Genomic DNA, 144179 nt, shown 5'->3' with positions numbered 1-144179 from the left:
TCCAGCTGCAGAAAAGAAGGACAAGCATGTCCCATGGCCACGTGCTGATGACAATGCACCGTGTCCACGACCAGCACTGTTGTCTCTAGACACAGAGCCTGCTTGCCCTCTTTTATCGGCTCGCGCCTGTCTGCCTCTCCTTGCTGGCCTTCCAGACATGGTAATGGCCTGAAGGGAGTTGGGTAAAACAGTAGTTGGGTAGTTTATATTGTGCTGGAGGCACACAACACCCACTAACTCCTGCAGATGCCTTTTTTATAGAACAGCAGAGATAAACGGGTATATACAGATGTATACTGTGCTGTGCTGGAAGCACACACAACTTCCAATAACTCCTGCAGATGACAATTGGGCCCAAATAGAGAACAGCTATGTGGGTGGATTATAGCGGTATGTACTGGGTACAGAGCACGCAGACAGCACGCACTATCTCCTGGCACTACTGACTGCAAGCTCTGTTATTAAAGATGGACCACTAGCTATATAGATGAGGTGAATATCACGGTGTATACTGCGGTCAGGGCACGCAGACAATAACCAGAAAACAGCAGAGTTAAAGGGGTATATACAGATGTATACTGTGCTGTGCTGGAAGCACACACAACTTCCAATAACTCCTGCAGATGACAATTGGGCCCAAATAGAGAACAGCTATGTAGGTGGATTATAGCGGTATGTACTGGGTACAGAGCACGCAGACAGCACGCACTATCTCCTGACACTACTGACTGCAAGCTCTATTATTAAAGATGGACCACTAGCTATATAGGTGAGGTGAATATCACGGTGTATACTGCGGTCAGGGCACGCAGACAATAACCAGAAAACAGCAGAGTTAAAGGGGTATATACAGATGTATACTGTGCTGTGCTGGAAGCACACACAACTTCCAATAACTCCTGCAGATGACAATTGGGCCCAAATAGAGAACAGCTATGTAGGTGGATTATAGCGGTATATACTGGGTACAGAGCACGCAGACAGCACGCACTATCTCCTGACACTACTGACTGCAAGCTCTATTATTAAAGATGGACCACTAGCTATATAGGTGAGATGAATATCACGGTGTATACTGCGGTCAGGGCACGCAGACAATAACCAGAAAACAGCAGAGTTAAAGGGGTATATACAGATGTATACTGTGCTGTGCTGGAAGCACACACAACTTCCAATAACTCCTGCAGATGGCAATTGGGCTCAAATAGAGAACAGCTATGTAGGTGGATTATAGCGGTATGTACTGGGTACAGAGCACGCAGACAGCACGCACTATCTCCTAACACTACTGACTGCAAGCTCTATTATTAAAGCTAGATCACTAGCTATATAGGTGAGGCGAATATAGTGGTGTATACTGCGGTCAGGGCACAGACAATAACCACTACACAAGAGCAAGATAGGAAATCAGCCAAAAACGATAGGTGTGTAACTGTGTTGAAGGTACACAGAACACCCACTGCTTCAGACACCAACACACTACACGAGGCCGCCTCAAAGGCGGCCTTATATAGTGTGGGGCGTGCACTACACAGCCTGAGCTATGATTGGCCACAGGCAGGATGCCTGTGGCCAATCATGGCTCTCCTCGCTGCTGGCGATGCGATTGGCCAAGCATGCGGGGTCACAGTGCATGCTTGGCCAATCACGAGCCAGCAATGCACTGCGCCATCGCAGTGCATTGTGGGCCGTGCGCGCCACACAAATTTTTACGCAAACGGACCAAGAGTTCAGATTTCGCGGAACGGACGAACAGCCAATGTTCGAGTAGAACATACGTTCGACTCGAACACGAAGCTCATCCCTAACTGGAAGTATGTAAGATCATGTTACCAGCTGTTGGTTTGCGATATAGATCTGTAATGAGGGTACCTGATGGGTGTTTGAAAATATTTAGGTCCAAAAATGAAATTTTAATATTGTCCACCGTATAGGTGAACTGTAAATTAAATTTGTTCCTATTGAGGATGTCAATGAAAGTTTTTAGATCTTGTTTAGTGCCGGTCCATACAATGAACAAATCGTCAATGTACCTATACCAGCATAGTACCGAATTCAAAAAATGTTGTAAGGTGTCCTCACTAAAGATAAATCTCTCCCATGCACCTAAATAAAAATTTGCGTAGGAGGGAGCACATGAAGTGCCCATGGCCACGCCCTGAACTTGTAGATATAACTGATCCATAAACAAAAAATAGTTTCCAGTTAGTATGAATTCAAGTAATTTCAAAATAAAGCTATTCAGAGGCCAGGAAGTATGGTCCTGTTCCTTCAGGAAGGTCTCTACCATCCGGACGCCCTGCTCGTGGGGGATGCTTGAGTACAAAGCTTCAACATCAACTGCCACAAGGAGGGCGTCCGGAGGGATCTGAATATCCTCAATGTGTTTGAGTAAGTCAGTGGTATTTTTGATATAAGAAGGCAGTCCTAGAACATGGGGCATGAGGAAAGTATCAACAAAGCGACTGGCATTCTCAGTCAGAGAACCCAAGCCTGAAACAATTGGTCGGCCTGGAGGGGTTGAAATGTTCTTGTGCGTTTTAGGTAGCGTGTAAAAAGTTGGTGTTCGTGGAGTAGTGATATTAATGTATTTCAGGGTCTCCTCATCGATGAGGCCTTCCCAATATGCACCAGTCACTAATTGACGAAATTCAGCAACAAAGGACTCTATCATAATGGGTTCAATAGGAGAGTACCAAGAAGCATTGTGTAAAACCAAGCTGCACATAGTTTGATATTGTAAGCGTGTCATAAGGACCACGTTTCCGCCCTTATCCGATTGTTTAATAATTAGATTGGGATGTTTTTGAAGTTTCCTAATAGCTAATTTTTGTTTAGAGGTTAGATTGGAAGGTTGTTCCAACCATCTAAATTTTTTAAGGGACTTGATTGATTCATGTAAAATGTAGTCCCTACTGTTCCCACTGACCTCAGGAAATCTTCTCCCAGAGTTTTTTTCCCATTGTTGAGCTTAATGCTCTTTTTTGTTCTCTAAGGTTAAAGTGTATCACAACCCAAAACCAAAAATGCAATATTTCAGTTTATTTTTTACTAGTATAGAGGCTGCATTCGTTGCTCTTTTTCTTTTTGACACTCTAGGTTAGCAGAAAGAGTATTTAATAATGATGGACAACATTTAACTTGGTCCAGTGGACAGCAGTGTAGGGGGTCATGAAGTTTTTTTTTGTTTTGTTTTTTAATACCGTGTAGTGGGCTGATCAAATAGGATTAAAACCAAAACTTAAAACTGGAGATGGATATTCAAACGTTTTGCAATACAAATGAACCTGTGCTTTCCTTTTTTTGGGAGAAGCAGCAGGGCACACTTAGCCAATCCTATTTGGGTTATATATTTTCACTAGTGCCACCCTCCTTATGAGACAATTCTGGGTGCCTGAGTGGCTAATCCCCAAGTGTCAGTGCTGTCACATGGGAGGGAGAGGAGTGAGATACATGCTCCCCCATAATCAGAAATACTGGATCTTTGTTTCTAGTGGTGAGCAAGGGTATGGTCATTGGAGGAAAGGGACTTGAAGTGATTGTGGATAAAAGCGGCTACTGGAAATTTTTGTGCCTAGAAGATTGTCTTCCGACCACGTTAATTTTCGGTGGTTTTTTCAATCCATATGTGAAATGGTTTGCCTTTTATATAAAAAGACTTAGGATAGTTTTTTTGTAGCTCCAACCATTTTTCTACAGTAAGGTTTAAACATTTAGTACTCTCAGATGGTCCTTTACTACATTTTGTTGGCCTCGAACCACACACCAAAGTCACAATGTAAATGTCTTATTGTGTTATGTATACATAGTTATGTTGGTCATGCGTGATTTTATAATCACACGCATAGGTTGGACTTGATGGACTTGTTTCTTTTTTCAACTTCAACCTGCTATGTAACTACTATGTAGCACAGATATGTAATGCTGACAAGAAAGGGGCATACAATATTGGTTAAGTAACTCTAAGCCCTTATACACACGGCCGGAGATTCCGACGGAATGTGTCCTATCGGACCGCTTTGTCGGATAATCCGACTGTGTGTGGTCTCCATCGGACTGTTTCCATCGGAGTAAGTTTTCCAACTTGTCCATAAAGTTTTCCGACAACATGCTCCGATCAGACATACTCCGATCATGTCTAGCCTACTAGACCGTGTGTATGCAACAGTTTCGGACAAAATCCATCGGACAAAATCCGTCGGACAAAATCCAACGGATTTGGTTGTCAGAATGTCCGACCGTGTGTACAAGGGCTAATATTCTCACTCTAGTAACACAACTTTCTACCCAAAGCAAGTTCCTGGTACTCTATTGGGAGATTGCCGGTTAAGGAAGGTATTGATGGTTAAGCAGAGCCAACATTTAAATTATAACTAAGGGCAGAATAGAAAAAGACCCATATCATATAGTAGGTCAATAATATTAGCATAGCAGTTGTCAATGTCGTATCTCATTATAACACGGTAAAAGAGCTATTGGCAGGATCAAAAGACAATAAAACATTTTCCACCTTGTGCAGCAGGCACAGGTATCCAGTAAAAGTGACAATTCAAAGGGTTAGGAGAAGCCGTACATTACTGACAGGGAGGTTTACAATACTTAATTTGTATCTATGCAGCTTAGACCTTTTTTTGCCAAAACAGAAAAAAACTCTATACCAACCTGACAGCAGTTGCTGAGCAACTATAAGCACCATTGCTGCTCAGCAACTTCTTTTAGGTTGTTCCTCCATGAGGTTCTAATATAAATTTGTGAAGTCACTCACTAGTTTCTCTGAGTCCAATCCAAGTTTTATCCTGTGTTGAAATATAAAAGAAGGGGATAATCAACACTGACAATTTTTTTTTTTAGAAATAGATAAAGCACTGCCGACTCCACCGATAGGGTGGGGTTTCAGAAGCCAAAAATACCATATATACAATTGGTTTGAACCAAAAGATTAAACAGGGGCTTCAATTAGAAACACTCTGCGAAACAGGTGCAAACGTTATTGATACAAATAGCAAAAAGTGGCAAATTGGCAATGAGCACATCTAAACCTTCACCAATCCATAGTAAAACAACCTGGGCTCACAGGCATACATACAATCACACCGAGGACTAGCCAAGTGACCAGTAGTTAAAACTTGATAGTGAGCATCAAGTGACACCCAAGTTGGACCAAACAAATGTTTATGCTATGACATTGTATATATGAGATGACACAATGTTACTAGGTTTATTTTATATTTTATATTCGCCAGCCACTCCATGTTCACATTGCCAATTTGGTTGCATAATTCATATAAAGTCCCAAACCTTCTCTTTAGGCTAAAGGTTGATCTAGGTCAGTGCCAGGGTTAGTGTTTGGGTCAAAGGTCAGGGTCAAGAGTCAGGGTCAAAAGTCAGGGTCAAAGGTCAGCATATTTTTGACAGTATAAATATATATATTTTTTAACTTGGCATCAATGTCGGTGTGTTTTAGGTAGGACGAAAAAAAAAAAAAAAGAAAAGCAAAATATACACTATTGCTTTTGCGGCTGTACTACAGGTACAAATAAAAAAATAACATACACATTTGAGGTATTTTTGAGATCTCCAGGAGCAGAAGAATTGATTTTGAGCTGTTCTTTGGTGGTAGGTTATAGTATTAACAAGAAACAAGAAATATACAGCTACATTAAAAAAAAAAAAATATATATATATATATATATATATATATATATATATATATATATATATATATATATATATATTAGACATGTGCATTCGTTTTCGTCCGAATACATTTTCGTCCGAATTTCAGCTATTTTCGTTTTCGTTTTGACAAACGATAACGAAAGCACAAAATCCGAAAAACGAAAGATCCAACATAAATAAATGCTTTATTTTCGTTTTCATTGTTACAACAGTTCGATATAGAATAGGAGATTCGACATGACTCTGACAACAATGTGTCTATAGAACCTGTGGTCGAATGTGCCTAACCTTACCTCTATTAGTCCAAGATTATATAGAGAAAATATTCGACAGAGAAAAAAGATTCTGCAATTTACTGTCCTAAAAAGTGTTTGGGGACCCGGGTCCTGCCCCAGGGGACATGTATCAATGCAAAAAAAAGTTTTAAAAACGGCCGTTTTTTTCGGGAGCAGTGATTTTAATAATGATTAAAGTAAAACAATAAAAGTGTAATATTCCTTTAAATTTCGTAGGGGGGGGGGGGGGTTGTCTCTAGTATGCCTGTGAAGGGGCGCATGTTTCTGGTGCTTAGAACTGTCCCTGCACAAAGTGTCATTTATGCAGGAAAAAAAGTCCTTTAACCACTTGCTTACTGGGCACTTAAACCCCCCTCAGTCCCAGACCAATTTTCAGCTTTCAGCGCTGATGCACTTTGAATGACAATTGCGCGGGCATACAACACTGTACCCAAATGAAATTTTTATCATTTTTTTCCCACAAATAGAGCTTTCTTTTGGTGGTATTTAGTTACAGCTCGGAGTTTTATTTTTTGCTAAACAAACAAAAAAAGATGCAAAAAAAAAAAAAAAAAAAAATCATGTTTTAATAGTTTGTTATAAAATTTTGCAAACGGGTCATTTTTCTCCTTCATTGAAGTGCGCTGATTAGGCGGCACTGATGGCTGCATTGGTGGGCACTGATGGGCTGCATTGGTGGGCACTGATGGACTGCATTGGTGGGCACTGATGGGCTGCACTGGTGGGCACTGATAGGCATAGTTAAGGCGGCACTAATAGGCACAGATAAGGCGGCACCGATGGGCACAGATAAGGCGGCACTGATGGGCAAAGATGGGCACAGATAAGATGGCATGGATGGGTGGCACGGATAAGTGGCACGGATGGGTGGCACGGATGGGCACTGATAGGTACCACTGATAGATGGGACTGATGGGCACTGATAGGTGGCACTGATAGGTGGCTCTGATAGGTGGCACTGCTGGGCACTGATGGGCGGCACTGCTGGGCACTGATGGGCGGCACTGCTGGGCACTGATGGGCGGCACTGGGTCGCAGCACCTTTGAGGCAGATTGTGGGCACTGTGGGTGGCACTGTTGGTGGCACTGCTGGATGGCACTGTGGGTGGCATTGTGGGTGGCACTGTAGGTGGCACTGTGGGCACTATGGGCACTGATGGGGGGCACTTACTTTTATTCAGGATGGCACGGCGGTGGGCAGGTGGGCACTGGCAGGGGGCAGGTGGTCAGCTGTATTGCTGGCCGTGATCGGGACTGATGTCCCGATCACGGCCGCTGGTGATCGGCTTTTTTTTTCTCTCCTCGCGCTGTCAGCGCGAGGAGGAATAATAGCCGATTACCGGCTCCGTTCTATCACATGATCAGCTGTCATTGGCTGACAGCTGATCACGTGATAAGGGGTCGGGATCGACCCCTTGCACGGATCGGTGATCAGGCGAGTCTCACGGACTCGCCGATCACAGAGCGCGCCGCGCGCGCCCCTCAGGGGGCGCGCAGGCCGCTCGTATCCGGGACGACGTCAATAGACGTAGTCCCGGAAATGTAGGTCCGCGCTGATGCCGTCATTTGGCAATAGCGCGGATCTGTAGTGGTTAAAATCACTCGCAGCTATTATGAATTGTCGGCTCCGTAATACAGAGAACACTCATTGAAAGTCATTGATAGAAAAAAAAAAAAAAAAAAAAAAATAAAAGCGTGGGGATCCCCCAAATTCAATTACCAGGCCCTTCAGGTCTGGTATGGATATTAAGGGGAACCCTGCCTCAAATTTAAGAAAAAATTTGACGTGGGGTTCCCCTAAATATCCATAACCAGACTCTTCAGGTCTGGTATGGATATTAAGGGGAACCCCGCATCAAATTTAAAAAAAAATTGACGTGGGGTTCCCCCTAAAAATCCATACCAGACCCTTTATCCGAGCACGCAACCTGGCAGGCGCAGGAAAAGAGGGGGGGACGAGAGAGCGCCCCCCCTCCCTCCTGAACCGTGCCAGGCCACATGCCCTCAACATTGGGAGGATGCTTTGGGGGTCTGTGACCCCTCAAAGCACCTTGTCTCCATGTTGATGAGGACAAGGGCCTCATCCCCACAACCCTGGCCGGTGGTTGTGGAGGTCTGCGGGCGGGAGGCTTATCAGAATCTGGAAGCCCCCTTTAACAAGGGGACCCCCAGATCCCGCCCCCCCCCCTGTTTGAAATGGTAAGGGGGTACAAAAGTACCCCTACCATTTCACAAAGAAAGTGTAAAAAATGGTTAAATAAAACAAACACACTTTTGAAAAATTCCTTTATTAAAAATAAAAAAATAAAAAAAAGATTCCAGCGGCGGTAATCCACTCTTGCTATCCAGCGACGGACGGTCATCTCTCCAGCGATGGCTCATCTCATCCAGCGCAGCGAATACATCCTTCTTCTGTCTTCGTGGAGGAGACACTGCAGGCATTCCGGCGGCTGACGTTTCTTATATATAGAGGGCGGGGCCACCCGTCACCTGACCCCGCCCCCCTCTGACGCAAGGGGAAACCCGGGGTTCCCAGTGACGTATGGGTGACCCCGCCCCTCTCTGATGTAACGGAAACCTGCCTGTGTTACATCAGAGGGGGGCGGGGTCACCCATACGTCACGGGGAACCCCGGGTTTCCCCTTGCGTCAGAGGGGGGCGGGGTCAGGTGACGGGTGGCCCCGTCCTCCGTATATAAGAAACATCAGCCGCCGGAATGCCTGCAGTGTCTCCTCCACGAAGACAGAAGAAGGATGTATTCGCTGCGCTGGATGAGATGAGCCATCGCTGGAGAGATGACCGTCCGTCGCTGGATAGCAAGAGTGGATTACAGCCCCTGGAATCTTTTTTTTATTTTTTTATTTTTAATAAAGGAATTTTTCAAAAGTGTGTTTGTTTTATTCAACCATTTTTTACACTTTCTTTGTGAAATGGTAGGGGTACTTTTGTACCCCCTTACCATTTCAAACAGGGTGGGGCCGGGATCTGGGGGTCCCCTTGTTAAAGGGGGCTTCCAGATTCTGATAAGCCCCCCGCCCGCAGACCTCCACAACCACTGGCCAGGGTTGTGGGGATGAGGCCCTTGTCCTCATCAACATGGGGACAAGATGGTTTGAGGGGTCACAGACCCCCAAAGCATCCTCCCAATGTTGAGGGCATGTGGCCTGGTACGGTTCAGGAGGGAGGGGGGGGCGCTCTCTCGTCCCCCCCTCTTTTCCTGCGGCCTGCCAGGTTGCGTGCTCGGATAAAGGGTCTGGTATGGATTTTTAGGGGGAACCCCACGTCAATTTTTTTTAAAATTTGACGCGGGGTTCCCCTTAATATCCATACCAGACCTGAAGGGTCTGGTTATGGATATTTAGGGGGAACCCCACGTCAAATTTTTTCTTAAATTTGAGGCAGGGTTCCCCTTAATATCCATACCAGACCTGAAGGGCCTGGTAATTGAATTTGGGGGACCCCCACGCTTTTTTATTTATTTATTTATTTTTTTTTTTATCAATGACTTTCAATGAGTGTTCTCTGTATTACGGAGCCGACAATTCATAATAGCTGCGAGTGATTTTAAAGGACTTTTTTTCCTGCATAAATGACACTTTGTGCAGGGACAGTTCTAAGCACCAGAAACATGAGCCCCTTCACAGGCATACTATAGACAACCCCCCCTATGAAATTTAAAGGAATATTACACTTTTATTGTTTCACTTTAATCATTATTAAAATAACTGCTCCCGAAAAAACGGCCGTTTTTAAAACTTTTTTTTGCATTGATACATGTCCCCTGGGGCAGGACCCGGGTCCCCAAACACTTTTTAGGACAGTAACTTGCAAATTAGCCTTTAAAATTAGCACTTTAGATTTTGAACGTTGGAGTCCCATAGACTTTAATAGGGTTCTAAAGTATGCTATATAGTTAGCTCCGTCGAATCTTCTTTATACATTCGACAGACACCATAAGCCTTCCAAGACAGATTCGACCGTAATTCATGTGGATTTTCGGACGAATGCAATTTTTGAACGAAAAACGAAATAAATAAAAACGAATTTCGGGAGTAACTAAATAAATTAAGTTTTCGGACGAAAACTAAATTCCGAAATGAAATATTTTACTCTGCACATGTCTAATATATATATATATATATATATATATATATATATATATATATATATATATATATGTATATAAATGTAGCTGTATATTTCTTGTTACTACTATAACCTATATATATATATATATATATATATATATATATATATATATATATATATATATATATATATATATATATGTTTTACTATTTTGGGCCACTTTTCTTTGATAATAATAATAATTAAAAAAAAAATCATAACTGTTTACCGCCAAATTAAATTCCAATTTTTCCTGGAAAAAAAAAAGTATAATCTATCTGGAAGCACAAAGTAGTTGTGATGATATGTACGGTTTTACTAACACATGTCAAAATTGAAAAATTGAGCATAGTCCTTTAGATTTGTTTTATCCTTAGGGGTTAAAGTGAAATAAAATCTAGAGTTAGGCTGTAAAAAAAGGTCAAAATCTAACAAGATTCATAAGCTATTCTTACAAACAGTGCATTCAAGAAAAAAAAAACACAGATACAAGGTACCTCATCTTATGATTTATTAATTAATGAATGTGGTATACTGTATTGTCTATATTTGCTTTCCTATAAAGCATCACATGAAAAAATAAGCAACAGAAGCAAAAGTGCACAACAATGTATCTTGGGGTTCCACTGAAATCAAGTGCAAAGCTGATGGGCTCTTGTTACTATTTTTTGCGATTCCAGTGATGAATCCGCAGTTCTGCATAATTGATTCCATCCTATATGAATAAAAATAACACTGAAATTACAGAAAGAAGATTCAAACCATATCATATATAATAGTTTCCCAATGTCTCCGGTATGAATGGACTGTCCCATTTAGAGCCTGAATGGAGAGAAATGAAACAAGACCTGAACTCTGGAAGCTGTACCCAAAAAAGGTAGGCAAAGAGCAAAGGGCTAGGAACCAGTTTTGTCAGTGGTCACTTGGGAGCTGATCTTTTCCCTAGGACTGAATAGTCATGCTTGCGTTTCTTTATTAATGGATACTGGGACATCATTGGTGACACATTCCCCCATCCCGGCCATGTCTGCCCCCCATTTGTACTCTGTTGGGTTGGTTTTTCCTCTTCCTCCTCAGCTCCCGATCCGGACACTCATTACTGCCGCCTCAGGGTATCAAGCAATTGGTAGTCTGATCCAGCCTTTGGTGAGTATAGGGCCATGCGTTTTTGGACTCTCTTGACTAAGTGTCATGATACCATGTCTGTGATACTTATTTGGTTCATTATACCCCTTACAGATGTACTACACATGCATCTACCCCTGATGAAGCAAGCATGGTCTTGTGAAACACGTTGGGATACTTTTTATGCATGTGTACTTTGCAATTTACATTTTATACATTTAATTTACATTTTACACCTTGATACGTGATACATGTTCTGTATTTCTGTACACTGTATGTATCATTTCAGTGGCTTGGCTGAGATTCATGTTTATGTTTGCATGACTATTTTAATAAATTTTGAGGCTGCATTTACTCTGTCAATTGTTGGCTAACCGCATTCACCTCATTTAAAGTCCTGGGACAATTTCCTGTTTTTTGTTGCTTGAGTTTCTTGCCTTTTTGTAAATGCAGGACTTTGTTTCCTCATGTTTGAGCTTTTCCCGATAGACACAGACACAAATGCTCCTGCTCTTGGAAGTGAAACCAACCAAAGTAAGTGTGTTATATTTCCATCTTGGTATAATAAGGATAAGCCATGTTTTGATGCCCTCTAAAGCCTGGGGAGTCTGGTTTTCTGAAACCACAAGAGGAAGGATGAAAAGGCGCAGCAACCTAATGCATTATTCTTAAAACCATTGTTTTTATTGATAAAAAGTGGTAAGTATTATGCTCAAAAGATTACAATTGGGTAAAAGCTCATCATATGGTCCAATATCAAAATACATTACATGATATACATCACAGTCAAACTGTCTAATACTGTATCATGTGATGTACCACTTTTTATCAATAAAAACAATGGTTTTAAGGATATGCACTAGGTTGGCGTGCTCTTTCTTTCTTATTCTTGTAGAGCTGCCCCCGGTGCCTGATAATCTTATGACAGATGAAAAAATAATCAAACAGCAGAGAAAGTTTAAAACAGTTCAGAACCATAAACTAAATGAAGAAGCAGGGAGACTTTTGCATTTCAGCTTTCTCTCCAACACGGAGAGCAGTGAGCAGCACAGTGGTGACATTGCCAAATCTCACTCCAAATCTCATAGGAATAGTAGCAAACTGCCATACAATCAGGGATGAGCCTAGGTTCATTCTGAACCCAGAGGTTAGCTGAATTGCTGACCCAATAGGGTGCGGGTAGGAGATTGTGCACCACCCAGCTGTAAGTATACAAAGGGATGGGGATGCTCCTAACATCATTGACCTAGTAGTTCTACATGGCTATGGATCTCCCATCTCAATCCCATCCCAATCTCAATCGTTGGAACAGATGTGATTATCTAGCAGCTTCCTGTGAAGCTTGGACCAAGTTCAGCTCCAAACCCAGCTGATCCTTACTTTTATATAATACTATGAGACTGAAGTCATAGGCGCAGCCTAGGCACAGGAAGTGCACGGCTATTTATTGGAAGGAATTCAAGACAAAGGATACATTTTACTGGGTACTGCTTTGGCACAATTAACATTTCTAGACGATCCCTAGAAGATTCAAGACAATAAATCTCCACTTTTTAGCTCAGGTTCACTCTAACTTGAAAAAGGTGCAGCCAGGATGATTATTGGGGTAGATTGAGGTCCAGTACCAGTTTTACCAAACGCTGGAAATAATGCCTACAAAGGCTTTAAATATTGTAGACATAAGACCCTGTCTTCCAATAGGAATTGCAATTCTATGAAGTGAACTGAAAATCATTGAAGGGTAATGAAGTAAGCATATGAGAACATCAAACATCCAATCAAGTGCAGGAAAGGTTTTAAATTCACTTTGAAATGATTTTATTTTTGATGTCCACATGGATTCACTTTGTTATGCACTATATTATCAAAAAGTATTGGGATGCTTGCCTTTACACGCACATGAACTTTAATGGCATCTCAGTCTTAGGGGTAGATTTACTTACTAAAATACACTGTGCACTTACAAGTGCACTGCAAGAGCACTTGGAAGTGCAGTCGCTGTAGACCTGAGGGGGACATGCAAGGAAATTAAAAAACAGCATTTTTGCTTGCACATGATAGGATGATAGAAATTAGTAGAGCTTCCCCTCATTTCAGATCTTCCCTCAGATCTACAGTGACTGCACTTCCAAGTTCACTTGCAGTGCACAGTGGATTTGCCTTTAGTAAAACAACCCCTTAGTCTCTAGGGTTCAGTAATGAGTTCAGTGCTATAAAAATGCACTGCTTATTGTATAATTTACACTGGTAGGGACACTGGCAATGAAGGGGTAAAGTGTGTCCTAGGGAGTGATTCTAACTGTGGGGGTGCTGGGCTACAAGTGACATGACAGTGATCACTGCTCCCGATGACAGGGATCAGTAGATCTCTGTCCTGTCACAAGGCAGAACGGGGAAATGCCTCGTTTATATAGGCATATCCCCATTCTACCTCTCCATGAGAGGATCGCAGGCACCCAGCGGACATCGAGTGCACAGGACCTGCGGGCGCACTCATGGAGAAGGTGGTGGGGCATGCACATGCTGGCATGGTGGCAAATTCAAACGGATGCACAGGTATGCCCATTTGCGCAGCCGTGCCATTCTGCCAACGTAAATGTACATGTGGCGGTCGGCAAGAGGTTAAATAGCAGTAATGGATGTCTATCCATAGTGATGAAAAGGGCTATTTTTCTCAGGAAATAGGTGCAGGAACTCCCCCCTACCTACCTCCAAACCCCATCCCTTGGTTCCACCCCCTACCCACATCTCAACACCGCCCCACAGCCAAGTATTATTTTGTAGTGCTAAGTAATTTGTATGGAATTTGTTAATGATCCTGTGCAGACAGCAGCAATAGAACCCCACCCCCCAGCAACAGTAGATTCCACTAGCAACAATAGAACCCACAGCAAGCCACACTACAAAACTACCACCCCAGCAATAAGAAACACCTGGCAGTAACAACAGATCTCCTAGCAGTAGGCTTCATTAGACTCTCCAGCAGCCAGGAACAATATACCCCTTCCTTAACAGTGGAAACCTCCCAGCAAAAATAGATCCCTCAGCAACAATAGACCTTGCCAGAAAAAATAGACTACCGTGCAAAAATAATTCCCCTCCACCAACAATAGACCCCCCAAAAGCCAGCATCAATAGATCCTTCAGCACACCTCAGCACCCCTTGCTATTACATACATTCAGTGCTGGAGGTGCCGGAGCTGAGTTCCCCCACATTCCCACTGAAAAAAGGCCCTGGTGATGAACAAATCAAGACAATTCAGCACTTGATCCTACTTAATACTTGATGTAGATCTTTTTGGTCTGTAGTAATTTACACAATTCATGAATAACCATTGCCTGGGTTCCTAAATTACATATGTTTCTGCTAATTCAGGAATAAAAAAAATCCACAATTTGAAGATTCACAGCTGGTCCACAGATTATTATTTACATGAATCAGAACTAATAAGGGAATTTTCTTTAGAAAACTGATTTTACCTCATTATTAGTGTCATTGTTCCTTGATATATTTGCTTCTTTTCCTGCAAAAGAACAAAATCAATAAACTTATAATTATATATATTAGACATCTGCTTGTTGGTCTCAGCATAAATTACATACAACTTATTTTTAAATAATGGAATGTTTTGTTTGGTTACATTCTTTATGGTATTATTGCATTGATCATTGCATCATAGCATTGTCAATTTACACATCGCTTCAAGTTCCTCTTCCTCCTTCAGTCAAGTTCCTCCATCCAAAACTCGCTCATCCAGGTATTTATGGACCTCGCTTTGTGCTCTGGTGTGCAGTCATGTTGGAACAGGAAGGGGCCATCCCCAAACTCCTCCCACAAAGTTGGGAGCATGAAATTGTCCAAAATGTCTTGGTATGCTGACGCCTTAAGAGTTCCCTTCGCTGGAACTAAGAGGCCAACCCTGAGTCCTGAAAAACAACCCCACACCATAATCCCCCCTCCACCAAATGATTTGGACCAGAGCACAAAGCAAGGTCCATAAAGACATGGATGAGCAAGTTTGGGGTTTAGGTAGTTGACTGGCCTGCACAGAATCCAGGCCTCAACCTGATAGAACACCTTTGGGATGAATTAGAGAAGAGACTGGGAGCCAGGCTTTGGTAAAGCTCTCTTAACGCCAGTCAAAGCTCATGTCACTAAATAAAAAGATTAGCTTATAGTCCTGTTTACGCCTTGTGTTTGCTTTGCTTCGGCTTTGCTTCAAAAATTATACCCCATGTAGCTTTAGTGCTGACCTCACAAATGTGCTTCTGGAAGAATGACCAAACATTCCCATAAACACATTGTGGACAACCTTCCCAGAAGAGGTGAAGCTGGTATAGCTGCAAAGGGTGGGTCAACTCAATATTTAACTGTATGGATTAAGACTGGGATGCCATTAAAGTTCAGGTGTCCCAATACTTTTGATAATATTGTTTACATTATACAATCAAGAAGTAATCTAAGGTCCCTAACTCACATTCATACAGATACTAGGGCCAATTTAGATAGGAGCCTACCAACTTACCAGCATGTCTTTGTAGTGTGGGAGGAAACTCACACAGGCACAGTGAGAACATGGAAACTTCAGACAGGTAGTGCCGTGTGGTTGGTATTTGAACTGACAACCCTAGTGCTGCTAGGCAGAATGCTAACCACTTAGCCACATTGCTGCCTGTTTGCTGTTTCCTTTGTAATGTTAGCAGCACTTACAGTATTACTAAGAAATTACACTTACAACTGTCAATCCTTCAAAAAGTGATATTTTCCATTACTGTTTTTATATGATGTGAGCACACTGTATCTGGGTTGCCAAGCCTTCAGCACTGCCATAGACATTGCAATGTCCTACTCTCACTAATGGATTTTTTATTTATTTTATAAAAGTATTTATCGGCGTATAACACGCACCTTTTCCCCTTAAAATCAGGGGAAAATTGCGGGTGCGTGTTATACGCCGATACTCCGCGATTTCCGCACGATTTTTTGGGCTCTGGGCGGCTTTCGGCCCTTCTCGTGGCTTTCGGCCACCTTCGGCCCTTCTCCGCGGCTTTTGCTCGCTCTTGGCCCTTCTTGGCGGCTTACAGCCGCCTCGGCCCTTCTCCGCGGCTTTCGGTGAAGGCCAAAATTTGGTGGAGGAGGATTATTGTGTGGGGTTGTTTTTCAGGACTCAGGCTTGGCCTCTTAGTTCCAGCGAAGGGAACTCTTAAGGCGTCAGCATACCAAGACATTTTGGACTATTTTAAAAAAAATAAGCGGACATCACTAATTCACTAAGGCTACAACGACGGACAAGCTGCATGACAAGGCTGCAATGACAAGGCTGAAATGAGGACAGGCTGCATGACAAGGCTGCAATGAGGACAGGCTGCATGACAAGGCTGCAAATGACACTGACAAGGCTTCAGATGGACACTGATAAGGCTGCATTGATGGGCATTTAAATGTAAGTTTTTTTTCCTCCTAAAAGTTTTTTCCACAAAATTCCCTCCTAAACTTGGGGTGTGTGTTATACGCCGGCGCACGTTATACGCCGATAAATATGGTAATTATTTTATAATATGAATGCCCAAAACACTGAGATGGTCAGTATGTAATCCAGGACTAAATCAGGAAATCTCACTGATGGAGTCCCCAATAAATAATTGTGTCTTAGAAGGTTCACCTTTTCAAAAAAATTAGCCCATGCAGTCAAGTGGCCCAAAAAAAAAAAAATCTTTGCAACTTTGTAAAATGTTCATTCATTTTATTGTCCTAAGTTTAGGCCACTTGGGACAATCTCAAAGCCTGGCTGAAAAATTCAGTTAGAAATCCCCAAATCCTGCCTTGTTGCTAGGACATGAAAACTGTACACATACCTAGGTCCTAGCATTACAGGAATGATTTGCACACCAGCAGCAATCTATGCAGGATGTCAGGATTGTTTGCTGGGCTTTTTTCAACAGGCTTCCAAAATGGCTTACAGGTATGACAATAAAATTAAGAATATTTTACAAAGCTGCACATTTTTGGAAATAATTACCTATATCACAGCCCTGTCATGGAAACAAACCAAATATATTCAAAATGTAATACATTGGCAGTGAATATTGCACTGAATAACATTATGAATATATTTGGTTGGATTCCATGACAGCGCTGAGATATAGGTAATTAGTGATCATACAACAGGCCAATTTTGGCCTTCTTGCGTGAACAGCAGCGGTCAGTAACACAGTTAAGCGCTGCACACACTATCTATTATGAATGCTGCTGCTAGAGTAATACACCTCACTAACCAATCTGTGACTGCTGCTCCTCTTTGCCAATCCCTTCACTGGCTTCCCCTACCCCACCATATAAAATTCAAAATGCTAACCACAACATACAAGGCCATTCACAACAACCCGAGCTACATCACCAACCTCATCACCCAAATCATCCCCTCCGCTCCTCCCAGGACCTCCTGCTCTCTAGTTCCCTTGTTACCTCCTCTCATGCTCACCTTCAGGACTTCTCCAAAGCTTCTCCCATCCTCTGGAACTCCCTGCCCCAGTATATCCGATCAGTCCCTAACCTGGGAAACCTATCCCACACCCACCTAACATCCCCATCAAAACATTCCCTGCATTTATTACCTTTTGTGCCACCATTCCCTCCCTTTAGAATGTAAGCTCTACGAGCAGGGCCCTCCTATCCCTTCTGTATTGAACTGTACTGTAATTGTGCTGTCCCCCGCTACATTGAAAAGGGCTGCGTAAACTGTTGGTGCTATATAACTCATTTATAATAATAATAATGATAAAATCGGGTGAAAGATTGGCCGGTTTTCCTCGCTGTTTCACAGCAAGTTGGAACAGAGGATAAAAATAATGTACAAAAATTCTCGTACGACAAAGGCTTTTTTTTAATTACTATTTGTTGTTTCTGATCATGTGCAGTCTTTGATATCGTACAAACAGCATACGAAAACAGTAGGCTTTAAACAAAAATCTTTTGTTCTGTTCCCGTACAAGAAATATTTTGGAGTTTGTCCCTTCAGAAATTTTCAGAAGGTCGGAAACGGCTGTTGAAAGTTGTGTACAATCATACAATCATTCCTCGGGTGAAAAGATTTCCCCAAGTTTAGCATTTGAATTCCTGGAGCTCTGCCTTCTGGCACCAATAACACAATTGGTTCTGCCCCACTGATTGCATGATTTCTGCCAAAGGACTTAGAGAAAGCTTCAGAGATGATATGGCCAATGTTACAGCAATGATCATGTGGCTGGAATTGAGGGGGAAAAGCAGGCAGAATCATTGCAGGTATTTATTTAACCACTTAAGCCCCGGATCAATTTGCAGCCAAAGGACCAAGCCCCTTTTTGTGATTCGGCACTGCGTCGCTTTAATTGACAAAATTGGTGCCCTTTTTTTCCCATAAACACAGCTTTTGGTGGTATTTGATCACCTCTGCGTTTTTTATTTTTTGCGCTATAAACAAAAATAAAGCGTCAATTTTGAAAAAAATTCAATATTTTTTGCTATAATAAATATCCCCAAAAAATATATAAATTTTTTTTCCCTGTTTAGACCAATACATATTCTTCTACATATTTTTGGTAAAAAAAAACACAATTAGTGATTATTGATTGGTTTGCGCAAAAGTTATAGCGTTTATAAAATAGGGGATAGTTTTATAGCATTTTTATTAATATTTTTTTTACTAGTAATGGCGGTGATCAGCGATTTTTATTGTGACCACGACATTATGGCGGACACATCGGACATTTTTGACACATTTTTGGAACCATTGTCATTTATACAACAATCAGTGCTATTTAAATGCACTGATTCCTATGTAAATGACACTGACAGTGAAGGAGTTAACCAATAGGGGGCAGTGTAGGTGTTATGTATGATGTTATTTTTTTTTGTATTGTAGGGGGGCGTGGCCTGGCATGTGATGTCACTGATCGTCCTTCCCTATAAAAGGGAACAGACGATCGGTGACAGCCACACAGGGAAGCACGGGGAGAGGTTTGTTTACACAGACCTCTCCTCGTTCTTCAGCTCTGTGACCCGATCACGTCACACCAGCGGCGATTGGGTCTGCTGGTCTCGCGGTCACGGTCACGGAGCACAGGACCGGCTCGGGAGCGCGCTGCCAGCGGCTGGGCCCTTAAAAAGCAACGTACAGGCACGAGCTTGTGCCCAGCTGTGCCATTCTGCTGACGTACAACGGTGTGAGGCGGTCCTTAAGTGGTTAAACAGACATTTCAACATTTTATATATTTTATTAGAGGCTTTATTCGTGGCTCTTAAACACTATCCCTTCACCTGGATGGACTGGTGTATTTTTTCAACCTCACCAACTATGTAACCTTCTTTGAGTTCCTGAAATTTTTCCTGATTTCCCAAATTAGTAGACTGTTTTCACTTATAATGTGAATTTTCACTTTGGAAAGTGAATTTTTTTTCATCTTAGGGAATAAAGTGAAACAAAGTGAAAATTCACCTTGCAAAGAATACTCAATCACCTGCAAGGAAAATTTAAAACATTGAATCTTTTGCATGATTGGATGTTTTAAGTCAGCACAACTTCACTTTGTTCATTGGGATGTGAAAATTCACTTTGAAAGTGAAAACGGTCTACTCCTTTAGCAAGTCAACCTCATTGTTTTGGTTTTTGAACTTAGACTACAACTTTACCCTGATAGTTGCAAGTCCAAACAATATGAGTGCAAAGGACCAACAGCAGCAGAATTGTTCCAGTCAGGACAGATATAAGGAAATTTGAACACGCCGAGATATATCCACCATTCATTGCACCTAGAGAGGAATGTTGAGAATGAAAACATGCTGAAACAAATATAGTAAAATAAGGTCCTCACAGATCCCTTTCAACTCTGCATAGAAACCAACCAGCTTCCAGGTTTTATTGTCAACGCTTAATTGAGCAAGCTGAAGTTAGAAGATGATTGGCTGCCATGCACAGATTCTGAGCATTTCAGTTATAGTAAACCCCCCCTATGTTGTACATTCACATCACTCCTTGCCCTCAAGCTGCTTACAATCTAGGTTACCTATCTCACATGCACCCATGCACATACTGGGACCAGTTTAGACAGGAGCCCATTACTTACCAGCATGTCTTTGGTGTGTGTGTCAGTGTATGTAAGCACAGGGAGAACATGCAAACTCAATGCAGGTAGTGGCATGGTTGGGATTTGAATTGATAATTGCATGATAGGGGGTGCAGATGAGCAACCCTGAATAAAATAACTCAAGAAACGGGCACGTTTTATTTTCAAGTCCCTTTAATTTCATGGAGGCACTATTCACTGAAACCTGACATAACAAGGATGTTGGGATTTTTTAAAAATGTTTATTATCCAGCTCCCATATAGAGATGGGCCAAACACCGGCTCCGGTTCAGTTTGCACCAGAACTATCAAACAGAGTAAAAGTTCAGACCCAAACCCCGAACCCTATTACAGTCTATGGGACCCGAACTTGTCCTGGGGGACATGTAACAATGCAAACTTTTTTTTAAAAAATATTGTTTTTAAAGGAGCAGTGATTTTAATGATGCTTAAAGTGAAACAATAAAAATGAAAAATTCCTTTACATATAGTGCCTGGGGGGTTCTCTTTGTATGCCTGTGAAGTGGCACATCTGTACCATGTATAGAACCTGCTGCAGCAAAATTGACATTTATAAAGAAAAAAAGACATTTAAACATATTTTCCCTGCAAGCTTTCTTTATTTAGTAAACAGCTGCTTGAGGCCACAATTTAGTGCACTTGCAACAAGATTAGAGATCGTTTGGATATATTCTGGTGTCTCTTTGGCAGACTTTGGATGGAAATAAAGTTTAGAGCTACAGTTGTACGCAGTAAAATCTGAGATGTATTACTGGTGATTAACCATATTTTGTTATTGTCATGGAGGGAGTTCTTACTGTCTGATTTGTCAAACTCACTATACAACGATTCTATTTCAACTACCGTATCACTAATGTGAGGTTTGTATTCATTCATATGTATAAGTTACAGTCGTTTAATTGTACCACCGTTATAATTTGTTTATCTATTCAATAAAAATCTTTATTAAGAAAAAACAATATTTAGACGGGATAAATCTGTTTTGATAACCAGTGTAATTTTAGGAAGATATGTGTATTTTAGCTTATTTTATAAAAAAGTAGTACAAGGTCACATTAGAATTAACCCTAACTATAATATGAAGATACATTAGCTAGGCACAATTTCAGTAATTAAGGGGACAACTGGCATAACTGGGAAATAGAGTATAGCCAATGTAAAAAAAAAAAAAGTTTTGCACCACAGTGAGCAAGCCTTTAGTGAAGAAGCCAAATTATAGTACACACAGGCCAAGATTAACAAAGAGAAAGCTGGATGTAGGATCTATAGGGGTTTTCATGGCAGGGGAGGGTGAATAATGTTTGTGTGAAACGTGTCTACTGAGCACCTTGGATCATTTGTGCATCATGTTTTCTTATTTTATGGATCTTCAATAAACATCATTGCTTTTATCTCCGTAAGTGTTGCCCCTTCTTTTTGCTCTTCAAAGTCTGGTGTATCTTTCGGAGACTTTGGATACAAGTAACAGGTGCGGAAAATGGTCTTTGAGTGTTCGTGGTGCCTTAACCCCATAACCATCTAGAGGCAGAAAAATCTACTCTGGCAGCTGCAGTGGACTGCGCACTATTGTGAGCTCGGGTAATAAAGGAGGGGAAGATTAGAGTCGTTTAGTAAGCCAGTCCACCACCTCATCTGCATGCTGGGCTGGATAGCATGGGCGACATCACTAGACAAATGTGCCCTACCTGAGGATGTACCAAGTCCACCTTTGCCTGTGGACACAGATGCTGTTGGCCCCCCCATGGTGGTATGGGAACATCTGCCTCTCCTTGTTGCCCCCCCAGACATGATGGGAGGCTTATTACCCAAATTTAATAGAAACTGGGAAATGTGTGATTGGATGCACTTTATTGAATGAAAAGTGGTTTGGTGCACTTTAAATGAACTGAAGCTGATAGAAATATAAAAACTATGACACTACACTATAATGACACACTATACTGACACACTACACACACACTAGACTCACACTATACTGACACATGATACTAGCACTACACTAACACTCTACACTCTGAGTCACAAAAAGTGAACGTACTAAGTTGCTAGGAGCAAACTGAGCCCTGCTCTATCTATCTCCACTCCAAAAACACACTGAAAAAGCTTCCTATGGGAAGGAACCTTTTTATAGTGTGGGGTGGCACTAGGAGCACTGAGCCATGATTGGAAAAAAGTCCTCATGACTTTGTCCAATCAGAGCTCTGACAGCGCTCTGTGCCCAGAGGTCAGGTGCAAGGCTTCATCCAATTAGGGCCTTAGAATGCACCGAGCAGTGCGCAGTGCATTGTGGGGCACTCGGCAGAGAAAACATCCTGCCAAGCGCCCTGCAAATTCAGGTGTTTTCTGAACGGGCGAACAGGCGATGTAGGGGCCAAACTTTTGCTTGGCCCAAACCATTTTCAGAACACTACTCCCATGAATAAAATGTTAGTCACCCAACATAATCTTAATCCAAATCTGTAGGGCATACTAGAGTCACAATACTGTTCCTCCATAGATACGGTAGCAGTGAGTGAGCTTAGTCACCCTATTACAGGAAGTATGTTACTGGCATCATTACCAGATGGAAATAAAGGCTTATCAGTTCATTGGTCAGAATCAGCATTCAAGGGTCAAGGGCAGTGGTAGACTCCTTATTTGATATACGGGGTGAAAAGTGAGGCCCCTAACATTACCATATGAGCAATCTATTATTTATTGTATGTAATGCTACAAAAAAGTCAGAGACTACTGACATGCTGCAAAAGATGGTTAGAGACTGCAGACAGTGACTTGACACTGCATGAGATCACTGATATTTCAGTTTCTTTATAGATTAATGTGACCTATAATGCTTTACAAATTACTGTATCCACATCTCATATTCTTCCTAGTAAGATTTATTATGAAGGACAGGAGAAAAAATCCATAAAGTGGAAAAAGAGAATGGAAAGCACAGAAAATGAAAGGAAGGGGAAAATAAATAAACCAAATCTTTTATGAAGCAGAAGACTAATGAATAATTTCCTTCACTAATTATGAGTAAGCACCTAGGCAGAGTTAAAACCCTGACTACTGTCTGCTATGACCCTCTGGCTGAAATTGAAATTAGTTGTTAAAAACAGTGTCAAGCCTGTAATCAGAATGGAACACAATAACAATGTAGACATAGTAAAATGACCCATTTATTTCAGCCCAATCTGCTGCAATGTTTTAAACACATGCACATTGATGCAAGTTGCGGAGGGCAGCCCATTGATTTGAATGTTCAATGCACCACAGCTGACAATGCATGTAACAATTTCAGGAATGCATTGATGTAGAGTGAAAGAATGCCAACCTTAAAAGGATATACACCTACCTCTGCCTTTTATTGTCCAGTGTATCTGGACAGGAGAGGAACTGAGCCAGACTTCGCAGATCACATGACATCCATGGTGCACAATATCCTTTTGAAGTGAGATAAGGCTTTGAAAAGTCCAAATGCCACCAGTTTCCTCCCTAGAAATGATTCTGCCCTTGTTTTGCATTCCAGAGATGTTCCAGGTCACCTGAACTGTATGATGAGAAGCGCTAACTATACAAGTCAGCTGGATGGCATTGTTAGAAGGAAGAAATTGAGAAGAAGCCAGAAGATGGATAGAAATGATGGTTGTATAATTGTCTGTGAATGAATAATAAGGTAATAAAATATACGTTAGTACTGTAATCCACATGAAACACAAGTTGAGAGCTGTAAATATCTAGCAGTGTGTCCCTAAATACCTACACTACAGTAAAAGCTAGATATTAGGCATCATTTTATAGAAAGTGTACCAAATGTTTAACATTAGTGAATTTCAGTTCAGGAAAGTTTTTGGGAAGTCCAGTTTCTACTGGGTTACTTCACAAAGATAATTCTGCCCTTGGGACATATTAGTCAGTGCACAAAACTTCTTAATTACCCAAGTCCACCATTGAGGCCCCTTGCTGGTGCCATTTCTATATGTGAGGGAATGAAAATCAATTGCCACGGATGTGCCTGTGCCAGATGGTCCCTGATGGTCCCCTCCATTGATGCCACCACTAAGACTGTTCTTCTTGTCCTCCATACAAGCAGTGGAGGACTGAGCATTGTCACATTGTTCAGTCACCACATCTAAGCTGTAAATACATTTTTGTTTATTAATTCAGCTACACATTAAAGGCCGCACGTTGATTAGTTTGTTGGATGTTACACTCTCTCTGCCGATGTGTAAATAAAATATAGAATATAAGCAATCTGATTCCTCCATGCCAGACTTAAAAGTGTAGAGATTGGACCCTGGGTCTGTCCCCGAATGGCAAAACAGCAATAAAAGCTTCTTATTAAACACTTCACTGAATAGTGCATCGAAAAATGCAAGTTATAGTTTTATAGAGTTGCTCTTTATTACTCAGCTTGCTTAATAGAATATTGAAGGACAATGATTACACCAGTAAATCAACTTTGTACCTAATATCTGTGACCAAAAATCACAGCCTCCTGAGTTGTATTATATGCTATCAAAGCTCATTCTTCCAGTTGGCAGGATTAAAATGGTGGGCGATTTAAGTCCATTGCCACAAAAAATATACATCTAAAATTCCCCCCTTTTTAATTAATTAAACCACCAAGCTACTCATTCACTCCCTCGTTATCTCTCACCTTGACTATTGCAACTCCTTTCCCATAGGCTTACCTCTTCATAGGCTATCCCCTTTTCAATCTATCATGAAAGCTGCTGCCAGACTCATTCTGAATACCCAGTGAATTAAATTCAAAATACTAACAACAACATACAAAGCAATCTACAGCCTCTGCTCCCCTCAAGACCTCCTGCTCTCAAACTCCCTTGTCTACTCCTCCCATGTTCATCTCCAGGACTTCTACGGAGCTCTCCCATCCTCAGTCTATCTAGCTATCTCATACCCTGGCTGCCTTTAGGGGATCACTGAAAACTTATCTTTCAGGAAAGCCTAACACTCATTCAATTGATGTTTTATTACTTCCATCAGCTCAACCCCCACAGTTACAAACTTTTGTACCACTTGCTCTAGACTATTAGATTGTGAGCTCCTATGAGCAGAGCCCTTTTAACCCTCTTGTATTTTAGTGCATTGTAAATTGTCTCCCTTTTATATTGTAAAGTGATGCGTAAACCTTTGGCGAGATGTAAATCCTGTATAATAATATTAATAATACTGGATAAACAAAATGGCAAACCATACAAAGCCATCCTTCTTTTTCACAGCAACCACAATAATCTACTGTACAAAGGTAAGGAGCCATAGGACAAGAGTTCTGTAGGCCTTAAAATGGGGGTTACAGGTGAATGGAGCACTCATACTTTGCAAATCATGAATTTTTTGATTGGGCTCTCAGTGCTGGAATCTTGGTATTTAAGCAAAAGGCTGTTAGATTTTGGGCCAGCTGTAGGGGACATTTGTAGGAAAACAAGTAGGTAAATGTAGATATAGGAGGTTAGTGTAAGGAGTAGAAGTTTATGGTGCGGGTAGACTTCAGGTAGGATTCTGTTATCTGTGCTGGAAGCTCTATACTAGAAAATAATAATGTCAAGTACAGGTATCTAAAGCTAACACAATGGCAAAACATTTCAGAATAAATATTGTTCCTATCTATAAATTCATGTGTGTATATGACTCATATGAGTATGTTTTTCATACCTCCAACAATTAGGGTTGTCTCATTTACAGATATCACTTGCTTGGCACTGGCTTCTTTAAAATTTGTTTTGCAGAAATATTTTCCAGAATCATTTTTCTGAACGTTGTATATCAACAGATTCACATTTCTTGCCCTATAACCCGATTCACATTTGTATTTATGGGTATTATCTCTCCATACACAGTCTCTAATAAATATAGGAGCTTTGTCCACTCCATGGGGTCCTCTGTACCAAGTAATGTAATTCTTTGCATCATCCAGCTTATCTGATATGCAGGAAATTCTTGCTGTACCACCAGCTGGAACAAATAGGACATCTTGAGGCTGGTGTAGAACTGCTCTGACAACCAACCCTATAAAACAATGAAAAGTGACATATAAGCCAATATAATACAATATATTATACAATACAATATAAAATAACATTGTAATATACAATTACATTTCAATATAAAAAAATATATGAAGTATAATATAACTTAACAACACATACAGTATAATAAATTGTAAAAAAGAATATAGGCATTAAAGCTAATCCATACTTTCTAATACAAGGTTAACTTTATAGTATAAAGCAACTACATATAAATTGCATTAAATCTTTAAGACTTTTTTTTTTGAACTCCTACAATTCCTTTAGCAGCAGCTACTGATCTTTAGGCAGTAGATATTCGATTGTGTTTATTGTTTAATAGAAAAAAAAGAGAAACTTTTAACTTAAATTATACGACTTTCATGAAGTATATCAGCTATAAAATATCTGGATCTTCATTGCGTAAACAATACCAGTAAAGGCACAAATAAATATCCATAATTGCATTATACAAAAATAAATAGATTAAAAAAAAAATCCTACCAGATATGTGAATACATGGTTTAAGGAATCACAACTTATTTAAAATCGATCCAATTAAAAATTGAACAGCTATTGTGCGTTTAATGTTAAAAAAAAAAACAGTTTGTCTTGCCTGAACCTTAGGATCACTCTGGACTCCTTGTTTTGCCTCCAGTGTGGTTAGTGCAATTTAAAGGGAGCCGGTTGGTATAACACTCTTTCATTTTACTCTGGCCAGAAAGTCAGGAAACTGTGAGATTACAGTGACTGTATTCTCACAATGCATGCAGCAACTTGTAGAATCTTTATCAATGCATTAGGCCATGTTCATATTATCATGTAGCCGGAATGAGCGTTCCCGATATTTTCATATGATTTCTGCATGTCACATAGTGAAGGTCAATAGGCTGCTCTAGATAGGTTTTTGTCACCCAAAATGAAGCATCTGCTCCTAAGTGATAATGGCACACATCTAATACATCTCACTTTGTCAGCAAAAAAAAAAATCGAATTTAAGGATTTATTTGCAGCTGCCCCTTCCCTGCTTTTAAAGAGAGGGAAAAAGTAATGTAAAAGATAGGCAAAAATATATTTAAAACCTATAAAAATATTATTAAAAATATTGAAATACTTAACTTAAAAAAATACTTAACAATTAATAAAATTAACTTAAATAATATTTACTAAACAAATTCAGTCCTTTAGAATGAAGTCTCCATTTAAAAATACATAGAACGGTATCTCAGAGGTTTATTGTAGTAATTGGAACACCGCATTTTCAAAGATTCGTACAATCCAACCAATGTCAGTTATATTTATTATTTTATTCATTAAGTAACATTAAGTAACAATGTGACAAATTCTGTACTCTAACTGTAACATTATTCTTATATTTTTTTACTAAAACATGAGATAAAGTTCATTTAATCATTTAATTATATACAAGGTTGATTTTTTTCCCTGCACGTGATTGGATGATTAGTTAACAACTGCTAAAAACATACAGAGGAGACTTGTTAGGTTAATAAACTTTTAAATCTTTTTTTTTTTAAAGCACAGAATAAGAAAATAAATAATAAAATGAAGGTTGACAAGAGTTAAATAAGAAACAAGTTGTAAAATAAATACTGTAAATTAGTAAAAGTAAGAATACTGATATATACTCTTTATAATAAATAGTAATCAAATAAATATATATCATTAAATGCATCAATATATCTTAATAGCATAAATCATATATCATCACATAGGCTTTATACTTTTCTTTCTTGATAGTTAAAATCCCCTTTAAGCATTTTACAAACAGCATAAAATAAAAAAGCTTTTTATAACACTTATCCTCATATTAGGTTGAACTTGATGGACTTGTGTCTTTTTTCAACCTCACCTACTATGTAATTATGTAACTAATATTTCTCAACTAAATAATGTCATGTGGCTTTGTTTTTGGAAAAGTATAGTACATATCATATCACAAAATAACAGAAAGTCAGTGACAATTGAAGATGAAAACAAAGCTACATATAACTTTAATAAATTCTAAGCATAAGTAATATAATTTTTACCAAAAAATATGATTAAAGGTATTTTGTTACCTCCAGAAAAAAAGAGGAGATTGAAGACAGACATCTGAACTTTCCAGAAGAGATTTTTAAGATACCTTTTGAATTTCTGCATGTACACTGTCCTTATATCAATTATAAGTGGAAACTTGTGGGTTTGAGAAAGCAAAACTAAATTCCACCCCTTTAACAGTACAGCCAATGGACTGATACATTTGATTTTCTCTGAACAACAGTTTCTGGTCTGTATTGTTACAGTAGCACTAGAGGATGTTTTTAGAACACAAGTGAATTTATTTCTTTTCTTTTTTTTATTCTTTATTTAAAGGTTTACATGTGGGATTCCCAGTGTGACAGAAAACAGCACCACTTATGATACATTGACAAAAATAAAGTATCTTAATAGACAGGCAACTGGGGAGGTGTGATATAAAGGCACATGTAGGAGGGGCGTGGCTTGGCCGGCGGAGAGGATGGCGGCGCATTAACAGAGCTCCGGGAAGAGAGTCAGCAAACAGCCTTATCTGTCCTTCTTACACCGCGAAACATGGGCAAGAAAAACCAGCTAACGCCTCATGCCAGTGCCCGGAGGAATCCGAGCGGCGGAGCGGCCCGGAATATCAACGAGATCTTTAAATCTCAGTCTGTACAGCGGGCGAGTGGCCCTGACAAGATGGCGCGGCCGCATGGAGAGGAGGAAGATTTTAGCGAGGACTCCCAGTCTGCCTCGGAGGACACAGGTAGGGGACTCTCTCACTCCTCAAAACCCCTCACTTATGACCACATGTCCGGATTCGCTGCAGACATAAAATCCACATTTTCAGCAGCCATAACAGATCTGAAGACTAACCTGCTTGTACTGACGGAAAAAATCACAGCAGTGGAGGCTGCAGGGAGAAGGAGGGACAGAGACATCCACACTTTAGAGTCGGTGGCAGAGGCTCACTCCTCACATTTCATAGAAATGAACCGACATTTGGAGGACTTGGACAATAGGGGGAGGAGGAATAACATCAGGGTGCGGGGGATCCCCGAATCTGTGGAACCTGACCAGATCATTCCTGCACTACAAAGACTCTTTAACAGTCTCCTTGACAGACAGGAAGATGCGGCCATAGAATTTGTGCGCGCTCACAGAGCACTCAGAGCAAGGGGCCCAGATTCTGCACCCCCCAGGGATATTATTTGCTGTCTCCAGAACTTCCCTCTCAAAGAAGACATCATGAGAAGAGCAAGGGGAAATGACCGCATTGTCTTCAACGGAGCAGCCATTATGCTCTTTCAGGACCTGTCCCAAATTACATTGCGCAACAGGAGAGCACTACGCCCGTTACTGGATATACTCGGAGAACGTGAGGTCAGGTATACATGGCGCTTCCCCTTCACGCTTGTGGTAACACATGGGGGAAAACAGTTGTCTTTGCGTACTCCAAGTGACCTACCAGAGTTTTGCACCGCCCTACGTCTGGAGCCACCAGCCTTACCGGAGTGGTATCAAGAATTTGCCCTACCTGTGAACTCCCAGGACCCCAATGGCTCGGCCTGCTCGACTCCTGAGAAACAGCTGCCGAAACGCATGAGAAGCAACAAAGGGAACCACCCCATTATGGATACCCCCAATCCCAGACCCACTCCCTCCAGAATCAGGGGAGGTGACCGGGACTAATATGCTTGTGCTCCACCGTTCTGTGTGATGTTCTCGGGCCATATTGAGTGCTGATTGGGTGAATGCTAGCTTACAAAGAGGGAAGTCTTGGCTTATCTGGAGAGAGCAGCGGCGGGAGCCTACTAAAGGGCTCAATGTATATATCGCATTATTGCAACCGGTTGTGGGATGTTGCTCACCCCTGGGCCCCTCACCTGTTTCACTTTTGTACACGCAGACTACTACGCTAAGGGGCAAGTTGCGATACTGCCTCCATGGGTGGATGGGAGTGGAGACTTTGGTGCTTTTTGTTCACTGCTGGACCCACTGTAGACTGCCTCCTGACTCAAAATCCCACCAAGAGCAAGACTAGTTTGGCTACATCCCTCTTGCCGCACCATAAGTGCGAGGTCATACCCTACCTGCAAGGGGATTGAGAACAGCCTACGCCGGGGATTGTTCAACAGCTCGCTAGTGGTACCTTGTCTGCGCTGGGCCCCGGTTTACTTAGGGGCTATTGAAACTTGGCCAACACTCTCCCTACTTAGCTTAGACACCGGCTGCAGCTTGTCACCACGGACACAGATGGCGGATGGCCTGGGGACAATTACACAGGGAGGTTTGAGCCCTTGTCCTTTACGATTTGAATCACAGAAACGAAGAAGACAGACTTTTTACATTCCATTGATTTTCCAATTGCTGACTCTCTATCCCATTTCTCTATGTTATTTGTTGAATTATTTTCATTTTTCTTTTCTTGTTTCTTTTTTACACTGTGATAGTTTTCTCTATTTCTTTTTAGTAGGGAATACACGGTGTTACTGTTCCAAGCGCACCTGGGTCAGATCCACAAACAAAGCGAGCCGCTTTGCGGATCACCCCACAACCCCACCAAGCTTTTCCAGACCGGGTAGTTTACCTGATCTGGGGAAAGGCTACTTTGCAACCCGGTAGGCTGTGTTTGGTTTACTGAGGTTTTATCTCTAACTACTTACCTCTTGGAGGCAGCTTCTTTTCTCTGTTGCTTCCTGATCTCATTTCCTCTTTTCTAGAGTCTTCTTTACACTCTCTCTTTTTCTTTACCTCTATTCTTTCTTTCCACATCTTCCCTTATCCTTGTCCTCCTTCCTTTACCAACCTTTTCTGTCATAGATACCTGATAATCCTACATATTGGTCTGAATTGAATCGGAGGTTGGTTGTTCTGCAGAACCTATTCTAATCACTTACTGCTTATCATATTTTGTTTCTCTTCTCTTCTCGAAGTACTCTTACCATGGTGTACAAAGATTTGGGCACTGCACCCTTCGTGCTATCGCATAATGTGCAGGGGCTGAACATTCCAGAAAAGAGATCCACAGTCCTCAGGGAGCTACAGAAAGGTAGGCCGCAATGTGTTTTCCTTCAGGAGACGCATTTTGTTGCTCGCCAGACGCATAGACTGACCAACAGATACTTTACGAAAACATTTCACGCGACAAACGACGTATCCAAAACAAAGGGAGTTTCCATACTCCTGGGCAAGGACACACCGTTCGAGGTCTCTGAGACCCTTTTGGACCCAGATGGTCGCTATCTGTTCTTGAAGGGTTCCTACAGGGGTAGACCTCTAACTTTGGCCAATGCCTACTTCCCCAACAGAAACCACTTGCAATTTTGTAAGCGTCTTATTAGAGAGTTGCAGGGCTTTGCAGTGGGGTGTATCATATTGGGCGGGGACTTTAACATACCTCTAGATCCTCTGACAGATACGTCCACGGGGAAATCTTGTGTCACATTTCAGATATTGAAGCAGATCAAAAGGCTATTGCAATCTATGCAACTGATAGACTCTTGGCGTCTACTGCATCCGGAGGGCAGAGATTTTACACATTTCTCTAAACCACACAACAAATATTCCCGCATCGATTATCTGTTTGTGACACAAAGGGATTTACGGGTGATCGGTGAGGCCAGGATAGGCACACAGGTGATCTCAGATCATGCACCGATAGCAGTGACAATGGACTTTAGCCTGCTCAAACGACAATCGGCCTCTTGGAGACTAAATTCCTCCCTGTTGACGGACCCGACCACCCTACCTCTAATTGAAGAAGCACTAAAAACATACCTCTTACTCAATGACTTACCAGACACAGATCCTTTGGTGCTTTGGGAAGCACAGAAATGCACCATCAGAGGAGTGCTCATTAGTCTAGGAGCGAAACGTAAACGGGATCAGGAAAGGGTGGTGAGAGAACTCATGGACAAAATTAACAGACTCGAGACCCTACACAAACGTACGCTGTGCGCACAGACGGCCACTGACTTACTGGAAACCAGAAAACAACTACATGACCTCCTTCACAATAAAACCAAACGCCTATTATTTTTTAAGAAAAAGATATATTATGAGGGGGGCAACAAAACTGGCAGGTTGCTAGCGAGGGCCCTTCGGGAACACCACTCCAGTCAGGTAATCAGTGGAATCAGGTCGTCGGACGGCTCCCTCGAGGTTGACAACGACTCTATCGCGGCCCACTTCCATAAGTACTATACGGAATTATATAACCTACCTCTTCAACACAAACCTCTTGACTTGACTGGAAATAGACGTCAAATTATTGCAGATTTCCTAGAAAAAAGCGGACTTCCAACTCTTGAGGAGAATGACTGGGGTACCCTTGATGAACTGATCTCTGACGATGAAGTGAAGCGGGCCATTAAAGAAATGAAACCGGGGAAGAGTCCTGGGCCGGATGGCTATACGGCCATCTATTACAAAACTTTTCGTGACATTATAGCGGTCCCACTCAAGAAAGCCTTGAACTCTCTGTCTACGCCTAGACAAGTTACCCCAGATTTCCTCTCGGCACATATAACAGTGCTACCTAAACCCAACAAAGATCCTTCTATTTGCTCAAACTATAGACCCATATCATTGCTGAACTTGGATTTAAAAATTTTAACAAAAATTTTGGCCAATAGATTGGGTCCATTGCTACCGGGGCTGATAGGGCCGGAACAAGTGGGGTTCATGCGAGGAAGAGAGGCCAAAGACAATATCATTAAAACACTCCTGCTAGCCCAGGCTGCTAGAGCAAAGAAGATCGGGGGCCTTCTCCTGTCCACGGACGCGGAGAAGGCCTTCGATCGGGTGGCATGGGACTATATGATGGCCACGTGCAGTTGGGTGGGGATGAGAACGAGAATGTTGTCTTGGATCTCGGCAGTCTACCAGAGTCCATCAGCTAGAGTTAAGATTAATGGCTCCCTCTCCGACCCGGTGAGGATCACGAATGGGACCAGGCAGGGCTGCCCCCTGTCCCCACTTTTGTTTATTCTATCTCTAGAGCCGTTCATAAGAGTGGTTAAGGGAGAGGAATCGATTAGAGGATTCAGGGTACAAGACAGAGAGTTCAAGGTGGCAGCATACGCCGACGAACTGATGTTCTACCTAGTTGACCCTCACACAACGTTTCCCAACCTGCTCAACGCTTTTAAGATATTTGGGTACATATCCAATTTAAAAATCAACTATGCTAAATCGGAAGCATTGAATATAGGTCTCACCACCGAAGAGTTTGACAGGATCAAGGGGAGTTGCCCGTTTCGCTGGGAGGACAAAGCGTTAAAATACCTGGGTGTATGGGTAGCCCCGAACGTAGCTACAATTTATGATCTCAACTTTCCCCCCTTGTTAAGACAGATAGAAGAAGACCTGCACAAATGGGGGGCGGGATGGTTCTCCTGGTTTGGACGCGCAGCAATCCTGAAGATGTCCATCTTACCTAGATTAATATATTTATTTCGGGCACTACCAGTTAGGATCCCGAGAAGCTTTTTTAATAAATTAAATTCGCTGGCGTTGAATTTCCTGTGGAACAAAAAGAGGGCTAGGACCAAATTCGCGCTGTTGACGACACCCAAAGATAAGGGAGGGATGGGCCTGCCAAATTTCAAGAACTACCAGATAGCGGCACACCTGACCAGAATAGTTGACTGGCACTGCCACAGAGACGACAAGGACTGGGTTCGTTTAGAAGAAAGGATGCTTGGACGCAGGTTGCACTTTTCTCTTTGGATCCCCTTGACCGAACTGAGGGAGGGGTTCAGCTTGAACCCCCTTACTGAGACTACACTCTCATTACTTCATATCACTATGAAACACTCAGCAGTGACGACCCAGAATAGCCCACTGACTCCGCTAAGGGATAACCCTGACTTCCCGCCGGGAATGGGTAATGCTATCTTCACTGATCAGAAGTCGGACTCCCCAAGAGTGGCAAAAAATTGCTTCACTGGGGGCAGACTGAAAGACCTATCTGTTCTTCAGAGAGACTGGGGAATACCCAACCTTCCTCTTTGGACATATTTCCAACTCAGGAGCTATGTTACCTCCTCACGACACAAGAGGGAATTTACAAGACCTTTGACAGATTTTGAGGAGGTGTGTGCGTCTGGCGAGAAACAGGTTAAAACCACGTCGATGGCCTATTCATGGCTACAAAACTTTCCCAGGCTCCCTGGAGATGACTCCAAGAGTAAGTGGTCTCGAGAGCTCGGTAGACAGATTACGGACTCACAATGGGGGAGCGCATGTGCACTGGCGCACCGTTGCTCGGTTAACACCAACACGCAGGAGTTGGGTTACAAACTACTAATCAGGTGGTATCATACACCAGACAGGCTTCATAGGTGGTTTCCGCAAGTGCCAGAACACTGCTGGAGGTGCCTAAGCGAGGTAGGGACACTAACACACATATGGTGGGGTTGCCCAAAACTAACACCTTATTGGGACGCAGTGAGGTCCATAATTAAGCAAATCACGGGCACCCCCACCACGTTAGATGCAGCTTGTTGCCTCCTACACATTACCGATACCCCACGGAAGAGATATAAAAATTCTCTTCTCAAGCATCTTTTAACCACTTTCAGACCGGACCATTTTGCTGGTAAATGACCAGAGGTCTTTTTACACTTTGGCACTGCGCTGCTTTAACTGGTAATTGCGCGGTCATGCAATGTTGTACCCAAACAAAATTTGCGTCCTTTTCTTCCCACAAATAGAGCTTTCTTTTGATGGTATTTGATTGCCTCTGCGATTTTTATTTTTTGCGATATAAACGTAAAAAGACCGCAAATTTTGAAAAAAAATGATATTTTCTACTTTTTGTTATTAGAAAAATCCAATAAACTCAATTTTAGTCATACATTTAGGACAAAATGTATTCAGCCACATGTCTTTGGTAAAAAAAAAGTCAATAATTGTATATTTATTGGTTTGCGCAAAAGTTGTCACATCTACAAACTAAGGTACGTTTTCTGGAATTTACGCAGCTTTTAGTTTACGACTGCCTATCTCATTTCTTGAGGTGCTAAAATGACAGGGCAGTACAAAACCCCCCCAAATGACCCCATTTTGGAAAGTAGACCCCCTAAGGAAATTGATAAGAGGCATGTTGAGCCCATTGAATATTTTATTTTTTTGCCTCAAGCGATTGAATAATGACAAAAAAAAAATTTTTTTTTTTTTTTTACACAAAGTTGTCACTAAATGATATATTGCTCACACATGCTATGGGCGTATGTGAAATGACACCCCAAAATAAATTCTGCTGCTTCTCCTGAGTACGGGGATACCACATATGTGGGACTTTTTGGGAGCCTAGCCGCGTACAGGGCCCCGAAAACCAAGCACCGCCTTCAGGCTTTCTAAGGGCGTAAATTTTTGATTTCACGCCTCACTACCTATTACAGTTTTGAAGGCCATAAAATGCCAAGATGGCACAAAACCCCCACAAATGACCCCATTTTAGAAAGTAGACACCCCAAGCTATTTGCTGAGAGGCATGTTGAGTCCATGGAATATTTTATATTTTGCCACAAGTTGCGGGAAAATTACAAACTTTTTTTTTTTTTTTTTTTTTTTCACAAAGTTGTCACTAAATGATATATTGCTCATGCATGCCATGGGCATATGTGAAATGACACCCCAAAATAAATTCTGCTGCTTCTCCTGAGTACGGGGATACCACATATGTGGGACTTTTTGGGAGCCTAGCCGCGTACGGGGCCCCGAAAACCAAGCACCGCCTTCAGGCTTTCTAAGGGCGTAATTTTTTGAGTTCACTTCTCACTACCTATTACAGTTTTGAAGGCCATAAAATGCCAAGATGGCACAAAACCCCCACAAATGACCCCATTTTAGAAAGTAGACACCCCAAGCTATTTGCTGAGAGGCATGTTGAGTCCATGGAATATTTTATATTTTGCCACAAGTTGCGGGAAAATTACAAACTTTTTTTTTTTTTCACAAAGTTGTCACTAAATGATATATTGCTCACGCATGCCATGGGCATATGTGAAATGACACCCCAAAATAAATTCTGCTGCTTCTCCTGAGTACGGTGATACCACATATGTGGGACTTTTTGGGAGCCTAGCCGCGTACGGGGCCCCAAAAACCAAGCACCGCCTTCAGGCTTTCTAAGGGCGTTACAGTTTTGAAGGCCATAAAATGCCAAGATGGCACAAACCCCCCCCCCCAAATGACCCCATTTTAGAAAGTAGACACCCCTAAATTTAGGGGTACACTAGTGAGACTAGGTAATAAATGGCGGGTGCCCTGAAACTATAAAAAAATAACTAACCAACCAGCGTCACCTGTAACAGTTATATGGTGATCACTGGTGAAAGGGTTAACTAGGGGGCAATCAGGGGGCTTTATGCGGTAGTATATGGGGGTCCCTGGCGCTATAAAAAGCTGCGGCGAACCTAAATACCTACCTGCCTAACTAGCGTCACCTGTGACACTAATACAGCGATCAGAAAAACGATCGCTTATTAGGCTGGGTTCACACTGGAGCGATGCGGGAACGCCACGAATGCGCGGCGGGTTCCCGCATCGCATGCCTCCCGGCGGCAGTTCACACTGCCCTATGCGAACTGCTGGGAGTGTCAGTGAAATGTTAATGACACCCCCAGATCAGTTCGCATATCGCAGTGCGATCTGCAAACTTGGATCGCATGGTGTGAACACCCATGCGATCCGATTCTGCTGCGGACCAAAAAAAGGGTCCCGTGCGAGTTTGCGGCGGGTGCGGCGGGTGCGACACGAATTCAGCCATACTATCTGTATAGCTGAACTCGAATCGCACAGAGATCGGATGTGATTTGCACTGCAGTGCGGTGCGAATCACATCCGTTCTCATAAACCGCTGCAATGTGAACCCAGCCTTAGTGACACTGGCGACGGGGGGTGATCACGGGGTTAAACCTTTATTGGGGGGGTTAGGGGGGTACCTTAGAACTAAAGGGGGCTAACCCTAACTGCCCTAACAGTTATTAGTCACAAATGACACCTGCCGGGTGATCAGGGGGTTAAACCTTTATTAGGTAATAAATGGCGGGTGCCCTGAAACTATAAAAAAATAACTAACCAACCAGCGTCACCTGTAACAGTTATATGGTGATCACTGGTGAAAGGGTTAACTAGGGGGCAATCAGGGGGCTTTATGCGGTAGTATATGGGGGTCCCTAGCGCTATAAAAAGCTGCGGCGAACCTAAATACCTACCTGCCTAACTAGCGTCACCTGTGACACTAATACGGCGATCAGAAAAATGATCGCTTATTAGGCTGGGTTCACACTGGAGCGATGCGGAAACGCCGCGAATCCGCGGCGGGTTCCCGCATCGCATGCCTCCCGGCGGCAGTTCACACTGCCCTATGCGAACTGCTGGGAGTGTCAGTGAAATGTTACTGACACCCCCAGATCAGTTCGCATATCGCAGTGCGATCTGCAAACTCGGATCGCATGGTGTGAACACCCATGCGATCCGATTCTGCTGCGGGCCAAAAAAAGGGTCCCGTGCGAATTTGCGGCGGGTGCGGCGGGTGTGGCGGGTGCGGCGGGTGCGGCGAATGGCTGAACTCGAATCGCACAGAGATCGGATGTGATTTGCACTGCAGTGCGGTGCGAATCACATTCGTTCTCATAAACCGCTGCAATGTGAACCCAGCCTTAGTGACACTGGCGACGGGGGGTGATCACGGGGTTAAACCTTTATTGGGGGGGTTAGGGGGGTACATTAGAACTAAAGGGGGCTAACCCTAACTGCCCTAACAGTTATTACAGTCACAAATGACACCAATGCAAAAAAAAAAAAAAAAAAAAAAAAAAATGACATTGGTGTCAGTGTGACTGGGGGGCAGGGGTAATTGGGGGGGTGATCGGGGGGTAAAGGGGGGGTGTGAGTGTGCCTGGCATGTTCTACTGTGTGTGGGATGTGTTGGTGCAACTCACTGATCCGCTCTCCTCCGTGTCGGAACGAAAAATACCGACACGGAGGAGAGAATACATCACTTCCTCTCCTGTGTTTACATTACAGGAGAGGAAGTGATGTCACCGGGGATTTCCATTCGTCGGGAGCGATCGCGAGGGGGTGGCCATGAATGAATGGCCGTCCCCTCGTCCGGGATCGCTCCCGAACGAAAACCGACCGCCGCAGGCACCGGGCGGGGGCCCGATCGGGCCCCCGACCCGCGGGAGGCAAATCACGTACATGTACGTGCTTATGCCTGCCCGTGCCATTCTGCCGACGTACATCGGCGTGCGGCGGTCGGCAAGTGGTTAAATGCAGCAAAAGCATTGGTGCCGCTGCACTGGCGTTCTCCCAGAGTCCCCACAGTATCAGAATAGCTGAAAAGAGTGACGGATCTGTATATAATGGAAGAAACAGTAGCACAGGCTCATGAGAAGGTGGAGCTATTTCATGCTACCTGGAATCCCTGGATTGTGTTCAGATACTCCAGGCAGTACACTGAGCTGCTTCAGGTTCACTAAGTCGCCCTTTGTTCTCTTAATGTTTGCTCAGCAGATTACCCTGCATCCTTTTCATTCCATATCATTCTTTCCTCCTTCTCTTTCTGTCCTTCTATCTTCTTCTCATACTGCTCTCCTTCTACCTCTATTACCTTTTCTGATTATAGAAGTGGTCAGACCTACTCTGGCTACATAGTTTATTATACCACATGGTGCAATTAGGCCGGATCTTTCTAAAGTTAAGCTTTGATGATGGCATATGGTTTTGGTTTGCTCAACATGCTCTTACTGTCAATGTAATAACACCAAAGCGACCTGAGGGCGTATGGACAGAGAGATCTGTGGTAAAGACAGAATCCTGTGATGTAACATATGTATCTCTTAGTAGAAATGTTATGAACCGTGCTGTTGTACTCTTGTTGCGTGTTTTGTAAAACACATGTTTCTATTTTACAATAAAAGCTTTTGATGTGAAAAAAATAAAGGCACATGTAAAGGTAGGCATTCCAAATATCGGTTATATGCTGACTGCGCTAACTTTTATACTTTATAAACCCAAATAATGCACCACTATGTAAAATATCTCTGTAAAAAATATATCACTTTAGAAAAAACCACTGTGAAAAAAAAAAATATAGATATACCATATATGTATAAATATATATATATAAAATATCACTCTAGAAGAAACCACTGTAAAAATAAAATATATATACAACTGTGAAAAATAAATAAATATAATACTGTATTTATACATGCATGTATCTAAGTAATCCACCCGTGTCTATATTTCATGTGCAACTTTTGTCGCTATTTATACAGATAATGTTCAACGTTTAGGTTGGTATCTGAAAACCAACTTATAAATAAGTCCTTCTTTAAAATTTTCTGCTGTGAAAAAACGTCTTATATCCGTGATTCTGTGCGTTTCATATTTTACAAAATGTTATTTTGTAAAGCATACAAAAAACACTTGTAAGTGACAATCAACACATCAAGTCATACAGTGTATGTAATTAGGATAAGGGAATACAGCAGTTTAGTGGTATACACTAGTTCTTCCGGACAGGGAATCAATTTATGCAGTCTGAAGAAATATTGTGTATTGGGAAATAATAACAGTAGAAGGTCAGGTGGTCAGCCTCTCCCTGGTCACCCCCGTTGGGATCATACTGTGCCCAGGGGGAGGGGAACCATCAATGGAGACGGGAGGAAACTGAGGGAGAGGGGACTGCATATAATTCAATACTAATTTGTCCAGTTGATTCAGTCTAGGTGAACTATATTAAGAATTTGATTATCACTATCCAACCTAGTTGAACGGAATGAAGAAGAGAGGCGGAGGAGGGAGGAATAAAGATAAGTAATCAGATGGAGGCGGAGGGAGAGAAAAGAGGGAAGGGGGATCAGAGAGGAGCATCAACCTTGAGAGTCTGTAGTATTGCGGTTGTGTATGAGTTGGTGGTCAGAGGTGACCCCATGTAAATAGCCCAAGGTTCCCAAGTCATCTCAAACTTACCCAATGTGTCAGAGAGTATACTTGCTAACTTCTCCTGTGACATTATCCAAGAGACTTTTCTAATTACGGCTGGGAATGAGATCTTCAATGTTTTTCATGCTTTGGCCAGTGTGAGTTTAGCTCCCAGAAGGATGAAGTGAATCAGCCTACGTGAGGCTTTGGAGATATTAGAGATGTATGCGTTTAGGAGGGCTATTTGAGGGGTCCTGGGAATCTGGCTGCCCACAAGCCTATCAATTAGATTAAAGAGCTTTTTCCAGAATGAGCATATTCTGGGGCACTCCCACCAAATTTGAGCCATTGTTCCTTTGAGTTTACAGTTCTGAAGCACAAAGGGTTGGCTGCCGGGAAGATTGTGGCAAGCCTAGAAGGAGTATAATACCATCTCTAAACACTTTTTAGGCTTGCTTCCATTAGTGTTGTATTGAGAATACTCTTAAATGATGAGAAGCTTGCATTCTGCCAGACCCCCAGGTCCCATTGGAAATTAAAGTGTGATTCCCATGATGTCATATAGGAGGACTTGTTGGGAGAAGAAGCAAGTGATGAATAGACCACAGATACCCCACCCTTCTGATCCATGGACTGAGCAAACCATAGTTCATATTCGGTGAATTGTGGGGGAGTAGGCTCGTTTTTCCATATTTTCTGAAGGAAATGTGAGATCTGTTTGAATCTAAACTTTTCCGAGGCGGGCAGGTCTAACTTAGTGTTACAGAATGACAGAGTGATCGGGCCAGCCAATGTAAAGAAGTGTCCGATCTGGTTTAGCCCCTTATCCAACCACCATTTAAATGCTAGGATATTTTCTCCAGGAGGAAAGACTGCATTGTTAAAGATATGTGCCAATGGTCTATAGGGTGAGACCAAACTAGAAATCGAACGTAAAGAATCCCAGAGGGCATATGTGTATGTGTGGGAAAGGGTAGGGGCTACGATTGGGGGGCTTGTTTTAGGATTAGACCAGAAGAAGTGATCAAGGGTGAATAGTGGAACTGCTTGCTTCTCCATCCGAACCCAGTCAGGTTTCTCATATTTGGAATAGATCACTGACATTCGTGCTGTCCTGGCTGCCAAATAGTATTTGTGTAGGTGAGGTAGTCCTAGACCTCCTTTTTTTTCCTGTGCAAATACAGGGTCTGTTGGGGAATTCTGTAGCCTACTTTTCCCCAGGTAAATCTGAGGACTTTGCTTTGGAATGATTTGATATGGCTTTTTTTTCATGGGGATCGGAAGGGATCGAAATAGGTAAAGAAGTCGTGTCATCTTAACAGAGTTGATCCTCCCGAGCCACGATATATATTGTGTTTGGACCAAGTGGAAAGATCTAATTCCAGTTTCCGTTACATAGGGGGATAATTATTGTTTTAGAGGTCTTCCGTTTTAGCCGTAAGGTTTATGCCAAGGTTTCGGATGGAGGAGGAGCTCCATTGAAAGTCGAAGTTAGTTTTTAAAAGGTTTACAGTGTCTGGTTGTAGTGAGATGTTGAGGGCCTGTGATTTTGAGTAATTCACTCGTAGGCCTGAAATCTTGGAGAACTCGTCCAAAAAGTGGCAGAGGTTGGGGAGTGAGGTTATAGGGGAGGTAAGGAATAGGAGAATGTCGTCCATGAAAAGGGTACATTTGTGGACCTGGGAACCGCATTGAACACCCTGAATGTCGGGGCTTTGGCGAATAGAGATGGCAAGTGTCTTGATTGCTACTGCAAAGATAAGCTGGGATAATGGACAACCTTGCCTGGTACCCTTAGCTATTTGTATTGGTTTTGAGTAGTGCACTTGCAGCTTAATGTAGGTTGTAGGTTTGAGTAGAGTGCCCGCGTCATGCCCATGAACCTATCGCCAAAGCCCCAACGCCCGAGGATTGCAATGATATATACGTCCAGGAGACCGAGTCAAAGGCCTTTTGGAGATCCAGTGATAGTAGCATGCCTGATTGTTGAGGGCCCCCTGTCCAGTTTGTATGTAGGATAGAGACGATGTCTATTGCTCTTATTATTATCAGGACCCTGTCTTCCTGGAACGAACCCTACCTGGTCCTTATGTATGTAACGGTTAATAAAGGAAGCTAGACGGTTAGCAAGGATTTTGGTGAGGATTTTTAAGTCACTGTTAATGAGGGAGATGGGCCTATAGATGCCAACTTCTTCCGGGTTTTTATCTGGTTTTGGTATTACTGTAATGTAGGCGGTGTTTAGGTGAGGGTCCAAAGGGGATCCCTGTGATTTTGTGTTAGAAAATTTCATCAAGTGTGAAGTCAGTGTGGAGGTGAATGTCTTATAATATGGGTTCAAGAGACCGTCCGGACCCGGGGCAGAACCCGATTTAAGATTTTTAATGACATCCTGTACCTCTTCTTCTCAGAAGGGGGCCTACAGCAATTCTCTGTGTTCCACAGAAAGGGATGGGATAGGCAGGTTATCGGGGTAATCTGTAATGTCCGCCTCACCTTTGGTTTTAAGGGGGCTGTATAGATTGGAATAAAACTTGTGAAAGACTTTTAACACTTTGGCTGGGTTGACTGAGGTGCCCTGGCCTGGGATTCTGATCTTGTGCATGACAAAGGAGCGAAATTTAGGGGATATTTTCGAGGCCAGCATGGAACCCAATTTGTCTCCCTGCGTGTAAAATGTATTCTTGTTCCAGTGAATTTGCTTCTCGGCTTTAGCCATGAGAACCAGATTGAGCTCCAACCTAGTTTTGTCTAGTTAGGTCCTTAGGGAAGGGAAGGGGTGTCTTTTGTGTCGAGATTCTTCCTCAAGTCTTTTTATATCAGCTGTCCTTTCTTTTTCAATCGGGTGGCCAATTTGATAATTTCACCTCTAATAAATGTTTTGTGGGCTGCCCACAGTGTTTTAGCGGAAGTGTCTACAGACTTATTGAGTAAGAAGTATTCCTTAAGGGAATTATCCAGCATAGTCACCCTCACTGGGTCTGACAGGAGGGATTCATTCAGTCTCCAATGACCCCATCCTGGTCTAGAGTGGCGCAATTGAAGTGATATAAAGACTAAAGAGTTTCGGAGATGAGAGGGATGGCATGGGCTTGGACCAGGGGTTGGTCAATTCTAGCGTATAGGTTGTGGGGACTAGAGAAATGCGAGAAGTCTCGTTTGTTGGGGTTAAGTTCTCTCCAGGCATCTGCCAAGCCGTGCTTATGTATAAGTCTGGCAATCCTAAGGCTTTCCCTTGTTGGGCGGGTCAGTTGGGAGTCTGGGGGTTTAGATCTATCGAGTCCTTGGTCAAAGGAAGAGCTGGAATCTCCCCCGAAGATGACAGTACCCTCTAGCACAGGGGATAGGGTCTCAAATAGGTGCTTAAAGAAGGTTGCTTGACCTTTGTTTGGTGTGTAATAAGATATGAGGGAGTGAAGCTGCCCATCTATCATTCCTTTCACTGGAAGAAATCTGCCCTCTGGGTCCCTGATGTCCAAAATCCAGCGAAAATTACATGATTTAGCAAAGAGAATAGTTACCCCTTTAGTCTTGTTTCCTGTACTTGCGAGAAAAAAGTTGGGGAAATGAGAATGGAGGAATTTGGGGCTATACCGGACCGGAAAGTGGGTTTCTTGAAGCATGACAATGTCTAGCTTGGAGGATTTATACAGGTTGAACATTTTTCTTCTTTTAAGGGGGGAGTTAATACCCTGGACATTATGAGTTGCGATTTTTAACGCCTGCTGTGTGTGCTCAGCCATGGATCCGTCTGGGAAGTGCGCACATAAGTCTATTATCACTTACCTCTGGGATACCGATGCTGTGGGACAGGGTAGTGGGTGTTTCTGATTTGTTCCTGATGGGCCCCTGCTGGGAGTTGTGCCAGTTGATGAACCATTCTGCAATAGAGAGACTTGTTAGCTGGTGCTCCAGGAAGAGGGAGAGGGGAGAGGGAGGAGAAGTAGGAGAGGAGGGGGTAGAAAAGAGTTTCCCCAAGGAGGACAGAAACCCCGGAGAAAATAAGAAGGCCAAGAAGGTCTCTCGCACTGAAAAGTGTGTGAGTTTTCAAAAACAAAAAACTCCATGCCTAACGCAGCCTGGAGGTCCTTTCCCCCCGAATCCGAAAGGAGTCAAAGGGATAGGAAGAGGCGCAAGTGTGCCACCCTGGGCTAGGACACCATACGGTTAAAAGAAGGCTGGAACATGTAAACAACTTTGGTATAGCCCAGAGGCAAAATAACCTCAGAATCAATATGGAGAAAAGTGAGCGATTAAACTAAATAGAGTGAACAAAACATATAATTGTAGATAAGCGAGCAAAGCGTATATCCCTAATTGAATATAATACATATCCCCCTCTCTCTTCCTCCTCTAAAGAGAAGCAAAGAAGAGAGGGTGGAAAACCTACGGCTCCCCTGGCGGCTTCATAGGGGCCCTGAGAAAGAGCATGGATGATAAAAAACGACAAGACCTCCCATAGGTTGTAAGGGAAGGGATCTCTGTAAGTCTTATCCAGAAGAGAGACCCAGGGAACGAGCAGTCTCTGTATAAAAAAAAAAACAAATAGAAAAAAAAACTTTAGCATTTAGAATCCATGAAAAAGTCCTGGAGTATAAAGCCTAGGGGGGGAATAGTGAGGGGATTCGCCCCCAAAGTCTGGTCCGGGAGGGTCCCCACAAAGGCAAAAAAGACAGAACAAAACATTGTTTCCGAAGGAAATTCACGGAGGACCATTTTGGTTTGGTCGGCAAGCCTTATGTTTGTTCCACAAAGGATCCTGCGGGCTCACTGGTGGAGGATGCTTGTTTGATCCTGGGTGAGGGGCCGTGACTTCCATGTCCTCTTCCTGAGATATAATATTCAGTTTGAGAAGGAGATTCTCGCCCAACCTGAAATTGAAGAAGGAGTAGTTTTGTCCCTTAAAGGAGAATTTCACTGCAAATGGGAAGGACCACCTATATTTGATGTCCCTCTGAGCGAGGGCTTGTAAGAGTGCTTTCACGGCCCTCCTGCATTGAATGGCTGAGGGAGCAAGATCGGCAAAAATTTGCACAATGTGGCCCTGGCAGGCTACCCGAGAGAGGGATTGGGACTGTTTCATTATGGCTTCTTTCACCAAGTAGTAGTGTGGCTTTGCGATAATGTCCCTGGGGGTGCATCTTTCCTGGGGGGATCGAGGGCTCTGTGGGCCCTGTCTAGTTCCAAACGATGGGGCGGAATGTTGGGGATTATTGATTTCATGAGGTCTTGAGTCGCAGCGGTGACGTCCATGATGGATTTCGGCAAGCCTCTGACCCTGAAATTATACTTCCTGGACCTGTTCTCCAAATCATCTATTCGTGACATTTTGTTTGATCCAGTTTCCTTTCGACTGCTTCAATTCTGGAGCTGATGTTCTGGAGGTCCGCTTTAATTTCCCCAGTTATTTTGGCTGCTGTGGAGGCTAAGCCCTTTTCAAGGAGAGTAGAGAATCTGAGGTACAAGTCCTCCACATTGAAAGGGTGCGCTCTAGTAGGGTTGTCAGCTTGAGGAGAGTCAGAGAATGCAGCCATGTCAGGTCCTGTGGGGGAGAAAGGGGGTCTCCAAATGAGTGGCCCAGGAGAGATTCTGTAGAAGCTGGGGAGGGAATCATGTCCTGTATGTTGGAAGCTTGTGGACCGGGCAAATAATGTAAATTAACGGGGATATGACTTGCCTCTGGTCTTGATCCATGGAGGATACACGTGGCTGGCTGACTGAATCAGCTGCGGTGGCCATCTTGGTACACCCATGCCGGGTGGAGGCTGCAAAGGCCGGCTCCAGATTTTGCCGAAGGGCTTGGAAGTACATGCGGTGGGGATCTCCAGGTGATTCGGGAGCTGTACGCCCCGCTATCGAGGGAGTAGTGCTGCTCAGACTGGTGCGGTGTGTGTCCCTTCTCGCGGGGTGGTGCGGAGCTCCGTGTCTATGACGCCATATATATATATATATATATATATATATATATATATATATATATATATATATATAAAATTTCACAGTGTTTTTTTCTAGAGTGATATATTTTTTTACAGAGATATTTTACATAGTGGTGTATTGTTTGGGTATAAGGTTATAAAATATAAAAGTTAGGCCAGTCAGCATATAATCTTTTTTGTTTTATTCAGGTTTTCACTTTAAATGAAACCACATTTGACTGCAGCAATCTATTTTTTTAGTAGGGGTGTATCACAATATGTTGCACTTCTAGATATAAATTTGTTTGCACCGGTAGACACATATTTGAGTTTGTATCCCAAATATCAAAATGATCAAGTCACCCAGATTAGTGAAAAAATTGTATATTAAACAAAATACCAAAGACAGTTGCATATAACATAAATTCTAGCAAACCAAATTTTACAATTTATAATAGAGAAATGTGGAGGAAGAGATATGAAGGAAAGAAGGGGTAAGGAAAGGACTTTAGAAAACAAAAAAGGAAGGGATGAGCAGAAAAGAAGAGGATGGAGATGTGACAGAAGTGGTAAGGACCAGGGAAGGAGCCTCAGGTGGGAGGCATTAGAGGCAAGAACCACAGCGTCAAGTAGGATGAAAGGTCATACAGGCCAACTTAAGTGTATTTATCAGAGAAGTAGACTAGGTCCCAAAAGAGCCACCTGGTCTTGTGTTTTCCAAATTTGTTCCAGGGAAAAGGTCAGTTGTTCCATGCATTGTTTATCATTCACCCTTCCAAACCATTGGGTTAAGGTGGGGAGAGACTGTTGTTTCCACAGCAGGGATACAGGCTCTGGCAGTGTTCAGTAGGTGTTTAATTAGGGATTTGTGGTAGCATTTTCTTGACATAGGTGTCAAGTTCAGCAGGACTGCTGCAGAATTGCCAAAAAGAGTAAAACCAGTTTTTTGGATACATTCTTGGATGATCTGGTGGACTTGTTGCCAAAAAGGCTGAATGAGTGGGCACTCCCAAAATATATATAAAATCATACCTACCTGTGTTCCACATCTCCAGCAACAATCAATTTGTCATGGGAAAAGCTTAGATAAGACAGAAGTAGCCCGGTACCATCATGTTAGGATCATCGCATAGAATGCACGAAGGTAAAAAAGTCAGTCTTTACAACCACTTTAAGGGTTTGTAATAGCAGTGATCTCTAGTTGTATCATGTAACTCATCCCCAGTATATGACTGTATCCTGATGCATGTCTCCAAGCTTCCAATAACTCCTGTAGCATGTTTGCAGTCTCTAATGTCCTGAGGGGGGTCTGCACTTATTGGGGGGGAGGTTTATCCTGAGGGGGGTCTGCACTGATGGAGGGGGAGTTATCCTGAGGGGGGTCTGCACTTATTGGGGGGGTTTATCCTGGGGGAGGGTCTGCACTGACTGAGGGGGGTTTATCATGAGGGGGGTCTGAACTTTTTGGGGGTTATCCTGAGGGGGGTCTGCACTGATAGAGGGGGCGCGGCATCCTGGAATATATTGACAACCCATTGAATTCTCTTTAACTCTTTGTGTACCCTGCAGTGTCCAAATTAACACAGTGCCTCTACGTGGCAGCTACTGACATCAAACCTCAGGATCATTATAATCCCCCTCAAATGTAATTTCATAGTCAGCTCATAGGCCACACATAGCAATTAGCATTTACAATGGGTCACTTAAAATATCCTTTCAGATGTTTTTTTTCTCTCAAATAAAAGTCACTCACTGGGTATAAACAATAAATGGACATTCTACCATCCACTATGCATAATTAAAATGAATGTGTTGATGCAAAAAAATATTTAAAAAAAAGTAAAAAAAAATCTAAAAAAAAAAATGTAATAAAAAACACACCACTAAGCTCTACACATATTATTATTAAACCATCTTACTGAATGCAAAAAATCGTTCTTAAAGGGACACTCCATTCTTGACATCCTATACAATTCTTTACATATAGTCCTATCAACTCAAACAAAACTAACATACCTAACAATCACTGATAAAACAGTTGAGATCAAGGTCTATGTTTAACCCTCTAGGGGACAAACTATTGGTCAAAAGGATCCACTGCGTTTCTCTTTTAGAGAGTTCCTTCACTAAATTAGAGCCCCTCCATGCAGGTTTAATGTGATCAATGCCACAAAATTGTAAACTGGAGGGGTCCTGATTATGATAAAACTTAAAGTGAAGGGACAAGTTATGTTCCTTAAATCCAATGCGGATATTGTGAATATGCTCTGCTATACGAATCTTTAGCAAACGCTTGGTTCTCCCGATATACAGTAGGCCTCATGGACAAGACAAAGCATTAACCACGTGTGTCGTATTACACGTAATAAAATGCTTAATGGTAAATTCTTTATTGTTAGAGGGAGAGATAAATCTTTCTACTCCTCTCAGAAGTCTACTGACTTCCTTACACGCTTTGCACTTCCTTCAGGAGAAAAAAACATCTCTATCCCAAAAAGATGGGGGACGGCTCCGGGGGTCAAGTACCTTTTTTACTATAGAGTCTCCATAATTAGGAGCTCTACGGTAAATAAACTTTGGTTTGGTAAGAAGAATTTTATTCAGAGTTCTATCCAGACACAGGACATGCCAGTGGGTTTTGATAATATTCTCAACCTCTCTGTACTGAGAACAAAAAGCAGATATAAAGCCCCATTTGTGCTCAGTGTTCTTTATCTCTAAAACTGCATCCTTCAAACATTCTTCCCTAGGTATAGATCTAATTTCTTCAACCACTGCATTGAGATGCTGGATTTTATATCCTTTTTCTAGAAATTTGATTTTAAGCACTGTAGACTGTACATCAAAATCCCCAGGTGTTGAACAATTCCCCCTTACCCTCATCATCTGGCTTTTCGGTATATTCCTCAACCATAGAGGGTGATGTCCACTATGTGTAGGCAGGAAACTGTTCCTATCCATGGGCTTAAAAAACACCTTGGTCTGTAATCTATCACCCTCACGATAGATAGTCACATCAAGGAAACTAATTTGTTCTTTGCTCCACTGGCTCATAAATTCTATGTTATTTGTGTTCTTGTTCATTTGTTCCAAAAATATTTTCAATGAGGATTCTGGGCCTGACCATATCAGTAGGAGATCATCGATGTAGCTCCTGTAAAACAGGAGCTCCACCCTCCTATTATGAAATACAGCCTTGTCCTCCCAATCCCCCATAAAGAGGTTGGCTAAACTGAGCGCAAATTTAGTGCCCATTGCCACACCCTTTTTCTGTGTATAAAAATTACTGCCGAACCAAAAATAATTATGGTAAAGACAAATCATCATCAGAGCTTACCAAAATAACTTCTTCTTGTCCTGTTAAAACAATCTCTTGCAGTAACTGCAATACATTTTTTGTATCTTTGAGGTAGGCTTTAGTATCAGTCACACTTTTCTGTAGAAATGTGTCTAGATATTCACCCAACCTCAAAGTTACAGATCCTATCCCATTTACAATAGGCCTAGGTGGAGGGCTCTGGGGGTCTTTATGAATTTTGGGGCGGATGTAGATAGTGGGTATACGTGAACTACTAGGCATTAAGTATCGTTCTTCTTTCACATTCAGTACATGTGTTGATAACCTGTTGTAAAATGCTTCCAATTACGTTCTATACTGCGAAGTAGAGTCACCGTTCAATTTCTGATATGTGTTTTCATCAGACAATAGTTCAATTACTTGATCATTGTAATATTGTTTCGACAAAATCACCCCATCCCACCCCCCCTTGTCCGCAGGTCTGATAACTATATCCTTCCTGGACTCAAGGGCTTCAATACCTTCTTTAATATACATGGGATTTACATCTTTCTTAGGGGCTAGTAAATCTAAATGACTTAAAACCAGGTTTTTGAAGACCCCAAGGTGTAGTGTGGCTATGTTCGGTGGATTGAACAGTGACCTATGTTTTAGTCCACTGTCCACCGCAATCGCCATATTGCTACTAGTGCTTACCGGATTCAAATTTCTATTCAAAAAATATTTTATAATGCTAATCTTCCTCAAAAATTTGTGGAGGTCTATATATGCATCAAACTTATTCAAAGGTCTCCTAAGTCCACATTTAAAGAGGAAGTAAACTCTCCCACTCTGATGCTTCTTTTCATTTAGTCCATTATAATAAGTAATTATCAAACTATAGCCACTGTAATCCAACCCAAATCGCATATTACTTACTGTTTAAAGAAACTTTAAAAAAATTGTTTCCAGGGGTCAGGCAGCACCATCTTAAGTATTGTTTTCTGAGTCCACAGTGGAGTGTATTTCTGCCCTTACATTGAGCACTTCCTGTACTGTTAACCAAGCCTCCATCCCAATCCAACATTTCTATGGCAACCCTGCTTCCCTGTTCATAGCTGACTTGTTTTATTTCATTCAGCTGATAAGACTGCAGTAATGCTGTCTGATGCCCTGTTTTACACTCCATGTGATGTCACATGGTCACATGGTGTGTAGGAGGAAGCTCTGAGTGATTATGCAGTCTCCTGGGATTTAAGTGTTGTGTGCCGTAGGAAGTCCTGATAATAGATAGATAAGTACACAGAGTGTTCTGTAAATCAGGGGAGATCTGGGCATGCTCAGTGACGTCATTCTAAAGATCAAAAAGGATTACAACAATACTAAGCAAGTAAGGAGATATCTACAAGCAGTGTTCATTAGGGTTTTGTATGCTGATTTACATGGGACAAAGTTGTGGCGGAGAGTTTACAACCACTTTAAGGCCCTGATGCAATACATCCGTCTCTTTATGAGAAAGTGTAGCACCACTGAGATTAAATATTCCACCTACTCCACTTCTCTCCTTCTTTTTTGGAGCCGGAATCCTCCCCTGGAACCCGCTACTTCTCTCCTTTTGGCCTTGGTACCTCTCCCATTGTTGTGGATTTCTCCATTGGGTTTCCCTGTATATGGGGGTCATTGTGGGGTAGGGGGGTTGGGGTGGTTTGCCTCTGTATATTAGGCCCCCCTGACCCCTTTGCTTTGCCCCCCCCCCTGCCTCTCCCTAAAAAAGGATGAGGGGAGTACATTCCGTAATCCCTATTATACTCCAAAAGGGGCTCATATCTATTAGATATGGGTACCTGATATGCATTGTCATAACTAGAGGATGGTAAATTTCTCATTATCCCCACTCTCCCTCTAGAACCTCTTCTCTGATTCTTATTACCTCTATTGAGAATCCTTGGGTTCATGGGATGTTGAGAGATAATTTTTTTCGGGGGGTTTTTACTTGCCCCCAATGTTGAGGGTCTGTGGCAATTCTATGGGGTCCCTCTACTTGGGTAAGTGTTATCTCACTCTCCATTTGTTCATCTGTGATGGTAGTAAAACCCAGAGTTTTGCCATAAATAAGTGGTATTGGATTGAAAGTCTTTTAGGTTCCTATTAAACGTTTTAACTTTTTTCTTCTGAGTGTCCCTATCTACTTTTTCTAATTTCTTGGTAATTCTATTATTAAAATCGAAATATTGTTGTGATTCCTTAATCGGGTCGAGTTGTGACTTCCCACCTTAAACAATGTATTATAATCTTTTCTTTCAAGTAGTGCTCTATAGTATGGATATCCCACGGAGGATGTTTTTCCAGAGCACTACATAGGGCGGTCATTACACCTTCATAATTTTTATAAAGTGGAACACATTCATTGCAAGCTAGAGTAAAAACCACTCTTTAATCACTGTGTTAATTTGGACACAGCAGGATACACAAAGAGTTAAAGGGAATTGAATGGGTTGGCAATATAATCTGGGATGCTGCATCGTGTGGTCACACCCTTTAACAAAGTCGGAATGACGAAACCGGTCAGGGTGTGACCTTACAGCGATTGGAAGAGACGTAATCTGCATTGCGTTCCAAGGACTCAGTGGAGATACCGGAAGTTACTCGCGCTGAGTGGTGAGTGAAGTCAGCGTGTCCTCCCACGGCACTGGAAATGACTCCGGACTTCCAGGATGATTGATAGACACTGACATCAAATCATCGGATGAACTGAGGAACCCAGCATTCATATTGATTTTTAGTTTTATTTCTCCCTTTATCCATGGATGGTCTGATCCTCTGAGCTATTCCTTTTGGGAGATTGTGGTTGTGTATGGTAGCGGGATATCGCAGATGGTATTGAGGCCTGGAGGAGTACGGTGATTGGTGCACTTTCCAGCAGTCTCCCCTTTTATCCACTCATTTAAATCACCAAGGATTCTTTTCCTATATTGCCTCTTTTCATCTATTAATTTATCTGCTAGCTACTGATACCTTTATTGTGTAGTTAATTTGATCGCATGTGTTTAACTATATATGGCAGTCAGGTAATTTATTATAGCTAATACGAGAGCCGATTTGATAAGATTTTTTAAAACAGATTTATTAGTCAATCGGTGATAAATTGTTTTATTTTTTGTATGCATTTTTATTGTTTTTAAGTGGCTGCTTAGTAAATATATTTTGGGTTTTGAGGAATCAGAATACCACTCTTCTATTGATTAGGAACTGGAAATCCATAGCACTGAGTTGGGAGAAATTAGGGAGCGGAATTACTTTCTTCCATTTGGTTGGATTACATTACATGTTGTGCAGTACTGAGTGTAACAGGGTGCACAGCATAAGGTACACATACTTACTTTTATTTGCTCCAATATTACTCATATCTATTGGTTTGTTTATTAACCACTTCAGCCCCGGAAGAATTTACCCCCTTCCAGAGCACTTTTTGCGATTCGGCACTGCGTCACTTTAACTGACAATTGCGCTTTCGTGCGACATGATTCCCAAACAAAATTGACAATATTTTTTTACCCACAAATAGAGCTTTCTTTTGGTGGTATTTGATCACCTCTGCATTTTTTTTTATTTGCACTATAAACAAAAAAAGAGCGACAATTTTGAAAAAAAAAACACATATTTTTGACATTTTGCTATAATAAATATCCCCCAAAAATATTTTTTAAAATTTTGTTTTCCTCAGTTTAGGCCGATACGTATTCTTCTACATATTTTTGGTAAATAAAATCTCAATAAGCAATTATGGATTGGTTTGCGCAAAAGTTATAGCGTTTACAAAATAGGGGACAGTTTTATAGCATTGCTATTAATATTTTTTTTTTTTCACTAGTAATGGTGGCGATCAGCAATTTTTATCGTGACTGCAACATTATGGAGGACACATCGGACATTTTTGACACATTTTTGGACCATTTGGACCAGACACAGAAAAGCACATTTGTAGCGTTTATTATATTTTATTGATTTGAAAAAAATAAATAACATAAAATATTATAGATAGATAGATAGATAGATAGATAGATAGATAGATAGATAGATAGATCGATCTATAGATATATAGATATAAAATATCTATATATATAGATATGTATAGATATATAGAGATATAGATATAGATATCTATCTAGCTATCTAGCTACCTATGATAAAGTTAAAAACCCTGTAAAAGTTCAAAAGGTCTAGTATACGGCACACGACATTTCATCAAGCGATGAATATTTCAGTTTGGTGCCTTGTGGTTGGTGGTGTTATATCCTGTTATGGACAGAGAGGTTTCTATTCTGCTATATACACAGATTAAATATATACAAGAGAGCTGTTTTACCTGCCAAAGGATTTGTATTTCTAGCTATCCAATCCTGAGATTTTCCCAGCTCTGTCTGGTAAGGCAGGTAATCTGATTTTTCTCTGCTCAAATCAAAGTGGAACTCAAGCTGCCCATACCGTCCTCCATGACATCTGTTGGCTCCCTCGCCGGGGCCGGCACCTTCGCCCGGTCTTCTTCTGGGTTCGACATCTTTGGCCACCTGCATGTATAGGGGAGATCAAGTATCCTGGCCCCCAACCATGCATGGAATGTACACTGAGTTACACATACATTGCACATATGATTGTATAATTGCAGTGAATATTCATGCAATGAACTTGTTTAGTAAGCCAGCCCCATATTTTGCCTCTTTTGCAATAAAAAAAAACTCCCTGCCTGCCCATTTTTTTGTAAGCCAACATTCCACTTTAACCAGTTTCAGACTGGACCATTTTGCTGGTTAAAGACCAGACCACTTTTTGCGATTCGGAACTGCGTTGCTTTAACTGACAATTGCGCGGTCGTGCGATGTGGCTTCCAAACAAAATTTACGTCCTTTTTTTCCCACAAATAGAGCTTTCTTTTGGTGGTATTTGATCACCCCTGCGGTTTTTATTTTTTGCACTATAAACAAAAATAGAGCAACAATTTTGAAAAAAACGCATTAATTTTTACCTTACTTAATAAATATCCCCCAAAAATATATTTAAAAAAACATTTTTTTCCCTCAGTTTAGGCCGATACGTATTCTTCTACATATTTTTGGTAAAGAAAATCACAATAAGCGATTATTGATTGGTTTGTGCAAAAGTTATAGCGTTTACAAAATAGGGGATAGTTTTATGGCATTTTTATTAATATTTTTTTTTACTAGTAATGGCGGCGATCAGCAATTTTTATTGTGACTGCGACATTATGGAGGACACATCAGACATTTTTGATACATTTTTGGGACCATTGTCATTAATACAGCAATCAGTGCTACATAAATGCAGTGATTCCTGTGTAAATGACACTGGCAGTGAAGGGGTTAAGCAGGGGGTGGCAGTGTAGGGGTTAAGTGTTCCTAGGGGCGTGTTACTAACTGTGGGGGGCTGGGCTTTGTGTTAGTGAACACTGATCTCTGCTCCAATCACATAGAGCAGAGATCAGCATCACTTGTTGCTAGGCAGAACGGGGAGATGCTGTTTACAACAGCATCTCCCAGTTCAGCCGCCCCGTGAGACGATCGTGGGTATCCCCGCAGCGATCGAGTCCACGGGACCCGCGACCGGACTCACGGGGGTCCTGACCGGCATGCGATGACAGGGCGCCATATAAAAATGGACGTACCTGTACGCCAATATGCCTGCCCGTGCCATTCTGTCTATGTACTTCGGCGTGCGCCAGTCGGGAAGTGGTTAATTAACACTCCTCCCCACTCTGTGACTGAACAGTGAAAGTTGAAGCAGTATACAGAAAAGCTCATCACTTTGCCACTCTTCTCAATCCTTCTATCAGCATGTTACTTGTTAGCACTTGAGCAAACAATTGCCTCCTTCTGCATTTTCTCCCTCTTCCAGTCTAAGCTCTGCTGTACAGGATTGCAAGAGGTCGATATCACCACACATTCTAGTATTTACACTGTTTGTATTAAAATACATATTTAAATATGTACTAATGATCGCAGAGATGCATTTGTTTTGTAACTTGTGCTTTGTATATTTGCCTGGGGTTCAGCTTTAACCGCTTCAGCCCCTGAAGATTTTATCCCCTTCCTGACCAGATCATTTTTTGCGATTCGGCACTGCATTGCTTTAACTGACAATTGCGAGGTCGTGCGACATTATACCCAAACCAAATGTATGTCCTTTTTTTCCCCACACATAGTGCTTTCTTTTTATGGTATTTGATCATCTCTGTGGTTTTTATTTTTTGTGCTATAAACAAAAATAGAGTGACATTTTTAAAAAATATATATATTTTTTACTTTTTGCTATAATAAATATCCCCAAAACATATATAAAAAAAAAAATATTTTCTCAGTTTAGGCCGATATGTTTTCTTCTACATATTCTTGGTAAAAAAAAATCGCAATAAGCGTTTATTGATTGGTTTGAGCAAAAGTTATAGCGTCTACAAAATAGGGGATACATTTATGGCATTTTTATTATTAATTATTAATTATTATTATTATTTTATTTTTATTATTATTATTTTTTTTTAGTAATCTGGCAATCTGCCATTTTTATCGGGACTGCAACATTATTAGCTTGGCTGCTCACTCTCTCCTCATTGACTCACTGGCTGTAATAGACAGCGGTGGGAGCCAATGGTTACCGCTGCTGTCTCTGCCAATAAGGAGAGGGAGTCCCTGGATAGCTGAGGCTTTAATGTACATTGCTGGACCTAGAGAGGGCTCAGGTGAGTATTAGGAGGGGCTATGGGGAAGCAGCATACAGACAGTTTTTTACCTTTATGTATAGAACGCCTGAAGGTAAAAAACTTTCAGCCTTTACAACCACTTTAACCACTTGCCAACCAGCCGGCAGGTCGGCTCTCCTCACAAACCGTTGTACCCGAACGTCGGTCCATGCATGTTAAACTGGCCATGCGCCTGCTGCATGCCATGAGAATGCGCCCGTGGGTCCCGTTTTTCAGGTTTAAAACAGGCAACAAAGTGGCAGTTTAAAAAAAAAAAATCTTACAAAATAAATAAATAAATGAAATAAAAATGATCCCAAAAGCCACTAGGTTTTCCTTTTAAAGTGTCAATAAACCCACATCATTAAAATCTATCAATAAATGGTTCATTACATGCTGTTACATGCATACTCACTCAGTCACTATGGGTTTTGTTTTCTGTATACTGCTAAATACCTGGTTGATCCTGCTGCTCTCTCTCTCCACCTTCTGTCCAGGTCTACAATTGGGAAAATTTTGCAGAGCAGTGTTGGTAGCTAGTACACATGCTCAGTTTTCAGTGTATTTCTACCCTAAGCATTTCCTCCCATCTGATCAGCCCGTGTGACTCTATAGTCATGGGGGTAAACACAGTGGTAAATGATAGCCCACACCCTCTTTCTCCGCCATGACCACAAACCAGCTAAATCCGCTCCGTCAGAATGGAGTTCCTCCTTTCTTTACTGGTGGAGGACCTGTCTGTGCCTCCGATCCGTGGATGTATCCATGGTGATCGGGGGCTAGCGCTCAGTCATCTATTGACGCATGCGCACTAGGACCGGCAGACCCGGTGACGACATCACTCTGCGCCACTGTCACCCGACAGTGGCGTACACCGGGTTGGAGGCTCTAAAAGGGCGTCTATTCAGACAGCCCTTTCATAGCGAACACTTTCACCAGAGGAACGGGCGGCCTCCCTAACTTAACTAGTTGCTGACCGCCGGCCGTCAAATGATGGCCAGGCGGCGCACCTATTGTGGCGGGAGGCCGTCATATGATGGCCTCCCGTTTAAACAGGGAATGCACGCGATCGTGTGCACGCACCCCTGTTTCTTCGGTGGCGGCGTGTCACGGAGACACCGCTCGCCACCGAAGGGGGTGAACAGCTATTGATTATGGTTGTTTACCACGTGATCGGCCGTGATGAAGTCAAGGCTGATCACAGATGGTCACACCCCGACTGTGCACGGCGCATGCGCGCGATCGCGAGCGCACTACTCATGCATGTCGGTGGCGGCGTGTTCCCCGGGAACACTGCTCGTCACCGATGCTGATAAACAGCCATTGGCCGACTGTTTACCCACGTGATCGGCTGTGATCCTTTCACAGCCGATCACTAAAATGTAAACAAACCGCGGTAACGAGATGTTACCGGGTTCTCCTCCTCACACACCGATCGTGTGTGAGGAGGAGATTGTGGTAACATCTCGTTACTGCCTACAGTACACATCAAGCACACTGATTGCCCCCCCAATAAAGAGGACCTGTCACCACCCCTCATAGTACCTGTCAATCACAGTCCATCAGAGTACCTGTCACAGTCCATCAGAGTATTTGAGTACCTGTCACAGTCCATCAGAGTATTTGAGTACCTGTCACAGCCCATCAGAGTACCCGAGTACCTGTCACAGCCCATCAGAGTACCCGAGTACCTGTCACAGCCCATCAGAGTACCCGAGTACCTGTCACAGCCCATCAGAGTACCCGAGTACCTGTCGCGGTCCATCTGAGTACCGAGTACCTGTGACGGCCCATCAGAGTACCCGAGTACCTGTCACGGCCCATCAGAGTACCCGAGTACCTGTCACGGCCCATCAGAATACCCGAGTACCTGTCACGGCACATCAGAGTACCCGAGTACCTGTCACGGCACACCAGAGTACCCGAGTACCTGTCACGGCCCATCAGAGTACCCGAGTACCTGTCACGGCCCATCAGGGTACCCGAGTATCTGTCACGGTCCATCAGGGTACCCAAGTACCTGTCACGGTCCATCAGGGTACCCGAGTACCTGTCACCGTCCAACAGGGTACCCGAGTACCTGTCATAGTCCATCAGAGTACCCGAGTATCTGTCACAGTCCATCAGAGTACCCAAGTACCTGTCACAGCCCATCAAAGTACCCGAGTACATGTTACAGCCCATCAAAGTACCCGAGTACCTGTCACGGTTCATCCGAGTACCCGAGTAGCTGTCACAGCCCATCAAAGTACCCGAGTACCGGTCACGGTTCATCCGAGTACCCGAGTACCTGTCACAGCCCATCTGAGTACCCAAGTACCTGTCCCAGTCCATCTGAGTACCTGTCCCAGTCCATCTGAGTACCCGAGTACCTGTCCCAGTCCATCTGAGTACCCGAGTACCTGTCACAGTTCATCTGAGTACCCGAGTACCTATCACAGTTCATCTGAGTACCTGAGTACCTTTCACAGTTCATCTGAGTACCTGTCACCGCCCTTCAGAGTACCCAAATACCAGTCACCAAGCCATCAGAGTACCTGTCACCAGGCCATCAGAATACCCGAGTACCTGTCACCAGGCCATCAGAGTACCCGAGTACCTGTCACCAGGCCATCAGAGTACCCGAGTACCTGTCACCAGGCCATCAGAATACCCAAGTACCTGTCACCAGGCCATCAGAGTACCCAAGTACCTGCCACCAGGCCATCAGGAATAACCGAGTACCTGTCACCATGCCATCAGAGTACCAGAATACCTATCTCTAGACCATTAGAGTACCCGAGTACCTATTTGCAGCCCATGTCTCCTAGAATATACGTTGGGGTGTTTGCTTTCCAAAATGGGGTCATTTTGTGGGTAATTTCACTGTCCTGGTGGTCCAGGACCTTCAAAAGTGTGATGGGTAGGAATGAAATGAGATGTGTCATTTATGCTCCTAGAATGCCTGAACGTACTACTTCAATGTTCGGCCTCTCTATGTGACCACGCTGTGTAAAAGTTCTACACATGTGGTATCGCCATACTCGGGAATAGTAGCAGAATGTATTTTGGGGTGTCATTCTTGCTATGTGTTAGAAATATCTTATAAATTGACAATTTTGTGTAAAAAAAAAATGTGTTTTCATTTTTTTCCACATATTCCAAAAACTTCTGGAAAAAAATGAACCGTTCAAAAGACTCATTATGCCTCACAGATTATACGTTGGGGTGTTTGCTTTCCAAAATGGGGTCATTTTATGGGAAATTCCATTGCCCTGGTACTCCAGGGCCTTCAAAAGTGTAATAGGTGGTTGAGAAATGAGATGCGTAATTTTTGCTCGTAGAACGTCTGAAGGTACTACATCAATGTTAGTGCTCTGTATGTGGCCAGGCTGTGTAAAAGTCTCACACATGTGGTATCACCGTACTCGGGAAGAGTAGCAGAATGTATTTTGGGGTGTAATTTGTTGTATGCATATGCTGTGTGTGAGAAATAACCTGATAATATGACAATTTTGTAAAAAAAAATAATAATAAAAAAAATCTTCATTTTGCAAAGAATTGTGGGAAAAAATGACAACTTAAAAAAACTCACCATGCTACTTACCTAATACCTTGGAATGTCTACTTTGTAAAAAGGGGTCATTTGGGGGGTATTTGTACTTTCCTGACTTGTTAGTGTCTCAAGAAATGAGATACACCTGATGTACTGAAGGCCTGATCAGAAGTGATCCATTTTCAGCAATTGGCACCATAGTTTGTAGACTCTATAACTTTCACAAAGACCAAATAATATATACTAATGTGGGTTATTTTTACCAAAGATATGTAGCAGTATAAATTTTGGCCAAAATTTATGAAGAAAAATTACTAATTAGCAAAAATTTATGACAGAAACAAAGAAAAAGGCATTTTTTTCACAAAATTTACATTTTATTTTATTTATAGCACAAAAAATAAAAAACCCACTAGTGATTAAATACCACTAAAAGAAAGCTCTATTTGTGTGGGAAAAAAGGACGCAAGTTTCATATGGATACAGTGTTGGAGTAATTGTTATTTAAACTGTGAGAGCGCTGAAAGCTGAAAATTGGTCTGGTCAGGAAGGGGGTGTAAGTGCACTGTACTGATGTGGTTAAAGGTAACAGAGGTCCGTTTTTGTAACGGACCTCTATCTTAATACTTTAATATTCTTTATGTTGTCTTCAAAGGACTGGAAGACTATATGATAATATAAACTACAGGACTTTGCTCCCGGAATACCTATAGGGATAACCTTGTCCTGGTAATTTGGTTTAACGCGATGGAGATCAGCAAAATGGTGATTCTGGCATGAACTTAAATTAAACCTTATTAATCATCACCGATGGGTAGGTGCTGTTTATCTTTAAGCTCCTTGTCCCTCCATTCCTGTGTATGTGTACATACAGTACGTGTGTACGCATAGGCATATATATTTATGGGTGTGCGGGTGCATGTTGGTATATACACATATATGGATGGATATCATTTCTTATCCCCATTCCTTCCCTTCTTTCCTTCTCCTTCTTGTTATCTTTTCCCCCTCTTTCCCACCCTTTCCCTTTTCTTCCCTCATCCCCCCCCCTCCCCTTCCCCCTCTCTCCCCCTCTCTCCCCCCTTTCCTTCCCCCCCTTTTTCCCTTTTTTCCTTCCCTCTTTTCGCCCCTCCACCTTCTTTTTCCTTCCCTTTCCCTTCCTCTGTTTCCCATTCCTCTTCTTTCTTTTTCCCTCCCACCCCCTTTTTTCCTCCCTTCTTTTTCTCCCCCTCTCTTATTCTTTTCCTTCCTTTCCCCCACCCCTCCCTTTCTTTTGTTCCTTTCTTCCCCCTCTCCCCCCCTCCCCTCTTTCCCCCTTCCTTTTTTCTTCCCCTCTCCATTCCTCTCCTTCCCTTTCTCCCCCCTCCCCCCTCCTTTTCTTTATTCCCTTCCCTTCCTTTTCTCCCTTCCTCCTTTCTTTCTCCTTGAGAAAAAGAACTGCTATCCATTTGGGCATCAACTATTGGATTACCGCCTTTCTCCAAATTGAGGGCTGGATATGATTACATTATGTGGTTGTATGTCATTTATGAAATGTGCATTGGCTTTGTAATCAATGTTTTTAATGTCTAAATCTTTATATATATATTTTCTTCTGATTTTCTAAATAAAAAGTATTGTATTTTTACTCCTGTTCTATTTGTGGTATCAAGATAGTCCTCTAATTCCATTGGTATTGCATGGTGAGACACTAGGAGTAATCCGTGCTTATTCCTTTTTTCCCCTTTCTCATACAGAAATAGGAGGCACAATGTAAATTAAACAGTTTGTGTTTAGTATCATTTTTAAGCGCTGCAATTTGAATCTTCTGGCCACCTCCCTTTTTCCAAGTTAGTTGTGGCTGATGATGATGATGTCACTGGTACATACAGGATAGATGTATAGCGAGGATGCCTGCCAGTAGACCCACGGTGATCACAGTAGAGCTTACCAAAACGGAACACTGAAAGAGCACATTATGCCCTGTATCTGGAAAAGAACAATAAAGATAGGTCATTTAGATGTTACGGGATCCTATAAAAGAGGAGAAAGAGAGCCAAGGTGATCTACTTATTACAGAGATGATCACAATAGAATTTTTTATTTTTTTTGCCAAAATGGATATCTATTCAAAGTCCAGTTGCTTGGGGAAAAGGTTCCTGCTCAGGAAAGGTTTCCTTAAAAATAAATATTTTCTGCAATAAAAATGGTGGTTTCAGTGAGGACTCCACGTCCTTCAAAGCATATATAATGGCTGTTAGGTTGATCCTCTGTCTCCAAAATTTAAAACCAGCTCTTCTCAATCTTTTTACCCCAGAATAACTCTTGAAATAATTTTCAGGTTCCAGGGAACCCTTGCTAAAATTAATTCATCAGTGGGATGCCCCTTGCCTTGTTACTGGGAAGAATGTCCCCCTTACTTTGGGGGTCACTGGGAAGAATGCCCCCCTTATATTAGTGGTCAGTGGTAATGATGCCACCCTTTTATTAGAGATCAGTGTAAAGAATGCTCCCCTTACATTGGTCACCAGTGGGAAGAATGCTCCTTACATTAACAGTCAATGGGAAGAATGCCCCTTACACTGGTGGTCAGTGGGAAGAATATCCCTTGGATTAGTAGTCACTGAGAAGATTGCCACCCTTACATTTGTCACCACTGGGAATGAATGAGAATTACATTGACTGTCAGAATGAAACCTTTACTGAAAGCTAAAAGATCATTGGTGTCAAGTCACTGGCTCTCCCAAGTGGCGTTGGCCCAAGAACTATGCAGACACTATCAGCCACCTCTGGAGGAACCCTGGTCTGGAAGACTGTTTATTTTAAGTTTTGGATAAAGTGAGAAAGGATTACACCCCCTACCAGTTTTTTCTTTTTTATATGGGCATGTGGCCATGGGAGGTCAATGATATCATAAGCATTCCTACCCCCTTTGTGTGCATTAGCTGCAGAGTAGAATATCCCCTGCCCACAGCTCATTGGCCTAAGAATAACAGTTGACGTTCAACTTTGTTTAAACGAGTTGAGCAAAATTCATGCATGTAGCATTTTTAGTAGTGCTCCACAAAGCAGGTGTCATGCTGTGTTACAAAGCACAATGAATGGCCCCCAACACATAAAGCACCTGTGCAACATTTTTAGCAATGCAGGTACACTGGGAAGGTACATTCATTCTGAATGGCACTGCAGCACAAATGTGTTATCATAGTGCACAGGTGTAAATTGTCCCTATTAGCGCAGGGATAACCTTAGCATCCATCCATGAATCTTGGAAGTGGTAAAGCTCCATGTGTCCTGTGTTTGCTACTTCTTGAATTAACCCCTCTATATGAGACCCTCATTGTATCCAGACAGAAAAAGCTTAAAAAAAAGTATATACAAAAATAGGAACATTTGAAGGAAACCAATAATTGACAAGATCACTAAGATAGAAAGGTGACAATAATAAAACGATTGATAGACAGATTACTGGATTGAAAAGGATAAAGGTTGTCTCTCTGGAATACAAGGCTGCAAACCATCCCTACAAGGCTTATTAAATCTGGAAGAGACAGGAGACATTTCATATTCTTGGGCTGTTCGGAGGAAGAGATTAAAGATTATCACCCCTTAAAGGGGAAGGCTGTATGTGACCTATCTGATACATAGGTCAAGAAAGGTGGTGAGATCATAGTGTAGAAATGTGGGATATCACATGTGGCATAATAGTGTGGAGTGTTTTGATCATGGAAGAAGCACAAATTACATACTGTAGATATAAGATTTATGAACTGTCGTAGACTTATGACCTGATAATCACTGGTGCACAAAAAGTTGTCATTCACCAGTCTTAATTACTACACTGTTATATTGTAACATATACTTTGTATGTAAATTTCAGCACATGCAATTTTTTCTGCTTATGTTTTTCAGCATGCAGACTAGTTATTTTAACCACTTCAATACAGGGCACTTAAACACCTTCCTGCCCAGACCAATTTTGAGCTTTCAGCGCTGTCGCACTTTGAATGACAATTGCGCGGTCATGCTACACTGTACCCAAATGAAATTTTTATCATTTTTTTCCCACAAATAGAGCTTTCTTTTGGTGGTATTTGATCACCTCTACGGTTTTTATTTTTTGCGCTACAAATAAAAAAATACCGAAAATTTTGAAAAAAAAAAGTTTTTTTTGTTTCAGTTTCAAAACTTTGTAAATAAGTACGTTTTCTCCTTCACTGATGGGCACTGATGGGGCTACACTGATGGGCACTGATAAGGCAGCACTGATGGGCACCAATGTGGCACCAATGAAGTGGCACTGATGGGCGGCACTGATGGGCGACACGGATGGGCGACACGGATGGGCGACACGGACGGACACTGATAGGTGGTACAAATTGGCACTGATAGCTGGCACGGATGGGCGGCACGGATGGGCGGCACAGATGGGTGGCACAGATGGGCATGGATAGGCGGCACAGATGGGCATGGATAGGCGGCACAGATGGGCATGGATGGGCATGGATAGGCGGCACAGGTGGGCACTGATAGGTGGCACAGGTTGGCACTGATAGGCGGCACAGGTGGGCACTCATAGGCAGCATTGGTGTTATACTATAGTAATGGATGCCAATCAGTGCCAAACAATAATGCATGCCAATCAGTGATGCCCATTGTGGGAACTGATTGGCATCCATTATGGGTACTGATTGGCACCCATTGTGCTGACTGGCATCCCTGGTGGTCTAGGGAGGATTACCTTTTCCCTGGTGGTCTGGTGGCGTCCCTGGTGGTCCAGTGCTGATAATCGATCAGCACAGACCCCCCCTGTCAGAGGAGTAGCCGATCGGCTCTCCTTTACTCGCGTCTGACAGACGCGAGTGAGGGAAAGCCGATCACCGGCTCTTCCCATTAACACTGTGATCAGCCGTGATTGGACACGGCTGATCACGTGGTAAAGAGTCTCCGTCGGAGACTCTTTACCGAGATCGTAGTTGCCGGGTGTCAGACTGACACCCCGCAACAACGATCGCCGCGGGGGCGCGCAGCGGCTCATAATCCTGATCACAACATATGACGTCCGGTCAGGATTATGCAACCACTTTGCAGCCATCAATTGCCTATAGGGCGGGCGGCAAGTGGTTAAATATTTGGTTATTGTGGAATATTTGAGTATATTATGGTTGTTTATATGATGTAGAGATAATAGCAGCATGGCCCTTTTAGAGAAAACAAACAGAATAAAAAGTATATTGAAATCATAAGGACTACAGATGTGCACTTCGGAAAACACAAGAGGTAGGAAAATTGTATAGAGGCAGGGAGAAAAAAAAAAAAACAAGACATGGAAACAGACCAGAAGAAAAAAAAACAAATGTATGCCTAAAATAGGGTATACACTATAAGAAAATCAAAAGAACATTTCCGTATGAGGCACGATCATTTGATTTTTGTATAGTGTGTACACAACTTTTTGATTCAGACATTCCAAACAAAATCTTCTTATTTTATGGATCTTCAATAAACATCACCGAGTGATGTCCCTGCCCATTATGATGTCACAGTCCCAGAGGACTGCCCGCAGACCCCGACAATCAACGGCCAGGATTGTCGGGAAGAGGCCCTTGTCCTCATCAACATGAGGACAAGGTACTTTGGGGTGGGGGGCTGCAGGGCCCCCCTTCCCCAAAGCACCCCCCCATGTTGAGGGCACATGGCCTGGTACGGCTCAGGAGGAGGGGGGCGCTCGCTCGTACCCACCCCATTTGCTGACCGGCTGGGCTGCGTGCTTGGATAAGGGTCTGATATGGACCTTGGGGGGACCCCCACGCTATTTTTTTCGGTGTAGGGCTTCCCCTTTAAGTCCATACTAGGTGACGGGGCCAGCGACGTGTCAATCTCGCTGCCAAAGGCGATGACATTGACTTCCTTCGCTAGTCCCAGCTACCTGGAGCCGCGTTCAAAATGAACTGACTTTTCTGTATTGCGGGAATGTCCGTTCATTTCAAAAGTCCGGCGGACTAGCACACAGACGGCCGGATTGACAATTTTTGAGTCAAAACTACTTTCTAAGTCCGCCGGACTTTTAGGAAAACAAAAGTCAGCCGGAGCCCACACACAGGCGGATTGTCGCCGGATAGTCTGATCGTGTGTACGCAGCATAAGTGAACACCCTAACTCACTAGTAGCAAACTGAGCCCTGCTCTATCTATCTCCACTCCAACAACACACTGCAAAAGCTTCCTATGGGAAGGAACCTTTTATAGTGTGGGGTGGCACTATGGGCACTGAGCCATGATTGGAAAAAGTCAGATAATTTTGTCCAATCAGGGCTCTGACAGTGCTCTGTGCCCAGAGGTCAGGTGCAAGGTCATATCCAATTAGGGCCCTAGAATGTACCCAGCAGTGCGCAGTGCATTGTGGGGCACTCGGCAAGATGTTTGCTCTGCCAAGCGCCCTGCAAATTCGGGGTGTTTGCCGAACGGGTGAACAGGCGATGCTTGGGCTGAACTTTTGTTTGGCCCAAACCATTCGCCCAACACTACTCCCATAAATCAAATGTTAGTCACCCAACATAATCTTAATGGCAGCTCCCTGTAATAAAAGAGGCACTATATTCACATCTCCAGCAACCCTTGTCTCCAATCATCATTCTATTCCAGCACTACAGTTGCTGTGAGACTCTACAGCACAGGTGTCACACTGGCGGCCCTCCGGCTGTTGCAGAACTACAAGTCCCATGAGGCATTGCAAGGCTGACAGTTGCAAGCATGACTCCCACAGGCAGAGGCATGATTGGATTTGTAGTTCTGCAACAGCTGGGGTGCTGCCAGTTTGATATCCCCGCTCTACAGCATTCAACATTTCCTGAATTGTTGGATGCCTGTGACTCCTGCCACGCGCTATGCTTCCTTCCACCAACCCCTATGTCACTGCTGTGTCCTATAATAACTTAGGAGTTGAATGATTAAATCACAGTTAGTAACTTTCCCAGCTTTCTTCCATACCCTTCCCACCTATATAATGCAGATGAGGAGAAGATGAGGTGCTCTTTAATCCAAATCTGTAGGGCATAGCAGAGTCACAATACTGTTCTTCCATAGATACGGTAGCAGTGAGTGAGTGTTGGCACCCTATTACAGGAAGTATGTTACTGTCATCATTACCAAAAGGAAATAAAGGGCTGACAAAAAAAAATTAATGCAGGCGCCATATACAGTGCAAGGACTAGTAAGCTGCAATATAATATATTTATATGCTATTGGGTATACCTTAATGCTTATTATACCTATTGATATTGGGTATAGCTTACCGTAATATAGTTTAATGCTTTCACTGATATAGAGCAAATGTGAAGCTGAAATCAGAACTCATTTTCTGCTACTTGTTTTAGATCAGTGAAATCCTTGCAGCAAGATAACCAGCCAATTATAACCTTCAAATGGAGAGCTCTGAAATAGATGGCATCCTAAGTATTTTAAGTAACTGTAATTCATAGTTAGCTGTAAGCATTGGAAATAGGTTAACAGGATGAAGAAACACAGCGGGTTATCACTTCATTGGTCAGAATCAGCATTCAAGAGTCAAGGGCAGTGGTAGACTCCTTGCTTGATATAAGGGGCCAAAAGTGTGGCCCCTAACATTACCATATGAGCAATCTATTATTTATTGTATGTAATGCTACAAAAAAGTCAAAGACTACGGACATGCTGCATAAGATGGTTAGAGACTGCAGACACAGACTTGACACTGCATGAGATCACTGACATGTCATCCATTTTATAGATCAGTGTGACCTATAGTGCTTTACAAATGACTGTATTCACATCTCATATTCTTCATAGTAAGATTTATTATAGACAGAAGAAAAAATACAAAAAGTGGAAAAAGAGTATGGAAAGCATAGAAAATGAAAGGAAAGGCACCTAGGCAGAGATAAAACCCCGACTACTGTCTGCTATGACCCTCTGGCCGAAATTGAAAATGGTTGTTAAAAACAGTGGTCCGCGCATGCGCGAGGCTTCCAAGATGGCCGCGATCATCTAAAGCTCCGCTGCCTCGCGGAACGACGGAACCCCTACCGCACGACACGGCTACCCTTCCGCTTCCCGAGCTATAGGGGCGGACTCCCGAAGTGTTGGGGCACATTTCTGAATGACCGGTGGACTGGCTAAACGCAATCTGGGCCCGCTGTTCGCTTCATTGGACGTGAGGGAGAAATCCAAGATGGCCACCGCAGCACAGCTCCTGTCTCAGGATCACAGATCCGCAGGCACAGTGGATTTCAGGTCAGATACAGACTTTCCTCCTCTCCACGCCACCCCAGGCAACCCCAGGGGTCTCCCCAAGGAAGCCACACCGTCCCCGGCCTCCACGGTCTCTCTGCTGGAACGCACCATCCAGGAGTTCTCCCCCTCCCCAGCGGGGACCTACAGGGTTACCCAGGCCGCCATGGCCCCCCACGAGGCTGCTCATGCAGACCCAGTCTCCCACATGGATGCCCTGTTTGGCAAATTCTCTGAACTATTAGAGAGGGGCCTCTCCCAAACTGCCTTGCAAATCACGGGGGAATTGAAAGCTGATTTTATTAACCTAGGCTCCCGGATCGAAACGATCGAACATAAAATGGAGGATACCATAGCCAGATCCATCCAAAACTCCAGGCACATTTACTCAGTACAGGAGCAATTGGACATAGCCATGGCCCGTATAGATGACCTCGAAAATAGGTCACGCAGATATAACGTCAGAATTCGCGGGCTTCCAGAATCAATAACTGATGTGTCCAGGGCGGTGCAAGACCTCATTCAACAGCTAATCCCTGACATCCCAGCTACTAAGCTTGAACTTGACCGGGTCCATAGAACCCTCGGCCCCCCTAGGAAGGATGGCACCCCGCGAGATGTTCTGGCCAAGCCACATCACTTCTCGGTGAAAGAAGAAGTTATGAAGAGAGCCAGATCCCTGCAACACGTCAATTACCAGGGCCACCAGGTTCAGATCTTTGCGGACCTCTCCCCCTCCACTATACAGAGACGGAGAGCTCTAAAACCCCTCTTGCTTGCAATGTCACAAAAAGACATAAAATACAAATGGGCATTCCCATTTGCGGTCAGGTTCACGGACAAAGGGAAGTCTTTTGCCTTCTCCACTTTCCCCGAGGGGGAAAAGCTCCTCACCAGGCTGAAAATCATTTCTCAAGAAGCTGACATGGACACTTCTAACCCTAGCCAAGGATCCAACAAACGACCCACTCCTAACAGCCCACAATCCCCGTTGTGGACCTCCGGAAGAGCCAAGAAGGTCAAGGATAATGCACCCACCTGAGCAACTTCCAGTCCCATTTTCAGACTCTCCATTCTGTGACTGACCGTCCGAGGTCCTGGAGAGGGCCGGAGGACTGCTCCCCAAACATTGAAAGTTTGGCCCTCCAACCCTTTTTGCCCTCCCCTTGCCTAGGACTTGTGCTACCCTTGTGCTACCCTTCTCCCCATTGCCTCCAATATTCCGGGACGCTATGCAGTACTTCGTCCATCTACTGGACTGCCCGTAACCCCTCATATTTTTTTACATCCCCTCGAAATGGGCCCTAAGGTTGCTTTGAGGATTTCCCAGGGGGCTGCATTCCACAGCACCCCCCCTGGATATACCATCCTACCTTATGCCTAAAGAACAGCATTCATTGTTTAGCCCCAGTGTCTTCTAGACATTATGTTTAGCCGTGCCTCAAGAAAAATTCCTTTTTTTTGTATATTGCTGCTTATATGTTATTGCTATTTAAAGTTGATTTCACAGCTCGGGTAGTTACCCGACTAGGGGTCCCCAGTTCCGCGAGGGACCACATGTGTAACTCTCCCTCCCTCGGCCTATCCCAGGCGTCTGAGGGTCGGGACTTCTGACCTTATGGGTCGGTTGTCTTCATTGTTTTTTCTTGGGATTTCGGGGGGGTCTCCTGCCCTGATCTCCTCTTTCTCTTCTCAGGAACCCTTTCTTTCCTTGCCCTTTCTCCCCCTCTCTCCCCCCTTGATGGTAAGCTACCCCCGTTGAATGTTTACATGACACTATTTTTTTTCTCCTCAGGTTGGGCTGAGCCAACCCAGTCGACATGGTATCCTGGGAGACAACCTCGGGCCACCGATCCCAATGCCCTTACCAAGAACCCCGCTATGGATTGGGTAAGTGAGGTCGCTTTCAGATGCTGGGCTCCCCCTCTGCTCCATGGCTGATTCACAGGCTGCTAGGCTTAAGATAGCCTCCCATAACATTCAGGGTCTTAATTCCCCCATCAAACGGAGAAAAGCCCTTGATTACTACAAATCCCTGAAACTAGATATAATTCTACTTCAGGAAACCCACCTTCCTATCCGGTATAGTCCCAAGTTCCTACATGCCCACTTCCCTCAGTTCTTCTTAGCCAACGCGGAATCCAAGACCAGGGGGGTAGCCATTTTGATTGCCAAAACATGCAAATTCAATAAAAGTTTTGAAAAAGCGGATCCGGAGGGCAGGTATTTACTTGTAAAGGGCACTGTGGGGGACCAACTTTACTCCTTGGTCTCCTACTACGCCCCGAACACGGGTCAGGCCAAATTTTTCGAATCCCTGCTGCGCACCTTAGCACCTCTTTTAGAGGGAACGGTTATTGTCGGAGGGGACTCTAACGTCGCCTTTGATCAAGGACTTGATAAATCCTCCCCCTCACGTTCCCGCTTAACCAGGCCCACGAAGGCAAGCTTACGGATCGCCAAATTGCTGCACGCTCATGGGTTATCCGATGTCTGGCGGGAATTAAACCCCACAAAGAGAGACTACACTCACTTCTCAGCGCCTCACCAATCATATGCACGCATAGACCACATACTTGTCCCCTCCTCGCTCCTTCCCAGGATGCTCAAAGCCTCCATCACTGACACAGTGATCTCGGATCACTCACTGGTAATTGTGACGGCCCTGGGGGGTTCGAGTGGGAGACACCCTAGGCATTGGAGGTTAAATGAATCCCTCCTTTCGGAGCCATCACGAGTTATGGATCTCGACAAAGCATTGCAGGAATATTTCTCTATTAATGCGACTCCTGATGTCTCCCCCGAAACCCTGTGGGCGGCGCACAAAGCATATATTAGGGGAAAATTCATGCAATTAGGTTCTCAAATAAAACGGGAAAGGCAATCAACCATCCTGAAGCTAGAAGAGGAATACTCTAAACTCAGAGCTCTTCACAAAAAGGACCCCCTCCGCACCCCCACCTCCATACTAGACAAGACTCGCTTAGAACTCAATCTCGCCCTCACCACGAAAGCTGAAAAATCGGTTAGGTGGTCTGGCCACAAATTTTACTCACAGGCGGACAAAATAGGCACACTCCTGGCTAATAGACTCTCCCCTAGAACCAAGCTGAGCACCCTCCCTCGGATCAGAAGTGCAGGACTCCCGCCCACGTCTAATCCGGTCACAGTTCTGAATGCCTTTCAGAACTTTTACACCTCTCTCTACAGTAGCTCCCCACCTCCCAAAGATAACCTCCTTCCAAAGTTTTTGGAGGGACTTCCCATCCCGGCCTTATCGGACGTTCACAAACAAGTTATGGAAGCCCCCTTCCAGGCAGAGGAGATACTGGAAGTCATAAAGGCTCTTAAAAAAAGCTCCGCCCCTGGACCCGACGGTCTTTCGATCCCTTACTATAAAGCCTTTGCCAACACGCTAGCCCCTCACCTGGCCAATCTCGGTAATCATAAAGCTAATGGAGACCCCCTGGATCCCCACCTTAACACGGCGTATATCACGGTCATCCCCAAACCTGGCAAGAACTTGGAAGATGTCAGCAACTACAGACCGATTTCCCTTATTAATAATGATCTCAAAATTCTCACGAAAGTTATGGCCAATAGGTTAGCCTCCTTTATCGGACGCTACGTCCACAAGGACCAAGTTGGTTTTATCCCCGGCAGACAGGGACCTGATCAAATTCGGAGGGCGATTGATATTATCTCCATTTTGCAGTCTAATTGGGAAGGGGGACCCGGACAATCTGGCTTCCTCCTTTCCTTAGATATTCAGAAGGCTTTCGACTCGGTCTCATGGCAGTACATCTTCCAGCTCTTTGACAGGTGGGGATTTGGGGCTCGCTTCCTGGGCTTATTACGGGCCTTATACTCCCAGCCGAGGGCCCAAATTCGAATGCAGGGATACCTCTCTGAGCCAATTCCCATCACCAGGGGGACCAGACAGGGGTGCCCCCTGTCCCCCCTCATATTTGCAATAGCCATTGAAACACTGGCGATCGCAGTCCGCCACAATATGGACATTGGAGGTGTCCAATGCGGTAGTCAAACGCACAAATGTGGACTCTTCGCGGACGACATACTGTTGTTCCTCACTTCCCCCCTCACAACCCTGCCCAACTTATCCCGGGTATTGGACGACTTTGCCAAGGTCTCAGGCTTGAGGGTTAATTACTCCAAGTCTGTGGCGTTGAATATTTCTCTCCCCACCCACCAAGTCCTCTCACTCAAACAATCCTTTCCGTTCCAATGGAGTGACACTGCCATCCAATACTTGGGTATCTCCCTTACACCTAAAATAGAGATGTTGTATGCCCACAATTACCCCAAATTATACAGACAGCTGGAAACTGATCTCTCCTCATGGTCTAAACACGAACTATCCTGGCTTGGCCGGATTAACTCCATAAAAATGACCCTTCTCCCCAAAATCCTCTACTATTTTCGAGCCCTGCCAATACCAGTTCGGAAGGACCACCTTTGCTCTCTGCAAAGCAAAATACTGAAATATATCTGGGGTAATAAGGGATACCGTCTACCGCAAAACACGCTCTTCCTGCACAGACGCAGGGGGGGGTTGGGTCTGCCTAACCTCCACAAATACTACCTTGCAGCTCGCCTAGCCCAACTCTCCTCGATCTACTCCAAATATGAGAAACCGGATTGGCAGTCCATAGAACGCTGTTCGGTACCCTCCTTTACACTAGATTTTCTATTATGGTGCCCGCCCAAAGCCAGGCCGCCCATCATGTCCCCATCCCTATCTCACTCCTGCGCCCTATGGGACGGTCTTCGCAAAGAGCCTTCCCTAGTCTCCACTTTAAGACCCCTTGCTCACATGTTCCGTAATCATGACTTCCCCCCTGGTCTGAACATTGAGGCCTTCAGATGGTGGTTGGACAAGGGACTATACCGGATAGGTCACTTTTTCAATTCCAGGGGTCCGATTTCCCTAGCTTATTGTATCGAACACTTAGAGCTACCAGATACAGAGAGGTTCCGCTTCCAACAAATATCTCACTTCTTGAACTCACTTTGGAAAAACAAACCCCTTCCTCCTTCCTTTACTGAATATGAAGCCTGGTGTGGTAGGATCGGGGAGCAGAGGGGTGGTATTTCAGTGATCTACGCGGCTCTCACTTCCCCAACGGGCAAATCCCCCTATATGACGGCTTGGGAATCTGATCTCCAGACCTCTGGCAGTCTCGAAACCTGGCAGCTGGCCCTAGCCAGATCCTTTCGTGGGATCCAGAACACCTCACTAATGGAGGCTAGCATCAAATTGATAACCAGGTGGTACCTCACTCCAGTAAGGCTAGCCAAAATATATCCCACGGCTAACCCCTTATGTTTCAGGGGGTGCCAACTTCGTGGCTCCATGATCCACATCTGGTGGGAATGCCCTAGACTTCGTTCGTTCTGGACTAAAATCTTCAACTTGATTTACTTAGTCACAGGCTGCCGGGTTCCGAGAACTCCAGAGGTTGCGTTACTCAATACCCCGGTTCCTTTGATGTCTGGTAACATTCAGAAACTAACTTATTTTATCCTATTAGGAGCCAAAATTGCGATTGCCTCCGCATGGAAGCAACCCAAACCCTCCTTCCTCGCAGTTAAGAGGAAGATATCGTGGATAATGTCCCAAGAAAAACTGTCAGGTATTCTGTCAGACACCACACCTAAATTCCGAAAGGTGTGGGACCCTTGGGCCCGTTACATGGGAATCTCTCTGCTGCCTGGGGTACCCCCAGGCTCTCCCCTAGTGACCAGACCTCACCCCTAAAACGCCCTCTCTTACATTGAATGCGAAACATTCCCCCGCTATAACCTTCCACCCTTTCAGGACATAGCTTACCTCCCCTTACCCCTCTGTTCTCCTCTTCTCCTCCTCTTTTCTTTTCTCTGTCCTTCTAGTCGTTCTATGTTTTTGGTTTGCTCAACAGAGCTGTAATTGACAGGTTCACCATACAGTCCAATTTAATGTTGCGGTACCCACTGCAGACGGTCCTCCAACTGCTTTATCCCTCTGAGAGGGAGGGGCCTGGGAGGATACTCCCCCATCCTGGCACAGCAAGTTCCCTATTAGGGGTGTCGGAATGGGGGCTCCTGGGAGCTACCCCTAATAGTTCTACTTGGTGGGCTCTCCCGGGGGGGTCACCCTCCGTTTACCTCTTTTTCATGTAGCCCCTCGATGAGGAAGGGCATGCCGACTGTACCCTTTTGATATTGTCTGTCTTTCACTAATGTCTCCTGTTTTCATTACTTACATTGTGACAGCAGGCCCTCCCTGCTGCAGTTAGTTTATGTACTGTTATACGTATGTAAGTGCCTTTACTATAAAATAAAATATTTTGAAAGTAAAAACAGTGGTCATGGTCAAGCCTGTAATCAGAATAGGACACAATAACAATATAGACATAGTAAAAAGACCCATTCATGTCAGCCCAATCTTCTGCAATGCTTTAAACACATGCACGTTGATGCAAGTTGCGGAGGGCAGCCCATTCATTTGAATGTCCAATGCACCACACCTGACAACAATCATGCATGTAGCAATTTCAGGAATGCATTGATGTAGAGTGAAAGAATGCCAACCTTAAAAGGATATACACCTACCTCTGCTTTTTATTGTCCATTGTATCTGGACAGGAGAGGAACTGAGCCAGACTTCGCAGATCACATGACCTCCATAGTGCATAATATCCCTTTGAAGTGAGAGAAGGCTTTGAAAAGTCCAAATGCCACCAGTTTCCTCCCTAGAAATGATTCTGCCCTTGTGATGCATTCCAGAGATGTTCCAGGTCACCTGAACTGTATGATGAGAAGCGCTAACTATACAAGCCAGCTGGATGGCATTGTTGGAAGAAAGAAATTGAGGGGCAGCCAGAAGATGGATAGAAATGATGGTTGTATAATTGTCTGTGAATGAATAACAAGGTAATAAAATATACGTTAGTACTGTAATCCACATGAAACAAGCTGAGAGCTGTAAATATCTAGCAGTATGTCCCTAAATACCGACACTACAGTAAAAGCTAGATATTAGGCCTCATTTTATAGAAAGTGTACCAAATGTTTAACATTAGTGAATTTCAGTTCAGTAAAGTTTTCAGGAAGTCCAGTTTCCACTGAGTTACTTCACAAAGATATTTCTGCCCTTGTGACATATTAGTCAGCTGTCAAAACCTCTTAATTACCCAAGTCCACCATTGAGGCCCCTTGCTGGTGCCATTTCTATGTGTGAGGGAATGAAAATCAATTGCCACTGATGTGCCTGTGCCAGATGGTCCCTGATGGTCCCCTCCATTGATGCCGCCACTAAGACTCTTCTTCTTGTCCTCCATACAAGCAGTGGAGGACTGAGCATTGTCACATTGTTCAGTCACCACATCTAAGCTGTAAATACATTTTTGTTTTTTAATTCGGATACACTTTAAAGGCCACAGGTTGATTAGTTTGCTGGATGTTACACTTCTCTGCCGATGTGTAAATAAAATATAGAATATAAGCAATCTGATTCCTCCATGCCAGACCTAAAAGTGTAGAGATTGGACCCTGGGTCTGTCCCTGAATGGCAAAACAGCAATAAAAGCTTCTTATTAAACACTTCACTGAATAGTGCATCGAAAAATGCAAGTTATAGTTTTATAGAGTTGCTCTTTATTACTCAGCTTGCTTAATAGAATATTGAAGGGCAATGATTACACCAGTAAACCAACTTTGTACCTAATATCTGTGACCAAAAATCACAGCCTCCTGAGTTGTATTATATGCTATCAAAGCTCATTCTTCCAGTTGGCAGGATTAAAATGGTGGGCGATTTAAGTCCATTGCCACAAAAAATATACATCTAAAATTCCCCCCTTTTTAATTAATGAAACCACCAAGCTACTCATTCACTCCCTCGTTATCTCTCACCTTGACTATTGCAACTCCTTTCCCATAGACTTACCTCTTCATAGGCTATCCCCTTTTCAATCTCTCATGAATGCTGCTGCCAGACTCATTCTGAATACCCAGTGAATTAAATTCAAAATACTAACAACAACATACAAAGCAATCTACAGCCTCTGCTCCCCTCAAGACCCCCTGCTCTCAAACTCCCTTGTCTACTCCTCCCATGTTCATCTCCAGGACTTCTACGGAGTTCTCCCATCCTCAGTCTATCTAGCTATCTCATACCCTGGCTGCCTTTAGGCGATCACTGAAAACGTATGTTTCAGGAAAGCCTAACACTCATTCAATTGATGTTTTATTACTTCCATCAGCTCAACCCCCACAGTTACAAACTTTTGTACCACTTGCTCTAGACTATTAGATTGCGAGCTCCTACGAACAGGGCCCTTTAACCCTCTTGTATTTTAGTGCATTGTAAATGTATTGTCTCCCTTTTATATGGTAAAGCGATGCGTAAACTTTTATACAGGATGTAAATCCTGTATAATAATATTAATAATACTGGATAAAAAAATGGCAAACCATACAAAGCCATCCTTCTTTTTCACAGCCACCACAATAATCTACTGTACAAAGGTAAGGAGCCATAGGACTAGAGTTCCGTAGGCCTTAAAATTGGGGTTACAGGTGAATGGAGCACTCGTATTTTGCAAATCATGAATTTCTTGATTGGGCTCTCAGTGCTGGAATCTTGGTATTTAAGCAAAAGGCTGTTAGATTTTGGGCCAGCTGTAGGGGACATTTGTAGGAAAACAAGTAGGTAAATGTAGATATAGGAGGTTAGTGTAAGGAGTAGAAGTTTATGGTGCGGGTAGACTTCAGGTAGGGTCCTGTTATCTGTGCTGGAAGCTCTATACTAGAAAATAATAATGTCAAGTACAGGTATCTAAAGCTAACACAATGGCAAAACATTTGAGAATAAATATTGTTCCTATCTATAAATCCATGTGTGTATATGACTCAAATGAGTATGTTTTTCATACCTCCAACAATTAGGGTTGTCTCATTCACAGATATCACTTGCTTGGCACTGGCTTCTTTAAAATTTGTTTTGCAGAAATATTTTCCAGAATCATTTTTCTGAACGTTGTATATCAACAGATTCACATTTTTTGCCCTATAACCCGATTCACAATTTTATTTATGGGTATTATCTCTCCATACACAGTCTCTAATAAATATAGGAGCTTTGTCCGCTCCATGGGGTCCTCTGTACCAAGTAATGTAATTCTTTGGATCATCCAGCTTATCCGATATACAGGAAATTCTTGCTGTACCACCAGCTGGAACAAACAGGACATCTTGAGGCTGGTGTAGAACTGCTCCGACAACCAACCCTATAAAACAATGAAAAGTGACATATAAGCCAATATAATACAATATATTATACAATGCAATATAAAATAGCATACAATATACAATATATAATCTAATATACAATTATGTTTCAATATAAAATAATATATGAAGTATAATACAACACATACAGTATAATAAATTGTAAAAAAAAGAATATAGGCATTAAAGCTAATCCATACTTTCTGATACAAGGTTAATTTATAGCATAAATAAACTAAATATAAATTGCATTAAACCTTAAAGACTTGTTTTTGAACTCCTACAATTCCTTTAGCAGCAGCTATTGATCTTTAGGCAGTAGATATTCAATTGTGTTTATTGTTTAATAGAAAAAAAAGAGAAACGAGAACTTTAGACTTAAATTATAAATCTTTCATGAAGTATATCAGCTATAAAATATCTGGATCTTCACTGCGTAAACAATACCAGTAAAGGCACAAATAAATATCCAAAATTGCATTATACAAAAATAAATAGATAAAAAAAAATCCTAGCAGATATGTGAATACATGGTTTGAGGAATCACAACTTATTCAAAATCGATCCAATTAAAAATTTGACAGCTAATGTAAAAAAAACAGTTTGTCTTGCCTGAACTTTAGGATCACCTGGAATTCCCTGTTTTGCCTCCAGTGTGGTCAGTGCATTTAAAGGGAGCCGGTTGGTATTAGGCCTTTGCAATTTGTTTCGTAACGAATCGAAATTCGGCCGAATTTTGCATCTTTCGGACATTCGGATGCATCGGATGCATTCGGATGCATTCGGATGCAAGTTTTTTTTTACGAATGACAACGAACCGAAACAAAACTAAATTTTCCGTTGTGCACAAGTCTAGTTGGTATAACACTCTTTAATTTTACTCTGGCCAGAAAGTCAGGAAACTGTGGGATTACAGTGATTGTATTCTCACAATGCATGCAGCAACTTGTAGAATCTTTATCAATGCACTAGGCCATGTTCATATTATCATGTAGCCGGAATGAGCGTTCCCGATAAGCAATTTTCATATGATTTCTGCATGTCACATAGTGAAGGTCAATAGGCTGCCCTAGATGGGTTTTTGTCACCCAAAATGAAGCATCTGCTTCTAAGGGATAATAGCACCCAAAGGCATGCTGCACATCTAATACACCTCCCTTTGTCAGGAAAAAATTCTAATTTAAGGATTTATTTGCAGCTGCTCCTTCCCTGCTTTTAAAGAGAGGGAAAAAGTAACGTAAAGGATAGGAAAAAATATATTTAAAACCTATCAAAATATTAAAATACTTAACTTAAAAAAACAATATTCATAAAATTAACTTAAATAATATTTACTAAACAAATTCAGTCCTTTAGAATGAAGTCTCCATTTAAAAATACACAGAACGGAATCTCAGAGGTTCATTGTAGTAATTGGAACACATTTTCAAATATTCGCACAATCCAGTCAATGTCAGTTATATTTGTTTATTCAGTAAGTAACAATGTGAAAAATGATGTACTCTAACTGTAACATTATTCAAATATTTGTTTTATTAAAACATGAGATAATGTTCATTTAATCACTTTAATTATTTAATTATATATAAGGTTGATGTATTTCCCTGTACATGATTGGATGATTAGTTAACAACTGCTAAAAACATACAGAGGAGACTTGTTAGGTTATTAAACTTTTTTTTTTTTTTTAGCACAGAATAAGAAAATAAATAATAAAATGAAGGTTGACTAGAGATACATAAGAAACAAGTTGTAAAATAAATACTGTAAATTAGTAAAAGTAAGAAAACTGATATATATACTCTTTATAATAAATATTAATAAAAATAAATATATATAATTAAATACATCAATATATCTTAATATCTTAATATAAATCATATATCATCACATATGCTTTCTACTTTTTTTCTTGATAGTAGAAATCCCCTTTAAGCATTTTACAAACAGCATAAAATAAGAAAGCTTTTTATAAGACTTATCATCATCATCATATTAGGTTGAACTTGATGGACTTGTGTCTTTTTTTGACCTCAGCTACTATGTAACTAATATTTCTCAACTAAATAATGTCACATGGTTTTGTCTTTTGTAAAAGTATAAAATAAATTTTAAGATTTGCTTGGAAAAAAGCTTTTTCTTGCCAGATAATAAAACAGCAGCTGTTCATATGAAAGAGTGAAAAAAATGACACGATCTGTCAGAAAACAACATTTTATTTTCCTTCTGTCAGATACCTTTGTATATGTGGAATGGTAAATGTATTTATTCATTTTAAATTACATTTATTTATTTTTAAACAATGTCATAACTCAACATCCCAACTGCTTAGTTACATAAATTTTATGCAATTTAACTTGCGTGCAAATTATTTTTGTATACCTATATGTAAAAAAAAATGCTACAATCAACTTCTATAGTTATTCTCTTATCATATCACAAAATAACAGAAAATCTGTGACAAGTGAAGAGGAAAACAAAACTACAAGTACTTTAATAAATTCTAAGCATAAGTAATATAATTTTTACCAAAAAATATGATTAAAGGTATTTTTGTTACCTCCAGAAAAAAAGAGAAGATTGAAGACAGACATCTGAACTTTCCAGAAGAGATTTTTAAGATACCTTTTGAATTTCTGTATGTACACTGTCCTTATATCAATTATAACCGGAAACTTGTGGGTTTGAGAAAGCAAAACTAAATTCCACCCCTTTAACAGTACAGCCAATGGACTGATACATTTGATTCTCTCTGAACAACAGTTTCTGGTCTGTATTGTTACAGTAGCACTAGAGGATGTTTTTAGAACACAAATGCCTTTTTTCTTTTCTTTTTTTTTTTTTATTCTTTATTTAAAGGTTTACATCTGGGATTCACAGTGTGACAGAAAACATCACAGCTTATGATACATTGACAAAAATAAAGTATCTTAATAGACAGACAACTGGGGAGGTGTGATATAAAGGCACATGTAAAGGTAGGCCTTCCAAATATCGGGAAGCACAGGTCAAAATGATCAAGTCACCCAGATTAGTGAACAAATTGTATATTAAAATAAATACAAAAGACAATTGCATATAACATAAAGTCTAAGCCCTTGTACACACGGTCGGATATTCCGACAACCAAATCCGTCGGATTTTGTCCTTCGGATCTTGTCCGAAACTGTTGCATACACACGGTCGGACAAAGTTGTAAAAAAATCCGATCTTTCAGAACGTGATGACGTAATTTCGTTAAGATGGGACTATGTTCAGGCTAGTAGCCAATAGCTTTGATGTAGGAATTTGATCTGAGCATGCGTGGCACTTTGTCCGATCGGAATTCTCTACACATGATCGATATTTTTGGGGATATTTATTATAGCAAAAAGTAAAAAATATTGCTTTTTTTTCAAATTAGTCTGTCTTTTTTTTATTTATAATGCAAAAAATAAAAACCCCAGAGGTGATCAAATAGCACCAAAAGAAAGCTCTTCTTGTGGGAAAAAAGGACGTAAATTTTGTTTAGGTACAATGTCGCACAACCATGCAATTGTCAGTTAGGCTGGGTTCACACTGCTGCGGGGGGAGATCCGGATGTGATTCGCACCGCAAATCACATCCGATCTCCGTAGCGATGCGAGTTCAGCCATACAGATAGTATGGCTGAATTCGCATCGCTCCCGCAGCAAACTCGCACGGGACCCTTTTTTTGGTCCGCAACAGAATCGGATCGCATGGGGGTTCACACCATGCGATCCGATTCCTGTGCGAGTCGGCAGATCGCACTGCGATATGCGGACGGATCTGGGGGTGTCATTAACATATCATTGACACTCCCAGCCATCCGCATAGGGCAGTGTGAACTGCCGGCGGGAGTAATGCGATGCGGGAAAACGCCGCGGATTCGCGGCGTTCCCGCATCACAGCGGTGTGAACCCGGCCTTAAAGCGATGCATCGCTGTATCGCAAAAAAATGGCCCCGTCAGGAAGGGGGTAAATCCTTCCGGGGCTGAAGTGCTTAAATCTCATTTGTCATGTAGTTGCCCACCCCATTAATTTGTTCAGATCTTCTTGCAAAGTTTCCAGATCCTGCAGAGAATTGATTGCCCTGCTTTAGCTAGTATCGTCTGCAAATACAGAGATTGAACTGTTTACCCCATCTTCCAGGTCATTTATTAATAAATTAAACAGGATTGGTCCCAGCACAGAACCCTGGGGGACCCCACTACCCACCCCTGACCATTCCGAGTACTCCCCATTTATCACCACCCTCTGAACTCGCCTTTGTAGCCAGGTTTCAATCCATGTACTCACCCTATGGTCCATGCCACACTTGTACAGTAAACGCTTATGGGGAACTGTGTCAAATGCTTTTGCAGAATACAGATATGAGTCATGAACTTGCTTTAACCATATGAAGTCTAGGATGTTATATGCAGCCTAAGAACATCAAGTGGTTAAAAAAAAACAATGTTTTTAAATATATGAGGCTCAGGTCACAACAGTTTAGCTTTAAGATCTTTGTGTTAGCCATGTGACTGTAATTTAAAAATTTCATTGGACTTAAATCAGAGCTAAACTCATCAATTTAACTGTTTTTAAAAAGCTGTAACATTCCCAGCATGCCAGGATTGCCAACTGTCAGATTTGCTTGTGTTCTCAACAAAACTGTCTAACCATCACATAGCTGTTTTCATAACTAATCACATGTGCATCATCATGGCAGCTGCAGATCAAACAGAGGCTAAGATGACATCTTCCATGAAAAGGATTAGTTCTGCTTAACTTAATCGCTTGCCGACCGTATACTGTATATATACAGCGGCAAGGCGGCTCTCCTGGGCAGGATCATGTACCCGTATGTGATCCTTCACTTCCGGATCTAGGGCGCATGTGTGCCATTAGCGACCCACTTCTGCTGTGACTGGACACAGCGGGAGCCAGTCAGCAGATCCGGTGGACATTGCATATCGCTAGACCCGCTGATCATTCGGGACAGAGGCAGAACGGCGGTCTGTCTATGTAAACGAGGCAGATCACCATTCTGTGAGGCGGGCAAAGCAGGAACACAGAACTCGGCCTTCCCATAGTACTAGCACCTCCCACACAGTCTACACAAGCACAGGTTAAGCACACACTTAACCCTTTGATCGCCCCTGATGTTAACCTCTGCCCAGCCAGTGTCATTAGTACAGTGACAGTGCATATTTTTAGCACTGATCACTGTATATGTGTCACTGGTCCCCAAAAAGTGTCACTTAGTGTTCAGTTTGTCCCGCTATAGGTCGCAGATCGCCACCATTACTAGTACAAAAATAAATAAAATAAGAATCCACAAATTTATCCCAAAGTTTAAAGGAAATTGTGACCTGGTTTAACCATGGTATAACATTGGCATGCCTCCATCCCTAAATTAGGTAAAAAAGAGAAGATAGAAATAGGAATGGGACGTCAATGACTATTCAACTGTTTCTAATGCCTAAATATTAAGGTCATATTGTAACATATTCCAAAACATCACAACTATATCAATAAATTAATAATACATATAATAATACTGTAATCACAAGATTTACATAGTAATATTCATATAAAATATTTAATATAATTGGTCATTGGACATAATGGTACAGTCAGTAAAAATAATAAATCATACAGAAGGCATATAATATAATTAATACAGCCATATATACCTAAAAATTCAACAGAGCAGTAAATTTGATAATTGTATGAGAAGATTAGGGCATCCATTAGATGTTAACTCTACGCGTTTCATAGTTTTATACCAATTGTCAGGAGTCAACTGCATGTAAATGTAGACTGAAAAGAAAGAAAGAAAAAAAAAATTTGGATAAGTTAAATTTGTTAATTTAAGGGATCTTCTATGTAAGTTTTTGTTTTGTGTTTTTTGTTTATAGCGCAAAAAAAAACCAGAGGTGATCTATTACCACCAAAAGCAATCTCTATTTGCGAGGGGAAAAACCACATACATTTTATTTGGGTACAGCGTTGCACGACTACGCAATTATCAGTTAAAGCGGTCCTCCACCCGGAAGTGGAAGTTCTGCTCATCTGACCCCCCCCCCTTCGGTGCCACAATCGGCACCTTTCAGGGGGGAGGGGGGTGCAGTTACCTGGATAATAATATTTTTTTTAAAGGTGCAGAACCACTTTAAATTAACACAGTGTCTCATTAAAAAAATGGCCTGGTTCTTGAAGTGGGTATATCTTCTGGAGCTGAAGTAGTTAAAATAGCTGTCATTTTTAATAGAGAGCCTCATCCTTGTGTGTTAAGTTTATGTAAAGAGCCTAGTATCCTTTGTGGTGGCAGGTACTGTAAGATAAGCTATACATGTTAAATGTACCTATTTACTTTCCTAGTAGCAATCTAAGCTTTCATTAAATAGTGGTAAAGGCTAACTCCGGGAATTATTGTGATTGATGTTCATCACAATAATATTTTTAAGTCAACCTATTTTGAGTAGACCTACCTAGGAAAGCTCTATTCATCGCTTTAAGTGTATCCAAACCAAATAACAAAAATGTTATATATTGTTCCTTAACAGTACTTCTATGTAGTGGTTCCATTAGTTTTCTTTATTTTAGACTTCTTTCCTTTATTTTCACCTAGTGATCCTGCCAACAGCACCCTTCCCATCCTATGGTGATGGCACTGTACTGAATCTATGTAGGGGCAACGCTATAATAAGTCCTGTGGCACAGAGAGGTAATCTTGACATGGTTGATACTGCTGTTTGAGATTGGACTATATCAGCTTACTATATTTCTGGAAGGTTCAAAAGATTTTTTTTTTCTACATATTTAATCATTTTAATATCAGGCACTTTACTGCCTTCCTGCCTTGGCCAATTTTCAGCTGTCAGCGCTGTCACACTTTAAATGACAATTGCGTGATTATGCAACACTTTCATTTGGCTCACACAGAGATTTATTTTGGTGGTATACAATCACAATTGCTAAATAAATTAAAAAAGACCGAAAATGTTGAAAAAAAAAGTCTTTGTTTGCAGGACAGTACAGATATCTTCCAAATCGCCCCTTTTTGGAAAATAGACAGTCCGAGGTATTTAGTAAGAGGCATGGCAGTTTTAATCATAGTTTTTTGGAAAATTAAGAAATTTTTTAAAAATTTTTGCAATTTTTTTTTAAATATTGTTACCAGTGCAGTATTGAGTGATCATATAACTGGTGTGTCAGTATATATATATATATATATATATATATATATATTTTTTTTTTTTTTTTTTTTTTTTTTTTATTACATTTTTTTCTTTTTTATATATATTTTTTTTAACATGCTGCAACCAGAGCAATATAATGTTACCATAGTAACATTGTACTACTCTGGAGAAGTGATCAGCATTTTTATTTTATTTTACAAACTATGGTTGCTTATAGCAGTAAATTTCATTGCTATAAGCAAGCATTTTACTGAATGAAATAGATTCATTCAGTTTGCTTTGCTGTGATTAGCTGTAATTGGCCACAGGTTATCACATGGTACAGATGGGCTGTGATTGGCCCTGTGTGTACCATCTAATCACTGTGACCAATTACAGCTAACAACACAATTGGAACAATGATTGGCATAAAAGGAAGCCATTCATTGTTTACAACTGTCCTGTTACGTGCTGTGATTGGTCACAGCGATCACATGGTAAGGGCAGTGGACCTGTACACCGATCAGTAATCAGCTGTGTCAAGTGGACACAGCTAGTGACAGACCATGCCCACAGCATGGTCACACGATTGCATGCAAGGCTTGTTCCAGGCAGAAGTCACATGACACCCACCCAGAACAACGAAAGTCGGCCATCAAATTACTATGTACGGGTGAGAACTGGTTAACACTTTTAACCTCCCTAGCGGTAATCCCGAGTCTGGCTCGGGTTGGGATTTTCATTACAATAGCGGTAACCCCGAGCCAGACTCGGGTTTGCACCGCTCGATGCAGGGGAGGACACAGGGATCGTTACTTACCTTGTCCCCTGGATCCAGCGATGTCCGCCGCGCTGTGTGATCGAGCTGTCCTCCGCTCGATTCACAGTGCCGAATGCCGCCGAGCTCCGTTCCCTGCGACGTTACGACGCACGGGAGCGGAGAACGGCGGCAAATTCAAAAAAGTAAAAACACACAAAACACACACAGCACTGTAATCTTACAGATTACAGTGCTGTAGTAAAAAATACACACCCCCTTTGTCCCTAGTGGTTTGTGCAATGCCCTGCATGCACTTTTATATTATAAATACAGTTTTTTACTGCTTGGAATTTGGAGATTGTCCATAGCAACCAAAACATGTCCCTTTTTCAGTTTTTTTTGGATTTGATTACATTATTGAATAATTTTTATTATTCTTTATTATATTATAAACTTTATCATACCCGGGATGTCCGCTAGACTCTGGTTTGAAGAGATTTCAGAGCGTTATTCCTAAGAATTACAGGACTACAAAATAAAAGCCAGATTTCCATGCAAAATAATTGTACCGCTTTCAGCACCTTATTCCAGACTGAATCATACCGCCAGGGAGGTTAATGAACACTTTCAATTGTACTTTTAGCTAAAAGGAATCAAATTAGAGAGCTTACATAACATATATTTTATCAAAATGTCAAAGGGAATTAATGGTCTTGCTTATGAAACCAAACCAAATGTTTCCTTTTTATTTTTCCATCTCAGCACAAGACACTGGAGAGATACTGTAATCTCCAGACATTTCATAAAATAAAACATTTAAAATTGACCACGCTTAGAAGTCCACAACAACCAGGGACTAAATCATCAGCAGTGCAGATTAGTGTTCCTCTGCATTTTAAAATGTCCAACAAAAATATCAAGAGAACACAGTGGCAAAGTCCAGATAACATATACTGTAAGCCCTTGTACACACGTTTGGACATTCCGACAACCAAATCCGTCGGATTCTGTCCGACGGATTTTATCCGAAACTGTTGCATACACACAGTCGGACAAAGTTGTCCGAAAATCTGATCGTACTTAACGTGATGATGTTATTTCGTTAGGACGGGACTACGTTCAGGCTAGTAGCCAATAGCTTTGGTTTAGGAATTTGATCTGAGCATGCGTGACACTTTGTCCGATCGGAATTATCTACACATGATCGGACAAAATCCGATCGGATCATGTTGTCGGAAAATTTTATAGACAATTTGGAAAACTTGGTCCGTCAGATACTCTGACGGAAACAGTCCGATGGAGCCCACACACAGTCGGATTATCCGACAACACGGTCCAATCGGACACCTTCCGTCGGAATGTCCGACCGTGTGTACAAGGGCTAAAGGTTCATTGTTTAATTTGTTTGAATTTTGTGTATTACCACAAAATTTACACTCCCCTGTTTAGATATATCTTTCATAAAATAGGAGATTCAAAGCCCACTAATGCTTTCTGGATGAAAAATGTAGGTTAGGTGCATAAGTATGAACCTTACTTAATACTTGCTTAGGATTTCTTTAACCACTCAAGCCCCGGACCAATTGTCAGCCTAAGGACCAGAGGTCTTTTTACAATTTTGCACTGCACTGCTTTAACTGGTAAATGCGCGGTCATGCAATGTTGTACCCAAATTAAATTTGCGTCTTTTTCTTCCCACAAATAGAGCTTTCTTTTGATGGTATTTGATTGCCTCTGCGATTTTTATTTTTTACGATATAAATGGGAAAAGACCAAAAATTTTGAAAAAAAATTGATATTTTCTACTTTTTGTTATAAGAAAAATCGAATAAATGTCTTTAGTAACAAAAATGTCAATAAGCGTATATTTATTGGTTTGCGTAAAAGTTATAGCGTCTACAAACTAGAGTACATTTTCTGGAATTTCTTGAGGTGCTAAAATGGCAGGGCAGTACAAACCCCCCCAAATTACCCCATTTTGGGAAGTAGACACCCCAAGAAAATTGCTGAGAAGCATTTTGAGCCCATTGAATATTTTTTTTGTCCCAAGTGATTGAATAATCACAAAATAAAATAAAATGTTTACAAAAAGTTGTCACTAAATGATATATTGCTCACACATGCCATGGTTATATGTGGAATTGCACCCCAAAATATATTTTGCTGCTTCTCCTGAGTACGGGGATACCACATGTGTGGGACTTTTTGGGAGCCTAGCCGCGTACGGGACCCCGAAAACCAATCATTGCCTTCAGGATTTCTGAGGGTGCAAATTTTTGATTTCACTCCTCACTACCTATCACAGTTTCGAAGGCCATAAAATGCCAAAATAGCACAACCCCCTCCCAAATGACCCCATTTTGGAAAGTAGACACCCCAAGCTATTTGCTGAGATTATATTTTGCCACAAGTTGCGGGGATATTACAAACTTTTTTTTTTTGCACAAAGTTGTCATTAAATGATATATTGCTCACACATGCTATGGGCATATGTGAAATTATATCCCAAAATACATTCTGCTGCTTCTCCTGAGTACGGAAATACCACATGTGGGGGACTTTTTGGGAGCCTAGACGCGTACGGGACCCCGAAAACCAAGCACCGCCTTCAGGATTTCTAAGGGCTTACATTTTTTATTTCACTGAGCCTGAATCTGACAGATGAGTGACTTCCTCTTCACTATCTGTCATGCTCAGAAACCTGTAGGCCTCTTCACTAGTGTACCTTTGCTACCAAAAAAAACTGTTAGCGATCGCTGGGATCAGGCCTGACTCTGTGAACGCTGTAGTTATGTGTTTAGTGTTTTGTAAGTGACAGTAATCGATCGATACTGCACTTGGGTGGGTTGGGCGGAGGGGCAAAACGCAGGTGCTAGCAGGTATCTGGACTGATCCCGCTAACAATGCGTTTTTTGGAACCCTAAACTGCTGGGGACGCTAGTATAGATCTGATCAGATCAGATATTGATCTGTTCGGATACTATACCACTACGGGAGGTGTATACTTTGTGCATGGGTGTTAGCGGGACTGGCACTAACCTAGCGCTGCCTTGGGCGATGCAGACCCTATCTGACCCTAAAACCTAATTGATATCACCCGCCGGGTGATCAGGGGGTTAAACCTTTATTGGGTAATAAATGGCGGCTGCCCTGATGCTATAAAAAGCAAACTAACTAACCAGTGTCACCCATAACACTTATACGGTGGTCACTGGTGAAAGGGTTAACTAGGGGCAATCAGGGGGTTAAAACCTTTATTAGGTAGTATATGGGGGTACCTGACACTATATAAAAACCTGACGGGGAACCTAAATAACTAACTGGCTAACCAGCGTCACCAGTGACACTTACACGGTGATCACTGGTGAAAGGGTTAACTCTAGGGGCAATCAGGGGGTTAAAACCTTTATTAGGTTGTATATGGGGGTACGCAATGCTATAAAAACCTGGTGGTGAACCTAAAAAATAACTAGCTACCTAGCGGTACCAGTGACACTAATGCAGCGATCAGAAAAACGATCGCTTAGTGACACTGGCAAAAGGAGGTGAAAGGGTTACCCGGGGGGGCAATCAAGGGGTTAAACCATTATTAGGGGGGTAGGGGGCTACCCTGGACCTAACACTAACTGCCTTGACACTTTTTACAGTCACAACTGACACTAAATGCAGTGATCAGTAAATAAATGATCACTGCAATCAGTGACACTGTGACTGGGAGAGGGGGCGGGGGGTGATCGGGGGGTGTGATCAGGGGGTGAAAGTGTGCCTGTGTGTACCTACATGTCAGTGTAGTGTTGTTGCACTTACTATGATGTCTTCTCTCCTCGCCGTCCGGTCAAAAAGACCGCCACGAGGAGAGTGACATTACTTCCTCCTGCCTGTGTTTACACTACACAGGCAGGGGAAGCTTCTCATTCGCCAGGAGCAATCGCGAGGGGATGGCCAGAAACCAACGGCCATCCCCTCATCTCTCCTGAAGCGAAACGGACTGCTGCAGTCAGCGGGAGGGGGTCCGATTGGGTCCCCCACCCGCTGGAAGGTAGGCATGTACGGGTACATGCTTGTGCCTGTCCGTGCCATTGTGCCGACGTATACCATATTTATCAGGGTATAACACGCACCGGCATATAACACGCACCCCAAGTTTAGGAGGGCAGTTTCAGGAAAAAAGTTTTAGGAGGGAAGTTTAAGGAAAAAAAACTTACATTTAAATGCCGTCAATGCAGCCTTATCAGTGTGCATCTGCAGCCTTGTCCATCATTGCAGAATGATCAGTGTCATTTGCAGCTTGCTCAGCATCATTTGCAGCTTGCCCAGTGCTGTTTGCAGCTTTGCAGTGTCATTTGCAGCTTGGCCAGTGCCGTTTGCAGCCTTGCCAATGTTTAAATTTCCCGCCGCTGAGACAGACCGAGCGAGCGCTGCCAAAAAAGACAGAGCGCCGCCGAAAAAGACAGAGCCGACTTGCTCGGCTCCGCTCGTAGTCCCGCCTCCCTGCTGTTTCTCTAGCGAGCGCTGCCGAAAAAGACTGAGCCGTCTGTACTGTGTATTTGGCTGGGCTCCGCTCACAATCCCGCCCAGTATGGGCGGGACTGCAAGCCGAGCCGAGCCGAGCCGAGTACACAGTACAGTCGGCTCGGTCTTTTTCGGCTGCGCTTGCTCCAGAAACAGCAGGGAGGCGGGACTACGAGCGGAGCCGAGCAAGTCGGCTCGGTCTTTTTCGGTGGCGCTCAGTCTTTTTCGGCAGCGCTTGGTGTTTTTCGGGGGCGCTTGGTATTTTAGACTCACAGACAGTGGGGATCGGCGTATAACACGCACCCATGACTTTCCCCCGATTTTAAGGGGGAAAAAGTGCATGTTATACACCGATAAATACGGTAATTACATGTGGCGGTCCTTAACTGGTTAAGCTCCACTCCAACCATGGGCTGCCATAGTTTGCATGTGACCATGGCAGTCGCAAGGGGTTAGATAGTCAGATATTTAAACAAAATTGTCAGAAAGGAATCAATGGAAGTCTTGTCTTCTAGTTTCTGGACATTGTTTCTCCATCCGACTTTCTCTTTGTAGCTCATTTCCTCATCCAAGCAATTTGTTAGGACATTGTTCAGTATCATGATAAAAAAGCAATATAATTAAGTAATAAACATTTACATTTTCTGTGCTTCACAGTATAGCACATGGATATGTCACTATCAGGTGAGACTTGCATCAGGTCTCAGCACTGGTACAAATTGTTCCATGATTAAATAAAATTCCTGCCCTTTGAATACTGGAAATTTATGTTTATGGCCACCCCAAATCTCCAAAAATCTAATTTGTTAGTGTTATAATGTTAAGTGTGCATTTGAGTCTTACTGTAGCTATAGATTTTGTAACTAATTTGAATTTTCGAATCAGGAAATATGCTATTCCAGATCTCAGTCTCTGTCTGTGCATTATATTGTTTATACATTTTATATAACATGGACAATTGGGTAGGTATGGGGGAGACAGTGAATAGCATTTAGCATTCTTTCGTTTATCACTGTTTGTCTATACCACTGGTCCATGCCCCAGATTTGCCTTCTGGTCTCCTTACACGCTAATCCTAAACATGAGGTCCATTACCCTGCCCTTCTATAAATTCATACAACTTATTTTGCCTTCTTTAGCCCATACAAATTTTCTGTAAATTTCACCAATTTTTCTGCTGTTGCTTGCCTCTAAGGTTTTTAGGTGGGCTTATAATCAATATTTAGTAGTGGAAGCTACCATGAACTGCCAATGAAAGTCCAACAGAAGACTAATTTAATTGTGCTGGCTAGTTTAGCTGCAAGGAGTAACAAACTTTAGAGGGTTGACAGCAGAATGGTTGTTTCATGGTAGGCTTGAATTTTGCTGTGCTGGGGGCGCGTGCGCAAAGCCTAGCATGGCGGCTGTGCCTAGCTAGAGCCCCACTCCATGGGTGAGGAGAGCTGCGGTAAAGAACATTCCTGTTGGTTCCAACAATGTCTTCTTCTCTCTGACTATCAACTGAGATGACAGAGCAGCTTTTTAAATCATTATGGTGCTAGAAGGAAGCCACTTCAAAGGTAAAAATACCTCACATAAGGAGGGACCGACGCAGGCTTCAGCCAAAATGGCGCCAGTCCCCTCGGCCTCTGTTACCTCAGCGCACTCCCGCAAACAGAAGACACTCCAGGCTGACTCTTTGGATGTATCAGATTCAGAAACAATAATCTCATAAGATAACTCTCAAAACTCTTTCACTCCCCGAGCTTTGTTGAAACAGTTTGAACAAATGTTACACTAAGCTTTGAAACAAACTTCTGAACATATCACTAACAGCCTGACTAAGGAAATTAGAGAGCTTGGTAACCGTACAGTTACTTTAGAACTCAAGGTAGAGGAGATGGAAAACACTGCACAAGATTTTATGACTGAAATTGATAACTTAAAAGAAGAGAATTTGACACTGCAAACCAGATTGGAAGATTTTGAAAACAGAGCCAGACGCTCCAATCTACGCATCAGAGGAATCCCTGAAAGTATTACTGACATTAATGCTACAATAACTGCATTATTCCAGGAACTCCAACCAGACATACCAATTGAACATCTTGAAATTAATAGAATTCATAGGGCCCGTACTCCCAGAAAAATGGATGGGCCCCCACATGATATAATCGAAAAATTCCATTACTACCGAATGAAAGAGCAACTTCTAGCAGCAGCCCGGGACAAAATCCCTCTAACCGTTCAGGGACATAATTATCAAATTTTCACAGATTTATCCCATAACTATTTCTAAATGACATGCAATGAAACCGCAGTTATTGGAACTCCAACACCATAACATCAACTACCAATGGGGCTTTCCATTCTCCATTCGCTTTAGTTACAAAGGTTCTAAACACTATTGCAAAACTTCAGAGGAACTTCAACAGACCTTCATTTAACAGAATCAGGATCCTCTAATAACACGTCATGCAGAAGATCAGCATCTACATAATCTCCTTCTCCCAATAACTCTTCCCTATCTTTGAGGAAAATCAAACATTCCCACAAGAGAAGTAGGTTTGTATCCCCTCCCCTGCACCAGGAAGATTCTATGCATTGACTGTGTTCTATTCCTCTGAGAGATTAACTTCTATGACAGGTTTTAGGAAACCTGATTGGGCATTTCAAGAGTCTCCTTTAGGTCACAAATAAGCTCCATTTGGGACTAATCATTATCCCTTAACATCATTTTCCCTCCTTACAAATGCCGGCAGTTAAAGTGGTGTTGCCACCAAAAAATTAAAACTGCTTAAAATTCGTAAAAAAAAAATAAAAATAATAATTGGCAAAAAAAAATTTTTTTACTCACCTCTAAATACCGGTTGCTAGGGGGTCCCTCGTAATCTGCCTTCCTCATTGCCCGGGCTGGTGACATCACTTCCCCTCACGCCGCACATTCACCTGGGACCTGTCATGTGTCCCAGGTGACTGTACGGCGTATCACGGCGCCCTGCGCCGCTCGCGCATGCGCAGTGGGTGCCCGGCTGTGAAGCCACAGCCGGGTGCCCACAGTATGCATGACGGCGCCGCGAGCGGAGCGGGGAGCGAGGGGGGGGGCTTCGTTCCCCCGCATCGCTGGACCCTGGGGCAGGTAAGTGTCCGATTATTAAAAGCCAGCAGCTGCAGTATTTGTAGCTGCTGACTTTTAATTTTTTTTTTTTTATGGGGTACCCCACTTTAAGTTTCCTTCATAGTTTGAATTTTTGTTATTATTAAGTTATTAGATGATAATTTCTCTATAAATTCTTATAAGATAATATTCATGTAAGCCCCTTACCTCTGGTACTTGGATTTGATTAGAGAACCCACGCCTACCCTGACCACCATTGTAAAACTGCTTATTTTTGCTCTCTCCCTGGTGATTACCCCCCGTTCCTCTTCCCTCCCCTCCCACATCCTTAATGGTATGCTATGATAACACATGAGCTCTCAAAATACAGATCTTTTACATACCTACACCCTACCCCTTTAAGATTTTTTCTTCTAAGAAATTAATATTAAGTTTTCAGAGAGCCAGGTGGCCAACACAATATTACATCTTCAAGATATCTCTCTGATAAAGGCTCTCCCTTGCCCACAGTACTCCCATGTGCCCCACTGTACCTTCCTCACTTGCCCACTTTTATTATGTGGGAGATCGACATAGGCCCTTTTTCCCCTGATGGCAATCCTTATTCCTCATCATGGACAATGCTTGACTATTATTTTAAATTATTCCTGATGATGATAAATTACCTAACAATATTTTTTTTGTACTTTTTTATCTCTTCAGCCTTTCCTTGCTCCTTCTCTCTCTCCTTCTCACTCCTTCTTCTCCAGGTCCATTCAAACAGGTCCAGACATCCTGAATCTCATTATCACTGGTAAGTCTGATTTCCTAGATCCACTACCATGACACCTCTAAATATTTTTCACTGAATGTTTAGGGTATCAACATTCCTCAGAAGAGAACTAAATCGTTCCGTTTTTTTTTCAGACCTGCAAAGCATACATTGGGGGTGATTTTATCATCCAATCATGTGCAAGCCAAAATGCTGTTTTTTATTTTCCTTGCATGTCTCCCTCAGATCTATAGTGACTTTACTTCCAAGTGCACTTTCAGCACACTTTCAAGTGCACTTGCAGTGCAAAGTGGATTTGCCTTTAGTAAATAACCCCCCATATCACCTAAACCAAACTCCAAACAAAATATCTTTCACTCAGCTTCTTTCTAAACACAAATTGGTTGATACTTGGAGAGAAATGATCCAACTAAAAAAGGATTTACATACTACTCGCACCCTCCCCAATGTTTTTACGCATTGATCATATCTTCTTAACCACAGAGATGACACCTGAAATTTACTTACTTCCCATTGCTTGGTCTGATAATAATGGAGTCTTAACTTTGATAGTTTCCTTTATCCCTAAAGCTCAAGACCCCACCTCATAACTCCCTGATAAACTACTTATATCACCCATCACGTCACCTAACTATTTAACATGCCCTAACAGAATATTTAACTCATAATAAAAACCCTGATATCTCACCGATGACCCTCTGGGAAGCACACAAATCAGTAATGCGTAGAGTAATTCAAAGGCAATCTGCCACATTTAAACGTGAACATAGAAACCTTGCCTGTAAGCTAGAGTCTGAATTCAATTCTTCTTTCATGTCTTTTCAAGATAATCCTACCCAAGCTAATAAAACCTGATTGGAGAACGCATGCCTGGAACATGATTTATTCCTTACAGAATCAGCAGAAAAATCTCTTAACAGATCTAAACACACATTCTATATGAAATCTAATAAAACAGGCGCCCTATTGGCTAAAGCCCTTAAATCATTTAAAAAGCCAACCAAACTAATTGGGATCAAATTATCTACAAATACCTACACTTGTAAGCCCTTGTACCCACGGTCGGAGAATCTGTCGGAATGAGTCTTATCGGACCGTGTCGTCAGATAATCCGACTGTGTGTGGTATGCATCGGACTGATTCCGTCCGAATCTCCATCCGACCCAATTTTCCAACATGTTGGAAATATTTCCCGACCAACTGGGCCAGACGGACCTAATCCGATCATGTGTAGAGCATTTTCATCGGACCAAGTGCCACGCATGCTCAGATCAAATTCCTACATCAAAGCTATTGGCTACTAGCCTGAATGTAGTCCCATCGTAACGAAATTACGTCATCACGTTCTGAAAGATCAGATTTTTCGCCAACTTGGCCCGACCGTGTGTATGCAACAGTTTCGGACACAATCCGTCGGACTAAATCCGACGGGCAAAATCCGACGGATTTGGTTGGCAAAATCTCCGACCGTGTGTACGTGGGCTAACCCTGTCAAAATTGTACGCTGTTTTCGCTCTCACTTAGCCTCCTTATACTAGGCAACTAACAACTTCTGCTCTAAAACAGCTGCTCCCAAGTACATCTACCCGAGTTATTCAATGACCAAAAAAACCAACTCGATGAACCCATATTAGCTGACGCTGCGGCCAAAACAATTAAAGAATTAAAAAAGAACAAGAGACCTGGGCCTGACAGATACTCGGCCTTATATTATCAAACCTTTTCAGAAACATTATCCCCTATGTTGGCAGACGCCTTCAATACCCTATTAGATGGCCAATCCTTCAAACAGGAATCTTTAACGGCAACCATCTGCATGTTCCTGAAACCCCATTCTGATGAATGCTTCTTTTCAACTATCATCCTATTTCCCTTTTAAACCTAAAATATTAGCAAAAACATTAGCTAATTGCCGCAATAAAATCATTGGTAAACATACCCCGTGACCAAAAAGGATTTATGCCTACGCGTCAAGCCAATGACAACATCCGTTGAGCAGTCCTATTAGCCCAAATTGCTAAGACTCGCCGCATCCCATCCTGCTTTCTCTCACTCGATATCAAGAAAGCCTTAGATTCCATTTCCTGGTCACACTTAACTTATTAATTGGGGTTTTGGGCTGCATTTCATGAGATGGATCGGTACTTTATACGATAATCCACAAGTATACATAAAATACACTGGATACAAATCAGATTCCTTTAAAATGGGAAGAGGTACATGGCAAGAAAGCCCTCTTTCCCCTCTCTTGTCTGCCCTATCAATATAACCCCTTGCTCAACTAATTAGATCTAATCCAACAATTACTGGTGTAGAAATAGGAGGACACAAACATAAACTCTGAGGGTTATTTACTAAAGGAAAATCCACTTTGCACTGCAAGTGCACTTGAAAGTAAAGTCATTGTAGATCTAAAGGGGACATGCAAGGAAAAATAGCATTTTAGCTTGCACATGATTGGATGATAAAATCAGCTTCCCCTCATTTCAGATCTACCCCTTAGATTTGGCGTGACTGCACTTCCAAGTGCACTTTCAGTGCAAAGTGGATTTCCCTTTCGTAAATAACCTCCTCTGTCTCTTTGCAGATGATATTTTGTTATTCTTTGCGTCCCCACAAGTTTCAGGACCCAATCTTTTACCTATTCTTAACAAGTCTGTTGCTCTCTCGGGTCTCATTATTAATCACAAGAAAAGCCTGGTTTAAAATATTTCTCTTACTAATATGGAAATGGATCCTGCTAAACTAGCACTTTCTTTTACCTGGGCTGAGAAAACAATCCCATACTTAGGAATTAATCTTACAGCCTCCATATCTGACATTTTTTCAGCTAACTATCCTCAAACCTTAAGAAGGGCAAAAGACTTGTTAAACCAATGGACTCAGCTCCCACTTTCATGGCTAGGAAGAATTAGAGCAATAAAAATTACACTTTTTCCCAAAGTTTTGTATCTTTTTGAGTTCTTCAGATACCAATCCCTGCCCACTATCTTAGATTAATTCAAAATAAAGCTGCTTCATTTGTTTGGAATTTCTCTAAACCTCACATATCCTTACACACTTTATACCTCCCTAAAACTAGAGGTGGCTTTGGTTTCCCTAACTTTGCATCCTATTATAAAGCAGCACATATTACTAGCCTATCTAAATGGCATGCAACACACAAAATTCTTCTATGGGTTAGGATTTAAGCTACTGAATGTGATCCTATATCGATCTCTAATTTACTTTGGCTCCCATACTTTGGCCTATGCTGAGTGACTGTCCTGTTATGTTGATTGTCTATCCTCTTCCTCCTCCGCTGATATGTTGGAAGAACATTTCTGGTTCTGGTTGATGCCATCAGCCCAATTTTTCTGCCCCTGTTTAACAGGGGCGTTCAAGTACAATTTTTGATGCAATGCTTTGCAGCAGGGCTAATTCCTGCAATCAAACAAGAGTATATGGGAGAGGTTGCAGTGTGGTGGCACCAGCACCAGTGCCTAAGGCCCAATTTTTCTGCCCCTGTTTAACAGGGGCGTTTAATTACAATTTTTGATGCAATGCTTTGCAGCAGGGCTAATTCCTGCAATAAAACTAGAGTATATGGGAGAGGTTGCAGTGTGGTGGCACCAGCAGCAGTGCCTAAGGCCAAATTTTTCTGCCCCTGTTTAACAGGGACATGTAATTACAATTCTTGATATAATATTTCACAGGAGGGCCCCTTCCTGTGCCCACCCAGAGTAACGGTGAGGACTTATAGTGTTGTGGCACCAGCACCACAACCACCAAAGGTCAATTTTTCTACCACTGTTCACCAATGGCATGTAATTACAATTCTTGATATAATCGTTCACAGCAGGGCGCTCCAGCGCCCACCAAGAGTCACTTTGAGGGCTTACAATGTTGTGGCAAAACCAACACCTTGTTCCGCCATTTCTGCAGAGCATATAGGGCAGGCCCCTACTTTCAAACATCCAATTTACAAACATCTCCTACTTGCAAACGGAAGGAGACAACAGCAAGTGAGATGAAAAAAGATGGACGACAAAACAAATTATACAGGGGTGATAACCCTTCCCTATGTTTTCCAAAAAGCTTAAAAATAGTTTTTTTGACTGGAGCTACACTTTAAAAATGTACCAGTTGAAAATTACAAACAGATTCAACTTAACACAACAAACCTACACAGTCCCTGTCTTGTTTGCACCGCCTGTATACTGCTATTCTGAGTATATAGGGCCTGGGGGCCACACGCATTTCCTTTTTTTAATATGGGTACAGGGTTCCCCTTAATATGCGTACAAGACCCAAATAGGCTGGTAATGGGCAGGGAGGCCTACCCATGCCATTTTTCTCAATGATTTTCAACCATATTGCAGGAACCAGATATAACATTAAAACTGCAAGCAGTTTTAAATGGTGTTATTTCCGTTTAATGTCATTTTGTGCAGGGACTGTTCTAAACACGGGAAACACGTGGCACTTCACAGGCATACTACAGACACCACAACAGGCACCATATTTAAAGGAATATTTCACTTATTTTTTTCACTTTAATCGTCATTAAAATCTGTGCTCCCACCAAAACGGCCATTTTTAAAAACATTTTAGGCATTGACCCATGTCCCCTGGGGCAGGAGCCAGGTCCCCAAACCCTTTTTAGGACAGTATCTTGCATATTAGCCGTTAAAATTAGCACTTTTAATTTCGAACGTTCGAGTCCCATAGACTTCAATGGGGTTCTAAAGTTCCTTCGAATTTGGGGTCCGTTCGAAAGTTCTGGTGCGAACCGAACCGGGCGGTGTTCGGCTCATCCCTAATGCCCAGCCATTACTGGATTCAGATGTTGGTTCTGAGGTTCATGATGACAGGAACATAAGCCTAGAGAGAGGGAGGAAAACTGGTAGACAAATTGGCATTTATGTTCCCCAAGCTGCAGCATATTGCCAAGTTGTCTCCAGTGGTAATGATGAAGTCAAAATGTGGCTAAAGATCAATTTCCAAAAAAGCTGTACGCATAAAGGTACCAACATCCCATTTCATTTGAAAGATAGTAGAGTACTGGATAGGGGACTTTAAAGGTACATAATTCAAATATACACTACAACGTGTTATTGTAAAAGTACAAAAAACTTCTCTTTATTTATACACAACACTCCAATAAAATGGATACAGACAGGGATTCTGTGTATATACCTATGACTCTGAATACATATTAGCGACACCGTTAAATAGTGCAATTCCATACTTAAAATATTGCGTCCAAAAACTTCTACATGTTTCGCCAAAAGCGGCTTCATCAGGAAAAATGGACGAAGTTTTTAAAAAGTAATTTTTAGATAAATTCTGATATAGATTCTCAACCTTTGGTGTATAGAAAAGAAAAAAAAAATACAAATCAATAAAATACATATAAATATAAACAGCATTAGATCAATCCGAAGTGGCCACATGAAACCCCACCGGGGACATCCATATCGGACATAATCTCCTATCCCCATCCAAAATCCCTCCCCTTACATAATGATGAAGATGGAGGAGATGGAGATGATGAAATATATTGATGAGGTCATTGATGCGACTTGGGTGCCAGATATAGCATAGGAGGAAACCGAAGGTGAGGCAGCACAACCTCAATGGACATCAAGAAAGAATACAGAGCAGCCACCCTATTCCATCACATTCTGCAGCTGTTATCTCCCGGCCCACTCCCCAAAGCTCAGCTGTCTGGGCCTTTTTCAGAACATCTGCAACAGATCGCACTGTTGCTTTCTGAAAACTGTGGCTCAGGCACATCAAAGGTGGCAAAAACATCAATCATATGCATATCATTGCAATTTTTTTTTGCCTTCATCAAGAGCACCTCTACAGGGTTACGGTGGGAAGGCGCCCCCGACACCCAAAGAGTAATTTTTCTGCAGCTGTTTGCAAGATGAATATCATTGCAATTTTTTTACAGCAAGGCCAATTCTTGCTTTCATCAAGAGTATCTCTATAGAGTTACGGTGGGAAGGCATCACTGACACCCAAAGACCAATTTTTATGCACCCATTACTTCTATACAAAGTTAAAGTGACACCAGAATGTATCCAAAAAATCTCTAATCTTGTTCCCAGTACACTATATTGGTGCTCCATAAATCCTGTATAATAATAATAATAATATTGTAAGGAATTTTTCAATTTTAGGTTTTCAATTTAGAAATCAAAAAATCACTGCTCATTTAAAAATTAAGTTTTTCATAAACGTTTTTTTTTATTGATACATGTCCCCCAGGGCAAGAGCCGGACCTCTATAATCATTGTATGCCCAATTACTTGCATATAAGCCTTCAAAATTGGCACTTTTGCTTTTTGACATTTGGGTCCCATTGACTTTAATGGGGCTCGTTATTCAGGTCCGAACTTTCACATTGTTCGGAAGTTCTGGTGTGAACCAAACAGGGGTCTGTTCGACCCATCCCTAGTTCTGTCTCGCCCTGACTTTTTATTATTGTGCCTTCTTCCAGATCAGGGTCAGATACGAAAGCTAGATAAAGCCAGGCATCTAGGAGTTTTAAATCATAGGAACCTGAAATGCATGGCAAACCGTTATTTCACATTGTTAAAGTGAATATAGTCACACATTTACGAGGCTAGACTTATCTGCTTTGCCAAAAAAAAGGCTTTTGAAAGAGCAATGCCTGCCTTCCCTGGCTCCTATGTTGAGTTTAAATCTGTCAGGAAGAGTGAAAGTTAAAAAGGTCTGTTTATTTTTAATACAAAAATTGTACATATATAGCAAAAAAAGTTAGAAAACATAACTTTAAGAAAAGGTACAAACTTTAAAAAACAAAATAAAAAATTAAATTGACCTAAAGGCCATTATGGTTTCCCTTTTAAATGATGCAGTTTGACCATCATCCAGTCTTGGGGGCCTCTTGTTTTTTCCAAGTTAGTGTGGCTGCTAATGATGGTACATACAAGATAGATGTATTATGAGGATGCACGTCAGAAGACCCACGGTGATCACAGTAGATCTTACAAAGATGGAACACTGAGCAAGTACATTATGGCTTATATCTGGAAAAGAACAACAAAGATAGGTAGTAGAGGTGTTACAAGCTGCCTTATTAAAGAGGAGAGAGCTAAGGTGATCTATTAGTTATAGAGACATTTCTAGCTAAAAAAAAACAAAACACTTAAGCATTGTGCCAAAATGGATACCAATTACGGTCATTTCAGTTGTCAAAATGATAGTACATAGATAAGGTTTTAGTCAATGGTCTGGAACAAGTATGCATATCTGTAAACCGTAAGCCCTTGTACACACGGTCAGACATTCCGACAACAAAATCCGTCAGATTTTGTCTGACGGATTTTGTCTGAAACTTGTGTTGCATACACACGATCGGACAAAGTTATCGGAAAATCCGATCGTACATAACATGATGACGTTATTTCGTTATGACGGGACTACGTTCAGGCTAGTAGCCAATAGCTTTGGTCTAGGAATTTGATCTGAGCATGCGTGGCACTTTGTCCGATCGGAATTACACACAATCGGACAAAGTCTGATCAGATCATGTTGTCGGAAAGTTTTATAGCCCAGCTCTAAAACTTTGTCCGTCGGATATTCTGACGGAAAAAGTCCGATGGAGCCCACACACAGTCGGATTATCTGACAACACGATCCAATCGGACATTTTTGTTCGGAATGTCTGACCGTGTGTACAAGGGCTAAGACAACCTTATCTGCTTGTTCCATGTAAGGGACACAAAGTATTAAAAATCATGCAGGTAAGCATACAGTATATCTAGAAAAATTAACATTAAAGCAATTGTATACCCGCTGATGATTTTTTTTTACTCACCTGCAAAGGAAAAAGCATAATGAGCTAGTATGCACCGCTCATTATGAAATACTTACCTTAGAACGAGGCCCCGACATCTGGCCCGATCCACGCCGAGGGAGCTGACATGTTCCCTCAGCATTTCTTCCGGGTATCGCGGCTCCGGCGCTGTGAGTGGCCGGAGCCGCAAATATCGTCACCGAGAATCCCCTGTGTGCATGCGCCGCTGCAGTCAGCGGCGCATTGCGAGGGGAATATCTCCTAAAACCATATTATAGGCTTTCCTGTAGGTAAAAGTCCCAAAAATGACTATACAACCACTTTAACAGGATAAAATTTAGAAATGGACGCCTTCTGTTCTTTTCAGGAAAGGTTTCATAATAAGGTTCCATTGTGGACTCCTCAGTCTTCAAATGATAATTACTTGGCTGTCATGTTGAGCCTCTGCCCTCAACAATTTAAAGTAGCCTTACTCAATAATTAACCCCAGAGGGACCCTTGAAATAATTTTTAGGTTATCCATTATAGAAGTAAAATAAGGGCGAGCAGAATATTTATCCCCCCCCCCCCCCCCGAAAAACATTGAATGTTTACCCCCCCCACCATCATCATCCCCTACATTAATAACCAATGGAACAGTTGCCTAAAGCCACGTTTACATTGGTGGGCATTGGAAATGCTGCGTAAAGCTACTTTTACATTGGGGGCCAGTGGAAAACTCTGGTAGAGCCGCTATACATTAGCCCCATTTAATTGTAAGATTGGGGTGATTAAACTCAAGGGGCAGGTACATTTATAATAAGTTGTGCCAGTCCAAAACTGTATTTTAAGGGCATAGCAGCCCACTTTTGATACAGATAGCTAGACTTGTGCACAATGGAAAATTTCGTTTAGTTTCGGTTCGTTGTCATTCGTAAAATACATAATTTCGTTCTGTTATATTCGTTATGTTACGTTAATATGTTTTCGGATAATTCGTTATTATTCGTAGAGTGTCGAATTCATTCGTTCGTATTCGTTGAAATTCGATATTTATGTATGTATAGACATTCGTAGTGATTCGTAGTGATTCGTAGTTTGGAAAGTCGTTTGTTTATTGAATCTTTTAACACACACAATGACAACGTCTCTTCTCCTCGGCTCAAATACAATACAACACCCTTCTAACTCAGTTCTCAGGAATGCACTTTGCCAGTAATCCAACCCCTGACACAAAATTAATTAGCTGATTGGACTATAAGATTTACTTTGAGCTGAGCTTTTGTTTCATTAGATCTTTAAAGAATTACCAAATTCATTTGAATTCATTTGAATTCATTCGAATTCATTCGTTATATTTCTTTCGTATTCGTTGTTATTCGTTATTTTTTTTTATTCGGACATTTGGATGCATCGATTCGTAGTTTGTAAAGTCGTTTGTTTATTGAATCTTTTAACACACACAATGAAAACGTCTCTTCTCCTCGGCTCAAATACAATACAACACCCTTCTAACTCAGTTCTCAGGAATGCACTTTGCCAGTAATCCAACCTCTGACACAAAATTAATTAGCTGATTGGACTATAAGATTTACTTTGAGCTGACCTTTTGTTTCATTGGATCTTCAAAGAATTACCAAATTCATTTGAATTCATTCGAATTCATTCGTTATATTTCTTTCGTATTCGTTGTTATTGGTTATTTTTTTATTCGGACATTCGGATGCATCCGAATGTCCGAAAGATGCAAAATTCGGCCGAATTTAGATTCGTTACGAAACGAATTGCACAAGCCTACAGATAGCTCTTCCCACACATGTTCTCCCCATCACTGCAAAGACATAACCTTAAGCCTCCTGGCTCTCTTGTGACAACTTTACTGCTCCACATACCTCTTCAGGGTATTCCTGACCATCAAACACCTTTTGGTCTTCCTGACCATCAAACGAATCCCAGTGGTATGTGCAGACACTGAACTTTGTCTCTGCATCTTTCCCTACAGCTCCCTAGCTGCGCTTGTCTCCTGGACTCTCAGCACAGCCTTCTGGCTACTCCCGTCGCACATGGACTTCCTTATTGTGTCCCAACTTAATCTCGATGCACAGAAGCATCTCACATGGCTCCCTTAAGACACACTGACCTCCCTCAGTGTTCTTGCTTCTCTGAAAATCTGGTACCTTGAAAAAATATTCACACCCCTTGAAATTTTACACATTTTGTCATGTTACAACCAAAAATGTAAATGTATTTAATTGGGATTTTATGTGATAGACCAATACAAATTAGCACATACGTGTGAAGTGGAAGTAAAATGATAATGGTTTTCAATTGTTTTTTACAAATAAAGATCTGAAAAGTGTGACATGTATTTGCATTCAGCTCCCTTTACTCTGATACCCCTAACTAAAATTTAGTGGGACCAATTGCACGCAGATGTCACCTAATTAGTAAATAGAGTCCACCTGTGTGCAATTTAATCTCAATATAAATACAGCTGTTCTGTGAAGCCCTCAGAGTTTTTTTTAGAGAACCCTAGTGAACAAACAACATCATGAAGGCCAACGAACACACCAGACAGGCCAGTGATAACGTTGTGGAGAAGTTTAAAGCAGGTTTAGGTTATAAAAAAATATCTAAAGCTTTGAACATCTCATGGAACACTGTTCAATCCATCATCTGAAAATGGAAAGAGTATGGCACAGCTGCAAACCTACCAAGACATGGTAATCCACTTAAACTGACAGGCTGGGCAAGGAGAGCATTAATCAGAAAAGCAGCCAGGAGGCCCATGGTAACTGTGGAGGAGCTACAGAGATCCACAGCCTAGGTGGGAAAATCTGTCCAGCGGACAACTATTAGTCGTGCATGCCACAAGCCATAAGAAGTCCCGTTTGCAGTCTGCAAGAAGCCATGTGCAAGAAGGTGCTCTGGCCATATGAGACCAAAATTTAACCATTTGGCCTAAAAGCAAAACGCTAAGTGTGGCTGGAAAATTAACACTGCACGTCACCCTGAACACACCATCCCTACCGTGCAACAGCATCATGTAGTGGGGATGTTTTTCTTCAGCAGGGACAGGGAATCTGTTCAGAGTTGAGGGGAAGATGGATGGAGCCAAATACAGGGCAATCTTAGAAGAAAACCTACTAGAGTCTGCAAAAGACTTGAGACTGGGGTGGAGGTTCACCTTCCAGCAGGACAACAACCCTAAACATACACGTAGAGCTACAATGGAATGGTTTAGATCAAAGCATGTTCATGTGTTAGAATGGTCCAGTCAAAGACCAGACCTAAATTCAATTGAAAATCTGTGGCAAGACTTGAAAATTGCTGTTCACAGATGCTCTCCATCCAATCTGACAGAGCTTGAGCTATTTTGAAAAGAATAAGAGGGGGGCGTGGTCAGGTGACGGGTGGCCCCGTCCTCCTCAGCTAAGACCTGTCAGGCTGCCGGGATTCCCACAGTGTCTCCGAAGTAGACAGGATGCTCTGTGCTGGACCATTGGGAGAGATCACCCATCGCTGGACCGTCTGGAGAGATCACTCATTGCTGGACCATCGGGAGAGATAACCCATCGCTGGACCGTCGGGAGAGATCACCCATCGCTGGACCCCGGAGAAGAGATCAGCCATCGCTGGATAGCAAGAGTGGATTACCACAACTGGAATCTTTATTTTTTATTTTTAATAAAAGGATTTTTCCCAACGGTGTCTGCGTGTTTTTTAACAATTTTTTAGACTTTCTTTGTGAAATGGTAGGGGTACTTTTGTACCCCCTTACTATTTCAAATGGCGGGCCGTGATCTGGGTTCCCCTTGTTAAATATAACAATATACGCTTATTGTGTTTTGTTTATTTTAATACCAAAAACATGTAGAAGAATACATATTGGCCTAAACTCATAAAGCAGAAAGTAAAAAATAAAGTTTTTTTATAAAACTTGTCACTCCTTGTTTATAGTGCAAAAAATACTTTTATGATACGGGCTGTGTACTCCTGGACACACACCCTGCTGCTCTTTAACAAAATCTAGATGCTGGGTTGCAGATTTCTTCCCTCCCAAGACACCGAGAAATCTTCAAACTACAAAGCCCAATCTAGGAATATCAAATTCCATAGAAAGCTGTTAAAACACTTTTCTTCACTCAAAATCGATACTCCGGAGTCCCGCAAACACATTGTGAACCCTTTGTCCCTTTTCTGACCATTCCCACAGTGGCATGGCCTAACAATGTCACACTGTTTAGACTTGACTAGCCAGATTTGTGCTTGTTCCAGGTCAATGGGTTACTGGGTAGTGCAACCAGCCACCAGCCCCCACAAATGTTATTTCTGTTTCTGGAGTTTCATAACTCACTTGAAACCATTAGTGATGAGATCCCTGCATGTAAATTCCCATCAGGGTACAGCAGGGATGGGGCTAGAGGGACATTTGCCTCTCGGAGCAGTGCAGATATTACATGTTGGACTGGTGGCCCTGAGTGCAGATACTACCCCATTCAGACTTCAGTCAGAGCAGTAGCCTGTCAGGGCTGGCTTAGCCCTTCCTCCTCTGGGCTGGCCACTCAGCTGTCGGCTAATTGCCAGCTCTCTTCTCTTTCCACAGTTACCAGCTTTTCCCGATGATGCTCATCTTACCTGCCTATTTAAAGCCTTCCTGCTCACTTTTTCATTTGCCTTCACATTGGTCACATCACAGGGAACCATCTCCTGCTGTTTGTTTCAAGACTGGCTTGCTGACATCCCACCTGGCTTCTTATCCTGCTTGCGGTTGCTCTCCTTGTATCCCTGACTTTCAGCCTGGCTGATTACCCGATCTGGTTAATGAACTTTGAACTGGCTGGCTACACGATCTGGCTACTGGACTCTGGCTATGCTTGACTACGCTTTTTCTATTTACCTTTTTATTTTTATTAATAAACAAGTGTGATTTGATTGTACTTCTGTCTCAGTCTGTTTCATGGTTTCTGACATAGTCATAGTCATTGACAGCTGCTGTGTGTTAATCTAGCTATCTGCTTCCTGTTCTGACCTGCTATAAAAGCACTAGGCCGGGAAAAATCTTTGCAGCTCTGAGATGTTTTGACCAGAAGCCAGGAGATGCATTGGAAGTTTATGCTGGAAGAATGCAAAACTGTGAAATGTGCTGTGCTCATTTTTAGATGATGCTTAATGATAGGAATTGCTTATGGTTAAGGGATGGAATTTTTTTTTGTATTTTAATTAAATAAGGCCATATTTTCACAAAGCAGCAGTGATAGGCAGCAGTGATAGCATGCAGCTCATAAAGCACCTCTTCATTCACAGTTCATACTTTGCAATCCTTCGTTTTGCGGGTAAATACTTGAAAAGGTGTGTTACCACAAACCATGTTCTCAACTGCCTTTTACAATGGCCACCAAACATCCTGGTACACTTTTTGTGTTGCATATGCTTTATCTCATAATTCCTACCATGATGGGACCAACTAGCTGTGTTTTCCTTCCTCGCCAAAAATCAAAAAATTATGCACTGAGCACAATCATACCATTAGTTCCATGCTTCTGGTCCCTACAGTTTTCTGAATACCAATGTTGGGCCCAAAGACTATTGTGGCAAATTCTATTTAAATTAAGGAAGCAAAAAGTGAAGAATTTGGTAGAACTGACCTAAGAGCTCCTGGCAATGGTTTTAGAGGGCTAAATATAGGAGAAGACAACATGGCTGTAAGTGTAATTAACAAATTATGCTTACTTCCCTCTGTCTTTTCCATAGATAGCTCATGGAATTTTTTTAACCTAATAGTGAATTATCGTAATTTATTTAAATGCTTTAATTATATTCTGTTTTACATATAACTGGGAATGTATACACGACAATTGTTACCTCTTTCTTTTATTATCCAGTGTATCTGGATAGAAGAAGGACTGGTCCACACTTCACAAGTCACATGATCTCCAAAGTCCCAGGTGTCTCTGGGGAGTGAGAGATGGCTCTGAAATGTCCTGGTGCCACCAGGTTCCTCCACCGAGGTCATACTACCCTTGTGATGTGTTCCAGAGACAGCCCAGGTGATGGAAAGGTCATAAAGAGGAGTACTGACTACACAAGCCAACTGCATGGTAGCCTTCAGAAGAGAAGATTGGGGGGAAGCCAGGAGATGGATGGAGCTGTTCATTGTGGAATTATCTGTAAATAAATAACGTATTCATTATGTAATGTCTAATCTATACAAAACACAAACAGAATCCATACCAGTATATAATGGACAGTCTATTCTTGAACATAGACACTATAGGAAATTATACTATGAAAGGGGGGGGGTGGGGGTCAAAGAGGTAACAAACCTCAGGACTTTTAAACGGTAACAGATGTATGGGTAAAAATGTAGAAATGTAAAAAAGGTATTTATTATTATTACACAATCATCAAAACATGAAAAAAGGAAAGCAGTAATACATCCATACAAGAGGATATATAAGTTATTCAGACATGTATATATAAAGCGCTACCACTCTCGACATGTTTCACTCGTTAGAGTTTCTTCAGGAGATTGATGGTATAGCTCTTTTCTATGCTGAAATAACAAAATACAAATAAGAAATATCCTTTTAAATGCATATGACGTAGAGGCATCAAAGTTAGAAAAAATCGGCTTAGTAAATCGATCAAAAACTAAGCAATTATTTACAAAACAATAACATAATATCAAAATTACAAGGGAATAGAAATAAATGATCAAGAGTAGGAAACAGGTCTCACCACATATGCCTGAATTCCAAAAGTAGAAGTGAATATAATAAAAATTATTGAAAATTGAGAATTGAAGACAGCCCAACAGCCCAGGAAGCCGTGTTAATATTGCTTGCAGAGAGGGACACTCAGAGTATTGAATCTAAATATATATATATATATATATATATACATATATATACAAATATGCTTACTAATATAATTTCACAGGGAAACAGAAAGGCTTCCCAAACTAGCAATAGAGTTACCTTTATATGAATGTTGCTGGTAGTAGAATCAAAGCAGATAAGGAATTAGCCAACTTGCTGGTAAAGAGAAGCCATAAACAGAAGCGTCAGCATCGGACTAGATCCAGGTGCTGCTCTGGGCATCTAAATAATTTTTTTTTATATAAATATAACTGTGTAGCAATAGTCTAAAGCAGAGTTTCTCCAGGCCTCAAGGCGCCCAAATAGGTCATGATTTCAGGATTTCCCTCCGATGAAACAGCCGTGGTAATTACTAAGGCAGTGAAACTGATCAAATCACCTGAGCAAAATAATAGAAAGCCTGAAAACATGACCTGTTGGGGCGCCTTGAGGACTGGAGTTGAGAAACGCTGGTCTAAAGTGACAGATTAATTCAGTCACAGTTGATAAAATTTCCAAAAAGGGGAGTTAAAACTAGATTCAGTTATTAAATGGACTCTGTAAAAATATCTTACCCAAGTAAATTAAATATGAAAGAAACCCCGAGAGGGGGACAGCAACCGTGTCGCTCATACGGCCGTCTCTGACAGAGTGTATAAGCAAGAGGAAGCTGCTTACAAAAGGCCCTCTTTGACTCGACAGCGTCTAATGTCACCGCCGAGTCGCGGGCAGAGATTAAGGCGCCGTCAATGTGCGAAGGATCCGGGAATGCCTGCCGCGCATGCTCCGACGGCGCAAACGCGTCATAGGTGCACCGTGGGCATCTTTGAAAATCCTATGCCCTCATTGCGGAAAGGGAGGGCAGACAACAGACTAAGGGGATGGGCAGGACACAACCAAGCCCAGCCCCACCGTCCGGAAAGGGTTTCAGAGAACTCTGGAAAAGCACAAGACAGAACCTAATAAAGGGGCAGACCCACGGCTGAATGATTGATTAACATTTAGACCGATGGGGTGTTCCCTGGCACCCATACAAGCAAACAACGGCAAAATTACTGGTACTGAAAGACCTAGAGATTTGATGCGGGACGCAAGGGATTTATTATCTTCCAAAATAGAAAAAGTATTAGTTAATGCAAGTGACAAATCATTAAATCTGTCATCTGGGAATAGCAGTAGTGGTAAAAGACCTGGTTCCAACAAAATCGATCAAATGTTTGTTACAAAAGTGCAAATCAAAAATATACTTCTATAATTTTAATTACTACAAATATAGATTATCAACATAGATTGACTGATTCGGCAGAAAAAACACAAAAAATAAAATTTGCACCTGGATCTAGTCCGACGCTGATGCTTCTGTTTATGGCTTCTCTTTACCAGCAAGTTAGCTGCATTCCTTATCTGCATTGATTTTACTACCAGCAACATTCATATAAAGGTAATTCTGTTGCTAATTTGGGAAGCCTTTATGTTTCCCTGTGAAATTATATTACTAAGCATATTTATATATATATATATATATATATATATATATATATATATATATATATATATATATATATATATATATTAGATTCAATACTCTGAGTGTCCCTCTCTGCAAGCAATATTAACATGGCTTCCTGGGCTGTTGGGTCTTCAAATTTCAATTTTCAATAATTTTTATTATATTCACTTCTATTTTTGGAATTCAGGCATATGTGGTAAAACCTGTTTTCTACTCTTGATCGTTTATTTCTATGCCCTTGTAATTTTGATATTATGTTATTGTTTTATAAATAATTGCTTGGTTTTTGATCGATTTACTAAGCCGATTGTTTTTTCTAACTTTGATGCATCTACGTCATATGCATTTAAAAGGATATTTATTATTTGTATTTTATTATTTCAGCATAGAAAAGAGCTATACCATCAATCTCCTGAAGAAACTCTAACGAGTGAAACATGTCGAGAGTGGTAGCGCTTTATATATACATGTCTGAATAACTTATATATCTTCTTGTATGGCTGTATTACTGCTTTCCTCTTTTCATGTTTTGATGATTGTGTAATAATAATAAATACCTTTTTCACATTGCTACTATGGGTGTTTTGACCCACACATCTGATACCGTTTAAAAGTCCCGAGGTTTGTTACCTCTTAGCACCCTCCCCCCCCCCCCCCCCCCTGATTTTCTATATTTGGGATGTGGTATCTTTAGTTTGATCTCTTCATCTTGCTGTTCCTTATACTATAGGAAATTAGCTACACTCTTCTAGAAAATGTATGTCATATAATGTACAGTATGTAATGTGTTATCTGAGTGAGATTAGGTTCAGGATGACATTTTTTCTACCTGCTATCACTGGAATCTGGACAAATAACTGCATATGCATTTGGTGTATAATATTCTAGTAATACCAAATACCCATTGTTGCTACTGAGGGAAATTGCAACATAACAAGTAAAAAAATAAAATGTGCAACAGGCACACGTGTAAATTGGTTGGCCTGATCCTAATGATGTATTGATTTTCTCAGCCCTAGACAACATGTAGTACAGTCATTGATAACAGACTACAGCCCATTAAAGGGGCAGATAATGTTTTTTAAAGTGGATCTTAAGCAAATCGTTAAAATTTCACCAAAGATTTAACCACTTCAGCCCCTGAAGATTTTACCCCCTTCCTGACCAGAGCACTTTTTGCGTTTCGGCACTGCGTCATTTTAACTGACAATGGTGCGGTCATGCAACGTTGCACCCAAACAAAATTGACGTACTTTTTTCCCCACAAATAGAGCTTTCTTTCAGTTGTATTTGATCACCTCTATGGTTTTTATTTTTTACGCTATAAACAAGAAAAGAGCGACAATTTAGCAAAAAAAAAATGAATATTTTTTGCATTTTGCTATAATAAATATCCCCCAAAAAAGATTTTACTACCAGCAACATTCATATAAAGGTAATTCTGTTGCTAATTTGGGAAGCCTTTATGTTTCCCTGTGAAATTATATTACTAAGCATATTTATATATGTATATATATATATATATATATATATATATATATGTATCTATCTATATATATTAGATTCAATACTCTGAGTGTCCCTCTCTGCAAGCAATATTAACACGGCTTCCTGGGCTGTTGGGTCTTCAATTTTCAATTTTCAATAATTTTTATTATATTCACTTCTATTTTTGGAATTCAGGCATATGTGGTAAAACCTGTTTTCTACTCTTGATCGTTTATTTCTATGCCCTTGTAATTTTGATATTATGTTATTGTTTTATAAATAATTGCTTGGTTTTTGATCGATTTTACTAAGCCGATACATATTTTGGGCAATAAAAATTACAATAAGCGTATATTGATTGGTTTGCGCAGAAGTGATAGCGTCTACAAAAAGGCCAAAGTTTTATGGCATTTTTATTATAATTTTTTTTTTTACTAGTAATGGCGGTGAGCTGCGATTTTTATCAGGGCTGCCACAATATGGCGGGCACGTCGGCCAATTTTGACACATTTTTGGGACCACTGACATTTTTACAGCGATTGGTGCTATGAAAATGCATTGATTACTGTAAATTTGTCACTGGCAGTGAAGGGGTTAACCACTAGGGGGCGATCAAGGGGTTAATGTGTTCCCTAGTTTGTGTTCTAACTAAACGGGGGATGGGACTGTGCAGGGGAGATGACAGATCGCTGTTCATACCTTTGTTCTCCCCTCAGAGAACCGGAAACTGTGTGTTTACATACACAGATCCTGGTTCTCCGTGTGCCCTGATCGATCGCGGGAGCACGGCAGTGATCGCGACCGCCGGGCACTCGCATCAGCTCTTGTTTCACCCAGCCGTGCCATTCTGCCACAGTACAACTGCGGCGGATGGTCAGCAAGTGGTTAATAATGTAATTTTGAATTTGTTTTTTTAATTCTGCAGCCTTTATTAACCACTTGACCACTGTTCACTTAAACACCCTTAATAACCAGACCAATTTTCAGCTTTCGGTGCTCTCACATTTTGAATGACAATTACTCAGTCATGCAACACTGGACCTATATGAATTTTTTGTCCTTTTTTTCACACAAATAGAGCTTTCTTTTGGTGGTATTTAATCATCGCTGGGTTTTTTATTTTTTGTGCTATAAAAGAAAAAAGACAGAAAATTCGGTAAAAAAATGAATTTTTCTTCGTTTCTGTTATAAAATTTAGCAGATTAGTAATTTTTTCTTCATAAATTTTGGCCAAAATTTATACTACTACATATCTTTGGTAAAAATAAGTACAAATTGGTGGATATTATTTGGTCTTTGTGAAAGTCCACAAGCTATGGTGCCAATATCTGAAAATTGATCACACCTGAAGTACTGACGGCCTATTTCAATTCTTGAGACCCTAACATGCCAGAAAAGTACAACTACCCCCCAAATGACCCCTTTTTGGAAAGAAGACATTCCAAGGTATTTAGTAAGAGGCATGATGAGTTTTTTGAAGTTGTCATTTTTTCCCACAATTCTTTGCAAAATCAAGATTTTTTTTACTTTTTTTTTTTTTTTTCACAAAATTGTCATATTATCAGTTTATTTCTCACACAGCATATGCATACCACAAATTACACCCCAAAACACATTCTGCTATTACTCCCGAGTACGGCGATACCACATGTGTGAGACTTTTACACAGTATGGCCACATACAGAGGCCCAACATGCATGGAGCGCCATCAGGCATTCTGGAGCACCCAGGACAATTCTGACATTTCTCTCCTACATGTAAAAATCATCATTTATTTGCTAGAAAATTACATAGAATCCCAAAACATTATATATGTTTTTTAGCAAACACCCTGGAGAATACAATGGTGGTCGTTGCAACTTTTTATCTCGCACGGTATTTGCGCAACAATTTTTCGAATGCTTTTTTTTTGGAAAAAAAACAGTTTTGTGCTTAAAAAAAAAAAAAAAAACACAGTAAAGTTAGCCCAATTTTTGCATAATGTGAAAGATGAAGTTACGCTGAGTAAATCGATACCTAACATGTCACTCTTCAAAATTGCACACACTCGTGGAATGGCGCCAAACGTCGCTACTTAAAAATCCCCATAGGCGACGATTTAATTTTTTTTTTACTGGTTATATGTTTTGAGTTACAGAGGAGGTCTAGGGATAGAATTATTGCTCTCGCTCTAACGTTCACAGCGATACCTCACATGTGTGGTTTGAACACCGTTTTCATATGTGGGCGGGACTTACATATGCGTTCGCTTCTGCATGCGAGCACATGGGGACAGGGGCACTTTAAAAAAAAAATATTTTATTGTTCATTTTACTTTATTTATTTTAGTTTGACATTTTTTCCCCAAAAATAAATTTTTTGATCACTTTCATTCCTATTACAAGGAATGTAAACATCCCTTGTAATAGGAATATGGCATGACAGGTCCTCTTTACAGTGAGATATGGGGTCAATAAGACCCCACATCTCACCTCTAAGCTGGGAAGCCTGAAAAAAAAAAAAGATTCTGGATTTGATCGTATTGGCGAGTCGGTAGAAGCACCGGAGGGCGGCGGGAGGGGGGGTGTCTATGGCTGGGTATTGCAGGGTATCACCGACTATGGCTGGGTATCTCAGAGTATGGCTGGGTATCTCAGAGTATGGCGTTGCAGAGCATTGCAGGATATTGGAGGGTGTTGCAGAGCATTGCAGAGTGTTGCACGGTATTGGCGGGTGTTGCAGAGCATTGCAGAGTGTTGCACGGTATTGGCGGGTGTTGCAGAGCATTGCAGAGTGTTGCAGAGTATTGGTGGGTGTTGCAGAGCATTGCAGAGTGTTGCAGGGTATTGGCGGGTGTTGCAGAGCATTGCAGGGTATTGCAGAGTATTGCAGGGTATTGCAGAGTAATGCAGAGTATTGCAGGGTATTGCAGAGTATTGCAGGGTATTGCAGAGTAATGCAGAGTATTGCAGTGTAGTAATGCAGAGTATTGCAGAGTATTGCAGGGTATTGCAGGGTAATGCAGAGTATTGCAGGGTAATGCAGAGTATTGCAGGGTAATGCAGGGTAATGCAGAGTAATGCAGAGTAATGCAGGGTATTGCAGAGTAATGCAGGGTAATGCAGGGTATTGCAGAGTATTGCAGGGTATTGCAGGGTATTGCAGAGTATTGCAGGGTATTGCAGAGTATTGCAGGGTATTGCAGGGTATTGCAGAGTATTTCAGGGTATTGCAGAGTATTTCAGGGTATTGCAGAGTAATGCAGAGTAATGGCAGGGTATTGCAGAGTATTTGCAGGGAATTCAGGGGTTAATTTTCGGTGAGCAGCGATGTGGGCACTGCAGATGCAGCCCACATCGCTGCTGACACCGATCTCTTCCCCCTCCGCTGTTCCGATCGGTACAGAGAGGGGGAGGGAGGAACCGACGTCATAACATGACGCCGGTTTGTTTACAAGTGATCACTCCGTCATTTGACGGAGCGATCACGTGGTAAACGGCCGCTATGAGCGGCCGTTTACCGTGATCCGTGATGCACCCGGCGGTCACGGATGCTCTCGATGCTCTCGAGTGCGCGCCCCAGGGGGCGCGCGAGAGCGGAATTCTGGGAGGACGTCATATGACGGCCTCCCAGAGTTAAGAAACCGCCCTGTAGCCGTCATTTGGCTATAGGGCGGTTATTAAGTGGTTAAAATAATACCCAATCCTGCTATACAGGTCCTTGCTTAGCTAACCACTTCCTGCTATATTGTGACAACCGTTCCTCAATAGTATTCCTGTGTTGTCACTGAGCTCTTGGTGTAGGCCAGTGTTTCTCAACTCCAGTCCTCAAGACGGCCCAACAGGTTTTCAGGATTTTCCTCAGATGAAATAGCTGTGTTAATTACTAAGGCAGTGAAACTGATCAAACCACCTGTGCAAAATAATGGAAAGCCTGAAAACATGACCTGTTGGGTGCCTTGAGGACTGGAGTTGAGAAACACTGGTGTAGACTACAAGTACCAATGCTGACAAGCATTAGACAGGCATGGTCCATCATTGTATGTTTCAGAGCAATGATGTGCAGATGAGTGCAGGTAGACAGGATGTGGCTGAAATAGGCTGCAATAGAACGGAAGCGCTAATATACACAAGATTAAAAAAAATTATAAAAATGTAATTTTTTTAATTTAAAAAAAACATGGCAACTGTTTATAAGACACAGTGGGGTTGTTTTATCAAAAGCACAGTGGTGATAGGTCAGGCAAGTGGGATGTTTTATAACGTTTGCACTGTTTGGCTTGTAGCTGTGGTTTGGCTCATTTAGCATCCACCTGGGATGGATTCCACCTATAGGTGGAAGGTTACAAATGATGAAACCAATCTATTGTCCAGCTTGCTATGAGTAAGGCTATTGGTGGCTGAAACATGTCCGATCTATTACTTTTGCTAGTGACTTTTACCTAGGTGTCTAATAAAGAAGATTTACAAGCCCATTGACGAGTGCCGGTATATAATTTTTCAGTTGAATACATAGGGCATACAGGAGCCCTTAATGCAGCACCACCTACTGATGCGGCTATTGGGTCTGGCTAGGTTGAGCATAGCAAGTTTTTTTTATGGATCAAATGCAAATAGCCTGTTCACTTTGTAAGGGAATTTTCACTTTGCTAGGGAATTTGCACATTGCAAAGGAACTTTCCAAGAGCATACTGGCATTGGTAAAATGTTATTTTCAAAGAATACCCAATTACATGCAAGGAGAATTAAAAAATGCATTTTTGCTTGCATATAATAGGATGATGGAAGTCAGCACAGCCTTCCCTCATTCACTAAGCTCTGGTGGAAACTTCCCTTGCAAGGTTAACAGGCTGTTTGCCTTTAATAAATAAACCCCAGTGCCTTAGCAAACTAAATGCCATCTAGGTAACATTTAGATCGATTTAAAGATACTTAAAGTGGTTGTTAACCCATATAAGTAATGTATGCCAGCCCCTCTATTGGAGCCTGGCATAGCACACTGTGTAAGTCTTCTGTAAAATTGAGGCTTGTAAATACCTGTTTAGAGTTGTCTTCAGGCCGGGCACATGACTCATGGCCGTTGTGCCGCTCTAATGGATGGCTTCTGCAGGAGGGGCCAAGACAGTGACACGGTGGTTGTGACACAGGAAGTGGAGGGTTCAGGGAGGTTTTTTACAGTTTAGAGAGGGGTAGATTACACAGTACAAGCACTGTGCTGTTTATCCTGCTTTTAGGGGACCAGGATCTGTATTTTTTTGTTTGAGGTTAACAAACACTTTACTCAAATGTGCCAGCTATTAGCCCTAATAACAGCCAAAGGCAGTGGCTGAAACATTGGAGTAAAATGCCTTTGTATATAAACTGAGCTATAAATTAGGTATTCATGTTACCTTGTCCTAAAACAAATGTTTTATAAAACTAATGTCTCACCTCTTATGATTAGAGCTGTCCCATTGCTAAATTTTAGCAGAGTCACATAATGGAATGCACAGAAATAAACTCCGGAATCAATAATCTGCACATTATAAATCACCAGGTTTGTCATATAGACAGAGTTTTTGCATCCATATTTATGGGTATTGTTATCCTTATCACAGGCCTTCACTCGTTTATAGCTTTCTGCAGGTTTTGAGCTCTTTTTGTACCAGGAAATTAATTTTCCATCTTCTATTGTTGTATTAGACACACAGCTGATCACTGAGGTGGCACCAACATGAGCCGGCACAATGTGTTGAGGTTGATACAGAACCATCTGTGAGACAACCACTGGAAGAGAAGATACATCAGAATTTAGCATAAAATATCTTCATTATATATGTAAATATATGACAGGTTTATGTTTAGGTACCATTCTATGAAAAACTTTGAAGCTAAAGTTTAGTAAGCTGCTATATATTTAGAATGTGTTATACATTGATGGTATAGTTTTGATAAACATCAGGGCTGTTACTGATTACAATTTTTGTGTTAGATTAATCAAATTTTTTTTTTTTATCGATTAATCTACTAATTTTGATTAATTCTAACGCATATACAGATCCAACTACTAGCTGATCTCCTTGCATTGCAACTCTGCATTAGTCAGTGGTAAATGTGGTATACACTATATACAATCCCCTGACACTAGTGAGTTTCCACAATCCATGACTTAACTTCACAGTTCACACAAATACGTTTTAAATTCAAACTGTAGCACTGACGTAACTTTTTTTTTTTTTACATAGTAGTTTGACAATCCCTCCACCTCTGGTCTAACTAATCACTCTCACCTTATGGCATAGGTCCCTGTGCAAACAGGTGGCCATGCAAGCGGGTATCAAAAGGGCCAACACGGACCATGAACTTCTCTCATGTCTCCTTAGATCTCAGCAAGGACGCCAGGTCATGGGTAGAAAGAAAAGATCTAAGTGCTCACCGCTTAAGTATAAGATTTCATTTTTGTGTTCAAACACAAACTACTCACATAAAGATGATAAAAACACAGCATGTAAAGCAGACAATTGTGTTAGTTCCGTAGGGCAGCAGTGGGTGACGTCATGTGTAGCTCCTCCCTGTACGTGTTACATTCAATCAGAACTTCAACGTCACCGGACTCCTCCCTCTTCCCTTCATTAGCATACGGAGGCACTTGGGGAAGGGGGAGGAGTCCAGTGACGTCAATGTCTGTGACGTCACAGGATGTCCGATGGAACTCCCCGAAGACCCAGAAGCCGGTGGAGAGGTGAGTATTTTGATCGATCAAAAAAATTTTGATTGATCAAAAAAATTAACGATTAATTGAGGAATTAATCTTTAATTTACACAGCCCTAATAAACATATAACACATTTAATAAAATAACAAGTGACATATCTGGTGCTAAAATTCTACCGATATCTTTTATTAAACAAAATCTGTCAACATTTTAATGTTTCTACATTACATTTTACTCCATGGGGTAAAACAAAAGCACAAATTACAATTCATAGTTAGCTAAAAACAGACAAATGCCCATCAAGTTTACACTGTATGTTCCCGCTGTAGATTATCCTGCCCTTATGGCTGGTAAAGCTGTTGTTAATAGAACAGTACGTTTGAAGAACTCTCCGTAAAAAATACCCCAGGACAGCAGCATAAACTCAGTAGGGTTCTAATATTTCCCAGCCCTATCAATAACTAAATAAAAAGTTTTGTCTGGACATACACTTTAACCTTTCACAAACTTTGTTTCAATCCAGAGGAGGGCAAAATAAAATAGCTACAAAATGATGTGTGATAGACCAAAGAACCCATATTTAAGCCAAGTCAAAAATATTTTGTGTTTGTTTAAGAGTGGGGTTCATTCACAAAGATTATCACACAGGTTATCACTTTTAAAATATCACAAGCATCTGCCTTGAGATATAGTAATAATTTATGAGACATAAAGTTTTTAAATTTAAATATTTATTTCATGTAAAAAATACAGATTTCACGCTGTTGCCTTATGAGTTTATGTGAAATCTTCATTAATATCTGTAAAATATTGTAATTAGAAATAGATCTCATTTGGCCGGCATCTAGGAATGTCAGGTAAAATGCCTCCCCCTCCCAGGGGCTTGGGAAGAGCAGACAATGCGGGGCCGAGACTTGTATACACCATATGGAGAAGCCACTCCCATTGTTCTACACCTACTCACTTCAAAGGACCCCATGCTGGGGTAGACAATGAGGAGAGTCCAACCATAATCATTGCTTAAGTTCCTGGGGAAATCCAATTAAGTCTTCTGTTTAAGAATAGTCACAAGGATTTGCATGAAAGGGGGCCGACTTATGTAGTGAGCCATCCAATCACGATCCAAGCTAAGGCAGCCAATGGGGAATCAGCATGAAGGGATTTACCCAAAGCCAAAGGGAGGGAACAGTCTCTTTTTGGGAAGCAGTGGTCACGAGTGGAACTCTGTAAGGATGGGTAATTATGGTTAAGGTGTGGCTTGTAACTAAATATGCTTGTATGCTTGTGACTAAATATACTGTCTTAGAGAATATACTTTGTATTCCTGCATGTGAAATATTATATTACAACCTAGTATTTTCTTCCTTGATGTAAGACCTTAGACTATAGATATTTTCTGTGTATATAGACCTGTAACTTACTCTAATAAAGGGTGTTATGTTAAACCTTTCTTTTCCTGGTCAATAGGATTCTCTTTTAAACCCATATCATATCTTCTGATTAATAAATCAGAAATATAGATGTTGAAGGTTAACAACGCCTATATGATATAATTTTGTTTGTCAGTTGCACATTTTAAAAAGAGAATTATTCTGAGAAAAAATAAAGATTCTGTTCAGATAACTCATACATGTTAGTGATTGGATCCCGTAGGGAATTGTTTACTGTTATGGATTTAATCAAAGATTTTTCTTTGGAGAACTTAATTTTTGTTTCATGTTTTATACAATATAAGTATTAAAGCGGTTCTGCACTCATAATAATACATTTGCCCATTCTGTTGCCTCTAGACCGTACATTTGATAATGCCACATGTTTTTTTGTATTAATCTACCTTTTGTAATTCGTCGTTTTTTATTTTCCTCCCCTGCGGCGATGGGCGGTCTCTTGCGGGGATCAGCATCATTTCCTGCTGAAGCCCGCACAGTCTCCTGGGATCTCGTCCAAGTAATCTCGCGAGATTTCGGCTGTAATAGCCGAAATCACGCGAGATTTCGGGTGTATTAGCCGAAATCTCGCGAGATTTCGGGTGCATTAGCCGCAATGTCTCCTGGGATTACTTGGACGAGATCCCAGGAGACAGTGCGGGCTTCAGCAGGAAATGATGCTGATGCGGCATCCCCGCGATCGTCTCACGGAGCGGCCGAATGGAGGAAATGCTGTGTAAACAACATTTTTCCATTCTGCCTAGCAACTAGTGACGCTGATCTCTGCTCCATGTGATTGGAGCAGAGATCAGTGTACACTAAATGAAAGCCCAACCCCCCCACAGTTAGTAACACACCCCTAGGAACATTTAACCCCTACACTGCCACCCACTGGTTAACCCTTTCACTGCCAGTGTCATTTACACAGGAAACATTGCATTTATATAGCAGTGATTACTGTATAAATGACAATGGTCCCAAAAATGTGTCAAAAATGTCAGATGGGTCCCCCACAATGTCGCAGTCACAATAAAAATTGCAGATCGCCGCCATTACTAGTAAAAAAAAAAATAATAAAAAATTATTAATAAAAATGCTATAAAACTATCCCTATTTTGTAAACGCTATAACTTTTGCGCAAACCAATCAATAATCGCTTATTGCAATTTTTTTTACCAAAAATATGTAGAAGAATACGTATCGGCCTAAACTGAGGTAAAAAAATGTTTTTTTATATATTTTTGGGGGATATTTATTATAGCAAAAAGTAAAAAAAAAGTTTAAAAAAATGTGTTTTTTTCAAAATTGTCGCTCTATTTTTGTTTATAGCGCAAAAAATAAAAACCGCAGGGGTGATCAAATACCACCAAAAGAAAGCTCTATTTGTGGGAAAAAAAGGACGTCAAATTTGTTTGGGAGCCACGTCGCACGACCGCGCAATTGTCAGTTAAAGCGACGCAGTGCCGAATCGCAAAAAGTGGTCTGGTCTTTGACCAGCAAATTGGTCCGGTCTGAAAGTGGTTAAAAAGCAAAAACTATTTTGACATGATGTATATTTATGAAGTTCAATAGAAAATTGTGGTTTATGGAGTTACTGTTTATTTTACTGATGTAATCCAGATTTTGTTGATATTAGTAAATTGTATAATATGCATTGATTTTAACCCTGTGTTCATTAGACATAGTTGATAATAATTCTAATATGCATTAAGATTACTAAAAATTCATAATTTTCATGAAAGTTACAATTTTCAGATTATGTAGTATTCCAATATTTTCATGAAAAAGTATTAAAAAGTATTGCATACAGAACTAATAATAATAATAATAATAATAATAAATAATATCTATACATAAACTAAAACACGATTTTAACCAGAGATCAGACTTCCATATTATATGTTGTCTTTTTTTTTTTACATTTCAAATATTTTTTTTGTCATATGCAAATTTAGTTTTCAAATTATTTGTTCTTCTGTTTTTTGTTATAAATAACTAATTTTAATGTAGGCAAAACAGTATTCTGAGAAATCAAAATGACTTACTTTCAGAGAATAGGAGTAAATTGAAAAGCCTCATGTTTGTTTGCTGGTGGTGGTGGTGGTATACTGATTTCTGGTTTATGCTTTTACGTTAATACATATTCTTGGAAAACCCTCCTCCTGTCAGACCCTACCTCTTTTTTGATGTACATTGATGAAAACATACTGTTCTTTTTGGAAGCTGAATAAATAACTACAGCATAAGTTATGTAAAATGTGGCATCATAAATGGAAAAAATAAAGTATATTTACATCTTTGTTGCTTCTTTCGTGCCTGTTAAATATACCAATGAAAGCATTTTCCAAAATTTGTTCTATTAGAGCAGGGATGTCCAAACTTTTTTCAAAGAGGGTCAGATTTGATGAAGTGAACATGCGTGAGGGCCGACCATTTTGCCTGACATTCTTTGAACCATTAAAATTCGGTCCATCCGAGCACTAATACACGGCCCAACAAGAATTCTCTTGCCTTTGTGGCTGTGTGTGGTGAATAGATGAACTCAAGTGTATTATTTGGATACACCATATTTATTGACGTATAACACGCACCTTCACTTTAAGAGGGAAGCTTCAGGAAAAAAAAAACTTAAAATTTTAAATAAAGAACTGTGAAGCAAAACAAGGGTCAGTGTCTATCTGCAGACCCACAATTGCTAGGAATGCAGCGCTCACCATTGCTAGGAATGCAGCACCCACCATTGCCAGGGATGCACCCACCATTGCCAGGGAATTCACCCACCATTGCCAGGGAATTCACCCACCATTGCCAGGGAATTCACCCACCATTGCCGGGAATTCACTCACCATTGCCGGGAATTCACTCACCATTGCCGGGAATGCAGCCACCATTACCAGGGATTCATTCACCATTGCCGGGAATGCAGCCACCATTGCCAGGAATTTCACCCACCATTGCCAGGGATTCACCCACCATTGCCAGGGATTCACCCACCATTGCCAGGGATTCACCCGCCAATGCCAGGAATTCACTCACCATTGCCGGGAATGCTGCCACCATTGCCGGGAATGCTGCCACCATTGCCGGGAATGCTGCCACCATTGCCGGGAATGCTGCCACCATTGCCAGGAATGCAGCCACCATTGCTAGGAATGCAGCCACCATTGCCAGGAATTTCACCCACCATTGCCAGGAATGCAGCCACCATTGCTAGGAATTCACTCACCATTGCTAGGAATGCAGCGCCCACCATTGCCAGGGATGCACCCATTATTGACAGGGAATTCACCCACCATTGCCAGGGAATTCACCCACCATTGCCAGGGAATTCACTCACCATTGCCGGGAATGCTGCCACCATTGCCAGGGAATTCACTCACCATTGCCAGGGAATTCACTCACCATTGCCAGGGAATTCACTCACCATTGCCAGGGAATGCAGCCACCATTGCCGGGAATGCAGCCACCATTGCTGGGAATGCAGCCACCATTGCCGGGAATGCAGCCACCATTGCCAGGAATGCAGCCACCATTGCCAGGGATTCACCCACCATTGCTGGGAATGCAGCCACCATTGCCGGGAATGCAGCCACCATTGCCGGGAATGCAGCCACCATTGCCAGGAATGCAGCCACCATTGCCAGGGATTCACCCGCCATTGCCAGGAATTCACTCACCTTTGCCGGGAATGCTGCCACCATTGCCAGGAATGCAGCCACCATTGCCAGGAATGCAGCCACCATTGCCAGGTATTTCACCCACCATTGCCAGGAATTTCACCCACCATTGCCAGGAATGCTGCCACCATTGCCAGGAATGCAGCCACCATTGCCGGGAATGCAGCCATCATTGCCGGGAATGCAGCCACCATTGCCGGGAATGCTGCCACCATTGCCGGGAATGCTGCCACCATTGCCGGGAATGCAGCCACCATTGCCAGGAATTTCACCCACCATTGCCAGGAATGCAGCCACCATTGCTAGGAATTCACTCACCATTGCCAGGAATGCAGCTACCATTACCATCAGTGCAGCCATGGAGGGCAGGACGAGCGCCAAAGACATCTTACAGAAGAATCTCCTGTTTACACAATGGCCTCTTTAAGAGAAAGTCCCGCCTCCTTTGATGGACAGCACAGCATCCAATGGCACGCATCATAAATAAGTCCAAAAGGATGAATAGTGGCTAATATAAAGAATTATAAATATATAAAGTACTACGTGCTAGTGCAATCAAAAAATAATAATAACACTTATATTCGGAAAGCAGGCACCATAAAAAATAAGTCTCTCAATAATGTTCAACAGCACCAGAAGTGTTCAAATAAATTCTTATCAAGGAAACAGCAGGTAAAATATGGTGCAAAAAGATATGGGCTCTCAGAACTCTCACCTCCACTCCTTGATACAATAGCACATAAAGTACAATGAATAGCCTCCATTCTCTCCTTTACCACCAGGGGGTCTTCAGTTGTTAATAACACGAACATTATGGACATCCACACTGGGCCACCAGGGGGCCAGTCATCCCTCTATCAACCATAAGGAAAACCAGGCAGCGACCTCCGCAAAAATATGCTTATAGGGATATAGGGAGAAGGGTAAAGGCTCCAATAGTGTAGAATTAAGTAAAATCAATGGTTCCATTTATTAAAATAATGATAGGACTCTCACATGAATAAAAATACAAACATCACATAAGGAAAATGGTGTCCTGGCGTCTTCCGCCAGTCTTAAGTCACTTCCGGTATTACGTCACAGCCAATCCCTACGCGTTACGTCAATCACGTGACTTCATCAGGGGATCGTGATTGGCCGTCATAGCCTTCCTTAAATACACCATAACAGGAAGTGCCCTCGTGGCCATCTTGGTTATGGTTAATACAGAACATACAGTTTATGGAAACCGGAAGTGTCAATTCGGCCATGATAATAGTTTGATAATTGATTATATACAGTATAGACTTACGCGAAGACAGAACTAACAGACCAACTATTAACTCTTCCCCTGCATTTCCCAAGCTGGCTAAGAAATTGGGTTTAGGGCTCTGGAACCCTCAGTTTATTATATCTTTATTTTGCATATGTAGGCAGCATCTACACAGTTGTTACAAACCAGGTGGTGGAGCCTGAAGCATTAAGGGAGACCTCACTTACAGCCCTGGCTCTCTGGAGTTCCTTGTAAGGTGATGCCGGAGTAGCTTGAGTGCCTGGTAAGTCTCTCGCTGGCACCTGCTGGTGTGCATCTGGAATGCAGGGATGACAGGACCGGACACACTGGCAGAAGGACTGGAACCAGAGAAGGGTAGGCAGGTGCAGGTGCAGGGTAGGCACAAGAAGGAGTTGGACGATCAGGATAGTCAGGAGTCAGGAACCAGGAGTCGGAACAGGCAAATAGCCCTTCTGGTGCCAATATTCACGCACGTTCACGCATACAGGAATGTTCCTTTCTGAAAGCACTGAAGGATTTTCACGATTATGATGAAGATAAGGGAGTTTAAAACTAAAAAGTGCCACACCATACAAGTTTATTTATTTTTTTCTTTTAATTCTTTATTTCTTTGCAGGAATACAAAAATAAATCAATAATTACACTTGCATAATGTTACTTTTAAAATCAAATTTCAAATCAAAGCATAATCTTTAAGTCTTCGGCTGTAATCCTGTTATTTTTATACAACAATATCAATTCCCCTTTGTGTCTACCTGCTCTAAAGCCCAAAACACCACAAAAGGGCCTCCAGAACAGGCAGCAAAACAAAACATAACAAAAAAAAGGGGGGACACCCCCTCACAATGCCCCCCCCCCATCCAACGGGAGTCAGGGTCTTGTAGCCTTTAACAAACTAACCTACTCCTCTAGTTCCTCTCAATCAGCCTTTTCCCCTCATCCGATGGCAAGAATAACTCCCAAGGAGCCCATATCTGTGTGACATGCCTTCCCTTTACTCCAAGACATAGGTATCAATTTTTCCATAATCCCAGTTCTTCTTACTTTATTTAGCCACATAGAAATCTGGGGTGCACCTGTCTCCTTCCAACACGTAGAGATGCAGCTTTTAGCTGCATTCACCAGATGACATATCACCGAAATCTTATAACTCTCCATTGGGAACGATATGGGATGATAGCTGCTACACACTGACTAAGATCCTTCCCTTCTTTTGGGATTAACACAATATGTGCTCTTAATGCTTCTGATGGAGGGGCCGATAGTTGTCCTAATGCATTGCTATAGACACTTCCTCTATTGTAATTGGTGACTCCAATTTTCTTTGAGCTGGGGACGGCAATCTTGCTAAGTGTGAGGATAATAAATATTCTTCCAGCGATTGGGGAGATAGGGGAGGCACTGAGAGATTATATAGTGAGTTATAATACTCTCTAAATTCCCTTACAATATCTTTCGGTATTGAAAGTCTTTGACCTCCGTTTGTTTTGATGTGTGATATATATGACCATGACTGTTGTTTTTTTAGTTCTCTTGCCAACACTTTCTCTTGCCAACACTTATCTCCGGATTCATATATTACCCTCCTCCCTTGTTGTAATATTGCCATTGCTTTACACCGAAGGAGATCAGAGAGTTATCTTCTCAAATGTGCTAGTTCAATTCCTATTTCCTTTCCCAATATCTTCTTGTGTTGTATCTCTATTTCCCTTATCCTTTCCACTAACCCCCTTGTCTGCTCCTCTCTGGCCCTTTGTTCAGGAAGCTATCTTGGTGTACATTTGGGGCATAAATAGTTGCTAGAGTCACCTTAACATTTCCTATAAGCCCTTTGAGGAAGATATATCTTCCCCCTGAATCATGACATTTATCCAGCAAAGACCACGCAATACGATTAGAAATTAGAATGGCTACACCTTTAGTTTTAGCCTCCTGAATCGAGGCATGATAACCATTCGGAAAATATCTATTTTGAAGAAAAGGGAATGCTCCCACCTTCAGATGTGTTTCTTGCACCATTAACACATCAGTTTTAAGATGTCTAAGATCATTTAATAAAAAAAAATTTTTGGGGGATATTAACTACTTCCCGACCGGCACACGCCAATGTACGTTGGCAGAATGGTACGGGCAGGCAAACTGGCGTACAGGTACATCCATTTGTATTTGCCTCCCTGTCTTTGTGTGCGCGCCGCCTCCCTGCCATTGTGTGCGCGCCGCCTGCGTGCCAGTCGGGACCCCCGTGAGTTCAGTCGTGGGTCCCGCGGACTCGATCACCGCAGGGATACCCACGATCATCTCACGGGGAGGCTGAATGGGGAGATGCCGATGTAAACAGCATCTCCCTGTTCTGCCTACAAGTGACACTGATCTCTGCTCCCTGTAATTGGAGCAGAGATCAGTGTTCACTAACACACAGCCACGCCCCCCACAGTTAGTAACACGCCCCTAGGATACACTTAACCCCTACACTGCCACCCCTGGTTAACCCCTTCACTGCTAGTGTCATTTACACAGGAATCAGTGCATTTGTATAGCACTGATTGCTGTATAAATGGCAATGGTCCCAAAAATGTGCCAAAAATGTCCGATGTGTGCGCCATAATGTTGCAATCACAGTAAAAATCACTGATCGCCGCCATTACTAGTAAAAATAAATATGAATAAAAATGCCATAAAACTATCCCCTATTTTGTAAACGCTATAAATTTTGCGCAAACTAATCAATTGCTTATTGCACATTTTTTTACCAAAAATATGTAGAAGAATACATATCGGCCTAAACTGAGGAAAAAAATGTTTTTTATATATATTTTTGGGGGATATTTATTGTAGCAAAAAGTAAAAAAAAAATTTTTTTTTTCAAAATTGTCGCTCTTTTTTTGTTTATATCCCAAAAAAAAAAAAAACCACAGGAGTGATCAAATACCACCAAAAGAAATCTCTATTTGTGGGGAAAAAATTATGTCAATTTTGTTGGGGAGCGGCATCGCACGACCGTGCAATTGTCAGTTAAAGCGACGCAGTGCCGAATCGCAAAAAGTGGTCTGGTCATTGGTCTGCAAAATGGTCCGGTTTGAAAGTGGTTAATGGCACAGGCTGGCCAGGATTCCAAGCGCGTTCTCAACAACTCTTCTGGCTCTGGCCAGCCAGAAATTAAAAACCCTCTTCTCCGGGGTGAGGGTCCTCTGGGGAATGGCCTCATGACATGGTTTCCCAGACCAAAAGCCTCATCTGCGACAAAGACAAATGGCAGTCCTTCGACATTCTCCTCTGGGAGTGTCAATCCCAAGCCACCACTCTCGAGATGTCGGTAAAACTCAGTGCGGGTAAATACTGCTCCATCCGACCATTCCTCCCCACGTCCTAATACAGAAACTCATATGTCGCTGACACCATCGCCAGCAACACGATACTATGAAACCCCTTAAAGTTAAAATAGTATGACCCCGAATGGGGTGGTGAGGTGATGTGGACATACTTCCTATCGATTGCCCCTCTGCAGTTAGGAAAATCCCACCGCTGGGCAAACTGGGAGGCCATAGTCTGCCATTCCTGTGGCGTTGAAGGAAACTGTGGAGTCAAACAAGAAAAATCTCATTTGTAATTTTGCACAGAAACATTACAAGCAGATTATACACAAACATTGTTGGCCAACATCAGTAGAACATTTCTTGTAAAGAGTATTTAAAGGCTAAAATATAAGGTTCACTTATCAGATTCATCACTCCCTCTGATGGCCCCTTGTAAATATTTTAGGGGGAGGTTTGTTTTGGACAGGTAACAACCCTCTCCAACCCTCTCCACTACGTAGTGGAGTAACAAAGTAATGTGTGTTACTTTGGCCAGCCCCTCCTTAATTACACTATTGGCAGCCCACTGGACAGGTAATAAGAAGTGGCATCAAAACAAATTAATAAATGTAAGCACATTTTTAGATTCTGCAATTACTTATCAAGATAGTAATAGGAGAAGAAAAATGTAAACAGTAGCATTTGAAAGTATTGAGGCAGGCCCTTGCACTACATGCTTTGAGAAATTCATCCATAAATCTGACCACAAAAGAGGTAAGTATAGTGTGTATGGGTTAGGCAAAGTCAGCAGTTAGAGGATTGGTATCAGCTGACTTAGCGGTTGGGGGGAGGGGGGTTCCAAATGATTTTCGGCCCCCCAAAAAAAGCCTCTGGCATGAATTTAAGGACAGCAATAACATTTGTACACATTTTAGGGGGTCTTTAGCGTAAAGCATTACAATAGAGCTGACAAAATACATTGTTAAGTGTAGGAGTATATGGGCCCAGGATAGCATGCTGGGGAGGTTAGTGAAGGCGAATATGCATGAAGGACAAAAAAGGAGCATCCAAAAATCCAAAATGCATGAGGATAAAGAGGATAATTCCCAGCTTATTACAATTATGTTAATTATAGAATGATGAAAGAAATACAATACATTAGCAAACAAAAAATAAATATAATGTGAAGTTAAAGGAGAAAACTTATATATTCCTTCAGCAGGACCTGGATGATGGCAGAACAGGTCTCTTGGATAATGATCCCCAGAGCCTGGGGGGAGATGCCTGCTGAAATAAGGGGTCAGCAAAGCCAACAGATGGTGAAAAACGGGGTCCGTCATCCTGAGATAATTCCTGAAATCATCAGGATTATTCTCACGGATCTCACGCAGCAAAGGCATATGAGAGAATTGGTCACGCTGGAGCAACCAATTCTTGGTCCATGAACTCCTCCTCGCCCTGTTCATGGACTGGGCTTGTGTCAAAGTAAGAACCCCACCACCAAGCCCCCGCACAGCACGAACTCTACGACGAGTACGTACACGTAACATGGCTTCAAAACGGTCGGCTGGTCAGAACGGACAACAGAAAGCACTGATAAACAGCAAGGCCTTAAAAGAACGAAATGCAAATCAGCAGCGAGTGAACAATAAGCACTGAAGATCAAAGTGTACTATATAAATATATAGGTCGCAATGACAAACAAGTGCAAACTGACTATACGCACCGACAAGCACAAACTGTAGAGCAGGAACGATCTGAAGCACAAGTCTGAAAGGCGCAAATCGTCTCTAACCAAACTTCTACTAACATGCGATAAACATGAGATCAGCAGAAAGGTGATCACCAAAGGGTGCTGCACGTGGTGCTTTACTTTCCTTTTCTAGTCTCGTCATATGTGGTGTACGTCACCGCGTTCTTGGCGGTTGGAATTTGGTGTGACCGTGTGTAGGAAAGACAGTTTGAGCGGAATTCCGTCAGAAAACCAACAGAGCTTTTTCCGATGAGAATTCCGATAAGCAAACTGATTTTTCCAAGCCTGTAGACTTTACCTTACACATTAGCCTTGTGTAGGGAACTGTGTCAAACGCTTTTGCAAAATCCAAATATACTACGTCCATAGCTCCATAGCCCTCCCTTGTCTAAGATTTTGCTAACCTCCTCATAAAAAGAAATCAGATTTGTTTGACACCTTCTGTCTTTCATGAATCCATGCTAGCTATTGCTTACTATGTTTTTCTTTCTAGCAAAAACAAATCTATTTGGTATTTTACTAAACTCTCCAGTATCTTCCCAAATATAGAAGTTAAACTTATTAAAGGATTTTTGCTGGAGGACATTCTCCTGACATTCTGGCCTAGAGAAGGATCTGTTATCTCCCTCACTGAGGAACAACCTGTGAAGCTGGATAGCAGTCAGCTCGTGGGACATTGTGAGTAAGACCTGCTGGATTGAGAGCAAGCTCCAGAGGTTTATCTGGTGAAAATGGCACCTATGGCAAGCACTGAAACTGCGCTCCTGTGAAAACAGCTATCAAAATCACAAGTCAAGCTCTTCAACCACTTTCTGACCGCCACATGTACATTTACATCGGCAGAATGGCATGGACAGGCAAATGAGCGTACCTATACGTCCCTTAAAATTGCCGCCGTTCCAAGCCGCCGGCGGCTCGCAAGCTCCGTGAGTCGGGTCGCGGGTTCTGCGGACTCGATCGTCACGGGGATACCCACAATCGTCTCACAGACAGGAAGAACGGGAGATGCTAATGTAAACAAGCATTTCCCTGTTCTGTCTAGTGACAGTGTCACTGATCATAGCTCCGTGTTCGGGAGCAGAGATCAGTGATGTGTCACACCCAGCCCCCCCCCCACAGTTATAATCACTCCCCAGAACACACTTAACCCTTCCCTAGCCCCCTAGTGGTTAACCCCTTCACTGCCAGTGTAATTTTTACAGTAATCAGTGCAATTTAATCGCACTGATCTCTATAAAAATGACAATGTCCCAAAAATGTGTCAAAATTGTCCGATGCGCCCGCCATAATGTCACAGTCATGATAAAAATCGCAGATCGCCGCCATTACTAGTAAAAGAAAAATATTAATAAGAAGGCCATAAAACTATCCCCAATTTTGTAGACACTATAACTTTTGCGCAAACCAATTAATAAACGCTTTTTGCAAATTTTTTACCAAAAATATGTAGAAGAATATGTATCGGCCTAAACTGAGGAAAATTTTTTTTTTTTTTGGGGGGGGATATTTATTATAGCGAAAAGTAAAAAATATTGCTTTTTTTCAAAATTGTCTCTACTTTTTTGTTTATAGTGCAAAAAATAAAAACTGCTGAGGTGATCAAATACCACCAAAAGAAAGCTCTATTTGTGGGAAAAAAAAGGACATCAATTTTCTTTGGGAGCCACGTAGCACGACCGTGCAATTGTCAGTTAAAGCGACGCAGTGCCGAATGGAAAAAAGGGGCTTCTGTGGCTAATCTTTCAATCAATTAACAAATGATGGATTGGCACTACATAAACTGCCCGATGGGTCAGTTCGCCCCTGGTCATTAAACATTCTACATTCAGTGAAAGTTCATGTAGTGCAAAGTTTGCACTACATGAACTTTCACTGAATGTGGACTGTTTAACTACATCAATACAGAGCATTTATACACCCTTCCTTCCCAGACCAATTTTTAGCTTTCAGCGCTCTCACATTTTGAATGCCAATTACTCAGTCATGCAACACTGTACCCAAACAAAATTTTTATAATTTTTTTCATACAAATAGAGCTTTCTTTTGGTGGTATTTAATCACTTGACCACTGGGCACTTAAACACCCTTAATAACCAGACCAATTTTCAGCTTTCGGTGCTCTCGCATTTTGAATGACAATTACTCAGTCATGCAACACTGGACCTATATGAAATTTTTGTCCTTTTTTTCACACAAATAGAGCTTTCTTTTGGTGGTATTTAATCACCGCTGGGTTTTTTATTTTTTGTGCTATAAAGGAAAAAATACCGAAAATTCTGTAAAAAAATGAATTTTTCTTTGTTTCTGTTAGAAAATTTAGCAGATTAGTAATTTTTTCTTCATAAATTTTGGCCAAAATTTATACTACTACATATCTTTGGTAAAAATAAGTACAAATTGGTGGATATTATTTGGTCTTTGTGAAAGTTATAGAGTCCACAAGCTATGGTGCCAATATCTGAAAATTGATCACAGTACTGACGGCCTATTTCAATTCTTGAGACCCTAACATGCCAGAAAAGTACAAATACCCCCCAAATGACCCCTTTTTGGAAAGAAGACATTCCAAGGTATTTAGTAAGAGGCATGATGAGTTTTTTGAAGTTGTCATTTTTTCCCACAATTCTTTGCAAAATCAAGATTTTTTTTACTTTTTTTTTTTTTTTCACAAAATTGTCATATTATCAGGTTATTTCTCACACACAGCATATGCATACCACAAATTACACCCCAAAACACATTCTGCTATTACTCCCGAGTTACTCCCGAGTATGGCGATACCACATGTGTGAGACTTTTACACAGTGTGGCCACATACAGAGGCCCAACATGCAGGGAGCGCCATCAGGTGTTCTGGAGCACCCCGGCCAATTCTCTCCTACATGTAAAAATCATCATTTACTTGCTAGAAAATTACATAGAACTCCAAAACATTATATATGTTTTTTTAGCAAACACCCTGGAGAATACAATGGGGGTCTTTGCAACTTTTTATCTCGCACGGTATTTGCGCAGTAATTTTTCGAATGCTTTTTTTTGGAAAAAAAAACAGTTTTGGGCTTAAAAAAAAAAAAACACAGTAAAGTTAGCCCAATTTTTCCATAATGTGAAAGATGAAGTTACGCTGAGTAAATAGATACCTAATATGTCACTCTTCAAAATTGCACACGCTCGTGGAATGGCGCCAAACGTCGCTACTTAAAAATCCCCATAGGCGACGATTTAATTTTTTTTTTACTGGTTATATGTTTTGAGTTACAGAGGAGATCTAGGGCTAGAATTATTGCTCTCGCTCTAACGTTCGCAGCGATACCTCACATGTGTGGTTTGAACACCGTTTTCATATGTGAGCGGGACTTACGTATGCGTTCGTTTCTGCATGCGAGCACATGGGGACAGGGGCGCTTTAAAAAAAAACATTTTTTTTATTGTTCATTTTACTTTATTTATTTTAGTTTGACATTTTTTTCCCCAAAAATAATTTTTTTGATCCCTTTTATTCCTATTACAAGGAATGTAAACATCCCTTGTAATAGGAATATGGCATGACAGGTCCTCTTTACAGTGAGATGTGGGGTCAATAAGACCCCACATCTCACCTCTAAGCTGGGAAGCCTGAAAAAAAAAAAAAAGATTCTGTCTTTGATCGTATTAGCGATTCGGTAGAAGCACCGGAGGGCGGCGGGAGGGGGGGGGGATGTCTATGGCTGGGTATTGCAGGGTATCACCGACTATGGCTGGGTATCTCAGAGTATGGCTGGGTATCTCAGAGTATGGCGTTGCAGAGTATTGCATTGCAGGGTATTGGCGGGTGTTGCAGAGCATTGCAGGGTATTGGCGGGTGTTGAAGAGTGTTGCAGGGTATTGGCGGGTGTTGCAGAGTGTTGCAGGGCATTGCAGAGTGTTGCAGGGTATTGCAGAGTGTTGCAGGGCATTGCGGAGTGTTGCAGGGCGTTGCGGAGTGTTGCAGGGCGTTGCGGAGTGTTGCAGGGCGTTGCGGAGTGTTGCAAGGTGTTGCGGAGTGTTGCGGAGTGTTGCGGAGTGTTGCAGGGTATTGCGGAGCGTTGCAGGGTATTGCGGAGCATGCAGGGCATTGCGGAGTGTTGCAGGGCATTGCGGAGTGTTGCAGGGTAATGCAGAGTGTTGCAGGGTAATGCAGAGTGTTGCAGGGTAATTCAGAGTGTTGCAGGGTAATGCAGAGTAATGCAGAGTAATGGGGGTATTGCAGAGTAATGCAGAGTAATGGGGGTATTGCAGAGTAATGGGGGTATTGCAGAGTAATGCAGAGTAATGGGGGTATTGCAGAGTAATGCAGAGTAATGGGGGTATTGCAGAGTAATGCAGAGTAATGGCAGGGTATTGCAGAGTGTTGGCAGGGAATCGAGGGGTTAATTTTCGGTAAACAGCGATGTGGGCACTGCAGATGCAGCCCACATCGCTGCTGACACCGATCTCTTCCCCCTCTGCTGTACCGATCGGTACAGAGAGGGGGAGGGAGGAACAAGTTGTTGTTTACAAGTGATCACTCCGTCATTTGACGGAGCGATCACGTGGTAAACGGCCGCGCTGAGCGGCCGTTTACCGTGATTCGTGATGCGCCGGGTCCACTGGACCCAGCGGTCACGGATGCTCTCGTGTGCGCGCCCCAGGGGGCGCGCGAGAGCAGATTTCTGGGAGGCCGTTAATTAACGGCCTCTCAGAGTTAAACAGCCGCCCTGAAGCCATTAATCGGCAATGGGCGGTTGTTAAGTGGTTAATCACCACTGGGTTTTTTATTTTTTGCAACATAAGTGAAAAAAGAGCGAAAATTTTGGTTCTATGATAACATTTTGCAAATAAGTCATTTTTGTTCATAAATTTGGACCAAAATTTATACGGCTACATCTCTGGTAAAAATAAAGCAAATTAGTGGATATTATTTAGTCTCTTTGAAAGTTATAGAGTCTACAAGCTATGGTGCAAATCATTGAAAATTTATCACATCTGATCACACCTGATGCACTGACGGCCTATCTCATTTCTTGAGGCTCTGAAATGTCAGGAAAGTACAAATACCCCCCAAATGAGCCCTTCTCATTCCAAGGTATTTAGTAAGAGGCATGGTAAGTTTTTTGAAGTTGTAATTTTTTCCCACAATTCTTAGGAAAAAGAAGATTTTTTTTTTTTGCTTTGTTTTTTACAAAATTGTCATGATAACAAGTTATTTCTCATACACAGCATATGCATACTTCCAATTACACCCCAAAATACATTCTGCAACTCTTCCCGAGTATGGTGATACCACAAATGTGGGACTTTTACACAGGCTGGCCACACAGAGAGGTCCAACATGCAGGGAGCGCCATCAGGGGTTCTAGGAGCATAAATGACACCTCTAATTTCCTAACGACTTATTACATTTGTGAAGGCCCTGGAGCACCAGGACAGTAGAATTACCCACAAAATGACCCCATTTTGGAAAGCAGACACCCCAGCGTATATTCTATGAGGCATAATGAGTCTTTTGAACAGTTCATTTTTTTCCAAAAGTCTTCGGAAAAACGTGGAAAGAAAATGAAAACATATATTTTTTTTTTTTTACACAAAGTGGTCGGTTTATAAGATCTTTCTAACTCAAAGCATGCACATAGCAAAAATGACACCCCAAAATACATTCTGCTACTCATCCTGAGTATGGCTATACCACATGTGTGAGACTTTTACACAGCCTGGCCACATACAAAGGCCCAAAATGCAGGGAGCACCGTCAGGCGTTATAGGAGCATAAATGACACCTCTAATTTCCTAATGACCTATTACATTTGTGAAGGCCCTGGAGCACCAGGACAATGGAATTACCCACGAAATGACCCCATTTTGAAAAACAAACACCCCAAAGTATATTCTATGAAGCATTATGAGTCTTTTGAATGGTTCATTTTTTTACACAAGTTTTCAGAAAACGTGGAAAGAAAATTTAAATATATTTTATTTTTTTACACAAAGTTGTCCATTTATAAGATATTTCTAACACATAGCATGTATATAGCAAAAATTACACCCCAAAATACATTCTGCTACTCCTCCTGAGTATGGCGATAACAACATGTGTGAGACTTACACAGCCTGGCCATATACAAAGGTCCAACATTGAAGTAGTACCTTCAGGCATTCTACGAGCATAAATTACACATCTCATTTCATTCCTACCTATCACACTTTTGAAGGTCCTGGAGCACCAGGACAATGGGATTACCCCCAAAATGACCCCATTTTGGAAAGCAAACACCTCAACATGTATTCTATGAGGCATGGGCTGCAAATAGGTACTCGGGTACTCTGATGGGCTGGATGCAGGTACTCCATTACTCCGACGGGCTGGTGACAGGTACTCGGGTACTCCGATGGACTGTGACAGGTATTCGGGTACTCCGATGGACTGTGACAGGTACTCAGGTACTCAGATGGGCTGTGACAGGTACTCAGGTACTCGGGTACTCAGATGGGCTGTGACAGGTACTCAGGTACTCAGGTACTGAAGATGGGCTGACAGGTACTCAGGTACTCGGATACTCAGATGGACGGTGACAGGTACTCAGAGATATTCGGGGGCTCAGATGGGCTGGGACAGGTACTCAGATGGGCTGTGACAGGTACTCAGGTACTCGAGTACTCAGATGGGCTGTGACAGGTACTCAGGTACTCGGGTACTCAGATGGGCTGACAGGTACTCAGGTACTCGGATACTCAGATGGACTGTGACAGGTATTCAGGTACTCGGGTACTCAGATGGGCTGACAGGTACTCAGGTACTCGGATACTCAGATGGACTGTGACAGGTACTCAGGTACTCGGGTACTCAGATGGCCTGGGACAGGTACTCGGGTACTCAGATGGGCTGTGACAGGTACTCAGGTACTCGGGTACTCAGATGGGCTGTGACAGGTACTCAGGTACTCAGATGGGCTGTGACAGGTACTCGGGTACTCAGATGGACTGACAGGTACTCAGGTACTCGGGTACTCAGATGGGCTGTGACAGGTACTCAGGTACTCGGGTACTCAGATGGGCTGTGACAGGTACTCAGGTACTCGGGTACTCAGATGGGCTGTGACAGGTACTCAGGTGGGCTGGGACAGGTACTCGGGTACTCAGATGGGCTGAGACAGGTACTCGGGTACTCAGATGGGCTGAGACAGGTACTCGGGTACTCAGATGGGCTGAGACAGTTAATTTGGCTACTCAGATGGGCTCGGACAGGTAATCGGGTACTCAGATGGGCTGGGACAGGTAATCGGGTACTCAGATGGGCTGGGACAGGTACTCGGGTACTCAGATGGGCTGGGACAGGTAAATGGGTACTCAGATGGGCTGTGATGGGTGATGACAGGTACTTTAATGGGTGATGACGGGTACTTTGATGGGTGATGACAGGTACTTTTATGGGTGATGACAGGTCCTCTTTATTGGGGGGGGTAATCAGTGTGGTTAGTGTGTACACTAGGCAGTAACGAGATGTTACCACAATCTTCTTTTCACACACGATCAGTGTGTAAGGAGGATAACCTGGTAACATCTCGTTACCGCAGTTTGTTTACATTCTGTGACCGGCTGCGATTGGACACAGTCGGTCACGTGGTAAAGAGCCAATTTCATTGGCTCTTTACTGTGATCGAGGTTGGGCAGTGTCAGGGTGAAAAGCCCCCGATAGCCGCTCTGCACGCACCCTAGGGGCCCGCAGGAGAGGCAAAATACCGAGGCCGTCATATGACGTCCACCCAGGATGGGAGATCCCATCTGTGGACGTCATTTGACTATGGCCCGGTATTGAAGTGGTTAAGGAGCTTGTTGCACAAATCACTGTATTACACTTTATGATATCTATTAATCCATATTGAGCACTATTTGATTGTGAGTGTGTGCCAAGCAGAAGAATCAAATATAGTGCTCAATATGGATTAAATAAATATGCATAAATATCATAAATAAAAGTGTAATAAAGTGATTTGTGCAACAGCAGGTACTACTTTTAAATAGACTGTAGATGCGACTACAGGAGATGACCAGACTGCGAATATGACATACTGCAGGAGATGACCAGACTGTGAATACGACATACTACAGGAGATGACCAGACTGTGAATGTGACATACTACAAGAGATGACCAGAGACTGCAAATGCATCATACTACAGGATATGGGAAATTGGGAAGGTGAAAATGTGGGGGCAGTTGCTGATGCTGACCAATACACAAGGAACCTAGAATGGTTAATGGACTATCATGGTACTGATACAATGACCCAGTGGTTGTAGTAGAGGACAATCCTTTACTCCACCGCAACATTATCTCTACGGGTGAACCCATTAGTAATCAGTGATTTGTGGGGTATTTTTAATATGTCTGTATGTTTTTTTTTTTCTGAATTGTATTAAAGTTTGAATTTTTACTACAACCAATGGGTCATTGTATCAGTACCATGATAGTCCATTAACCATTCTAGGTGTCCTTGTGTGTTGGTCAGCATCAGCAACTGTCCCCACATTTTCACCTTCCCAATTTCCCATATCTTAATTTGGATGATGGTACGATTTTATTTCTCATTTGATTATTAATATCTGAGGCTATACTCAAACTCTTTTGACATACTACAGGAAATGACCAGACTGCGAATGCCACATACTACAGAAGATGACCGGAGACTGTGAATGCGACATACTACAGGAGATGACCAAATCGCCAATTTTAAAATGTAAACTTTCAGCAATGCACAGCTATATCGGGGGGTAAACAACATTGTCAGGGAGGGTTTAGTAACAGTGAGTCTATAGGCAGAAATACCTACCTGGCCAGCCGGGCTCACCTCCCACTCTTGGAGGTCCAGAGGCGGAGCTTTCCACAGTAGGGGTGGGGCTTGTGGCGGTAGGGACAAGGCTTCCACGGTAGGTGGCAGTAATATTCATGGTCCAGGAGAGGCGATCTGAGCACATACAGAGTACATGGGGTGGGGCTGGCAGGGTCAGAGCATCAGTGGAGCTTGTTGCCCTGCCCCTCCCTGCTGACAGTGTCTTCCTCCCTCAGCCTAAGCCGAGCACAACAGCTGGCTATCTGATAGAACACTGGCGCCGTGATCCAGCAGGCTGGCCCCAGCGCTGGGAGCTATATTAGTCCGGGAGGATGGGTGGGTTTTTTTTCATGCAGAGGGCGGCTTTTTTGCCGCCCCTTCCCCCCATGGTGCCCATATCACTTGCCATGGCTGCCATTCCTTAGATATGCCACTGGCAAGCTCAGGTAAGTATTTAGGGGGCTGGGGGGGAAAATGCATGCAGAAAATCCTTACCTTGATACATAGAATGCATTAAGATGAAAACCTTGTACCTTTGCCAATGGGTCATACATTTTATTCACTAAATGTAATGCTACAGAAAGCTGTCAGAGACTGCAGATAGAAAATGGCCACACACTATGGACATGTTACAAGAGATGGTCAGAAAGTTCATATATTCTGTAGGAGGTGATCAGAGACAGTGGACATGTTATTGAGACCAGTGATATGCTTCAAGAGACATTCAAAGACTGAATATTAAACGAGACTGCTAGAGATCATTGCTATTAAAGCCCATTTACAAACCAATGCTTTCACATCTGTGCTTCTACAGCTCCTTAAGATTTACTTGTGCCCCATTTGATTTTTCTGTTAGTAAGATCTATTATAAAAGAATAAAAAAACAAAGAGAAAAGGAATCTACAGCACAGAAAAAAAGTAAGATGTGTGAAAGATATAAACCATGGCTCTAAATACTAGAACCCAGTCTAAAGTATGTTTGCATTCCTTGGCCTGAGAAAGGAAACACAGACTACAGGGCCCTGAGTGCCCTTTTGTAATTGCCAAAGGACCGTATGTAGGCAGGTCCACTTGAATGTGGGCTTAACGTTTCATTCCTGGGTACCACTAACAGACCTTTTGCTCTAATTTTACATTAGTGGGAGTCTCCACTCCCAGAGGGAGCAATTTTGGATCAACACCACATCTACGTTACCATGTGCAGCTTTTCATTCCACATATTTCCCAGTTGAGCCGGGTACCAATTCCAAGGATAGGCAATTACTACCAAGAAAAGACGAGTCCAATGACTTTTTAAAGCTTTACTTTAACAACTTCAAAGTAGACAGCTTGCATTCAAAGCATTCAACTTCAGAGTATACGACGTTGGGGGATATAGCATCTTACCTGTTATAGTAGCGGTTGTTGGCACTTTCCCAGGTAGGGCCATCTATGTTCTATCCTTAACGCCCTCCTAACCAGGGCACAAGGACCTCACCAGGTATTCCCCAGTCAGGGACGACCAATCACTGGAAGCGCTACATTTCTTCTCCGTGGGGGCTAGCTTCGTAGTCCCACTCCTGTCCTGTTTTCTCTCTGCCAAAAATGTTCCCACTTTCTAACATAACATATTCCCAGATAAGGTCATCTATGTCCGGCTCTCACTTCCCTCCTAATCAGGGCACATGGATCTCCCCAGGTTTTCCCCAGCTGGGCAATACCAATCGCTGGAAGCTCTACATTTCTGCAGATGAGGCTCCACCAAGTCAGTTATTTCTGGAGTCCCACCCCTGTCCTATCACCTCTCTGCCTGAACTCCTCCAACTTTCTAATGTAACCCTCTATTTATCTATGGAAAGCATGACACCTAATGACCGAATTGGAAATGGTACCAATACACGCAGATTGGGTGCCAGGTATTAGGACTATAAATGGTTGCATTATAGAAAATCACAGGACATAGGCTGCAGCAGAGGGCTGCTTTGTGTCACATAGCCAGGATGCACACAGATACCAGAATCCACATGATTGTGTCATCTCCCTATAGTGCCTAAATAAAGATGGCGTGGTCCTTTTGGGCAAAACAAAAGATAAAAACATTGTCAGAGGAATTATTTAAATGTACATTTTCATTATAATCATACGTTGGATATTGCAGGAGGAGAGAGACTCAAAGTGGAGGGAACAAGGCCAGAAACTGAATGTTTCTATTCACAAAAGATTCAAGCAGTGATGCATCTGCAGCCATAGATGAAATATTAGTTTTGAGGACTTTTCATAAAAATAAAGCAGATACACAATGGCTACAAGGTAAGGAGTTAGCCTTACAAGGCTTTCTGCATTCATATTTTAAACTCTCACTAAATGCACCATTTGGATGGTATTTGTTTGGGATCCCTGAAGGTCGTCTGGTTTCTTTCTACAACAACATGGCAGAATTAGTCTGTAAGCTTTAAGAGCAAAGACTGGTGTGAATGGCATGATATAAACTTTAATGTATATAATTTTTATCTAGATCATTAGGGGATTTAATTCTAATTTGCTGTTCTGTACTGAACAAATTAGATGGGGTCTCCTAATGAAAAAGTGTAAAAACTCCATCACAAAGGATGAAGTTTGAGTTTGCTGCTACCATGTGTTCAAAGCAAATCCTGCAGGTTCCATTTTTAAGGAACTTTTGTGCAGATTCTGGAGAATTATGAACTAGGACCAGTAGGCTAATGCCCCATACACACGATCGGAAATTCCACCAGCAAAAGCCCGATGTGAGCTTTTGGTCGGAAATTCCGACCGTGCGTATGCTCCATCTGAATTTGAGAGCAGGTTCTCAATTTTTCAGACGGAAAATGTTTTGATCGGAAATTCAAGTCCTTGATGATAAGTTTTAAGGTGTTAGTGCAAAGTTTACATATGCACATAGGCACTTTATGTAGCAACTTTTGTAGCAATTTTGATATATTAGCACTGTTATACAAATACATAGTATTCTTTCAGCACTTTATTTCTAAGTCTCCATAAGTAGAGGATTATGCACATTGTATATATCTGATTACCGTAATTGATTAGTACCTGGTTTTGCACATATTATATATGAGAGCACTTTATGTGATTAGGATTGCACTTATTTTGCACATTATGCATGAGATGAACAGGATTTCTGTGGGTTTAATGCTAAGTTCGGGTTCACCAAATTTCAAATCGGATTTAGTGAAACCTTGGAGAATTGCATGCAGATAGATACATCCCTATCCATTACTGACTTCTTAACCAGTTTCCGACCAGCGCACGCCGATGTACATCGGCAGAATGGCACGGGCAGGCATATTGGCGTACATGACCGCCCAATTGTCAGTTAAAGCGACGCAGTGCCAAATCGCAAAAAGTGGTCTGGTCTTTGACCAGCAAAATGGGCGGGGCTGAAGTGGTTAAAGTGATACTAAATAAATAAGTGTTAATTGCCATTTTTAAATCCTATGAGTACCTTATTCCTGCAGCACTATTGTGTAATCACAACTTTCCCTGCTCTTCGGCATCTGCAACTGCAAGGAAAAATCCTTTGTGCGGGGGTTCTATAACACTGATGATGTATGCTCTCTACAGTGTGAGTCTGTTTCTGGCCAGCCATGATTGGTGCTGTGCCAGACACATGACAAAAAAAAAAAAACCTGTTTCAGAAGAGTAATTTAAATTAGTATATAAATATTAAATAACTGATTTAGAGCTCGCAATAGATTTCTATTGAACATCAGATGTTTATTTTTCTGCAATAATATGGAGTAGGCGGAGTCAAAGATGATCGACGCTAGCTTTTATTTTGTTCACATGGCATCTACATCCAAGGATCTTTGTTTTACTTTACAAATATTAACAATTACATTTAATATAATTAATACTGATTTTTTAGTGAATGTAATCCATCAGCATACTATATACCATCCCCCCAGCACCCCCTAATATTTTCTGGAGCCATCCGGTAATCTCTCTCCTGATTGGCTAAGACACAGCAGTGGCGGCATTGGCTCCCGCTGCTGTCAATCAAAGTCAGTTAGCTAATCAGCAAAGAGATGGAGCGGGGCCGAACCACACCTCTTAATGGACGCACGCTTTTGAAATTTCTTGCTGTGGGGGCACTTAACAGGAGGGAGAGGCCAGGAGCACAGAAGAGACACCCGAGAAGAGGAGGATCTGGGCTGCTCTGTGCAAAACCAACTGCACAGAGAAGGTAAGTATAACATGTTTGTTATTTTTATAGAAAAAAAAGCAAGACTTTAGAATCATTTTAAGAGCTTAAAAGGGACACTGAAATTGTGCATGCTCCATAGAGGACAAAAGCTGGTCTACACAATCTCAGACTGCAGTAGGGACACAGAGAAGATGGGAGGGACAGCTGAAGGCAGGATCAGCCAGGTATATTTCACACAACACAAATATTTTAGTGGTTTTATGAATATGAACACTTTGTTATATAGCATGCATTGGGAGTTTTTCATAGTCTGGGCTTAATGACACTTTAATTTTACTAGAAAGATTACATGCTAGCTATGTTTAGGGGTACAGGAACAGGCAGTATTACTTACCCCCTCTCCCTCTTCTTTCTGAAGCTGCGGTGTGTGGGCAGCTGCTAAGTGTCATCACGTACAGTACAATGAGGGTCTATTAACACTAAATGATATGTAGAGGAGACAGGAGTGTGACCCTGACCAGGAATGGCTGCTGGAGGGACCATATTGGAGCGCAGAATGAGATAAGTATTTCTTTATCCCAGCACCCCTAGATAACAAGCATTTATCCCTTGCAGTGGTCTGCCCCTACAATTTGACTTTTTCTAGTTTTATAGTTGGGCTTTTAGGCAGATGTGAAGCTCAAGCCACAAGCAGCTTAGAGTCACACGTATAATGGGTATAACTATGCTGTGCATTTGTACTGTGTGTGTTGGTCACCAGGATGTGGTTTAGGCTAAGTACCAGATGACAACCATCAAACATGAAGCAGTTTCCATCATAAGTATATTTACTAATACCAACATTAGAATTCTCACAAAAACAGGATGTTACCTATTACCAAAGTTTCCACCATCACTGTCCAACGGCAGTCAGCTTTTAAAAATATTTGGGGATCACAAGGTAGATCTGCTTTATCATTGCAGAGCTGGGGGTCCTACTTTTAATAAGCATTGCCTGAAGATGCATGGAGTTTACATGCTCTCCAACTGATTGTGTGTAGTCACACCATGAGCTCTGCCCCTCCCCCAAAAAAGCATGTAGTTATACATACTGAACGTTGAGGGTTTAAATGTTTAAAATGTGCTTATTTTGTTTTTATGTGGCTTTCAAATTCTGAACCACTATACAAAACGCATACATGGTTCCATAGTGAATCAGAATAAAAAATGGCATATCCATTGAGTTACCCCCCAGGATCCATTGTTGAATGAAATACTCCTGCTACAGGAAGCTCAAAAGGCCATAAAGCAGACACACCACAGCATATTAACACTTACACCACTAGACAACAACTATGTAATACTATAAGTGAATGTCATTGTTGGAACATGAATACAATCTCAGCTCATAATATAATGCAATGGTAAAATTGGGAATCTGCTGGAGTTCACTAAGGGCTTATTCACACCAGCGCATAGAGGTAACGCACAGTAAAATGTGTGCATTACCACAATGACTGCACATGTTGGCACATTGCAGTGCCATTCATTTTCATTTTGAATGGCATCCAGCGGGAGCCTCCCATTGCGCGGAGCGGCACGAGAACCAAGAAGAGACGCCGTGGAGGAAAATGCCAGATGAGAACACCGGAGCAAGAAGAAGCGGATCGGAGGAAGAAGAGTATCGGAGGGAGAAGAAGATGAAGGAAGAAACCGAAGGATGAAGAAAGGAAGAAGGCCAGAAGAAAGAAGATGAAAGAAGACTTTAACTGCTTTTGCTGGCTTAAGGCCAGAGCACTTTTTGTGATTCGGC

General features: G+C 41.9%; 2 protein-coding genes and 1 long non-coding RNA gene across 3 annotated transcripts; all 3 read right to left on the bottom strand.

The window, feature by feature from the left end:
- Positions 1–10723: 10723 nt before the first annotated feature.
- On the bottom strand, positions 10724–28534 carry LOC143942090 (uncharacterized). The gene is made up of 6 exons (XM_077463390.1): positions 28447–28534; positions 26016–26369; positions 23692–23994; positions 19897–20016; positions 14709–14752; positions 10724–10818 (listed from the first exon to the last, which is right to left on the bottom strand). Exons 1-6 carry the CDS (start codon positions 28526–28528, stop codon positions 10765–10767), a joined length of 957 nt encoding a protein of 318 aa, XP_077319516.1. The 5' UTR covers positions 28529–28534; the 3' UTR covers positions 10724–10764.
- A 32672-nt stretch (positions 28535–61206) lies between these two features.
- Positions 61207–79975, bottom strand: LOC143942089 (uncharacterized). The gene is made up of 4 exons (XR_013264675.1): positions 79912–79975; positions 76997–77350; positions 74673–74975; positions 61207–61782 (listed from the first exon to the last, which is right to left on the bottom strand). It is a non-coding gene; the product is annotated as an uncharacterized LOC143942089 (long non-coding RNA).
- A 12232-nt stretch (positions 79976–92207) lies between these two features.
- On the bottom strand, positions 92208–121507 carry LOC143942225 (uncharacterized). Its single transcript, XM_077463477.1, has 4 exons — positions 121452–121507; positions 116717–117052; positions 107316–107618; positions 92208–92296 (listed from the first exon to the last, which is right to left on the bottom strand). Exons 1-4 carry the CDS (start codon positions 121483–121485, stop codon positions 92208–92210), a joined length of 762 nt encoding a protein of 253 aa, XP_077319603.1. The 5' UTR covers positions 121486–121507.
- Between the last annotated feature and the right edge of the window lie 22672 nt (positions 121508–144179).

Source organism: Lithobates pipiens, unplaced genomic scaffold (assembly GCF_037356315.1).
Source record: "Lithobates pipiens isolate NorthernLeopardFrog02 unplaced genomic scaffold, aLitPip1_a1.2 Scaffold_30, whole genome shotgun sequence".
NCBI lineage: Eukaryota > Metazoa > Chordata > Amphibia > Anura > Ranidae > Lithobates > Lithobates pipiens.
This window is presented reverse-complemented; position numbering and strand designations above follow the sequence as displayed.

Bases quoted from the DNA above. Each gene is read 5' to 3' on its own strand.
- LOC143942225 (XM_077463477.1), bottom strand. From the start codon at position 121,485: ATGAGGCTTTTCAATTTACTCCTATTCTCTGAAA. The intron at 117,053-121,451 runs GTAAGTCATTTT...CTTCTCTTCCAG, and splicing joins TTTACTCCTATTCTCTGAAA to TGGTTGTCTCACAGATGGTT. The intron at 92,297-107,315 runs GTAACAATTGTC...TTTTCCTCAAAG, and splicing joins CTGGATAATAAAAGAAAGAG to ATAGGGAAGAGTTATTGGGA.
- LOC143942090 (XM_077463390.1), bottom strand. From the start codon at position 28,528: ATGCAGAAATTCAAAAGGTATCTTAAAAATCTCTTCTGGAAAGTTCAG. The intron at 23,995-26,015 runs GTATGAAAAACA...ATTCATTCACAG, and splicing joins GACAACCCTAATTGTTGGAG to ACAATTATACAACCATCATT. The intron at 10,819-14,708 runs GTAAAATCAGTT...TTATTCATATAG, and splicing joins ACAATGACACTAATAATGAG to GATGGAATCAATTATGCAGA.